At 49.4% G+C, this 139,488-nt stretch overlaps 7 protein-coding genes across 32 annotated transcripts; 3 read left to right on the top strand and 4 right to left on the bottom strand.

Annotated features, from left to right (window-relative positions):
• Positions 1-24,148: 24,148 nt before the first annotated feature.
• Positions 24,149-80,055, bottom strand: fnbp1b (formin binding protein 1b). Of its 24 annotated transcripts, XM_076016246.1 has the most exons (18): positions 67,128-67,287; positions 59,998-60,113; positions 55,945-56,001; positions 55,552-55,699; positions 50,025-50,087; positions 48,615-48,719; positions 44,241-44,369; positions 43,678-43,824; positions 41,005-41,196; positions 39,258-39,446; positions 33,295-33,309; positions 32,928-32,963; positions 30,758-30,867; positions 30,525-30,657; positions 29,452-29,585; positions 29,103-29,260; positions 28,330-28,488; positions 24,149-27,001 (listed from the first exon to the last, which is right to left on the bottom strand). In XM_076016246.1, the coding sequence occupies exons 1-18, from the start codon at positions 67,266-67,268 to the stop codon at positions 26,994-26,996; spliced, it is 2,040 nt and encodes a 679-aa protein (XP_075872361.1). In that variant the 5' UTR covers positions 67,269-67,287; the 3' UTR covers positions 24,149-26,993. The 24 variants fall into 24 exon arrangements, with proteins under 24 accessions (XP_075872361.1, XP_075872358.1, XP_075872362.1 ...); XM_076016243.1 differs by lacking the exon at positions 24,149-27,001 and having other exon boundaries at positions 28,191-28,488; XM_076016254.1 differs by lacking the exons at positions 24,149-27,001; positions 67,128-67,287 and adding an exon at positions 73,051-73,153 and having other exon boundaries at positions 28,192-28,488.
• A 1,454-nt stretch (positions 80,056-81,509) lies between these two features.
• On the top strand, positions 81,510-92,855 carry agpat2 (1-acylglycerol-3-phosphate O-acyltransferase 2 (lysophosphatidic acid acyltransferase, beta)). The gene is made up of 6 exons (XM_076016276.1): positions 81,510-82,326; positions 86,243-86,376; positions 89,791-89,966; positions 90,105-90,200; positions 91,446-91,518; positions 91,825-92,855. The coding sequence occupies exons 1-6, from the start codon at positions 82,151-82,153 to the stop codon at positions 91,980-91,982; spliced, it is 813 nt and encodes a 270-aa protein (XP_075872391.1). The 5' UTR covers positions 81,510-82,150; the 3' UTR covers positions 91,983-92,855.
• Positions 92,856-95,024: 2,169 nt separating this feature from the next.
• egfl7 (EGF-like-domain, multiple 7) lies at positions 95,025-101,276 on the bottom strand. Its single transcript, XM_076016275.1, has 8 exons — positions 101,142-101,276; positions 100,450-100,572; positions 99,617-99,729; positions 98,946-99,041; positions 98,654-98,833; positions 96,600-96,676; positions 96,174-96,336; positions 95,025-95,540 (listed from the first exon to the last, which is right to left on the bottom strand). The coding sequence occupies exons 1-8, from the start codon at positions 101,234-101,236 to the stop codon at positions 95,521-95,523; spliced, it is 867 nt and encodes a 288-aa protein (XP_075872390.1). The 5' UTR covers positions 101,237-101,276; the 3' UTR covers positions 95,025-95,520.
• A 19,634-nt stretch (positions 101,277-120,910) lies between these two features.
• Positions 120,911-123,748, top strand: tor1 (torsin family 1). 2 transcript variants are annotated; one of them, XM_076016237.1, is made up of 5 exons: positions 120,911-121,109; positions 122,249-122,514; positions 122,607-122,782; positions 122,990-123,117; positions 123,194-123,748. In XM_076016237.1, the coding sequence occupies exons 1-5, from the start codon at positions 120,911-120,913 to the stop codon at positions 123,463-123,465; spliced, it is 1,041 nt and encodes a 346-aa protein (XP_075872352.1). In that variant the 3' UTR covers positions 123,466-123,748. The 2 variants fall into 2 exon arrangements, with proteins under 2 accessions (XP_075872352.1, XP_075872353.1); XM_076016238.1 differs by lacking the exon at positions 120,911-121,109 and adding an exon at positions 121,510-121,690.
• Positions 123,749-124,788: 1,040 nt separating this feature from the next.
• nsa2 (NSA2 ribosome biogenesis homolog (S. cerevisiae)) lies at positions 124,789-127,308 on the bottom strand. The gene is made up of 6 exons (XM_076016239.1): positions 127,149-127,308; positions 126,472-126,659; positions 126,244-126,394; positions 125,810-125,989; positions 125,529-125,721; positions 124,789-125,377 (listed from the first exon to the last, which is right to left on the bottom strand). Exons 1-6 carry the CDS (start codon positions 127,149-127,151, stop codon positions 125,310-125,312), a joined length of 783 nt encoding a protein of 260 aa, XP_075872354.1. The 5' UTR covers positions 127,152-127,308; the 3' UTR covers positions 124,789-125,309.
• A 227-nt stretch (positions 127,309-127,535) lies between these two features.
• Positions 127,536-133,523, top strand: gfm2 (GTP dependent ribosome recycling factor mitochondrial 2). Its single transcript, XM_076016269.1, has 20 exons — positions 127,536-127,824; positions 127,911-127,995; positions 128,198-128,243; positions 128,325-128,422; positions 128,501-128,626; positions 128,710-128,798; positions 128,909-128,997; positions 129,096-129,156; positions 129,442-129,627; positions 129,742-129,822; positions 129,898-130,046; positions 130,383-130,523; positions 130,624-130,723; positions 130,816-130,993; positions 131,077-131,153; positions 131,252-131,390; positions 131,479-131,664; positions 131,742-131,857; positions 132,240-132,422; positions 132,515-133,523. Exons 1-20 carry the CDS (start codon positions 127,816-127,818, stop codon positions 132,641-132,643), a joined length of 2,268 nt encoding a protein of 755 aa, XP_075872384.1. The 5' UTR covers positions 127,536-127,815; the 3' UTR covers positions 132,644-133,523.
• hexb (hexosaminidase B (beta polypeptide)) lies at positions 132,932-138,071 on the bottom strand. Of its 2 annotated transcripts, none has more exons than XM_076016272.1 (14): positions 137,785-138,071; positions 137,499-137,650; positions 136,540-136,605; positions 136,359-136,405; positions 136,166-136,276; positions 135,963-136,064; positions 135,693-135,825; positions 135,426-135,606; positions 135,236-135,322; positions 135,078-135,150; positions 134,461-134,635; positions 133,338-133,428; positions 133,145-133,249; positions 132,932-133,055 (listed from the first exon to the last, which is right to left on the bottom strand). In XM_076016272.1, the coding sequence occupies exons 1-14, from the start codon at positions 138,054-138,056 to the stop codon at positions 132,992-132,994; spliced, it is 1,659 nt and encodes a 552-aa protein (XP_075872387.1). In that variant the 5' UTR covers positions 138,057-138,071; the 3' UTR covers positions 132,932-132,991. The 2 variants fall into 2 exon arrangements, with proteins under 2 accessions (XP_075872387.1, XP_075872385.1); XM_076016270.1 differs by lacking the exon at positions 134,461-134,635 and adding an exon at positions 133,743-133,923.
• Positions 138,072-139,488: the final 1,417 nt, after the last annotated feature.

Below are 139,488 nucleotides of genomic sequence, written 5' to 3'. Positions count from 1 at the left end.
GGACAGCGCGTGCACTGGAAGACCCCCCCACACCGTTCAGTGCCGTCATCTATGACCCCATGGTATGACATCACAAGAAGCCGCCTCCTCGCCCCAAGGTTGTGCATCACGTCTAGCAGAGAGGCCCTGAGACGACGGGATTTTTCTCCTCAAATCCGAGCCACTGATATTTTTCGTCTGCCAAACTGGAAAGATTCCTCCTCTTTATTTCTTCTTCAGCGGGGAGCAGAGCGGAGATGGGAGGCAGCGGCGAGGACGAGCCTGCGGGAGGGGGTGGAGCTCGTTGTTGGAGGGGTTAGCGTCGTGGCCCCTCCTGCTCTGCCTCCTCCCAGCGCGCGCACACGCACACACGCGCGCGCACGCAGATACGCTTTTCCTATATTTCCCTCCACAGCCTATCATGTAATAGTAGAAACATATGCTGGCGAGCGCGCCGCCATGTGCTCAGGCCCCGGGGTCCGCAGGGAGGCTGAGGGATACACGGTGCGCTGCAGATAAACCAATAATTCTCTTGCTCCTCTGTCTTTCTTTTCCTTCCTTTCTTTCTTTTGCTCCTTTGTTTTCGTCGTTACGCTTCGGTTCCCCCACTGGCCGCCGCAGTGTTACCAGCGTTTTCAACCCCTCGGCACGTTGGGACTTTATATATATTTACATTCTCACTGAGCTACACTTTGACTTCAAATATAATATTTTTCAAAGTGGCACAAAGATTTTTATTTATTTTTTTTGCTATTCTTTTTTTTTTTCCCTATTCAAAGAGAACCCAAACTCCCTGACAGCTGTGCCTGCGCCTTGGCTGCGACTTGGTGAGCAAATTCCATCCCACCCTTTTTTTGCATCACGCTCACGTTTCTCACACAGCTCGCTCTCTTTCCACCCCCCCCATTTTTTTTCCAGCCCTTCTCCTCTCGCTCGCTCCGTCCTTTCTCGTTCTCCTCTGGAGAGCTCTCCCCCCTTTCCATTCTTCCTCTGCTCTCTCTCCACATCCTTTACGACCTTTTTTCCTGCAGGTCGGCCCCGCCCACTTCTCTCACCTCTCCACTGCAATCAGCCCGCCCACTCCCTTCTTTCCTGCAGGTCTGCGTTTTGCTTCGATTTAACAGAATTATCATTCGGGCCGCGCCGGGATCCGATCTCTTCCACCGCCAACGTGGTGTCACTGTGACATTGGAAGCCAACGGGACACGAAAGACACAGAAAAAAAAAAAGTCAAGAAGGACGGCAGATGTGTGCAGAGAGAGAGAGAGAGAGAGAGAGAGAGAGAGAGAGAGAGGGAGAGACGGAGAGAAAAAAAAAACATCAGACGGTTGGAGAAGGAGAAGAGTTCTGAAGGTGGCTCATATCCTCGTCATTGTTTCTTTTACTCATGAGTTTATGCTTCAGCTGGTGTGGGTGTTTGCTGGAAAAGGGGAGGGAGGGAGGGAGGATGTCACTGGTCTGCAGGATAAGAAACAGACACAGCAGCCCAGAGTCCGCTCAGAGTTGGGAGTTTGAGATGGGGGGGAGGATGGGGGGGTGGGGGGGGTGTTGAGGGCTGAATGTAAACAGCAGCGGTTTACAAGAGCAAGTTGCTATTTTCTTTCTTTTTTTCTTCAAGGCTTCCTCCCCACCAACAAAGTCCAAAAGGCCAAATGTGGAAGTAATAATAGAAAGAAAAAAATCCGACATGACTGTCGCGACACAAAACATGGATAAAGGAATTTATTATTCATTAGTTTTTCCGTGTCTTAATAAAGAAGGCCGACTCATTGCAAGAGTTATTTCTTCCCCCATCCGAGCAGCCTGCGGAGTCTTTCTGTTTTTTTTGTTTGTTATTTTTTCCCTCTCTTCTTGGGCGTCTGTGTTTTTAAGTGACAGCAGCTGGCAGGCGGCGTTCCGGCAGCCGGAGGAAGCAGAGACGGAGTGAGCGACACGAAACCCACAACCACGCATGCTCGCACACGTCCGGACCCGCGAATCTCGATTCGCGGGTGCCGTCGGTACCGAAGAGAGATGTCACAGAGTCCGGATTTAGCTTCGGCGAGATGAGTTGTCGCCGGCTGATCTATTAATAGGGCTGCGAAAAGCAACGGCGAGCCTCTTTCCTGCTCAGCTGATCCGGAAAAACAAACACCGGGAGCTGCACTGCAGCCGCATGCCATTTTCTTTGGACACTCCAGGTAGCTCGCGGAACCCAGATGAGACCCACAGGACCTCAAAGGGTCTAAAAAAAATTCCCATCCTACGTCATCCATTTGTATCATTTCATTGATTGTGTTGAGGCATTTGCATAGCAGCACAGGCCAGAACCCTCCTGATAAAGCTCTTCTCTGAATGCTTATTCCTCTTAAAAAAAGTGGTTGGAAAGTTGTTTTGGAATGTTTCAGTTGTTACGCAGGATGATGTGCTTCTCGGAAAATTTGGAGGAGTGCAAGCAAACATCTGATACGAGCAGCAGCATTATTGGCGGAGGGAGCGTTTTGGAAATCCTCTGGATATAGCACACGCAGCCATTTGCCAAAGAGCCCATACAAGGTGTTTGGGAAGCGGAATTCAGACTTTGGAAGGTGATTGGCGATGCAGTCTTTAAAGCAACACTGGGAATTTTTTTTGTAACTTGAGACGACAGCTCCGTAATCATTTTTTTTTTTTTTTTTTTTTTTTTACAATTGATTGACATGTAGACATAGAGAGAATTTGCACCGCTGCACATTGGCACAGCGCCCCCCCCCCCCCCCCCCCCCAGATGGCCTAGCGCAGGGCTTAGTGACTTCTGGTGGCCTGCCCAGCACCTCGTTTGCAAGGACATGCCTGTCCAGTGTAGGAATAAGTCACGTAGTCCTTCAGAAGTCATCCGGGTGTGCAATGTCTCTGGCAGTAGTGCAATTTTCCCCCTCGAATTTGAAAAAAAACCCCCCAAAAAACGTGAAATTGTCATTTTAAGGTGAGAGAACCAAGTAGTTACACTTTAAGTGAAGCTGCCAACTGACCGCAGCTTAAAAATAAATAAATAGAAAAGAACCCAAACAATACATAATAATCCAGTAAAAGTCAGAAGACTCCCTGCTCCTCCTCCTCCTCCTCCTCCTCCTCCTCCTGGCCTGGCTGAGCTGGAGGTGGAGGTGGATGTTTGGATTCCTGAGCTTATCCCTGCTCTATCTTGTCCTGCTTCGGAAAAGCCTCAGGGGTCACGGCGCCTGCAGAGGCTGGGCTCTCCGTTTTAGCCTCACTTTTCGCCGCCCTCGAACCTCCTGCAATTGACCGAGGTCCGCCGAGATTCCATAAGACACTTTGGCCAAATCCACAGAAACGACCTTAATGCAGAAAGTATCCCCCCCGCCCCATCATAACAGGCAGGATGAAAAGCAAACTCAACCTCGTGTTTCGGAGGGGCGGTTTGAAAGCTGAGGTTTTCTCTCGGGAAACCATCCTGTACTTAGTGGAAAACTCTCCCATGGCGCTGTAATTACGCCGGAGTCGAAGCTTCTTCCATGATTCAGCAAACGACTCCTTCCATTTTCCATGAACAATTCCTCCATTCACATGCAAGTCGTCAGCGAGAGAGTGATTCAGCGGGAAGTTACGGCAATGGTTCCTCCCCCTTCGCCCCCCCTGGGGGGAAAGTAAATGCTTTTTAAACAAGAATAGCACACGTGCTAAAAGTGGCGTAAACCATCCACTCTGGCTTTAACATTAATCTTCTCTGACACAAGATGACAGACATTCAGTTACTACGGATTTGTTTTGCCTATTATGTTTTTTTTTTTTTTATCATTTGTCTGGCTCCAGCACATCTCAGGTCTCATGCACATCTGATGAGCATCAGCCTGAGGCAGCTGGCCTTTCAAAATTCATCGAGAAAAAAATAATCTTTTCCGATGTCTTTCCCAACCTCTGACGAGTTGCACAGCTATCACATTACAGACGTACAATTTGTCCACAAAATGAAAGGCAAAACTTAAAGGCAGCCAGCAAATTAATCTTTTGGAAGAGATTTTTAAGATGAAAATAAAATGCAGCAAAATATGTCTGCACTTGAAACGTTTGAAAACAAACACATCTCAATGATGCCATATTAGTAAAGTCGCAAAAAAAAACACGGTCTAATGGCATTAGCCTGCCAGCTAACGTTATCGTCCACTTCCTACCCGGCTTCTAGCGCAGGCAGCACATCTTACTCAGACATTAATGTTGTGGTGAGTGTTCTGAAAATATGTTATAATTTACTGTATGAAAAACTGAATTAGTTCACCACAGCGCTAAAGTGTTGTACTAGCAAACTGGTGAAACTGATTTGGTGCACAGCTTCCACTCTGAACTGTGAATCAGTCTCGTTAGCAGTTCATGGCTTGTTGTTTAAAAACAAAAGGAGGACAAATGGGCATAAATGGATCAGTTCAACCACAGAGGTTCGCAGAGGACGACAGGAAGTGCGTGCTGGAGTGAAGGGCCGAGCTGGTCAGGAGGCTTAAAAAAAAAAAAACAACACAAAATTCCACCGTCTGCTGAAGACATCAGAGCCCGTTAGCTACTAACGCTTGCAGGAATGCTCACGCATCATCTTGGATTACTCACAGGCAGGAGAACGTAAGCAGACATCTGTCACAGACGCATATATGCACGGGCTAACGTGTAACATAAATAAAATTCCTCAATATGAGTCGCATTAAGCGAGGCTTGCAGTTCGTGGCGGGGGACAGGGGTGGGGGGAGGGGGGGAGGGATATAGGGGAGCAGGCGGGGGAGGGATTGTCCCCCCCAGACTGTAATTAAAACACCAAAATGTCCTTGTGGGAGAGTTGCGATGTGGATGCTCTGCAAGCAGAGAGATGCTTCTCAGCTGAGTCATCCTTGGCAAAAGGAAGTTGTGTCCAGGGCAGTCTGGCCCCTCTTACCCCTCCCCAGGCTCCCCCGGCTCCCCCGCTATCCACTAAACGTGGCCCTCTCCTCCTCCTTCTTCTGCAGCAGGACTCCACGCTGAGACGTTGGACGTCGCTCCTCATGGGAGGTCAGGACCCAGTCCTCCGTATGGAACCTGAGAAGGGTCCTGATAGTTAGGCGGAGGCCGCTGACCGCTGACCGCGGCGCTAAAGGGGGAGGCAGGTGTGCATCTGTTTTCTATTAAGTGACTCTAACCGGGCCAGAGACCCCCAGAGGAGGCCTGACACCTCACACTGGCAAAAACAATCAGACACAAACGCACCTACGGCCAGCTGGGTGGGCCTGCTGTTTACTGAACAAACAGGAAGTTAGCAACATGTCTGCAGCTCTGCAACCCATCGGCATGAAAAATACTGTCACAGAGTCACGCAGAAGAAGTGAGTAAGGTCGACCATAGTGATTCTCACGGCCATGACTGTTCTCATAGTAATGTGAGTGAGAAAAAGCACCCCTCTGCTTTTTTTTTTGACCACAGTTGATTTGTACAAACCCTTCACAATTTGGGCAATTGCACTTCTACCTCAAAATCTTTCATCACATGACCAAATGTTACCCAAAATTCAGGATAAACTTTCCAAAAAAAACCCCAGATGGGGCCGGGCTTGGTAGAACCTTCAGGTTCCCCAGGAGGAGCTGGGAAGCATCAGAGGCCTGCAACCTTCATGTAAAACTGCTGTGCCCAGACTTCAGAACAACATCTTAGCGTCCTGACGGCACAGCCAATGAGTTGAAACCTCATTGAAATCCAATTCAGTTAATTCAATTTTTTTTGCCCCACAGAGGGCAAAAAAACCCGCTAACACCCATAGCTTGTATGACTTACTTCAATAACTGCTTTGCAGCATTATCACTATTATTATTATTATACACTCTTCTTTGCTGTCTGTAATTTCGAACATGTTTTCGAAGGCGGGGCCCAAACAGTGTGCGGTTGTAGCGAGAGTGGATTTGGGGATTGTCGCTCAATTCATACCCTGTTGTTTGCGCAGTGTCTCTACGTTAGAACATGATCGCTCGCCGTGCCGCGCAATCAAAGTGTCCACAGAGCAAAGAGAGAAAACTTTGCCCGGGAACAGCAGGAGGGCCGAGCAGCGGGGACGAGCCGGCGACGGACGTCGGCGAACTGGAACCAGATGTCGACGCCAGTGATTGACTCTTTGGCTGTCGGCGCCGTCAGCGGCCCACCAGCAGGGACGCTTAGTGGGGCGCTGGTTTTTTCATAGCATAACTATTAGCGCAGCGCCGGGTGGAAGTCTCTTGGTTTTCAACTCGGTCTTGCACAGCGAACCGGGACATAGACGTGGAGTGATGTGGAAGTTTCTTAACCTTTGGGTTTAGCTGAATTTTTCAAGCGTCAAGAATGTCAGCAAGTAAATGTGTTACTGAGAAACTGGATCAATTTGCTCTCAGTCAAGCTGTCCCCTGATGAGAACCGCCAACAAATGTCTTCCCTACACGGAGAAATGTGGAAATGGTTTAAATCTTCTCATCTGCCCTTTGGCAAGAACAAAGGTATGAGGACTTGAACTCGACGTGAACTTCAGTAAAGTATCACTGCCGGGCTACCCTGTCAGTCAGGCTTTCTCGCCGACTTCCCTCCACGGCGCTCGAACAGGTGACACTTCGGCTTTACGCGTCTTCGCTGCTCAGAAGCGTTGGCGCTGCAAAGCGAGGCCGAACTACCGAAGGAGTTGTTGTCTGTTGCAGCGACAGTTGGTGCAGCAGAGCGGCGCAAACACCAAATGACAGGACGTAGTTTGGGAAACATTTGAAGAAGTTGATCAGTCGACTTGTGTAGGAATAATGTGAGTTACTACCAATAATTGATCATTGGTAGTATTGCAATACTGCAACTTCAATACACAAGTATAAATACACTATCCTTTCTGTCCATTTTTGGGGGGTTGGGGGGTGGAGTTACCCCCTGGACCAGTCCTCAGGGGGCCACACACAGAGTGACAACCATCTACCCTGACGTCGCGCTCTATAGGCAGCAGAAACAAACAAACACAAACGGAAAAGCCGATTGGTCCCCTGCTCTGACGGACGTGACGGTTCCAGCCTTCCTTTCACTTTCCACCGGCTCCTTTCCAGGGGGGTCTCCCCAAATTCCTTGAAATTCCTCCCACACGTTTCCACCAGGTGCGCTCAGAATCTAGGCTTTCAAAAATGAAGTAAACAAATCTGTAAAATCTGCAATTCTACTTCCTCCATATAGTTTCACACATTTTCCATTTGTGTGCAGTTTTTGGATCTTCACCCCAATCCCCTCCTCCAAATGTATATGCACGTGAGGGGAAGGGGGGGGGCGACTAGGTGGCACGGTGGGAAAAACTGCATGTAGGAAGTCTCTCTCTCTGTCTCTCTGTCTCTCTCTCTCTGTCTCTCTCTCTCCTCCTGCGTTAACGTGTTCACCGGCTGGACGACACACATTCTTTCCACCTTGCTCGGCCTCGCGGGTCAAGCTGAACCATACCTCCCCTCTCTCTCTCTCTCTCCCTTCCTGCTGCACCTCGGGCTGATCTGGTCGGCCCCGGTTTTGGGAGCGTGGGGGGTGTTGATCTGGTCGGGGTGGTGGTCGGGTGAGGGAGGCGCGCAGACATTTCCAGGTTTGAATCACACTTTCCAGTGGTTTCCTCCTCCAGCTCCCTCCAGCTCCCCCCCGCCCCCCCACCTTCAGGTGCTCCCTCCACAAGTCGAGGTGGGTTTGCGGGCGGGGGAGGGGAGGGGGTTGGAAACGTGAGGGAAAAGGGTTTTAAACATAAACATGTGTGGACGGCCGCAGCGGTAACGTGACCGTTTCCATTCCAGGAACTCAATTTTTGTCTGTCGCCTGGAACACAAGGCTGCAGGGTGAGGGGATGGGGGGTGTAAGTGGGTGAGGGGGTGAAGGGATGAGAGGGTAAAATCCTCCTCCGGCCAGGCCGTACCGAGTCGCAGTCCGTCACTGCGACTCCACATCTGGAGACTCCGAGGGGCCGATCGCTGCGGCTCTCCTGCGAGGGAACGGGCTGCGCAATGCATCCCACAAGTCTGACTCACATTTGGGGGGGGGGTGGAGACACCGCGCTGGCCGCAGGTTTTAAACAAGTCCGTCGCTCCCACTAATCACCGCTATCGGCGCGGGCGCAGACGCTGACTAATTCTGACGAGGGGCGAAGCAAACAGCTGCAGCCGGGGAGCGTGGCGAGGAAATCAAGTGTTTTCCTGCAGGGGACCAGAAAATAGAGGAAGAGGTGCTTCACGCGCCCTCAGCGCCGGACAGGACGTGGGCGATGGCGGTGGGTCACGTTGTCGTTGAGGTGGCGACACAACGTTGCAGAGATCTGACAGGGCAGACAAGAAAATCCACACATCTAATTTACCAAAACTGCACAACAGTGATGTGCTAAGGCTGTTGGAAGAGGAGGTAAAGTGGTACGGGCATTGTTCTCATTGTGTTTCCTAAGAAAACAAGGTTTTGGATACATCTCCTCCCTCCACAAATCAGGCACAGACAGGAAGAGTTTGACCCTCCCGTGGTTGAAACTGTGCCTAATCTGCTTCCTGACACACTTCGGGATGTCAGTAGGACAGTTTTGTAGCACTTTTACAGATGCCGGGTGCCTCATCTGAGGAAGGCAGAGACGGAAGGCAACAACCCAGAGCACGGCCTCGCAGTACTGAGGGAAGCCACCGCGATTGGCTGATGTTTGCGGTACAAACGTTTGGAAAGATTTTTCCTGGCTTCCAACTGCAACCTCCCTCCCGAAAAGGACCATAAAGTGATGCCGGGGTGGAAACTTCTCGTAGAGAATATGGGCCAGAGTTGGAAGATCAGAACAGAGAACTACAAGCTCACGCAGGAGCTACTTTATTAGCAACCACAAATACAGAAACATCCTGATGTCAAAACTGCTTTATGTTGGGTCGTGGTAATATTACAAGTTTTTCCACCTCGTGCATGGGTGAGGATACTGTCCAGTCACGGATGTGTTTTCATGTCAGTATTTGAGTAACTAGTCGAGTAAGCGGTTATGAGTCCGTTCCACTTCCTGTTGGACCGGTACAATCTACACAGGAATGGACGTTATATCTGGAAATCGAGGGTAAAGGTGTCATCTTGTTTGCGGTGTGATATTTGTATCCTCTGACCAAATACTCCTTCCCAAATAAAACAGAATAATGGCTTTGAAACCTTGCTGTGTTCAGACGGATACGCCTCGGGTTAAACAGACTTGAAGGAGCCGAGAGAAAAGGGTTCTGGGGCATGAGCGTCCAGAACAAAGGCCGTTCCGAGGCGTCGCGCAGGTCAGATCACCTAGTTGACACGTGACGTAACCTCAAGCCCTCTTCACACACATACCTGGAAGATATACGGCGGAGAGAGACAGAAATGGTCGAGCCCACTTCTTTCAGAGCCCGAGGGGCCGCCGGGGGTCGAAGGGGGTCAGGGGTGGAAGTGTTAAGTTGAAACGCGAACGGGGTCGAGAGGGTCAACGCCGGGGAAGGGAGTTAACGAGGGTTTTACCTAATTCAGCAGGTAATGAGAAAGCCGCCAGTTCCTCTCGCCGCCTTTCATCTGCGAGCAAGCGCCGCTTTCCCCTCCGTCCGCCTCGCTTTTTAAGGCCGCCTTGTAATCTGCACTGGAGGCCTCCTCAAACAAACACACGCTTCATCAGAACGTAATGACACGCGAGGAGCCCAAGGACGCGTTTCTGACCAGCCGGCTAAAAAAAAATAAAATAACCCTTCTACTACTTGCACAGTCTTGTGTACAAGAGGACGGGGAAATAAAATGGCACTTCTCCTTTAAGAGGCAGGTACGACGTGCTTGTGTTTGTTTTCAAAGAAATCAAACCCCGGTCAAAGAGACTATAAACCGAAGTGGCCCTCGAAAAAAAAAATAATAAGAAAGGCCCAAAACACGGGTTCAGATGTCTCCCACTTAAGAGGTCCCACAACGGGGGGTGGGGGGGGTTAGACAGGGGGGAGCCAACGAGAAAACAGTAGGTAAAGCACAGGAGAGGCGCTGGTTGGCCGTCGTGGAGATCATGTTTCCCTTACACAAGCCAGTCAATTCCTCGTCAAGTGCCCTCCTGTAGTCTGACAAGAACGGAGCCGATCAGTCGGTGAAAGCAAAGGAAGCACTTTGCTACAACTTCAGAGCCAAACCTTACAGAACATCCTCCTCGAAACTCCCACCAAGGTCTTATTTCCAACACAAAACACTTTCTTATGTAAACAGAGCCCATGCCGAAAGGAAACTGGAGACCCATTCACGGTTGGTGGCGGTGCGTTTGGGGGTTCTTGCGCATGAAACGACAAAAAAAAAAACAAACACATAAAATAGTCGAAACATGTCAGTCACATGAGGTGATTCGTCTTCACACAGAAACCCAACTGGTATCAACAGAGGGATGTTAGGACCGGAGGAAAACAGGGGCAGGGGTGATATAAGCAGATACAGAACTCACTAAGGAGAATCAATGCTGGTCTCAACACCACTGGGTGCAATTATTACAAACGGTCCAAATGAAAAGAAGACGATTCCACTGGAGCGCTAACCGGAGCGACACCAGGGAACACCAAGGCTGGGGCAGGGAAACGGGCAACGGGTACAACACATTAGGCTAACCAATAAAGTCTGGACAGGGAGTAGAAAGACACACTGGTTGTGCATACAAGGCACCTTCAAAATAAAACAAGAGGCAGCAACAGTTACTTGAAGTTTTACTGTCGACGTCCTCGAGTTTAATGCTTCGTAAACTCCATCACGCTCAATTATTCAGTCGGAAGATAAATTGGCGGCGTTAGTCGGTCTTAAAGAGAGGCATTCAGAATACGCCTCGTCAATTTTGCTCTTCATAGCTTTTCATTCCTCTCGCCGAAATCCTTCGCACTGCCTTTAAATGGTCTTTTGTCACTGTCATCGTCTTCCCCTGCTGCGAGCTGTAAAACACTGCAGAACGTTCAGCCAGTCAGTCACTGAAAGAGCCGTTGCGAGATACTGACTGCGGAACACATTCGTTCCCGGCTGAGCGAAGCCTCGGCGAGTGTAGCACCGTCGCACAATTGGGCTTGTTGTCAAGTTACGGATTACGCCACGGCGCTAAAGTGACTCACCGTGTGTGGTCTGCCCGCTCAGGTCGACCCCAACGGGTTTGTGAGCGACGCAGCGAGTCCACGTGCGCGTTTTAGCAGCGGCCTTGTGGTTTCTATTTGTTTTTATTTGCTGTTTAGGCTGCAGTCTCGGCTATTCTTGGAAAGAGTTACTACTGGTCGGAACGTTAGCGCAGGAGCAGTGTGCCCCCCCACCCCCCGTGCTCCGAGGTTCTCGTGATGAACGGAAAAACTGGTGGTCAAGTCACGTTTCCCACCGTTGGGTGCGTGTCAGTTCGCTCGCTGACTGGTAGCTGCGATACCGCACGTTTAATTTGGGGTTTTGGTTGGTTGGTTGTTTTTTTTTCAACACGTTGTTCCAACACGCTCTCCGTGTTTGCCGTGTCAGACGGGAAGGCGCGATGTCGATTGCCCACTGAGGTAACTGGGAGATTTTGGGTGAGGTTCACCTCACCTGGGCCTGTTTTCTATCCGTGGACGGAAAACGTTGAACATCCGTCTGTTTTTCAGAACACGGGTGTGGTGTTTGAAGGGCGAAGTGGGCCCTTTGTGATGTCACGGAGGGCGCCTCCATATCCTCATCATCCAGCGATGAGAAACCGCAGCCCCCTGGACGAAGGGGGAACGGCCGGAGGGCCAGAGAGTGAGGATGGTGTTGTTTGACTGGAAGCAGCCTGTTGCTCTTCATTAGCGCGATGTTAGCGAGGGGAGCTAAGTGGAGGCTGCAGCTGGGGGATGATTTCACTACCACAATGAGGTGAGGGCGGATGGGGATGGAAAAAATGAAAGGCTCCGGCGATTGTTTTTTTTGTTGTTGTCAGGGTTGATTTACAAATCCGCAGCTGTCGGGCGATCGCTCATCGCGGGTGACAATGATTTGCTTTTCGCAAATTCCCAAAACGAGTGCGTCCGCCAAGGGGAGGGAAGACGGGGAGCGAGACGAGGAGGAGGGGGCCGAGAAACACGGGGAAACCTCGGCCTGCGGGAGGGAGGAGCTCTGACGGGACCCCCCCCCCACCCCCCCTTTAAAACAAAAAGCCAAGAAAGGTGGAACAAATCCAAAAGGAAGCCCCCCCCCCCCACCACCACCACCACCGAGATCCGGTGAAAACGGTAGATTGCTAAAGAAAGGAACGCGCTGCAGCGGCCAGGAGAGCAGGAACTTCGCTCAGATCTTCCCGACCCGTCGATATTAGCACCAGATTTCCACTGATTGTTACTATTAGTGGCATCAAAAGCAGCTTTTACGCACGTCCTAACTTTTGGCTTCTTTTTTTTTCCCCGCGGGAACACGTGCTTCCTTGGGGAATCCTTCAGCACCCAGCAGGAATTTATCACCCTGTGACTCAGTTTTCCAGACTTCAGGGAGGAGAGTTCAACACTAACCACCCCCACACCCCCCCACTATTTATTTCCCTTGGGGGGTCCCCCCCCCACCCACCCACCCCTCCCTCCGGCCGCCTCCCTGGGGAGACTCATGACCAAGTGGGGCAGATGATGAACACGGAAAACATAAATACATAATAAAAAAAAAAATAACAAGACGATGGGAGCTTCCAGCAGCAGAAGCAGGAAACTCTGCCGACCCGCCGGTGATGTCATACGGCGACGCTCTCACAGAGGAGGGGGGCGGCGCTGGGGCTGTAACAGCCATGTGGCAGCGTCCGTGCATCTGGTGTCAATGCGTCCCGGCTCAGCGGAGCTCAGCTCGGCAGCCCCCGCCGCTCCTCCGGCGGTCCGCTGCGCTCCGCGGGGCCGACTGGAGAGGCCCGGGACCGGAGGGGTCAGCGGGGTCACCCCCCCGGCCACCCACAATCATCATCATCATCATCTCAAGGTGGCGCCGTCCCACTTGGGGGCTACTGTACTTCCAGCACTGCCCCTCCTCCCTCCTCCCTCCTCCTCTGTTGCATCATATTTGGATCCCCTGCTGCAACTCCTTCTTCTCCTTCTTCTTTGCTCTTTTTTTTCCATGACGGTCATGAGAACAGAACAGAACAACAATCAATAGTCCATCAATGGGGACGTGACATAACACGAAGAACATTTTTTTGTGGGATTTTTGTGCATTCGGGTTTTGTTTGAGCGTGTTGGACCTTTTTTGAGCAAACATCTGGCAAACAGTTACATCCCCTCCACCTCCCACTCCTCCTCCTCCTCCTCCTCCTTCTCTCCCTCCTCCTCCTTCTCCCCCTCCTCCTCCTCCTCCAATTCCACGTCTCTGTGGTTTAGCTCTGTGTGCGTTTGTGTTTGTGCGTTACACTTTTCCTCATTGGTCCAAATGAATACAAATACAGCATGAGAGCAGAATAAATTAGAGCATTTTTTCGCTGCAGCCGTCGGAGGGTTTTGCATATCTTGAGAATCGCTTTGCCGCAAAGTCGTTTTTCAAAAAAGTGGAAAAAAAAAAAAAAAAAAAACGAGTGGAGGAAATGAGAAGCAAACATCGACCGGCTCCCCCGGAGCCCAACGTGCCAAACAAGCGACGGGGCTCGAAGCAGCGACGGCGGAACGCCAGTCGATAAATCTGGGGAACATCACTGGTCGGTCGGTCGGTCGGTCGGTCGGCTGGCAACTCGCAGCTCGGGCGTAAATCACCACAGGACGCCGTGTGCTTTTTCACTTTCCTCAGAGAAAGCCGTCCGACTCCTCTGGCCGGCCTTCAACCAGCAGCTCGGGGCTGCTGCAGCGTCCATACATACATCCAAACATCTCCACCTCCCTTTTTTCCACTGTCTAACCCTACACCCCCCTGCCCCCCCCCCCCCAGACCCCCTCTCCATACTGCTGATGTGTCACCAGCCCCCTATTCTTCTGCAGCAGCTCTCTCTGCATGTAGGAAGTCTCTCTCTCTCTCTCTCTCTCTCTCTCTCTCTCTCTCTCTCTCTCTCTCTCTCTCTCTCTCTCTCTCTCTCTCTCTCTCTCTCTCTCTCTCTCTCTCTCTCTCTCTCTCTCTCTCTAGCGGTTCCAGATGTGATGATGTCATGGCAAACCGGAGGCATTGGACTTTTTCTTCACGTGTTTTTTTTTTTTTTTTTGGTCCGGCAAACATTCAGGGAGCTGGAGGAGGGGACGCTATCTCCCTCAGATTAGAGGATTTTCTCCCGACTCGCCGACTCCTCCTTCGCTTTGAACTCCAACCTGATTGGGCCGCCGTCCGACCAGGCGACAACTGGGGAAAGTGAGTGTGCAGGAGTTCAGCCGACTGAAAACGCAGGCCTTCGTCTTCTGTGTTTTCAGAGAAGATAAAGTCGGTAGGGAGGAAGAGGAGGAGGGAGAGGAGGGAGAAGAGGCCTGTGTTGTGGGGGTTGCTACAACAACTGCAGCGTAAATAAGTTGCGAGGGTTTGGGAGTGGGGGGGGGGGGCGTGTAAACTGCGGCACTCGGCATGTGTGAGGCCTGTTCTGACATCTCCAGAGGTTTATTAAAAAAGGAGGCGGATGACTGGGAGCCGTCCCTGACCCTGTTACTGGGCCCAGATGGAGTCTGGAATCTGGGCATCAGGCGCCAGCTGGGAGGAAGTGACCCACGAACCGCCCCGTGTCACGGGAGAAAAAAAAGACTGAGAAAGAAAAAGAAAAAAACACCAGAAAAGATTGAATTTCTGACGCCGTCTCTGCCACAGGTTACTGTTCTGGCCGAAGCTCCCAATTCCGGAAGGTTCAGGGCGCTTTTTTGGGAAAATGTGCCAGTCTGACGTCCGTTGGCTCCTGTCACGTTGAATCGCCGCATCCATCCGTCAAAGAGCCCAATGAGAGCTGTTTGAAAAGGTGAGGCTACACTCAGAAAGTGGTTAGTCCAGCCGTCTCTTTCCATCCATGTGGACCAATCCCAGTTATTTTTTTTTAATTCAGTAGATGCAACAGTTCACAACGCTAACCAGTCCCGACTAGCGGCTCCTGAGTTTTGCCACACAGCCCTGCCAAGGCAAGAAAACTGTTTTATTCTAAAAATGAACTATTTCAACATAAAATTCTTTCATTTCTTCTTCTTTTCATGTAAAAAAAAAAATCCCATCCAGTTCCGTTAAAAGAGCCGCTACAGAATCTCTACAGAGCTAGCTCGTCATCTCCTGAATCACTCGGGGTTTGGTTTTTTTCTACCCATCAGAGTTGTGTGAAGTGAGCCTAAAGGCTATGTGGTTGTGTGGTCTAACCCGGCAGGTGCTGAATATTTACTTATGTCACTAAAACAAATGTGACTGGCACTCGTGGCTCAAACACGCCTTCAAATTTCTGAACAACAACGTCACGGTTTTCAATTTTTTTTTTTACCATTTTCAGCTCCTCAGCATGGCATCGACACATGACTCTTCTGTTACAAGCCCCCTCCGCCCCCTGAACAAAAAAAAAAAAGCTGAGAAGGATCAATTTAGCGGCTAATCACCGACTTTAATCAGATTACTCCCACTTTAGTTCGGGCTACCGGCCCACCCACACACAGCCAGGCCACTGTGAGCGTCACAAGGCTCGTTTTTTGCTCCATGAAAAGATCTTGCGAGGACACCAGACTCCAGCCATCCAATGAGCTCATAGACGATTGTTTCTGATTCTCTGTTTTGATTGTACAAGAGTGTGTGCAAGTCTTGGCTTTATTCCCACCTAAATCCAAATCCTGGAGCTGTGCTTTTTTTCCTCTGCTCGTTGGTTCCACTACAAAGGGAGTGAGACAGATCTCCCAGATGAGGCTAATCTGTCCCGATCCGTGTGCCACCTTCGAGGGCCCTGTGTTACTCTCGCAATCGAGCGGTGATTCTGCCGCTCCAATCGATTTTTGTTTTTTTTCCCGCGTAATCTCGGAATCCCTCCGACACGACGGTCGGTTACACGTCCGAGCGTTTGTCAACAAGAGGGAGAATCCGTCGAAAGCGCGTGTATTTTCCCGTGAGAGTCGCGCACTTGCTCGATTTCTCCTGCCTTTTGAGGTCCGAGCACCGCGGGCTCAGGCTGGGAATAACAAGAACTTTGCTGGTGATTGCATCAGTCATTAGCCGGGGAGCCAGTGGAGGAGCTCCTGACCATGTTTACTTTAAACAAAGCGCAGCCGCAGCAAGATTCTTATAAGGCCATCTGAAAGGCTTCCAATCGTTGGCCCGAGGAGCCGCTCGTTCTCCTTTGTAATGAGTGAGTCTGTATTTTTAGAGGGAAGATAAATATGTGCGTGGAAAACAAGGAACCCTCAATTTGGCTCCAATGGTTTTGAGGCATCAGCCAAGATCAATAGCTCACGTATCAACTCGTTCCCAGAACCCAGGAACTGACTCAATGTTTGACAGATCCACAGTCCATTCGCTGACAATAAACGCTTCGCTACAAAAGCAAAAACAAAGACCAGAGATGTTGCTTGTGTTCCACTCGAGTGAAATTTAGCAAATGTTTCGTATGGTAGGCTACGTATAGCGTGTCGCATGCTAACGGGGAGAGTAAAACACCTCTATACCGAAGCCAAAGGCCAACTGGCTACTAGCTTGCGGGCTCTTTGTTTCTGCCAATGCAGCAAACAGGATGCACATTCTTCCCAGCATTTCCAAGTCACGCAACTGACCTTTCGTTGGTTTGCAGCGCTGTGAAATGAAATGCGGTGAAATGCCAGCGTAGGATGAAGGGAACAAGCAGTTCTGAACCCATGCAAGTAAAAAAAAAAAATGAATAAATAAAAAAATCATGAGAGGGAAATGCAAATTATCTATTGCACCTCAACTAAACAAGACTAAAGGGAAACCACAATGTCATTTGTTGACCTGAAACGTCTATTGAGCCTTCAAACTGGACCTTTTAGCTGGAATGGTTTGTTTTTCTGGCCGCCGCCACGGCAGTAAACTGGGGTTTGAGGGAATGCTGACTTGGCTGGGAGAAAGTCATATTCATGCAGACGGTGTTCACGTGGGGGCGGGAAAAAAATATAGCATTGGATTTTGCCCTCGTGCGAATTGCCAATGTACTGCCGTTAAATAACACTCTTGCCAACCACCAATAAAAACCTTCTTTGACTGTTAAAGAAAAAAAATAAAATATATACTGATAGCAGTGCTGCTACTGTTAGCAGCCACGCTGACATCTCAGCAGCAGACTCGAAGCCACTTTGTCTGCTCGGCGGTTTTCACCCAGGCAGTTTGAGGCACCAACTTCCTAAATTTGAACACAACTGAAAGGATTGACTGGAAATGCACTACAAAGACCTTGGCCGCTACTTCAAGAGGTACTATAGGGCTGTTTTGAAAAAAAAAAATAAAAAAAAACAAACACAAAAAAAAAAAGCTTTGCTTTTTTTTCCGTCGCTGTCTTCCCGTCGAATGCGGTCAGACTGTCTCTGGTTGTGAGTGTGTGGTGCAGCTGCCGGGAGTCAGAGGTGGTAGAACGGTCTGGATTGGTGGCCACGGCTCTCGTCAGACTGAGCAGCTTAAAAAAAAAAAAAAAGAAAAAAAATGACAACCTTATGAAATCGCCCCAAAGATGACAAAAAGCGGCCGGGGCAACAGACGTTCCTTTGTGCTGCGCCGGAGGTATTCCCACCACGCACGCCGTGGCCCTCGCCATGAGTAACGCTCCTTTCCAAACGTCATTTTCCATAGCGCCGCACGTGCACGCGTGCGCATGTGTAAGACGGTGATGACGCTAAAGGAACACCCTATGAAGTGTCCCTTCTGCTTGAAAAAAAAAAACAGAAAGAAAGAAAGAAAGAAAGAAAGTCACTGGGGTACGTGGCTCGGAGCCACCGCACAAACCAAATTACAAGTCCAAACCGAGAAGGTCAACAGAGGAATTTCATTTCAGCAGCGGTGAACCTGTTTTTTTTTTTTGTTTTTTTTTATGAGTGCGAAAGGGTTCTTTTAAAGGTGACAACTAGCTTACCAGCGCATATTTTCTCACAGGGACACGTGAAACAGCGCCGGGTAAAAAAATATGGACACCATTGTGTGTGGACTGGAATAGCAAAAGGCGAAAAGTTTATCTTTTACCGCCATGGAATTAAAAGTTTATCCTTTCCTGCTATGTGATTAAACTTCTGCACCAGCGTATATATACAGTATATGTATACACATATGCACGTATGCATACATACACATATACATACATACACACACACTCCCATATACACACACACACACACACATATATGTACATAATATATAAATGTTAAAATAAATATGTGTTTGATGTGATGTGATTTAGCTGATTGATCAATATATATTTACACACACACACACACACACACACACACACACACACACACACACACACACAGGATATAGTATTGAAGAGTAACCTATTAGTGTGAAGCGTTTTAGTGTAATGTAAGTGTAGTGTAGTACCACTTTGGACCACTGGGGGTCCAATATTCCCTTATTCCCTGTGGGTTTAGAAAGCATGCAGACAAACCAGGAAGAAAGGCCGCTCCGAAAGCCAACTTCATTCATCCACGCTAGGCTGCAATCAACCAGCAGGCGGCCGGGGGGGGGTGTCTGTACAACAAGCAAAATGGAAAAATGTGCTCCTGCAGATCAGGACGTTCTGCCTGATTGCAAAGTGTTTTACCGTCTCGCTTTCAACACTGGCGTGGCCGCGTGTCTCTAATTAGCCTGAAATGAGAGGGCGGGACAGAGCGACTCGCAGCGGCCACGCTTTGCTTTGCTTTGCTTTGCTTTGCTTTGGGGGGAAAGTGAAAAGTGTCAGCAGACACCCACCCCTCCTACCCCCACCCGGTGCCCCCATCAGGCTCGGCTGGAAACATAGGTGCATGTATCTGGCGCTGTTTAAACTCCCCCCCCCCGTCCCCACATTCCTGCCCCTGAATAACTTCTGGGAAAGATCCAAAGCAACCCTTCGCTACAGTGTTGCCTCGACGATGACGCCGATGTTGGACACCCCCCCCCCCCCCCCCCACGAGGTTGCAGCGGTGGCTTTTCCACAGTCGAGGTGGGACACCGCCATGCGCAAAACATGGCTGAAGAACCGAATCCCCCTGTTCCTGAGTGTTTCGCTAAGTTCAGCTCAGGACCCGCCGACGGCATATCGGTTCCAGATGGAGGGAACCAGTTTCGCCCGTGACTCCTTCTTTTTCTCTTTCTTTCTCTTTCTCACACCGCGCTTCCAAGACCCTCTCAGTGACATTGGCAAAAGCATGTTCTCCTGTCAGTGAAAGGGGAAAAAATAAAAAATAAAAAAAAATACATGACGTATCGCTGCGGCGGTGACACGGAGCCTCGTGCAGCCAAATAAATCTCCCTGCTCAGTTGATTGGTGGCTTGCGTCTGTTCCCCTTTTCCACAGTTCTCAGGGGTTTTTGGGTTTTTTTTTTGGGGGGGGGGGGGGTTTCTATTTGGATTCCGACGCAGGTTTGATGTTTGAAATTTACACCCGGGCTGAAAAAAAAAAAAAAAAAAAAAAAAAAAAAGCCCTCCCTTGCAAAAGGAAGAAACTTCAGGCCGGAGCGCTTGGAGGTTGTTTACCGAATCCGGCCTTGATGTGACGTTTCCATTACAAAGGCGGTGAAATACAGCCGTCCACATCCTGCACGCCGCACTCACGCGTCCCCGCAGCGAGATTAGAAGAAGAAGAAGAAGAAGAAGAAGAAGAAGAAGAAAATAAAAAGAGGTCCAGGAGGCCCTCAGGGTTTTTCTGGCTGGAGCCGCCTATAAGGACGTTACAGTATGGAATCGCGACGTGGCCCGCGGTCGCTTTAAATCATACGCGACGACAGCTTTGGCATGAGCTTAATTATGACGATGTGAAATTCCTCTGCACCAAGCGTCCAATAGGGAGGGAGCGTCGGAGCCTGCTACGTGTAAAGAACAAGCTAAAATTTGGCATCTGGCCTCCAAAAAAAAAGTAAGAAGTAAGATTGTGACTGCACAATCTTACTTCTTAATGGTGCTTTATGTTCCGTGTGCACATGGATTTTCGGATTCCTAGTTATAATGACCGTGTTCACACTGTCAAAATTGGCAAAATCTGAGGGGTTTTTTTTCCCACACATGAATCTGATTATGTTTCCTTGACGGTCTGAACTCTCTCGTGTCCCAATTTCAATTTCAATTTTACCCAAAGTCAGTGGCAACAAAGTATCACCCTATTGTTATCATGATCACGGAACAAATTTCTTCGGCTTTGATTCCGATTTTTGAACAAATCAAAACATTGGCCAGAAAAACAAGCATTGATATTAAATATTGACTGGCACATTCGCTGACACGGCTAGCAACCGCAGCTACTCCCTGAAACCAACACACCTTCAGAAAAGTGAATGTGAACAACCGCACATACAAAAAAAGTATTGAGAACGACAGCTAAAAATCCAATTTGAGCATCAAAGCCCCGCAGTGCCAACGTAGCCAACGATTCTGACGTTGTGTATTCGTTAAAATCCCGCAACTCAAGGTGCCTCGCCCCCCCCGAAGACGACGAACAGACAAGAACGCGTCACGACAATTTGGCCTGCCGTGTTTGAAGACGTTGCCGTGGTAACAGACCCCGTGACGCACTGGAATATGGGCCGTGCTGCTGCTCCACCTTGAAACACACACACACACACACACACACACACACACACACACACACACACACACACACACACACACACACACACACACACACACACACACACACACACACACATGCAGGGCATGAGGCGACAGCCCTGATGCCTTCAGCAGACGCCAGTCCCCCTCCCACCTCCACCTCCTCCCCCCCCACCTCCTTCCTGACGGGCCAGACGAGGCCGATTTGCGGAGGTGCGCTGCTTTCCCCATCAGCCCGTCTGCTCTCACACCAGGCCAGACACAAACACCGCAGCGCTTAACCAACGGGCCGACTCAGAAGAAGTTGCAGGTAAAAAAAAAAAACAAACAAAAAAACCAAAGGAATAAAAAACAGACCGCTGTGACCTGCGAGCAGAACCTCTTTGCAGCCTAAAAGACGAGGGGGCCCTTCAAGCTGCGCGTTCGATTCTAAAAGTCGAGATAAAGTCGAGCTTCTCGGCTCCGACTCTGAATCTGACGGTCTATTTTTAGACCAGGCAATTCGGGGCGTGTCCTCTGGGCTGCAGGTCTCGTCGAGATCCCTGTGAGTCATCGGGAGTCGGGCTCAAGTCATTGAGGTTGAGGAAACTTTACCTCCTGCACCCAAAGGTGAGGTCAAACAGCGACCTGAGTGCAGTTGCATGATGTCATGGCTGGATGGCACGGCTCTGCCACCAAAACAAACCAGGGCAGGGACGTCCTCAGCGAGCACCGCCTGCACTGCGCGACGGAGGACACGACACAAACGTCGGAGTCTGGACAAAGTCATGCGGCATTAAAATCTGAAGTGAGGAGGATGGGATTGGCACAGGCAGAGGGCGCTGTGGCGCCATGTCCTACTGTGGTTCTAGCAAAAGACAATTAACAATCTTCATTTTTTCCATCAATCTCCTTCAAATCAAAAACCACCACCTTGTTCTCGCCTAGAGGTTTTCATTTTTTTTTTTTAGGAAAGAAAGAAAGAAAGAGGCTAAAAGTTTGACTTCCTGAAGAATGAATTATTTAGCAACCCAGCACCAGGACTGAGAGTCGTCCTGCGGGGTAAACAAACGCCTGTTCTGCACCGTGAAGCATTTCGCTGGACTGTGATAGAAACGCAGTTTTGCTCCCGACGTTATATATTATTCATACGATCGATTGGAACACACGACGCGGGTGACACGCTCTCTACGATTTACGTCAACCACCCCCCAGCCCCTATGTGACGACGCATTTTCTGGAAACTCTTACACGCTCGCTCACTTTATCTGGCTTTCTCAATCCTGGCTGAGCTTTTTCTGATGTGTGAAACGACCCGACAAATCCGGACAGTTGCGAGTTTAATTCAGAGCCTTCAGGTCCAATGAAGGAAAATAGGTCAACGTGATCATGGGAGAGACGGACAGACAGAAACTCTCTCCAGACATCCACGCTGTGGGCCGCCTGGTGACGCCACCAGTTTATGACCCCGGGCCGCACATTGGACTCCTCGAACGGAGTTCAAAGTGGAGGGAGTGACGCACTGCAGCTGTTTAAACGCGGTGACAGAGGACAATTAGCTCAGTTTATACCTGCCTGCAGTTAGTTTCAATTAATTATCAACATCTGGAACCCGCCTCTAAAGACCTTGCAGAAGAAAAAAACAGAAACGCGGGAGGGGGGCGGGGGGGGGAAGGTGCGGATGATTCATCAGCGGCTGAGTGACACTTGAAGGGCTGCAGAGTTTGTTCTCTAAGCTCCTTGACTGATTGGAGATCAGCCCACGGCTTAGGTTCAATCAATCCTCAGTGTGTTTAAAGAGAATGGGTGTGGGTTGGGGGAGGGGTTTGTTGTTGGGCGAGCACGCAGAAGAGGCCACGCCCCCTCCAGCTGCAGGCCTGATAAGAGGCGCTGGCTGGCTGGCTGGCCGCCCGCCACGTCAGAGTTGCTTTACATTCTGTGGCGTAAAACATCTCTGAACGAGGTGTTTTTATCAATACTGCTTGAAATGGGAATTTTATTTCATTTGCCATTTTTTTTTATTTTTTTAAAGGATACAGAAAACACAAGAATCGAAAGACTGCGGCAGTTGCACCCTCAAATCATTTGTTAATGACTGGGTTTGTTTTGTTTTGAGTAAACACACAGTTCTGGCGGTACTGGAACGGTGAACCGGCTCTCAGAGACGCGGGCGACTGGCTGAAGCACCTCGCTTTCTCTCCTGGCCGTCCCGCAGAAGCGCCGGCCTCGTCCGCGTCCAAGGGAGCAAAAGGCCAATTTGGCAGTTTGGAAAGCGTGCTGGCAGAGGTGAACGCCGCATCTGCTGCGCAGCATGCGCCTGCATATTTGTGTGGGGCAAACTGGGCCTGATCACAGCTGCGGCTCAGCGGGCCGCAATCAATTGGCAATACGGCCCCGTTTGCCGGCCAAATCCATACATGTAAATGCACGTGCGCACGCACGCTTGAAGGTCGGGCTTTAGTCAAGAAATGATCCATTTAAAAAAAATAAAAAATCCAGGATTGCTGAACTAAACTGCGTGGAAAAACAACCCGTGGTTCCAGTCGGTGATGGTTTCACTAAGTCACTGCAGTCAGTGGTGCAGCTGTGCCACGGAGAAAAACAATAAAACCGTTTAATTATTCATTTAGAAGCGGGAGGGGGGGGGGGGGGCGGGAGGGAGAGCACGTTTCTAAAGTTTGGAGTTTGGGTTTTTGGTGAAATGTGACTACCACCTGCTGGTCAGGAACGGGAACTGCATGTTCGTTTGAGGAAAATACAGACGCCGCATGGAATCACAGGGGGCCCAAAGTTAAGAATAAATAAATACATAAATGAATGAATGAATGAATTAATGAATACAAATCTAAAGGTACATTTTGTCGTTGTAAAAGACAAAATGGTAAAAACGATGACAAACGTTTTTTTCACCTTTACCGTGTGGTAAAAGCAAAAGCAATCAGATTGTTGGTTGTGGGTGGGGCTTTCCGACCCGGATTAGCAATCGACACCTGCTAGCTGCATGGCTAGCTAACTCCTTAGCTCCTTAGGAGGAGTTAGCTATGTTAATGCTATTAATGCTACTTTTTTTCTGACCACGTTGTGAACTCGAGATTGTTGTGATGTAAAGATCAGCAGCTTGTGAAATACTCACGACAACCCTGCTCACCACCGTGCCTTGAACTTCCACGTCATCTTCACGTCCACGCAGAAGCCCTGGTTGGCTGATTAGTTGGTTCAGTGTTCAGAAGCAACCTGCTTTTGGTCCCAATTACAGGGCCGCATCCTCAGCCGGGAAGGGTCGGTCCTCATTTGCGTGCAACATTCTTTCGTACCACTAGAGGCCGCTAAATGTCACACACGCGGCCTCTGGGGCTGATACAGTCAAATGTAATAGTTTTTTTTTTTTTGTAAATATAATTGAACGACCTATTGACTTGAAGGTGCCCAGGGCTAAAACCATTTTAAAAGTTAAAGCAAATAGCCAACGGACAGAAGAACATCTTGATAATGAGAGGAATTATTTTTAAGTTTCCTCTCCTGGATTAATGACAGGAGAGGAAACGTGGATCTCGCCCGCCTGCATCCAAATTCCTGAGCGGGGATAAAAAAAAAAAATAAAAAAAAGGGAGAAAGAAAAGCACAACCACTCTTTGATAGCTTTCCAGGCATATTTAATTGGCACGGGAAACACAATACAAAGTATTCAGTGCTCCAAAAACAAAAAAAAAACAAAAAAAACAAAAACACAAGCATGGGCTTCCAATTGGAGAACAAACAAAAAAAAAAAGTGCAAAAAAAAAAAAAAGAAACCAAAAAACACACTATTTGGTAGACCTTACAAAGGAGAGAAAGTCTTGCTCTCAGAAGCAGATAAAGTAACAGTAAGACTCTCTCTAGTTAAAATAGATGTTTTACCTTTCTTTCTGTAAAACTTTTATTCTTTATATATTCATATATATTCTCTCAATTCCGACGTGCCGATGTCTCTGTACAGGCGGGGTTCCGAGGGGGCGTCGACTGAAAATGTTGTTGTGTTGATGTGGCAAAGTGGTATTAATTGTTGTCCTTCACATCATGGAAAGAATTCAACGAAGAAAAAGTAAAAGTGATTAATACCTCGATTTGTGGCAGTTTGGGTTTGTGAAAAGCAGAATAAAAAAAAATAAAAAAAATTGAAATGTTTTTGAGCTCGATTCAACTGGGATTCGACGATTCCCGCGTCGTGTGAATTTGGTTCCAACAGCTCAAAGATTCGGTTCGGTGCCGCTTGTGTTTTAAGGGAGGGGCTTCACAATCTGCGCGGCCTCTCGACTCTCGTCGGTCGGTCTCTGTTGCTTTGGATGAATATCTTGAAATGGCTTCATCCAAAACAAACGCAACTCTCGCTCTCCTAACTCGCAGTTCAGGCGATTTTCACTTCCGTTCTGGCAAAGGAAAAAAAAAAAAAAAAAAAAAAAAAAAAAGCTACACCACATCTCCGGCTTAAAAGAAAACAGAAGAAATTTGAATGTGAACGTGAACAAATAAAAACAAAAAATATATATATGTTAAAGTAATGTACATTATGTGCCGTTGAGCAGGAGGGGGCGGGGGGTCGGTGGGCAAAATATCGTTGATCATATATAACTTAAAAAGAAAAAAAAAAACTTTCGAATTAACCCCCCCGCCTCCGAACTTCAGAGCATCTACTTCCTTTTTCCGACATCAGCGTCCTCTCTCTCTCTCTCTCTCTCTCTCTCTCGCGCGCTGCTGCAGGTGATTCTGGGTCACATTTCAGTCACAGACTCGTGGGGGGGGGGGGGGGGAGACAAACAAACTCGGATCACAGTATATTTCCATATACAGTAGACGGCTACAGATGCGACTCGGTTCTACTTGTGTGGCGACCACTTGTTTGACAAGGTGATCACTGTAAACGGACAACTGACCAAAAACGATACTCATCAATTTTATTAAAACATACTGTATTTGCACTGTACTGTGAACTTACAGTCAAACGAAACGCACGAGACGACCACAGCCTACCGATCAATGGGATTGTTTGGAAAACAACAACGTCCTCATCACCCCTCTTTACACTTTTCGTTTTTTTTTGTTTTTTTTTTTTGGAGAGGGGTGGAGCGGAAGAAGACAAACAAACCACTGGCAGGGTGAGGACACTCACGCGCTGTTAGGAAACAGGAAGTCATGCTTTTTCTTTTTTTTTTTTCTTTTTGTTGAACCAACTTAAAAAAAGAGAGATTAAAAAATAGAAACAAAAAAAAAAAAAAAAAAAAAATTGTAAAAGAAGAACCACAGGCACTGAACCCAAACAGTAGCATTCAGGTTAATTTGAAACAGTACGACCAGGCAATGAGGGGAGGGGCTGGGGGGGCGGAGTTAACTGAACAGTAACAGGCTGGAGGGTTTAAGAGCAGAGAGAGCCGCTGCCTCTGGTTCACCAGCAGAGGGGGCTAGGAGGAAGTCAGGGCAAGCATGCAGCACACCACAACGCTGAGAGGCCCCTGCTCTTAAAAAAAGAAAAAAGGTGGGGCCTTGAGGGATTAATTGGTAGAGGGTGGAGTGGCCAGAGAGAGGAACAAGACACCAGTGACCGGAACAGAAAGGTGCAAAAGTGTGAGTGTGGAGCATCTGCACATTCGTCTCCTCCAGGAGACCCTGCAGGGTGAGTGTGTTGGTTCATGGGGCGGTTCTTAAAAAAAAAAAAAAAAAATCTAAATAAAATCAGGAGGACGAAAACGCACCAGATGCACACATGGACATTGGGTCAAACACAATGTACGCAACAGAGATGATGATGATGATGATGATGATTAGCACCGACGTGTCAGTCCAGGTTCCAAAACCCTGCAAATGTGAAGCTTTGTGTGTTCTTGTTTTTTTTTTTTTGTTTTTTGTTTTTTGAAGGCTTCTGCAACAAAGGGGGTGAGTCATGGCCCACACACACCGACACACTCACACCACTAGATGGAGATGTTGTGATTTTGTTTGTTTTTTTTCCCCCACCGGAGCGCCGACCTTGTTCCTCCTCGGGCTCCCACTGGACGCCGTCCCGTCTCTGGCCACACCCTCTGCCACCGCGTGCATTGTGTGTGAGGAGTCGGGGGAAGGGGGGGGGGGCGGTTAGGTAGCGAGAAAAGCCGACAGCCGCATTTTCATGATTTAGGCAAGCGGCCGAGTAGTTAGTCGCGTTAAGAAGCAAAGCTAACAGAACAGCGAATCGAATGGCGGCTGCGACAGGCAGCGTGAGCGGGTGTTAAGAGTGGGGGGGGGGATAGGGGGGAGTTAGAAGCCAGGGAGTTTCGGCGGACTTCTAATCAAATCAAAAAGTTTTTTTTTACGTTTTTCGTCGTACGGCTTAGAAAAATCTCGAGACGCTCTCCAATCGACTGTTTAGCGATTCGGCTCATTGGCTCTCTGAATCAGTGAGGGATTCGTGGTGGTTTTCATCCGAGGCCTGCTTGCCCTGCAATTCCTCAGCCAGCCTCACACTTTTAGGAATCTGCAAGTCAAAAAAAAGGAAAGGGGGGGGGGGAAAACAAATACGAACAAACACGACAGATGACAAAGAAACGTTAGATCACCTTCTACAGGCGGGGGGGGTTGGAAAAAAAAAAAAGAGAGAGAGAAGCAACCCGAACTCGTCAAGACATGGGGAGGACGCCTTCGCCGAACCGCGGCGTGAATGCAAACTGATTAAGGTTTATGTTAGAAGAATCAGCATCAACCCAAAGACAGGTCATCTCTACTTTCATTTTGTTTGAATGCATGTTAGCGCGCAGCTCCTCCGGCTAGCTAGAAAGCTAACGCTGCCTCATGCATCTCAGTTGAAAAGACATTTGTGTTCATTAGGCAGGACTGGTGTAAAAAAGAAAAAAAAAAAAAAAAAAAAAAAGAAATCTTGTCCTGAATGTAAAGCAAAACCCATGCTGTAACTGCAATGATTGTAAAAAAAAACAACAACAAAACAAACAAACGTGATTATTATTAGCACAGATAATGACGAAAGCAGAAGAGAACGCCTAGGAAGTCACACAGCGGCTGTGCACGCCATGCTCTCACAGTGACGATGCATCGGTTCATGAGGCGTCCCTCAGGGACACCCATGCACAGGGGCCCCTGAGCTTGACAGTCTCACCATGTAGCTCGCATCAGCTAACGCTCCGTCCTTCTACCAGTGGCCTATGATAGAACAAGAAAGGACCAGAACAATCCGACGCTATCATTTTCAACAAAAAAAGAAAAGGCGGAGGAAACGATCGTTGTGATACTCTCAGAAAAGAAGAATCGAGGAGAAAGCCCGCTGATAAATGATTGACAGTTTATCAAACAGGAAGATACTTCTATTCGTTATTATTATTTTTTTTACAGCATGCCAACTTTTTTTTGTCTTTCGTTTTTCCGTTTTGCCTACAAAAATATTTTTCCGATGTGTATTCACAATAGCGCAGCAGCTTTTTAAAAGACAGTTGCGTGACTGCGCACGGAGCATGCTTTTACTTTTTCTGTTTCCTTTGGGCAGCGAGTTAGCGAGGGACTGGGCGGCCGCTCGGAGGGCGGAGCCACGACCGCTCGCCGTACTGACTGCAGACAGCCGATACTTTGAAAGTCAAACAACAACAAAAAAAAAATGAAACAAAAACAAAGCTTTTGTATTGTCTGTACACGCGTCAGCAGGCCGGTGATTTGTTGGTTTGTTTTTGTTGTTTTTGTTCAAAGAGGCACAATGAACAAATGTGATTGGTCCGTCCCTCTTGGTTGGTAAAGGAGGAGGAGACTCTGACCCGCAGTTAGAAAGACACTCGCTGAGTTAAATGTACGTCATAGCACCTTTGGCATTTGTCTCCAAGAACACCTCCACGTAGGACGTGGGGACGTATCCCTCCTGGTCTTCGTTCCTGCGCACCCGCGTCCAGCCGTCGCCTTTGTCTTCTTCTATGACGTACAGCAGCTCGCCCTCCGCCACGGCGATGGTGCCTTCATTATGACCTGGGGGCCAGATCCAAGCATTAGTACAGCCCGGTCAAAACAAACAGACAAAGGCATGAAGTAGGTATATTTCATTCACATGGGGGCTCCGTGGTATTTTTCAAAACTCAAATTTCATGTAAAACAGTCGTCAGGAGCCGTTGGGGGGGGGAGGGCTTTGTGGTGATGTCACAAAGGGCACCGATACCCCTCCCAGATTAGTGATGACACCTTTAGCCTCTCCAACCCCCTAGCCCTCTGAGACCAGTCCCCTTTAAAGCATGTGGAAGATCCAACCAGACATCAAGTCTCAGTGGGAAACTTTATTTTGCAGGAGGCTGCAAACAGAGGGCTAAATATACTTTTTTTTTTTTTCTTTCTTTCTTTTGGACAATTAATCATGAGACGTGACTGCACTTGAAGCCCGGGATGATAAATGAAGATCTGGAGAAGATAGTTACAGTACTACAACTATTACTACTAGTACTCCTACTGCTGCTTCCTGTCACTTCCGGCCGGCATTGATCGTCTAAGGAAAAAAAAAAAAAAAGAAAAAAAGCCCGCCGGAGAATAATCTCTCCGTCTCTTCCAACCCCTGCACATTTTTCTAATTGGACTCCTCCCGTGGCACGTACCCTCGAAGGGGTACAGGGCCTTGCAGGTGCCGATGGTGGGCAGCGTCTCCTCGTCGTCGAACTCGTCGTCGAACTCCGGCGTGCCCGAGGTGGGGTTGACGGCGGCTTTGACCTGAGTCTCCGAGTTCTGCTCCTCCGTGTAGCTGCCATCCGGGCTGCTCAAGGGTCAACGCACACGTAGACAGACAGACAGACAGACAGACAGACAGACACACGGGAGGTATACTTTGAAAACACTAATAGTCGCCTTCCAAATTGAGTGTTTTGTGTTTGTTTGCTTTCCGTGAAAGTGGAATGTTTTTTTTTTTTGTTTTTTTTTGTTTTGTTTGTTTTTTCAAGTATGCCATACCTCTCTCTGTCCTGCGCGCAGTTGTTGTTCACCGTCGTCGGCGTTATCGTGCTGTTCTGGGTCTCATAGAGGCCACTTTTCCTGTGTGTGTCGCTCTTGGACGGCATCCGTTCCTCCACCTCCGCTAGCCAGCCCTGGAACGTCATTCATTTGGGAACACCTTTCAGCTGCAGCCCTCCTTTTATTTTTATTTATTATATATCTTTTTATATTCCCCCCCGCCCCCCCCTTCCCCGCGACGGCTCGAAATTTACTGCGTGCATCCCGGAATGCTTTTTCTTTTAATCCATAAATCATGACCTCTGCCTTATACAGTGCGTTAGCCGGTCGCTGCTAGCGGGGTTAGCGACGCAGCCGGAGGTCGCCTCTCTTCGCCCAATATGGACGAGCTTGCCGGCGCCTCTTGAGCAAACGCAGCTGGGAGACACTGTTTACAGCCTTGTATACAGTCGGAACGCTGGGCCAACGCTCGCACTGGGAAACCAGTGGGCAGAGCAGTAAACATGGCCTTTCAAGGCAACGGGGGAGGGGGGGGGGATTTGCCAGAATTTTTTTTTTTTAAAAAAAGGTCCCAAATCAGAGCCGTTTCCAGGTGGTTATATTTTATTCTGAACTCCCGTGGAGCCGCTGCGCACATTTAATTATCCTCAGAGCTCCACAAGTTGCCAGGACACAGTGTGTTTAGCTCTCTTTTTCCCCATCGTGCTGTTTTAGCTTCGTGCTAAACAGTGTTGACAGGTGTTGACAGGCACGTCAACAACTGCAGCAGCGGCAGTAGAAGGACCTGGCTGGGGGTGACGTCACCCATTTCCAGTAAATGCGCGTTTCAGTAAACCTTTTCTATGAAAGGGGAACAAGTAAAAGACAGGCACTCGAAGATGAAAGATTGGGGCGGGGCGGGAGGGGGGGGGGGGTTTGTCTTTGTAACACAATACAGACAGTCCTTTTCATGGGAAGCAATGGGAAGCAATGGGAAGCCATCTGAATGGTCGGAACTGGACCCCAAACCAGGTTGAGCCAAACGAACCCTGCAGATTTGGGAAAATGTTCGTCCGCCTGCACGCGAGACCGACCTCAAATTTCTGAACTTCGGACTGGAGCCTCTCGATGCTCCCGGCTATTTCCGCGAGCCTCGGGTCCACGCTGGTCGGGTCGCCCATCTGGGGATTCTTGACGTACACGTCCTTCATCTTGGTCAGAGCGTCCCTGGTGAGAGAGCGAGGCGGTCGGGTCAAAGTTCAAAGCCTGTCGTGGCTGGATGCGTGTGAGAAAGGGGGGGGGGGGGGGGGGGGGCATTTCGAGGTACCTCTGGTCCATTTCTTTCTGAATGTCCTTGTTCAGCTCGTCCAACTTGCCCTGCAGCTTCTTCCTCCTCTGCTCCGGCGGCAGGTGGCTGAAGTCTTCTGGTCCGGAGCCCTGAGCGACACGACAGGAAGACGAGGTGGGGGTGGGGGGGGGGGGGGGGGGGACAGACGGTAAAAGACAGCGCGTTAACGACAACGAACAAACTCAGGTGACCTGGCTTTTGGGTTGAGTTGCTGTTTTTAACGGGGGTCATTGCTAATCAGGTGCAGTGTCTCCCTCTGCTGACACGGTTGAGAGGCCTAAACCAGAGGCAGCGGCAGACACGCAGGGCTTGATTAACCCTGCTCCCTGCCGCACACTCACTCCAGGTCTGGACGTTTTTCTACGGACTTGTTTGTGGGCCCTTTCGCCTATTCAGTCCGCCGCGCTCTGTTAAAAGCGCACAGCGAAATGCATCCTGTTTTACGTGCACCGCGTCCAGAGTCCAGAGCCCGGCCGATGGGTATGAAAATGCCTGGTTGTTCTTTCACATGGGAGGTGGTGCGAGGTTTTGGGTGATTTTCAGGTTCGGATTTCTTTGCCTGAAGACAAGAATCCCATACCGGTGATTCACGCTGAGTCACCCTCTCAGAACATGTCTGCGGCTCACTGATTGCTAAGGCGATCTTCGCGGACGCCCGGCAGGGGCAAAGTTAGCATCCGTCAATTCAGAAAAACAAACATTGCGGGGGAATTCAAGCTAACAGACGACTGTGTTTCCCCCAAATTCATGATTTGGATGTCGAACATTCTCTCTTCATTACGATTTTGTTTTACAGGACTTGTTTTGTCTGCTGTGAGCCTCCCCATTATCACGGCTAACACACAGCACTTTCATTTCCAGTTTATTTTTTTTTTTTTTTTTTTAATACTGAGCTCTGTGGGACTCTGCAGCATGTTTGCAAGAGTTTTCAAGTCAAACTGTGTTATAAATAAGCCATTGTAAATAGTAAATGCAAAAAAGGGACTGAATAGGCCGGCGGCCTTGGACTGATTCTCATTGAGATGGGGTCGCTAGGCGGTTCAGCAGCGGGACGTCGGGACTCCCGACTCGGAGGGAGGGGGGGGGTTTGCACTGCACATGAGCCGGGTCAAACACAGCAACAGCAGGAGCCACATCGCCACGGCAACCTTACCCCGTCTCCCTGCACCGGCATGCAGCGCTTACCCGACATGCAACATAACAGACAGGTCAGTCTCATGCAGTAACAACATGCTCAGTGTCAGTGGCCATTTGGACGATCACACGGTCCTCTAACCACCCCCCCGGGGACCAACCGGGACGCTACCGTCTAGACAGTGTCGGCGCACGCTACACGGCTGAGAGAGACGGCTGATTGGTTTGATTTTGGTTTTTTGTTGTTGTTTTTTTTCAATTCCTTGCAGACCAGGTCAAAGTTTGGGTGAAACAACTCGTTTGGCTACTTGTAAACTACCCTTTACCGAAAGAAAAAAAAAAATAAAGTACGAAATCGCGTGGAATAATTAATTTCAAAATAAGGTCTTGGGATCAAACCTCAGTTTGATCTCAATCATTTCAACTCTACGACAAGTGGCTAGGAGGCTACAAAGCAGACCTTGGACTGCAGTCTTGTAGTTTGATTCTATTAAGATCAGGGACAGATTTGATATCTACGACTTCTCATCCTTCTAAAATACTTGCGGTTAAATCATAACAAGGCTGACATTGTCCATTCCTTAAAAGCCAAAGGTTTGGCATCTTGATTGCATTTATTGTAAAGTATATGTTCAAGTAAGTGTGATATTTCAAATGTTTTAGAGGGAGTTTGCAAAGGTGATTTATCACCTGGATTGCAACCGAGATACGCTAAGCTAGCTGCAGCTTAGCCCGCCGACGAATTAGCCGCGAGAATAATCAAGAGAACAGGGAGGGAGGCTAATGTCCAGTGATTGGTTGATTGATTGACAATACTGATTGATTTCTACTCATGTTAGTTTTTTGGTCAGCATGCAGTGTTAAGACAAAACTACGTACGATTCCGGTTAGTGGTTGTACGGAGAACAGAGGATCTGCGGACACGATAAAAGAGGACGAGGAAGAGGAGAGGAGGAAGACTACTGGACAAGAGACTAGAAGACGAGGTACGTCGACACTGAGTAAATGTGATCACCTCAATGAGATTCCGGACGTGGGAATTGAGTGTGATCTGCACCACAGAGACCACAGACACAGGTTTTTTTTTTTGGACACACACACACACACACAAAACACAACACAAACATCAAAAAATAACGTACAAGTGAGACAGCCACATGAGTCTGCGGTCCGTCGTAGCGACACGGGCAAAAACAAATTAAAAAGGATTACATTCCAAACTTAGCAACAAAAAAAAAAAAAGAAACACAGAGAAATGATTCCAAAAAACAAACACAACGGAAACAGAACAACGTTATGGACAGTGTGTTACTGGGAGGACGCTTGTCATGCGTGCTATTGGTCATGCCACTACGGTGGTGCGGTTATACGGTCATGCTTACCAGCTTGAGAGAAAGCTTCATGGAGGGAGGAGGGGGGTGGGGGGCAGGAGGAGGAGGAGGAGGAGGAGGAGGAGGAGAGAAATGGCGAGGAGCAAAAGAGAGAGAGAGAGACAAAAATTGAACATCGAGGGAAATATTGCGGCCAAAATGCTTCTTTTTTTTTTATTTTTATAAAGCTTAAGAGAAATAAAACATGTGCTTTAGTTGAAAAAAACAAAAACAAAAACTAATGATTTGCCAAACTTCACCATTAGGGGAAAAGAGCACTGTTTTTTTTTTTTGTTTTTGTTTTGTTTTTCCAGGTTTTTTTGTGCTTATGAGAAGACGAATCGGCAGCTTCGGCTCTTTTACCACTACGTGGTGAAGTTTAGCGCCTCTAGATGAAAATGATGAATGTAGGAACCGTACAAGTTGCCGGAAAAAAAAAACTAAATTTAAAAAAAAAAAGGGAGGAGGCCAACCCACTGCACAAGCGTGAAGGTGAAGAACCAGGAGATGGAGGGAGGAAAATGAAAAAGAAAGGCCGACCAAAACTAATGTAGTGGAGGGGGGGGGGGGGGAGTAGAGGGAAAGGCGGCTCGGATGGATGGATGGATGGATGGATGGAGACCCCCCTTTACTTCTTTTTTCCCCCCTGTAGTGACACGCCACTGACAGCAGGGGGCGCCCGAAGCACGTACGCACAGCGGCAGCAGCATCCATGGAGGCCAGAGGAGGGCTGTGCACGTGACCCAGGCTGAGAGACGCCTTTTGGAAGCCAACCATCGGAATGAATAAACGCACACCTGGACGGATTTGGACTTTTAAGGAGCATTTGGTCGCCGAGCGCCTCCGCCGATGACGTGGTCTGTGATTCCCCCCCCCCCTCCCCCCCTCCCCCCCCCAGCAGCAGCGAGAGGCAGCAGCCGCAGCAGATGACTTGTAATCCTGTTAGAGGCTCACAGGCCGGGTGGGAGCTCTGCGCCGCTTTCCGTCGTCCGTCCACCTGGAGAGAAAAAACAGACCTCCGACGGCGCCGCGGCTTTGGCTCCGCCCCCGTGACGACAACCCCGAGTTTCCCCCGCCCCCCCCCCCAGCGTGGAGCTTCACTTTCAGGCGCAAAGGCAAGACTTTTACCGCCTATGATTTTATTTCTTTAGGCTGTTTTTTTTGTGTTGTTTTTTTTTTTTTAAAGCGAGAGAGTCCGACTGCGATGTGGGCCCTTTAATCTGTGAGAAGCCATTCACGCGTTCTGATCGGATTTGAGCCGACTGGGAGCTGCTCAGCCTGCAGCTGGCTGGGCTTTCAGTTCGTTTCCGCGAGGCTCCTCGTCCCAATGGCGCGTTATCGTAGTTTTTAAGTCGTGCAAATAGCAAAAGACGTTCAACCAGTCAACTCTTATTCATACAAACAGCGCTAAATCCAACTCTCAAAGCGTTTTGTACAATCAGAGGAAAAAATAAATAAATAAAAACCCCAACTGGGCCCCCAGAGCGAGCAAAGGTTCCCGACAGTGGCCAGGAAAAACCTAGAGCAGATCCAGACTGCACAGGGCCGTCATCTGCCTATATGACCATGATGCTGTGTGTGTGTGTGTGTGTGTGTGTGTGGGGGGGGGGATTACCGTGAAAACCATCGAACCCCTTAAGGTGCTTTCCCAAAGTTCTGCTGCCAAGCAAGACAAACAAACACCTGTATTGTGTGAGGATGAAAGGTCAAAGCACCAAAGTGTGGGTGAGGCTCGGGGGTTTTTGGTAAACCACCGAAAGATGACTTTCATTTTGTCAGAGCCTGCCTGCCTGCCTGCGTGCTCACAATCATCTGGAGACTTTCTTTTTTTTTGACATGATCAGAACAGAACCTCGGCTGGTTCTGTTGAAAAAAAAAACACACACACACCTGTTATTAGAACTGCAGTTCTGCTCAGGGATTTGACGATTCTGGCCCTGACATCACAGTCATCAAGTGCGACCGCACCGTGCGGCGCACTTAGTCGCCACGCGGTGGTGCTAACTCCCGCAGGCCGAGCCTTTAAAGTGAGCCAACGATGGGGGATATTTTTAGAAGGAAAGAAATAGGGCAAGCTGCTGGGTCATTTCTTGAACGTACATTCACTTTTTCCCCCAACTCGGATCGTGTGATCTCTCGAGGATATTTTTCCAAATTACACAGTTCAGATTTTTCTATTTCGGACGCTTCAGAGTGGCCGCCCGGGGGGGGGGGGGGGTGCTCAACTCCATCCACGGATGCACCTGAACGCCCCAGACAGACAGAAATACACAGAGATCAAGAATCACAGCCCTGGCGCACAGAGCGGCAGCACAAACAAAGCTCCCGGTGGGAGGGGGGAGGGGAGGGAGGAAGAGGAGGAAGAGGAGGAGGATTCTGGGTGATGTAGGCCCACCCCATCCCCCCTCCCCCTCGCCCCCCAAACCCCCCTCCAAAAGGTGTGACCTCGCCGCTCGCTCCGCCTTCAACGAGGAGGAGTGGGCGGGCGGGCGTCCATCACCGCAGCCAGCGTCAGGTGACACTTCACCGATAGGCCCCGCCTCCTCCCTCCTCCCCGGCCCCGCCCACACGGGGGCCGCTTGGGTGAAGGAGGCCTTCAATCAGCAGCGAGCAACAAGGAGCCTCAAGCCGGTGCATGTGATGGCGGGGGGCGGGGGTGGGGGGTTGGTGATGTCACTGTCTCCTTGCTAATCAAACATCCTCGAGGGGGAAAAAAAAAATAAAATAAATGAAAGCAGCCACGTGTCCGAGCCATGTGATCACAGCGGAGCCGGGCGCAGACACTAGCCTTCTTTGTTGGCCGTTTGTTGCTTCTGGCCTCGTTTAGCCGTGACGGGCGACTCGTCAGTTGGGGGTGGGGTGGGGGGGTGCCGGACGTCTTCACGCAGCGAATCATCATTAATATCATTATGGCTGAGGCTAGTGCATGCGCCGCACATGGCTTTGACCAATCCAAACACATTCCGTATTGGCCGCCGGCGCCCTCTTTCTCTCACTGACAGACACACACGCACACAAGGCGCACTTACGACGTATTGCCTTGCTTCGAAAGCGTACGTGGGGCGGCCCAGCGTCCTCTTCATGAGCTCTTTGTGATAAGCGAGCGAGCGCGGGGGCTGCTGCTGCTGCTGCTGCTGCTGCTGCTGCTGCTGCTGCAGCGGTGGGCGATGGCGGTCGTCAAGAGAGAACACAGCCTCGTCAATGGGAACCCGCGGCCTCGAACCGGCCGGGACTCCCCCCCGCCCCCCCACACACCCTCACCGCCCTCCCCCCCGGAACGGACACCGGAGGCCCTCGTGGATTCAGCCCACAGACAGAGAGACGTAGCGACGGACTGCAGACGAGCGCTTCAAGCAGTTTTGATGGTGATGGACGAGACATCCGACACTGGGTGTGGAGAATCAGCCCCACCGTCCACTGCTATCACAGCTGGGATATTTCTGTCTTCGCCCTCCTCGCGCGAGCTAATGCATTGGTTTGATTGTGCTTTTCAAAGGCAGGAAGAAGAAGAAGAAGAAGAAGAAGTCCCTGCTTGACTGCGATATTTCAAGGGCCCGGATTACAATCAATCTCGACCAACACTTTCTGAGGATTCCCAGGAAACCGCCTATTTAGCCCTCTGTTTACAGTCTGGTGCTAAAATGTTCCTTTGTAGCTTCCTGCTATACAGAGTGAATTTCACTCATCATGGCACCTTCACATGTAAAAAAAAACAAACTGAAATGCAAACTCTGCTGGTTCACACCCGATGAGCGTCCTTATGCTCAAAATCACTTAGAAGGATTAAAGAAGTAAAACCTGACTCATGCATTTCCCGTAATGGCGCGATAAGCTAACGGCTACCTGGAACGCTACAAAACAGCACATTCCCACCCAGAATTGACCTTGACTTGACTTTTACCACTGCCTCCCTTCTGCAGTATGTGCAATAATAAAGTGGAAGTGTGTTTTGAATTCAAATGAAACCATCGACCCAAGAAGCAACAGTGTTCCGTGCGTAACGGGGCGCTGACGGGTCGGACCAGACCGCCGCAGGCCTGTTTTTGCGGGGAAAAAAGGGGCGGAGGAAGTGTCTCAATCTCCGCCAGCCGGCAGCTGTTCGGAAGGAAGGCATTAGCCCACAGAGACTGTGTGTCAGTGAGGCAGTGGGGCTGATGTCACGTCGAGGCTCCGAGGGATTAGCGCTCCCCGCGCGCCCGCTGTTCCCTTTTAATCACATACGAGTGCGATTTAACACAGGGAGGGGGAAAAAAAAAATCGTAGCGTCTGAATAAAACAGCTATATACAGGGAGAGCGTGAGACAAACGAGAAAATATGGCGGGATAAATGGAAATATGGAAATGAGAGAAGCTGCCATGTCTGAGCGGTTTGATTGAAAGGATTCGCTGCTCTGTTGGACCATAAAGAAGTCAAGGTGAGGTCAACGTAGGGATGTCTCTCTCTCTCTCTCTCTCTCTCTCTCTCTCTCTCTCTCTCTCTCTCTCTCTCTCTCTCTCTCTCGCTCTTATCGAGCGAGAGCTGTTTCAGCACTTCCTCTTTCAGAAACGTGCACTTCCTGCTCTGTGTGAGGCCAGGAAAGAGAGAGGGCGGGGATGGGGGGCAGGACACTTCTCTTTTCTCTTCTCTGGCCTTGAATCACTTCCCCCTCCCCCTCCCCCTCACCTCACGCCTGGTGCCGGTCCGTTTGAGCGCTTTTACCTTGGGAAGCCGCTGCCCTTTACAAAAAAAGAATAATAATAGCGCCGCTGAATACAAGAGCGCCGCGTTGGTGCGGCTCCCGGAAGGAACGCGTGAGTGGCCGCCCTGTTCCCGGGGTCGGGGAGAGTCGGAGGACGCCGGTGCAGCGTGACCCTGCCGCTGCCCGGCAGCTCCACCACGACACGACGGGGCCCTCGAACAGGAACTGGCAACCCTGAGCCGCCGCTGATAAGTCCGCCCCTCCAGGAAGCCTTCTAAAATGACCCTGCAGTTACTCAGAGCCACACGGCGCCCACGCACCTCCACCTGCCACCGCCGTGTCAGACTGACATGATTTCCCTTTGATCCCGTGCACAAAGAAAAAAAGAAAAAAAGAAAATCAAAATGTGCTCCCCCCCCCCCCCCCCCCGCCCCCTGCCCCAGCACAGACCAGTCAGTCATGCTGCTGCTGCAAAGACCTTTGGCATGTGGTGGTTTGGGTGGGGGTCGGGGGGGGTGGGGGTGGGGGTGGGGGGGTTGTTGTGAGTTAACACGGAGAATGAAGATGGAGAGACTGCCGGTGAGTCAAGACGAGAACCACTGATTGACTTGTTAAGGCGCTACGCAAGCATGCTAGACAAGCGAAGAGGAGGCTGCAACCTGTACGGGCTTCTGGACTGCTGGGGGGGGAAGACCGAGCGGGACGTCCCACCGCTGGTTGTTGGGGGGGGGGATTTTGATTTTCCAATCAAAACCACACGGGCACATGTGGGCGGTTTCAGTTACTGGTTGGAGAGGGTGGATTTCAACTCAGCGATGACTCGGCGGCGGCGGCGGCATTCTTGGGGAACGCCAACGAGTCAAATTTGTCGAGAAGTGAGGCCTTTCACACACCAGGCGCGCGACGCACAAAAGAAAGAAAACCACAGAATGCTAATTGGCGCTAAAATGCTAAACAAAACAAAAAAAAAACCTTAAAGATAAGGCTTTAAATAATCGTAGCATGTCAGCGTGAAGCCTTCAGCTTGAAACTAAAACAACACGATGATGTCGAACCGGTCAACCGTCGCCGGTAAAACGCTAAAATGCTAACCGAAAAACGTAAAGGAACGCATCCGATGTGTAAAGGCCTTGACACGACTCAGGCGAGACGCCGTTGGTTGGCGTTTTGGTCCCCCCCCCCCCCCCAGCCCCTTTGCGCCCCTTCCGCCCGTACAGCGTTGCAGACGTACACAGCTCAGAGACGTTCACACACGTGCACGAAGCTCAGCGACTGCAGGCGCGCGCGCACACTTACCCCTCGCCTCAGGCTCCGGAGGCAGTGCATTTTGGGTTTGGAGGCCATGAAGTCGTTGAGGCGGTGGGAGAGGGGCTCCTTGGGCTGCTTGGGAGACTGGGAGTCGTTGGGAACAGCAGAGGGTGAGGGCGGGGGCGAGGCTGGGGGGGCGGGCGGGGGCTGGTGGGGGGACGTTAACAGGGACATAAGCTACCGGTAAGAGGAGGGGAAGCCGTTGACGGAGAGGAGGAGGAGGAAGAAACGTGGAGAAATCATAGGAAAAGGAGGAGAAGAGAGGGGGGGCGAGAGAGTCCAACCAATGAGAGAGGGAGGAGGAGGAAAAAATGGAAGGAGGAGGAGGAGGGAACAAAAGAACACAAAATACGACGACAGAGATTAAAAAAATGAACGGACGACGAGGAAAAAAAACCCAAAGAAGAGCATGAAAGACAACCAAAGGAACGTCAAACTCATTTCATCAGTCGTTATGCAGTGAGGGGGGGTGGGGTGGGGTGGGGTGGGGGTGGGGGGTGGGGAGGAAAAGTCAGAACACATAAAAAAAAAACGCTGAAAAACAAAAGTTAAAAGGATGACGAAATAAAAAGAGAGCGTTAGGGTGAACGAGAAGCGCCGGCTGTTAGAGAGCAAGCGGAAGCGAAGGACAGCGCGTTTAGTCCAAAAGCACATGCAGCCGGCTTGCACCCCCCCACCCCCCCACCCCTCCTTTCTGTTTATTTATTCATTTCGCTTCCCGACCTCGTCACGCGCCGCTCATCCTCGTCCCCGAGGATGAGCGGCGGTTGGATTCTTTTGAGGTCACCGTCATCAGCAGAGAAGTCCTGATTGCTCCCGGAACCTCTCGACTGCGCGAATCGTTAACCGGCGGAGGAAGAAGACGAGTTCATGCACGGCCGAGCGCTACACAATCACCTCGCTAAAAACAGAAACACACCTCAGAACGCCTCCGTGTGATTTTTTTCTTCTGCTAAAATTACCACCACCGCAATCAACGCGTTGGCCAAGCCCCCCCCCGCCCCCGCCCCGCCCCGCCCCCTCGCCGTGCTCCCATGCATCTCTGTATGGCTGTTTGGACCACCAAACACTCATGACAGACGGAGCACAAGCGTTTAGCAGCGTTCCAAGTCATTGCCCCCCAGTGGACAAGGCCAAGAATGGCACCCATTTCAGCAAAGGTCAGAATTTTTTCTGGAGATTCCAGCGACACTCACTCGCACGCCCGCGTAATCGCTCGACGGCGCCACCGGCCGGCCATTTTCAGGATGCTACACCAGGTTTAGAATCCAAAACCAGTTGGGAAAAGAAAAAGTTATTCCAGCTAGGAGCTCGGTTAGGTCGCTTCTACGCAGGGCGAAGGTGGCGGTGCGTTAGTAGTCCGCTTTACAGGTGGGAGCCTCCGCGGCCGGTGAGGTGGTGGGGCGGGCCGTTTGCCGGGGAGGTGGGGGTGTGGGGGCGTGGGGGAGGGGGGGTGGGGAGTGGCGAATAATAATAACAACAACAACAACAACAACAACAGCAACAAGAAAATAATAATAATAACAGCAGCAACATGAACCAGCAACGTATTGTTTGAGCTGAAGAAAGAAGCTAACAGAATCCACGTGGAAAGAAACGCTTGGCGATGCTAAAAAAAAAAAATAATAAAAAATGGGGATTTAAAGAATAAATACACATCCAGCGCTCCAAAGGGGCCGCTAGCTAAGACCAGCCGGTGCCGGGTGTGGGCGCCTTCACGGCCCCGAGCCGTTACCTTGTTCTTGTTCTTGATGAAAGGCCACAGCTTGCCCTTGCTCTTGCCGCCGGCCTTCTCCTTGGTCTCCTTGACGTTGGTGAGGCTGGTGTTCGACACCGTCCTCTTCATGGCCTGGCCGTAGTCCTCGAACTCCACGTCGCCCGGCGGCTCGAAGCCGGACTTGTACGACTCCACCACCTGCTTCGAGTCCTGCGAGCGAACCGAGAGACACGGGGCAGCGGGTCAGCCGGCGCCGCTTCGTGGATCGTTTGCCTTCATTTGACTGCGTTTTGCCCGGTCAAGGGCCCGCGGACAAAACGCAGTCCAGATGCAATCAGCTCAGATAAAGAAGAGTCTGATATAACGGCCGCTGCTCGCCTGCTCTTTCTACACGGTTCAGGGTTGAAGAATTGGGTGCGTACAGCACTGAAAAGTTTTTGTGTCGCCGTTTGTGGAACAGACTGGACCCGCCGGGCCTCACGCAGTGTCCGAGCAGTTCAAGAAGCACATGGTTTCCACATGGTACGGGCAGGAAGAAGGGCTTTAACCATTCAACGGTTGTTTACTTGCTTATTTATCTTCTATTGTCTGTCGATATGTACGTACGTCAATATGTATGCTTGTGGGTGCGTAGGGGGTGACAGTTAATGGGGAAGGGAGAGGATTTAACAAGCTTATGCTTCATCCTACTGCTTTTCAGACATGTTGGGGTAGCGTTGTCGCCGTTTAGACTATTTTGATTTATTTTCCTTTTTTTTTTTTTAAAAGAGCATTTCAGCTTCCAAATATATATTTTTATTTTTAATAAAAAGGAAGACTCGCAACACACAGGAGGATTCTCCCGTTTGGCTGCATGGTGCGGCTAATCAGCAAGTCTGGAGATAAGCGGCAGCACAATGGCGGCCTGGAAACTCTCATGTTTACAGTAGTCTGTTTATTTTTGTGAGGGAGGTCCTGATAGCAGCTTTGCGGGTGCCATTATTCACAGCGGTGGCGGCGGCGGCGGCGGACGAAAGAGGGGGGCGGGGGGGAAAAAAAAAAGAAGACCTAAATCTGTCAAGTGGGAGTTATGACACGCATCAAAAAAAAAAACAGAAAGAAAGAAAAAAACCAGAGAGGAGGTCAGGGCCAGAGCCAGGCCTCATCAGACACAGGAAGGAGAGCATTCATCAGGAGCACCATGTGGCGGGCCAATCGCCACTGATAAGGGAGGGGAGGGGAGGGGGGGGGCGTCTGCTCGGCGTCAGTGTCCGTGCGCACGCACTGTACACGGTGGAAAAGTGGGGAGGAGGGACGGGGGGGTGGGGGAGGGGACGGGTGAAGGATGGAAGGACGGACGGAGCATGTGATGATTTTTTTTATTCCTCCCGCTGTTGTTTACCGCAGCAGGCAGTCGCGAGCGGCCGGAGTCATCGTCTCCTGGAGCCGGGCCACGTGCACACGCACGCACGCACGCACTCGGCGACAGTCCTGTCACAAAACAAGGAAGCGTGGCGTGTCAGCGTGTCACGGGGCTCCTTCCTGGCGCCGAGCGTGGCCGCTGGGACGGCAGTGGGTGAGGTGGGGGGGGGGGGGGGATTGACGTTGTTGTTTGAAGCTTAGTTTTACACTGACACATACACATACACACGCTACCAGTCAAATGTTTGGACACAGCTGTTTCTTCTACTGCTTTCTACACTGTAGATACATACTGAAGACATCAAGTACTTGACCAAGATATGTGGATTAATGTGGCAAAGGGGAAAAAAAAAAAAAGTGAACTAAATGTGCTATGTTATATATATTCCACACGACGGGTGGCTCTTCCAGATCACCTTCAATATAAAACTTGTTGTCAGAAGTGCAGTATGTGTCCAAACCCTTGACTGGCAGTGTACACTGTACGTGCATGCAGCTCTCTGGGATCTACAGTCACTTATTTTCTTCCATGTTCTCACAAAAAGCTCCACGCCTGCATTGAATCGTTTTGAAAAGTGAAAAAAGAAAACGCGTGAATAGAGGTTTTACATTGAAGAGGCCCCAGGAAGTGCTGAAGGGTAAAAAAAAAAAAAAAAAAAAAAAAAAAAGCGCGGTGAACCTCCTGTTTGGGGGCTTCTGCACCGAGAGCCAGCGGCCGCGTGCGTTCCTGCTCCCAGCGGGAGAGCGAGCTCCACCGAGCTGCCTGGACGGGAGCCGCTTCTGACCTCGTAACGGCTTCAAGACGAGGCCGAGCGTGCCCCTCCCCCGCCCCAACCTGGCCCTCCCCCACCCGAGGCTGTTCCGGCAGTGAGCTCATTGGCCGGGACGCTCGCCCGATCATATGGAACCGATTCTTTTTCGAGGGGCCGGCTATTTTTAGACGGCGCACGAGTCAGAGTCATATTCATGTGGCGCACTGGTGTCGCCCAAGACAGTTGCTGGGTTTTTTGTTTGTTTTTTTTCACATCACAACTCCATCTCCTCGGCTCTTTTTTTCTTTAGTGTTTTTCGACTCAGCGGTGCAGTTGGTCTATTAGCGCACGCAGCCTCCCGTGGCAGCGGCGACCTGCTGCGCCAGCAGAACCGGGAGCCTCATCGGTTGCGCGGAGGCCGTGATTGACACTCGGGCCCAGGAAGGACCCGCTAATGTCTCCCAGGTGGATAAGTGGTTGGGGCGTGTGTGTGTGTGTGTGTGTGTGTGTGTGTGTGTGTCTCAGTCTGCGCACTCACCGCCTTGGGCTCGATGGACTCGGCCCCTTTGGTCATGCCGTCTAGACACTTGCCCACGATGGGCAGCACCTGGCGGTCCACGTCGGCGTACGTCTTCATGCACACTCCCAGCCTCTCGATCCTCTTCTCCTCCATGTCTTGAAGTTTCTGGGAAGGAACACGACAATCATAGGAGACGTTCTAATGGGGGGATGGCGTGGGCCGGAGTCGAGCTGTCTGACCCGAGAGCCCCTGCGTGATAGCGACGAGCATCAAAGGCTTTTTTTTTTTTTTTCTTTCTTTTTTTTTTTTTGCAGAGAGCATCTGGAAAATCTCCTGAGGTGCTTCATCGCACTTCTGAGACTTTCTGGTTGTGTTTTGTGAGAAAAAAAAAATGTATGTGCATGTGTATTGTGTTCAAATCGCCGTCTCCGCTAAATCTTGCAACATCAGCCATATTTAGCCCGATGTTTGCTGCTAGAGTTTAAGCTTCCTGCCCTTTGCCACAACAAAAAGGACGTCCCAAAAAATATACATGGCCGCGATAATTCCTAAACTGGGGTTCGATCCGAGCAGGAATTCACCTGGAATATGTTTGGGATGATGGTGAAGTAATGTTCATTCTGCTCCTGGTTGAACTTCTGGAGGTGGGCGGAGTATTCGCTTTTACTGTCGGCGGCCATCTGGTGCCTCATCTGAGCCTGTTGTCGTGCCTGCAGACAAACGGAAAAGAAAAAAAAAGAAAAAAAAGAGAAAAAAGAGAAAAAGACAAACACACACACACACACACACACACACAAGTTAAATAGGGGCACCTCAGAAACTCACTCGAAACCTCAGAGTGCCCTGATTAGCACAGATACGTGAGTGACACATACACAGCCAGAGCATTTATAAAAAAAAAAAAAAACACCTTCAAGAGGAGACACATTTGTGCGTGCGTGCGTGTGTGTGTGTGTGTGTGTGTGTGTGTGTGCATGCAAATGCAGACATGTAAAACACAGAGCGCTGGGTTTGTAGGTGCTAAACCCCAGCTAGCGCAGCCAACCGCGGCGGCGGCAGCAGCAGCAGCAGCAGCAGCAGCCTATCAGGTCGACCGAGACAAAATGACGGCGCAGCCGGCGCCGGCTGCAGGAAGCTGCCGTTTGATTGGCCGCCGCGTCCCTGCTGGCGATCGTGTCGATTGTTTTAAGCGACGTCAGGCAGCCAGAGATCCAAAGGCAAGCAGATGGAGATGAGATTATCTCAGCTGGGCAGCGTGTCGCGTGTGTGTGCGTGCGTGCGTGTGTGCGTGCACTTGCTTGTGCATATGTGTGTGGGGGGGGGAGGGGGGGGGGGGACTTTACAGCTAAGCGTTCATATCTGTTTCCTCTTTCCACGCAAACCTGGGGCCTGTCCAACCACAAACGCTGTCCTGCATTGGCCTGTTTGTGACAGCAGGGCTCCTCTCACGATGCCCTGGGTTGCATTCTACGCAGTAAGTTGAAAAAAAAAACAAACACCCTGCAGCTTCACCAGAATGAGGGACAGCAGTGGGAATAAGCGGAGCCCTGACGTGTCGCAGTCCCGCCGGACAGATTCTCGAGGGTCCTCAGCCAGAGTCGGCTCTTTCGTGCACATGTGCGCAAGTCATCGATGACACACTCAGAGGGGAGCTAGCCAGGCACCACGCTGCATTGTTTCCAGCGCAGGCGGGAAAGGCCATCGGCACTGCGACGGAAAACTAGCGTCAGAGTCTAGCATGCAGAAGAAGAGAAAAGAAGAAATGTGTGAAATTGAGACCCGCTTGGGAGCGACACCTGACTAAATCCAATACGTGAGCATGCGTGCGTGCGTGTGTGTGTGTGTGTGTGTCTGCATGCAGACGTGGGGGGGGGGAGAGAGAGAGAGAGGTTAGAGGTGTGCAGCCGCATCACTTCCTGTTGTCGTCGCCATGGAAATAATCTGTTTTCCCGGTTTGTTTGTAGGTTTAAATTTGTGCAAATCGCGCCTCGCATTTATCTTTTTTTTTTTTCACCCTTTTGTTTGCCGCATATTTGACGGGAAGACAGCGAGGCAAGCCACCGCACAAGGGAGCAGAGGACGGTCAGACAGGACAGGACAGGGGTGGGCGTGTGTGTGTGTGTCTGTGTGTGTGTGTGAGCCAGGACCTGGTCCAGACTGCGCAGGAGAGCGTGTGCGTGTTGGTTTTTCCAGACACAAAAATCGAGACAGTACGTTCCCACAGATATAAACAGTCTCTGTGTCCGCCGGACCTACCTTGTGGGAACTTCGCTTCAAGGCATGGCATAAAGTAAATGTAACAAACAAACACAAACAAACAAACAAGCAAACAAACAAACAAAAAGGTTATTGTTTCCAGCTAATCAGTGGAACGGGCCGGGCCGGGTCGGCCGTCGCTCAGAATGGGGAAGTTCCCGAAGCGGCAAGCAAAGACGGCGTCGGTGAAACAAGTGCAAAGCCCGACAAGGAAGTGAAGAGGCGCTTCTGCAGCACAGGCAAACCGTGCTGTGTTTTATACTGGCGTCCCGGCCGCGAGTCAAAAGCCCAAAATCTGAGGATTGAGGAAATGAATGGTTTTGAGGTTCGCCTTGGCTGCAGACGAAACAAAACGCACACAACAGCTCAATGCGAAATGCAATTTGGTTTCTTTCTTTCTTTTTTCCCAGCGTCGTCGACAGCCAACCGATGCCGTAACTCACACTTTTCCAATAAAAAAAGGACCGAAACCGCTCGAAAAGTAATAAATACAGACGCGAGCACGTACACATGTCTGCGGCTGCAATGAAATCTGTTTCCAAGCCACTTGAAGGCTGAAGCCGTGGCGGTAGCCCAACACACATGCTTGGCCCGGGTTTTTGATGATGATGTCATCGCCCCCCCGGGTGATAAATCACCAAGACGCGTCGAGGCACCTGCCGCGCTCCTTCAACTGCCGGCGCATTTCAGACAAAACCAAAAAAGAGACCCGGACCGGAACCGGGCGGGGGAGACGTTGCACCTGGCTTCGCTTGGGGTGACGAGTGGGATGCGTGAACAGCGGCGTGGAAGAGGAGACCCTCAAGTCTAGCACATCGGCACGGTAATACAGAACCACGATAGATAGATAGATAGATAGATAGATAGTAGGGATGTTAACAATTAATTGATTATCGATTAATCGACGATTAAGAATTGAATCGATTAAATAAAATTAGTCGCAATTAATTGAATATTTTTTACATGGGTAGTTCAATTCACAACTTTTTTTTTTTTTTTTTTTTTTTTAAAGGGTGTTTTTACTGTTCTCTAATGTGAAAATGGGTCATATTGGACCCACAACACTATTAATAATAGTGTGTTCCTTACACATTCTTCTTTGTAAAATCTACGTAAGGTCAATCAACTAACGATTAATGGATGAATCGATAATCTGCATCCCTAGGAGATAGATAGATAGACAGATAGATAGATAGATAGATAGATAGATAGACAGATGGATGGATGGATGGATGGACAGATAGATAGATAGATAGATAGATAGATAGATAGATAGATAGATGGATGGATGGACGGATAGATAGATAGATAGATAGATGGATAGATAGATATATAGATAGATAGATAGATAGATGGATGGATAGAACTGCAACAACTGGATGCGAGTGTGGGAGGAGAAGCTAATCGTCTTCCACGCGGGCTGCGAGCGATTTCAGCCCGCTCTATTTTCAGCTTCCTCATTGCTGAAAAATGAATGCGCGAGCAGGTGAGCGGAGGGAGGGCCGAGGTCGGCCGAGGCGCCCACGCAGCAGCTCCGAGCGAGAGTGTGCCTCGCTGGAATCCGCGGCAGGCGGAGACGCCGGAGGTCGAGGGTGCGACAGACTTTTGACCCCACACAACCCACTTTTCTTCTGAGAGGTGTCCAAAAATGCAGCCCTGTTCACGAAGTACGCACGGAGCGATGGAGTGTAAAACAAAAAAAAAGTAGTCGGGGGGGGGGGGGCGACCCAGAAGCGATGGTTTAGACAAAAACTGCTGCTGCACGACCGGTCTCAGAATGAACCGTATTTGACGACCCTAACGGAAGTGTGACGGCACATCATGTATCAAGAGGAAGTATCATCTATCACCTAATACTTAAATATATAAACAATTCATTCTGCATCAGTTTCAAAGCATTTGTATGACACCACGGGGGTCAATTCAACAGCAACAGTGATCTTAGGCAGATAAGAACGGAAGGAACTGAGCGCTGGATTTTTTTTTTTTTTTCCTTTTTGCGCCGGTCTTTCACGCTTCGGTAAATAAAACTGGCTGTAATCAGACACAAACGGCACTCTTGTCCCACACGCGGCCGCCTTGAGCCGCCGCTGCGGCTCTTTCAGTGTTAGCCTGAGCCTTTTGTAGCCAGAGCCCTTGGCTAAATGTCCAGAATGCAGAAAGGCTCTTTATTGCAGCCTACATTTGCATCATAATCGAGTTCTGAACTGTGTCAACTCTGTCTTGAGCTCCGCTCCAGCAGCTGACCGGGCGGCCGGGGGGGGTGGGGGGGGGGGGGGCGCCGTCCACCGGTGACCCATGATTCCTTGCGGGCGTGGGAGCAACAACAGGAAGTGACATCAGCCTTCGGGACTCTGGCGCATGGGACGAATGCCACGTTGGGGGTGTGCAGTCCCCGAAAGGCCCAACAGGGGTCTCGGGAAATAAAACCACGTTTCAATGCAGCTGACAGTATGTTGGCTGCTTTGCTACGATACCGGATAGCTGCAACTTGCAATAGGAGAATGCCGCGACACAAGAGAGAGTGTGGGAGGTGCTGGGTGGGAGTGCGAGGACTCGTGCAGCTCTGGATGTGTGTGTGTGTGTGTGTGTGTGTGTGTGTGTGTGTGTGTGTGTGTGTGTGTGTGTGTGTGTGTGTGGGGGGGGGGGGGGGGGGGGGGGGGGGGGGAGGAGGAGGAGGAGGTGGAGATGAAAAGTACCTTTTCCACGTCCGCTTTCGTCACGTTGATGTCAGCGTCCATCCTCTCAAAGTACTGCTGCGCCCGGTCGGCCTCCTTGCAGTCCCGCTCGAACCTCCTCTTACACTGCGGAGAGGACGGGGGGGGGGACCTCCGTCACACACGGTGAAACACGACCGAACAAAACCGAAAGAAAAGAAAAAAGTTTGGCATTTGAGCCGGCGAGCGTCACAAGTTGGACGTATGCGTCATGTAGCGTCCATTGTGCGCCACAGAGGGTCATCAGTGTGTCGCTGGGAGGGGGGGGGGGGGGGGGGCTGCTTCGTCAAAAAGTCTGCAGGCTGGAGATTAAGTAAATGTCCATAGTGGCTGTTTGTGCAGAGGGGGAAAAACAAGCATTCAGCCGGGCCTCTTTCCACCATTTCCACGGAACAATCAGCGTTTGTCGGGCCGGTGCGCACTCTGAACCGCCTGCCTATCTGCAATCCCCCCCCCCCCCCCCGACCTTGCTGGCACACAATAGGATCTTTGAATGACCACGCAACTTTGAGGAGGACAAGGCGGCGATGCCTCTCCGTCATTCTTTCTCCCTCTGGCCCGTCAACAAAAAAGCAGGGTGGGGGTGGGGCGGGGTGGGGGGGCAGTAAGAGATAAGAATTCAAGCTGCCATCTCTCTTCCTCCTGAGGAAAAAATCGCAGAGCATTGTCATTAAGGACGGACGCTGGTGCCGACGAGATGCGGCGGCGGCGGCGTCCAACTTCTCAGATTCCTCAGATTTGTGTCGGCGTTTTTAAAATTACCAGCCTGCGATTCAAGGTGAGACTGTGATGACACACAGTCCTGGTGCCAGAGGTTCGCCTTGAACATTCTTGACGTGCTTCCATATTCACTCCACTTTGCTCTCCCCCTCTTCTGTCTGAGGGCAAAAAGCGGCAGAAGAGAGGGGATCCCTCAGGGCTCCTTTCTTGTCCCGCTTCAGTTTTTCGTCTTCCCTCCATTGCAGGAAACCTCTAATTTCTGCTTCTCTGGAATGCAAACTTTGAAGCTTCGGGGTGTTGATTTATTTCAAAGTCCTGTAGAAGAAGCTGCTGCTTGCCGGCGCTGTGACGGCTTTTGGCTGGTGGGTTGTAACGCCTTGAGCGCTGTTTCGTACGGCCTTATCCCTTTATTCCTTAATGGCAGACCTGCAATCTGTCATTTCAAGCGTGCCCATTCCTACCTACCGAAAACACCAGCCTCAAATGTAATTACTGTATTTAGGATTAGCTGCGGCGTCTCGTTCCACATCTGCGGACATTCCTCAGTCCCCAGTCTGAGTAGTTTCGAACCAACTTAGGACCGAAACTGAGCCGAGGCGTTTTTCTGCGTGGGTTTTTCTTCATTATGAGAGTAAAACAACAGGGAAGTCAAGCGGTCAACGTGTCACTCACCGCTTCCAACTGTTTCCAGGAGCTCTCGATGTGCTGCTGTGCCTTTCGCCCATCGTGGAAGTGCTGGAAAAGGAAATAGAAAAATTAAAACAATGAAAAGAAATCGAACTATCTGTCGGTTCACAAGCTTAAGGGGTTTTAAAGGCGGGCGAAGCTGACCTTGACACAGTTGGGAAAACAGACCGAGCCGAGAGCCCCGGCGCGTTATTAAAAACTCCGTGAATATCAATCACGCCGTGGCGATATTAATGTGAAGCGGGGAAAGTAGGGCAATCCAGATAAACCCTGAGCTACATTACAAACGGTGGCCACGGGCCGACCTCTCTCGAACAAATGGGCCAAAGCCCCATCAGAGACAGCGACCAGTTCAGAGCAGGTAGAACTCGCCGAGGGCTCTGCCAGGTGGAAACCCAGACGAAAATAAACACAGCAAGCATTTCAACCCCCGCCGGTGACAGCGCTCGCTGTGCGGGTGGTCAGTCCCGGTGTTTACTTGGTCCGTCTGCAACTGCCGTGCGGAGTGACATAACCCAACAACTACTAATTGCATCGCCGTGACATCTTGCAGGCATTCCTGTTTTCCACAGGGGGAATATTTTGAAAAAAAAAAAAAAAAAAAAAAAAAGATGATTGTGGGTCCAAAAGGTTAATGTTCAAATTTTGTTAGACAAAGAAATATTGAGGGGTGAAAAAAAAAAAAAAGAATCTTCTATTTATTTTTGACTGCAATCTGTCCTTGGCATTGCAAAGCTAACATGAGGGGAAAAGACTGAGATAAGCCAACGTGGAAAAAGAGAAAGAAATTCTCAAAGTCAGAACAATGAGGAGAAGTAAAACATTTAGGCTAAGCAAGCAAATAAAAAGGAGCCAGACACTGCGATGAAAACTGGTCACAAGAGATTCAGCCTGGCTCGCCGCTCAACGCTAGGTAGCGTCTGCTAGTCTGAACAGACACTGGCTGAAAGGACTGACTGGCTCCAGGGGACAGCGCAATCTGCCAACTCACCCCAGAATGGAGGAGAAGCAAAGAAAAGCCCCTTCAAATAAAAGTCAGAGATTTTAATTTAGGTCCAAATTAGGTTTCAACTGCCTTTTAAAAAAATAATAAAATAATAATAAAATAAAACACATTCCCTGTTTACTCCGATTGCATTAATCTGCCCCAAATCCTCAGGTCAGTCCAATAAAACCAGACGGATTTCGACTCTTAATTAGTTCTTCCATGGCCAACAGAGGGCAGCCGGTCGGGTCGGACGCTGATCTGAATACCGATGCTGCCATTCAATCCGGGGCCGTTGGAGAACAAGCAGCGAGAGGCATCAGTATTCAACAAACAAACTGCGAAACACAAGACGGGGCTGAGCGAGAAACGTGTCCCGATTCACTTCAGGTACAGCGGAACTTCCAATTCCCCAAAGTTTCTAGGGAAGCTGAGACAAAAGAGGAAGTGCTCCAGCGTTTCTGAGGAAGTCTTCGTGCTAAAACAAAAGCGTGTTTTGCCCTCATCTGCTGCACGAACGGTTTCTGATGAGCCTCAATTCGCGCGACAGAACACGGGAAGCCTCTCGGCGCGGCCGTGACATCACAGTTGCCGTGGCGAGCGCTCGCACACAAACAATTTGTCTCCATGGCGACGCATCTGCAAAAACAAATATTTAGCATCTCGTCTTCAGCCGGGCAGGAGGTGATGAAACTTCTATTTCCCTCGGAGCTTTTGACGCTTTTTGAAATTTGAAAGAAAAGAAAAAAAAAAAAAAAAAGAAAAAAAGACGCATGAGCTCATTCACTTTTAAACGCGACTGAAGCTGCAGCATCATTGGACGCTGCCGCCACCGCCGCTACAGATGTTGTGCAGTCGGTTTCATGCTTTCCATCCGCATGCACGCCTCAGCTGTCGCTGGCCTCTACAGATATGGGCGCTATTCCCGCCTCCTGCCTCCACTGCTCTCCCGCCGTGACGCTGACAACTCATAGGATCGGTTGAAAACAACTGCACGATTGACGACGGCCGATTCAGCGCGGGAACCCCCGAGCTAGCGGCTAGCGGCTAGCACCGCGCTAACGGCGTCAGATCGCCAGGACCGTCAGGGGGAGACATCTGGTTTACTTCAGCAGGTCCCGCGGACCCGCTCTGAAACCCAGACTCTGCCTTTCATAACTACCCCAACGTATTAGATCACAGGCAGATTTATGATTTATGCAACGGCGGCTCTCCCCCTGCGCCACGACTTCAACCCCCCCCCACGCTCCCGCTGCCGCTCGCACCTGAAGCAGAAGCGCGGGAGATGCGAGGTCGGATCGCGTCGCGTCGGGGCCGAAGTTCGGAGCAAAATGTCAGCTGCTCCGCGCTGGCGGGGAGGAGCAGTGGAGGCGTTTTTCTAGAGAAAAGAGACAGGTCGTCCACGGGAGTCGCAAAACTGGGCGTAATCCAGCCACGGTTCCACCGAAAGTTCCCATCACCTCGGCTTTTAAACGCTCCTGCGTGGGGTCGTGATGGGGAAGTGGGACGTCCACCACTCCCGGGCCTTACGGTTAAAGAACCTCGCCACCGGAATGAGGAGGAGAATTATCACCCCCAACACGCTAACTAGGATCACGCCCGCCGTGCACGCTTCCCGCCTCCGTGCGCACGCAGCCTGACCCGTTTAGTCATCCGGACGGGACGGGACGGGGGAGAAACCGCACCTGCAGTTCTCCAAGGCCGGTCCGACATGCATTCCATCATCATGCGGCCAAAAATAGCAGTAAATCGCACAAGATCAAGACCGGATGGCTCTGCTTTTCTTTTTCTTTTGGCAACGACGGGAAATCAACCAACCCATCTCTTCCATTATGTATGCGGCTCAGCGGGCGAGGGCAAGTCGGGACACTCGGGGAGGAGAAGGAACCCCATTCGTCTTCGGCCGCCTCCGACACATTAATGAGGACGGCGCGGCCCGCCGGACCCCCACCTGGAGGTGTTTCACTTTTAGCTGACTTCTCAGGCCCGGGCCTCTCGCCGACCTTTCAGCCACATCCAGATATATTGCGCTGATCTTGTGCCGCCTCCGGCGCCCCGGGCCAATGAAAGGTCCCCGAGCAACGACCGGAGCGCTGCGGCTCGCTGCGGCTCTTGATGGGCCCTCGTTAAAGAGGCCGACGCCTAAACCCTGTGATCAGCAGGGCCGGCGAGGACGGCGCCGTGCTGACCCCGCAACCTTGTTTTGATTCCTCAGCACAATCTCGCCGGGAACTTCATCCCATATTAACCCCCCTCCGGCTTGGCGGTTGCTCGTCTTTTTTGCATGTCACCGGACAACAGGAAACGGATAAATGGACAAAATGGCTTCTTTTTTTTTTTTTTTTTTTACAGGCCTGCAAAAAAAAAAGTACAAACTAACATGTAAACCCACATTCTTGGCCTGCCCCCCCCCCTGAAACCTTAGCAACAGCCCTGCAAGGAGGCCGGGAGGGTTATAAAACGATGGCCTGCGAGGAACTAATGAGACTGGTTCTTTTTTTTCTTTCTTTCTTTCTTTTTTCAAAAGGCTCCACCTGTTGAGTGAGCCCACTTCAACAGAAAAAAAAAACATTTTTGAGGAGGGATGTGGGATGACTTCTCTAATCTCACCGTCTTGGGCCTGCCAGCGCCGCTCTTTGAAACAGAGCCCAGTCAGAGATCCGCCACTGAAAAACTTGAGCGGCGCCGGATTCATGTGACAGGACTGAGATAAAAAAAAAAAAAGCAAAAAAACAAATGGGCCTTTTTGGGTTTTTTTTTGTTTTTTTCATTTCCAGCTGTGCCGCGGCATCATTGGCCACCATTCTTACCAGGGTGCGAACGAGCCCGGCAGACGCACTGATCGACAGTTTGGAGCCGCAGACGAGGCGGGACAGGGAATCTTTCTTGTGGCGCTGCGCACTTGAATAAATAAATAGGCTCCTCTGTTCGCCTCAGAAGGAGGAAACACCCCCCCACCCCCCAACCCTCACCCCTCCCCTCCGCGCGACGGCTGGCTGGCTGACTGATTCCGTTGTTTCGTCGCAGACACATGACAAACTGTTGATGATACCAGCGGGCAAAAAAAAAAACAACAACGAGAAAAAAAAAAAGATCCGCAGGAAAAAAATAAAAAAAGAGAGCAGGGCTGCAGCGGTCGCGATGGAGACGCGGTGATGAGGTGAAGACGGAGTGAGAGAGAGAAGCGTGAGAAAAATGTTGTGTGATGTGTTTTTTTGTCTTTGTCTTTGGAATGAAACGGAGGAAAAGGGGCTGCGATGTGAAGAGGAAGAGGGGGATGTCAGAGCGACGACTCGCGCTCCCGGGAGTGCTGGCGCCCTGGCCTTTTGTGCTCCAGCTGGACACTGGAGGCCCATGTGACACTCGGAGCACAACTAGCAGCAGCAAAAAAGAAAAACAGCCCAGAAGCCTCGCGTTTTGTCCTGTTTTGTTTTGTTTTTTTTGCTTGAATGTGCTGCAACTTTTAAAAGGCGGCAGATTCTGCAACGTCGACTCAATCAACGTTCTCTAACAGGAATATGTGGCCTTAGAAATGAGATTAAGCCCATCCTGTGCTTTTGTTGCTCGTGCCACTTTTCACAGGGTGCGAAATCAGCCCTTTGTGATGTCACGTGAACTATTAACCCGCTTCCAATCAGGCGTTAATCACGAGTTTCAGTCCTTTCCAAAGCAAACATAGAATATCTAGGCAACAGCAGGAAGCTACACATGTACGTTTTTGCCGAGGGCTGTAAACAGAGGGCTACACGTGCAGCGTTCAAGGCATCTGCAGAGTTTTTAGACCCAGGATGTGGACGCTGCGATCACGTGCAGACTGTGGGGGCTGGGAAGTGTCAAACGAAGCTTCCTGTCCCCTAGAGGGCGACGAGTGAAGTCAACAGCTGAGCATATGAGAGGACGCTCCGGGAAAAAAAAAAAAGAAAAAGAAAAAAAAGAAGGTCACTGTGCCTTTGAGCGATTCCCTGCTTTGGCTTTTCCACTCCAATTCCCTCAGCTGGATGTTTATGACACACAACTCCGTGACAGATCTTTTTTTTTCTTCCCCTTCTTCTTCCAGTTGAGCTGAGACTCCACCAACTGGACAGGCGCAGATGTCTGTGAGTGGCGCGCAGCAGGTCGACGGCTCCGGCTCTGAATGAAGGACGAGCGTTGCGGTGCTCTCACTGTGTCTGCGTTGGTTTAGAAGAGGGCAGACCGGGCCCGTAATAGCACACAGCGCAGTGACTTCTTTTGTTCCGTAAAAAGAACTGCGCGGCGGTCACGTTCTGCGCTAGCGGCGAGCCTCCGGGTGCCTTTGCGTTCATCCAGCGATGACCTCGGCTCACGCAGAACAGAGCGAGGCGAGGCGAGGCGAGGCGAGGCGAGGCGAGGCGAGGCGAGGCGAGGCGAGGCGAGGGCCAACGCACGGCACTCTCACTCAGAGAGCTTCCGCGAGACGTCGGGCGAAATGGAGAGTGAGGCGAAATCCGCCGACGCTGCGTTTCTTCCGTCGGCGACGCGCTTTGTCGGGGGGGGGGGAGAACTCACCGTTTTCCGCTCGGTCTTCAGGTCCTGCAGGTAGCGCGAGAGCTCCGAGATGATCTGGGACGTCAGGTTCTCGGCGATCACCTCGTGCTGGCCCGCGTAGTCGTTGAGCTCGTTGAGCGTCACCAGGAAGGCCCTGCAGAAGGAGTACCTGGAGGGGAGCAAGGGGGTGGGGGTGGAGGGGGGGCAGTGAGAGGAGGAAACGCAGCGACAGTTCGAAAGTCTCCCATGTAATGACCAGCGCAGGTGGCGTCTAGTTAGCTTAGCTTAGCGTCGAAAGAAGAGGCAAATAGCTGGTACGCTAACTGCAGGGTTAGCATAGCTGCAGTGTTGGGCCGGTGGTGACTATCTTCTCCAATCAAATTTATTTGTATATTTGCTTGTGATTTTACTCACTTGCTTTCTTCCTCCTCTCTCGAGTTCTTCTTGGGTTGATACTTCTTCGATAAATTCCTGAAAAAGACACAAAGCAAAATTCCTCGGTCACCTCTTACTCACGACAGTATTTATTTCTACACAGCGCCGCCAGTGGACATGTAGCGGTACTGCTGCCTTTACAACCCCTCCCTCCCTGGACGCAGCCCGTGCAGACCACACCGTTCCATCCGTCCATCCCAGTGCTGTCACTTAGCTCCGCCTCCTTCCTCCCGTCTGCCCATCCATCAGTCGTGCCCTTGTTGTGACACCGGGCTCGACGACCTCCAAAAAAAGCCGGCTGACTGATTCTCTTGCATGACACGCTAGCGATCTTCATCTCGCCGTGTTTGCTTTCCGGCTCTCCCACGTTCACCGCCGCACAACAGTCTGCCTGTCGGCCGGAGGTCATTACGGGCCCTGTGTCGCGGGTCTGGCAGAGCATTGTGCGCCTTCCGCCCACGGCAGCCTTTGACAAATTACCGAGCGTTGTGACCCCAGTCGGAGAAAGAAACGAGATGGGTTAAATTAGATAAGATCAGATTGAACTTTATTGATCCCCATATTGGGAAACTACACTGTTGCAGCAGTCAAAAGAACTCCACTCTCCATACACAAAGTGAAAAAAATAGAAGAATAAAAATAAACTACACAGTAGTTACAGTTTATATAGTCAAATGTATGTATAAAAAAACCCAGACATTTGTTTATGAATGACAAGAAAAAACAGCTGCCCTTTAGCTGTGAGCCCTGCACCGTTAGCACCCCCCCCCCCCGGTGGGAACTAAATGCCTCGACATGTCCCTGCTGTTTTAAAGGGGGTCACTGGGTTAAATAATGCATGTGTAATATAAATAAATAAAATGAAATAATCCAGCCCGTCGCTCTACTGTACGCCCAGCCACACCCGCCCGCACACGCCCCACTGCTCCCGGCTGTTGTTTTTTTTTTTTTTTTCCTCCCCCGCCTCCTGCTGTTGCTAGGCAGATCCCAGGCTGTCCCTGTCCCCCTCACCTCGTTTTTTTTCTAATTATAGCTCCTCCTCTCCCAGAGATCGTGTGCTCACTCGCAGCCAGATGTCATACGGCGGACTGTACTTGTCTGCACACCCCAATAATAACAATAATAATAATAATATGTGAAAAAAGATACTTGGCAAAATAAGGGAGAGGGAACGTATGATTTCACATTGGACGAATGTCCGTTTGGAGGATGAGAGCACGTGCAGACGATTTCTCTCTCTCTCTCTCTCTCTCTCTCTCTCTCTCTCTCTCTCTCTCTCTCTCTCTCTGCACTGTGTCCCGTCCCTGCTGTTCAGCTGGACTTTGTCCCCACTGGGATATGGATTATGCGCGGCTGGAATTTGGGGGGGAGGGACGGGTGGGCTTTAATACATTACCATGTAATGAGCGGGCGGCAGCATTGTGCATGTTTACACCAGCGCAGTGGAAGAGGATTATTCCAGGATTAGCGGAGTGTAGGTATGGTGGTGGTGGTGGGGGTGGGGCGGGGGGGGAATTAAAGGTACAAAGACACATTAGAGCAATATAGTAGATGATGCACGGCTGGTTGGCGCCAGATGAAGGGGGGCCTAATTAACAAGGCAAGGGAACTTTTCTTTCATAGCTGCTGGTGGTGGTTTACATCAAGCTAACAAAGAAAAGCATCATCATTCATTAAATGGAATGACCAAGCTTTAAAAGTGGTGATGTAAAAAAAAAAAAAAAAAAGTTGCCGCTTGCAGTACACATTCATACCACAAGGTGCAACTAAAATTTTAAAACTAGGCCTTTAAAACTGTGAAAAAACGCACTACTTTATTTTGCACGTTTCTGCAATCGCTTGTGAGATTCGGCAGCTTCTTCTTCTTCTTCTTTTTTTTTTTTTTTTTTTTGCCAATTTTGTTCTAAATTTGTCCGTTTGATTCAGCAGCAAGTCAGTGCCGTGTACCGAGCCTGGAAGCCGCATCCACAAAGCTTAAACCGAGGAGTTTGGGGCTGGTTAAAAATACACTGAGGTGTTACTTTGTGCTGAAAGATCTACTTCAGAAAAAGGCACCGTCTCAGTAAACTGAAAGATCTTCTCAACAACAGGAGAAAAGAGGACTCGATCCGTTGAGTCATTGGATTGGATTGAACGTCTCCGCTGCTCTTTTCAGGATCGGGCATCAATTTAGATAAAACCTGATGTTGCGAGCTTAGTTAATTACGGAGGATGAATTAGCCCGGAGGAAGAGCACCGCAGAGCCAAAACAAGGAGGAGCAGCGGGTTCGAGAACACAGGAAGACCCTGTGAGTCAACGTATCCTGTCCTCATTTCCTCATTTTAACCCGCTTGATGACAAATGTGCAAATGTACAAACACGCGTGTGGCCTAAAAAAAAAAAAATGCACCATCTGCAAAAAAAAAACAAAAAAAAAAACAACATTAACATTAGGCAGTGCAGGGATGGGTCCGACCCTTCCGTTGTTGGGCAAACACGGCGTTGTAGTGAAGCAAAGTGAGGATGCAAATCTGCCAATGAGCACAATTAGATGGAAAAAGCAACTTTTTAACTGGAGCTAATTTAGATAAAATTGCTGTAAAAAAAACAAACAACATTTTAATCACGAGCAAAAAGTAAAAACGTAAAGTGAGGTGTTTGTGTGTTGTCCCTGAGCCACGGGAGCTCAGACACACTGGAGACTGATTCCTCATTTAACTGTGCAATCACGGTGCAGTGAAGTCGACTGTGAGTGTTTCTGGGTTAGCGATGCTGAATGCTTAACGCTCGCACGTAAACACGGTCGGCTCGTCCTGTTAATTCCAGCAGACTTAAAACTCTAGTGGGGAAGGCCGTGAGGAGGGTCTGTTACCGGGGGGGGGGGGGGGGGGGGGGGGGGCAACGCTTTAGAGCATTAGCCATATTGCCCAGTCTCTTTTTAAAGACGGGGATTTGAGGGGCTCGCTCCTACTTACTGCCGGATGGGGTGAGTTGGGAGTTGGGGGGGGGGGGGGGGGGGGGGGTCCGACTGCACCATGACAGAGTCTGTGTGGGCAAGGGTGCCGGGGGCGGGGCTAAAATACTTGTAGTCAGACGGGGGGGGGATGGCGGGGTGGAAAAAAAAAAAAACTGGGTCAGACACGATAAAGCTGATACCTTGGGGTTTCCATGGCAACGCAGGCTCCGCCTCTCCCTCCCCCTCCCCCTCCGACACACAACCTGACTTCCTCTCCACCAGAGGCTACAGGCTCTCGACAACAGAGGACGGCGTGGACGAGCGTGCACGAGACGGAGAGATAGATAGTGCGAGATAGAGAGAAGCGGATATGGAGGCTCGTGCAGAGGAAACCCCCCCCCCCCCCCCCCCCCCTCGCTTGCTTTGATTCATGGTAGCATTCTGCAGAGTGCAAACAATATCTATCAGGTTCTTTCTGCCCAAGGTTCCAGATTGTTCCTTTTGTCTGATTTCTTTTTCCATGCCGGACTTCAGTGGAGCAGCAGCAAAAGAAAAAGAAAAAAAAAGTTACTATTAAGTCTCCAAAAGACTGTCGGAGTGTATTTAGCCCTCTGTTTGCAGCGCCCTGCCAGAAAATGCTTCATCCTTCTGCTAAAACCCTTGCTACGGTGGCCACTCCGCAACATAGCAGAAGGGTTTCTGGGAGGTTTCTGTGATTTTCACGGTATCAGCGCCCCTTGTGACATCACCAAAGACGGATTTTTGTCATGTTTTTGAGTTGATGCTCTGGAGGTGCATTGGATTGCTAGAAAGAACAACTAACAAGAGTGACTCTACTGGGCTCCTCCTCACACTGGAACTGAAACTGTGTTTTTCTTGCTTCACCCTCCAGGTCAAATGTCAGGGTCGGCCGCGCAAAGCTGGTTAGGATTCAGTCGCTCATTTCAAGGACAACGAGTCGGTCAAACCGTGCAGGGGGCGGGGCGGTGGGTGGGGAGAGGCGGGGTCATTAAACCTAGCAGGGTGGAAAGCAGTAACCCCGCCCCCCCTGCAAGGCCGAGACTGTGTCACAATGCACAAAACAAGCGGTGCTCACCTAATCTGTTTTGCATAGTTGATTTCGATCTCCGACCGCTCCTTGACGAATTTGGTGTACTTGTCCAGGTATTCGATCCCCCACTGTGTGTGCTTCTCCAAGTTGTCAAACTGATCCTGCGGAGGGGAGAGAGAGAGAGAGCGAGAGAGAGAGAGAGAGAGAGAGAGAGAGAGGACACGCTGATTAGATCAGACGGGACGCAATCACGCTAATTTGAAATGAAAAGCAAAATCAGCCGCCGTTGTCGCAGCCTCGGTTCGCACGTTCAGCACCTTGGCCACACTGACAGGTCGTACTATAAACAGAGTGCAACAGGCGACGTGCTACGTGGGCTGCAACCATCGGTTGTCACTCTTGACACTTTCTTTTTTCACTTGTGCATGACACTTTAAACACACGACAGACTTTACCGTTAAAATCAAATAGCAAAAATCCAAAGCTAGCTAAAGCGACGATCAAACCCATCGCGGTCTACGTCCCGCAGCAGCAGCAGCAGCAGCAGCAGCAGCAGCAGCAGCTTGCAAGCGCTGTTTGGGAACTAATCAAGCCACCTTGATGTTGCTCCAGCAGCTCCCCATCTTTTCCTCGACCATGTCTGGAGTCTCGCCGAGTCCCTGCCAGCCCCCACCTCCCCTCTAGCATGACAACGACGATCCTCCTGAGGGTACCAGCGAGCGCGACCTGCACCGGACGGACGGACTGACTGACTGACTGACTGACTGACTGAACTGCGTCTGCATCGCAGGTCGCTTGCAAGCCTTCGCCGTCACAGGATGCGGTTTCGATGGTAGGCAGTTTCGGAGAGACGGCAGCGGCGGGTCGGCGCGCTTGCGTGCACGCACTTGCACGTTGTTGGAATTGAAAAAAAGCACGAGGATGAAGGTGAATTTGGCCAACCTCCCCCCCACCCCACCCACCCCCCACCGTACGCCCGTGTTGCACTTTGAAAAGAGACTTCTGGAGCCTCAATCAGTCTGAAGGGGCATTTGCATTTCCAACGACTCTCGACTGAGGCACTCAGCAACAACAATGGGGGGCAGTTTCAAGGAGTGGGACTTTCCAGCCTGCATTGTTGCTTTGGTTTCAACGAGCAATTAGTCATCAGCTGAACACTCAACAAGCCAATGACGAGATAAAAAAAAAAAAAAAAAAAAAGCATTTCTCTTTCTTTCTTTAATCTGAACTGAGGAGCAACAAATCCTCAGGATTGTTTCCGTCCTGCAGCGGCCAACACATTTCCAGGTCAGGGAACCTAAACCTGCGACTGAATGGAAAAAAAGAAAACATCTAACGGCATCTTAGAAGAGTGCAGTCAACAACCCACACGCACAAACACAAACAAACAACCTCGTTGCACACAAACAACCCAGATTACCCTTTTGTGCAGGGGCAACATTTTATCCAGCGTGGAACAGCTTCCTTTGGGGGGGTGTGGGGGGTGGGGGGTGGGGGTGGCGAGGGAAGAAAACAAATCCGATCCGATGAACGTCCACCCGAATCGCTGCCCCCCCTTCCGTTAGGTGAAAGGGGGCCACAGGAGCATTTTAAAAGAAAAAGAAAAAGAAAAAAAAAAAAGTGGACCAAGCAGATTAGCGAAAGCTCGTCCGGGTTTCTGGGAGCAACGCTGGCCCCGAGTCAGCTCCAAAACAAAAACAAAAGAACACCTCCGCGGCCAATCCAGAGTAATTCCCAGGTTTTTAAGGTGGAATTCCGACGAGCAGGAGCAGGAGCAGGAGCAGGAGCGGTTGTGGAGGCGGCGGCTGCGTCGCCCTCTCTCTCTCTCTCTCTCTCTCTCTCTCTCTCCCTCTCTCCTCTACAGAACGCGCAGGCACTCTGAATGTGAGGCCACGGCTGCCCGGGCTTAATGCTCCATCAGGCGTAAGGTGGACTGTAAGTGGGATGGGAGAGGAGGACACAGTGAGAGAGTGGAAAAACAAAGGGAGGGAGGAGGGAGGGGGTGAGGGGGGGGGTCTAGAAGGAAGGAGTGGAGATAACAGAGGAGGCGGGATTATTTACGGACGGGGGGGATGGGGGGGGGAGTGTGTCGGGGGGGAAGCGTGGGGTCGGGGGGCGGAGGAGGGTCAGTAAATTCAGGGGAAGTCTGTCCTCCTCTGCTGATCCCTCCAAAACCATTCTATTATCTCTTCCATGATTCCTATCGAGCCCCTGCGCTGGGATGAGTCACCAGGAGCGCGAGGATCTTTTCCGGGAAGGTTGCAGCGGAGGGGCGTGAAATGGAAAAATCATCAACGGGGTCGAGCGTCCTGCTTAGAGGAGCTGCATGAGATGATGTGCAGATTCATTCATTATGAATGGCAAAGTGGAGGAGGGGTGGCAAGAGCACGATGATGATGATGGCATTCGCCTCTTCACACTCTAACACACTGAACTGTGGAAGTGTCAGGTTTGAGCGTGATGGGGGCGGCTGGTTGTGATGTAGACTGTCCAACAATCAGGTTTTTTTGTGTTTTTTGGTGTTTTTTTTAAATGGGCCGTCCTGTTAGCAGACACTTCCGTTCCAGTAGAAGTAGTGGGAGTAGTAGTAGTAGAAGTAGGAGTAGAAGTAGTAGTAGAAGTAGGAGAGTAGAAGTAGTAGTAGTAGTAGGAGTAGTAGTAGTAGTAGTAGTAGTAGCAGTAGAAGTAGGAGTAGTAGCAGTAGTAGTAGCAGTAGAAGTAGGAGTAGTAGTAGTAGTAGGAGTAGTAGAAGTAGAAGTAGTAGTAGTAGTAGTAGTAGCAGTAGTAGTAGTAGGAGTAGTAGAAGTAGCAGTAGTAGTAGCAGTAGGAGTAGTAGAAGTAGTAGCAGTAGTAGTAGGAGTAGTAGAAGTAGCAGTAGTAGTAGCAGTAGTAGTAGTAGTAGTAGCAGTAGTAGTAGTAGTAGCAGTAGAAGTAGGAGTAGTAGTAGTAGTAGGAGTAGTAGAAGTAGTAGCAGTAGTAGTAGGAGTAGTAGTAGTAGCAGTAGTAGTAGTAGTAGCAGTAGAAGTAGGAGTAGTAGTAGTAGTAGGAGTAGTAGAAGTAGTAGCAGTAGTAGTAGGAGTAGTAGCAGTAGTAGTAGTAGGAGTAGTAGTAGTAGTAGTAGTAGTAGTAGTAGCTGTAGTAGGAACAGTAATTGCATTTTTGAGAAACATTTCACCGCTTGCATGTCGAGCTAGCGGTGGTTAGCGTTAGCGATAGTTCTGTAGCGCTATTTGTCTGAGAAACGGTGCCGTCTGCTTGAATACACATCCATACACACACACACACACACACATATATATATAAAGAGAGACTCTTTCCACTCATTGCAGAGTAACCAGTCTGCTCTCAAATTAGTTAAAAGGTTGAGGCGGATCAGCGTAAAGCTGTGCGCCTCTCCGCTGAAAACCCAGAACTCCTGCTTCCACTCGTGTCACGTGCGACCGCCGGCACCTGACCTCCTTCCTGCGAGAGGCTGGAAAGACCAAAATAAAATGAAAAGAAAAAAAGGACAACGCGGAGGATCCCTCCGGGGGTCGTTCCAGCCCCTCTCTTGTTTGTTATCCCGGGACGGAGTCCCCGCCCGCTAGCGGCGCAGCGCGCTGCTGTGGTAGCACATGAAAGAAAATAAGCAGAGCGGCCCGACTAAATATTTCTTCATCGTGCAGGAAATGGGACAGGAGGGTTGAGGAGGTGTGGAGGGGGGGGTTCAAAGGGAGAACAAAGCAGGGGGACACTTGGCGGAACTAAAAATACAGCGAGGTTCCACTTGAGCGGTAAGAAAACAAACGCAGGCTTGTTTGGGGATCAGCCCGCTGACCTCCGGGTCCCTCCTGCCCAACTGCTGACGGAGATTATGGTGGCAGTTTAATGCATTACACCGCCGGTTAATCTCGACTAATGCATATTATTTAGCCGCCGACGCGGATCGGATTTCTTGGCTTCGCCCGCGCACCGAGGGTCCACGGACCTGCATCAGGAGGTTCTCCCCAGCAGCACCGCCAGCTGAATACGGCTGCGGTTCCTGCTCAGGTTTGGGTTTTTTTTTGTTGTTTGTAGCGGATAAATGATGTATAACAACAGCGTCTTTCAGGTTAAAAGTGCAGAAACACACGTTGAACAGAGAGTCATTCGTTGTTTTCTATGAAGCGAGGCTCGTTGCAGCGTTCGACAATGCAGGCCGACAAAAAAAAAAAAATCCTCCTGATTCTGTCCTTTCCACCACAGGGGGCAGTAAAGAGCAACGTTAACTCATCATTCCACTGTTAAAAGGAATCCCCAAGTCAAAGATGATGAAACAAACACCTTATTGACCAAACCAAGCATCACACACGTTTCAGACTTGATGCAAGCAATTATCTATTTATTTTTATTTCTATTTTTATTTATTTATTTATTTTTTTTGATTTGTGTGACTTTTTCCAGACGCAAGGTGCAGAAATGAACTCGGCATGTGGGCGGATTGCCTTCTGGCCAGATCACAAGATGTCCCGAGTACAGATGGGTTCTGCACGACGGCCGGCGCTGAGCGCAAAGCTGAAGAGCAGACGCAGACAAAAATGGCATTAAATCAAAGAAAGAAGTTAAGATAATGCCAACAGATTGACAGCAGAGGTGGGGAAAAGCAGGATTTCTGTTTTTGTTTTTGGTTCATGAAGATGCCGTTCACCAAAAATAAAAATAAAAAATAAAAAAAAATACCCCGCTGATTTTCCCTATGAAAGACACATCATCTCTATGGATTTGTGTTTCATTCAGAACATTTGCACTTTGCTCGAGGGCCTTCGCAATAAGCTTCACACTTTCAAGACACAGGAGCTTTCGGTTTGTGTCACTGGTTTCTGCGTGAAATCGAGCCCCCTGACAGGAAACCAGCCGAGGCGGAGAAAAGCAGACGTCACGCCAGTTTAAAGGGGGTGGGGGTGGGGGGGGTGAGGGGGAGGTGAGGGGACAGATGTTCCGCAGCTCCCAGGACAATAGAGAGGAGACACTATAGATACTATTGTCTTTTTAAATGCCAGGCTGCAGCTGTGTTGGAAAAGAAGAAGAAGGAGAAGAAGAAGAAGAAGAAGAAGAAGCCTGACTCGGCACAAAGAGGAAAACAATCTGTCACCTTCATCACAAAACTTTTCCATTAGCATCGACATCAGGACAGGAAGTGGGTCCGTCCGCAAGATACCGGTGAAATGGCTGCGGTGTGCAGAGCTGGCCTGTGAGTAGCGCTGTAGCGCTGCCAAAGCAGCAAAGCAGATACAAAAAAAAAAATAAGAAGAAAGTACACGCTCAACAAACTGTTAGAAAAGATGCCTTTAAGTTGTGGACCTGGATACGCAAGGGTGGTGTCAGGAGATTCAGTCACCCAGTTTCAAAAACTAGCATAGTTGTGCTAGCAAAGCCCCGGTTCAGGAAATAGCCACAGGGTAATTAACTATTCAGCAGATATTCCCTCACTTTTCTCAGTCGTCTTTCCACCTCAAGCCACCTCACTGATTCTTCTAAAAAAAGTTAGAACTGCAGTGGCGATTCCGACGACATCGTTGCACCACTTAATGAAAAAAAAATAATAAAAGAAGCAGCGGATCGTTGCCGTAAACATGCCGTGATTTCAGGGCCTCGCCAGCGAGCTCTTTCCGAGCTGCGGTGGGAACGGAAGGGGAAGAAACCGATTCACCCAGCGCCGCTCGTTAGCCACCGAGCATCCGGCCAACTGCAATAACAAACATTACGCCCAATTGTGCTAATAAAACTAGCAACACGAAGCTAGCCTGAAAAGGCCTGACGAGCACAGTTTTCTTCTTCTTTTTTTTTTCTTCTTTTTGAAATGAATCCAAGGCTCCTTCCCATTTTTTCTGCTTTGCCCACAATAATGGACACAACCGGCCCAGGAGAGGCGAGTCCGGGGTAAAACCACTCGGCGTTGAAATGCGCAGTCCATCAGCTGGTCCTAACAGCCCTTCCCTGTGTCTGGCGGCGGTGGGCGTTCGGCAGCGAGGACTAATATTTGGGGGACGTGCCAAACCCTCCCTCCAGCGCACACACACAGAGGCTTTGTGTGGGACAGCGAGGCGGAACAATGGCCCCACAGCCCGGCGTAACCTCGGAGCTCGGAGCGGAGGAGAAGCCCGCGGGGGATGAGACTTGTTGCTTTCGGCCACGCTAACACGCACAAAGGTCGCGGGGTCGTGCGCTTCTTTGGGCTGTTTTAACGTTTGTCTTCGCAACGCGTCCTAAAAAAAAATAATTCAAGCATTTTAGAAGTCCCAGTGCTCGACCCAATACTGTCCAGTTCCCCTTTTTTAGACACTTGGACATCCCTATTTGAGCAGTAGAGACATGATAATCTGATTTACAGAGAGGCACAGCGTATTTATTAACCTTGTGTTTACAGCCAGCTACAAAAACAATCCCTTTCAGCTTCCTGCTAAAACTGGCGCCACGTCGAGCCTTTCCGCAAACCCAAGACGGTGGCAAGAACACCTAGATGGCAGTGGTGTCACTCACCTCGAAGGGCACTGTTTACACGGTACAATCGCCCTTCATGACATCACAAAAGGCTCGTTTCCAAAAACGACCTGTGTACGCACACACTATATTCTGTTCCAAATAGCTGCATTTTCTTCTTCGACCAATTTCCTCCATGGTACAAATTGAAATGTTATTTATTGTCTTGCCGGAGCTCCCAAACGTCTCGACACGCTGTGCGGAGGAAGGGGGTGGGGGGAGGTGGGGGGGGACAGTTGTTTGGGGAAAAACATCAACGCGAGCTCGGCGAGCCCCAAACGAAAGGCCCGCCAATGCACAGCGTCCGTCCGGCCTGCGAAACACGAACAGCTGCTGGGCCCGGCGGGCGACCTCGCGCCGATATTTATAGAAACAACGCCTCGGCCCGGCTCTGAAATTTAAGAATGCCGTGTGCTTGAGCGCCCCCGTGAAGCCTTTATCCCCGTCGACGGCGGCCCCCACTCGCACGGGCCCCCGTTAATGCACAGAGGGGGGGTGAGGGGGGGAGGGAGGGGTCGCTCTGTACGCAAGCCCGTCTTTATTGCGAGAGGGCCAGCAACAGGAAATTGCTCCTCGGCTCTGAGTCACAGTGACTGGAAGGGTGGGCAGTTACGCACTCACGGGCACCGGAGCTGTTTAAAAGACGGTCGAGCGTCGACAGTTTCCCGGGGACTTACGGAGCTGGTCGTCTTCATCTGCAGCAGCACCTGCAGGTACTCTTCGCACGCGCTCTGCGGCGGCTCCTCCCTCTGCTCCTCCTCCGGTTTGGCACGCATGCCGTCCAGGAAAACAAAAAACTCGCTCCGTCTGCGCAGCATGCTCGCCGGCGACCGCGTCGGGGGGTGTGTGGGGTGGGGGGGGAAAGGCAAGAAGGAAGGAAAACAAGCAAGCAAGCAAAAAAAAAAAGAAAAAAAAGAACAGCGACCCGGATCGCCCTTAATCCATCCCCTCCAGGAGGAGTCCGTCCGGCGAGACGAGAGGACGATGCTCGAGGCTCGCGAAAAGACCGAATCCAAGCCAGGCAGATCTCCCGATCCCGAACGCAGAGCGCAAAAAGAAATGAAAAACAGTGCGGCCGCAGCGCACGACTTGATTAAATGACGCTATTAATCCGATAAGTACACCTCCCCTCTAACTACCTGAGCCGGCCAATGGGCGGCCGCCGTGCCGCGGATTAATCCCGCTGCTCGGCCAAAGACACATTAGCCATTGTTCTTGCTGAGCTGTTTTTGTTCTTTTTGAAGGATTAGAGCCCTTTAAGGCTTATACAACACATTCCCACCAACTGAGGAAAACTGACCTCCATAATAGAGCCAATTTAAAAGACACCCGATGATACGAAAGCGTAAAATAGCGAGCAAAAAAAAAAAAAAAAAAAAATGAATACACTGTCTTCAAGTGGATTAAGATGGTATGAAACCAAATGACCTAATTGAGAAGTACTTAGTGGTCACTTTGGGGACTGCAGCAAGTCAATATTTGGAGCGCGTTTGTCAAGATGAGAACTTTGCATCCGAGCAATCAGGATCCTTTGAGGAAGGAGAGGTGTGTCGCAACGGGGCGGGGCTTAAACCATGACGAGGGAACGGCTCCCAAGTGTCTTTCTCAAGCCAAACTGTTTCCCAGCAGGAGTTGCAAAACGCACTCCATGCGGTGAGGTCCGTGAGGTCGGCGGATGGCAGGCACTCGGGCCACGCGTCGCCACGACATGCCGCGCGGTGGGAACCAACGGCGGAAAAACTGCACGACCTCGACTTTGACGAGCCGCGTCTTATCGTCAGCGGCTCGACAACATCTTTGTTAGGTGCGGCTCGAGGAAAAAAAACAACCTCACATGTAGTATGAGTCTATAATTAAGCCTGCTAGCAAACATTACAGTCATCAATGAGAGGCTGGATTAAATGTGTGTGTGTGTGGCATGTGTGTGTGTGTGTGTGTGTGTGTGTGTGTGTGTGTGTGTGTGTCAGCCGCCAGTCTAGCTTATGGTGTGCACACATAAATAGACGCGTGTGACACGCTGCCTTTTTCCGTCGCCCTCACGCCGGGGGTCGTCCTCCCGCCACGGCTACCAGTTGACCGAAGCCGGGACAGCCTCGTGGCGCAACACAGTAATCGAGCGACGACTCATTCACGGCTTCAGGCGAAGCCGCCTCCCTGGCGGATACTTGACAACCTTTGCGCCAGGCGCAGCTCGGCCGCAGGGCCGCCGCGTCAAACCGCAGCTGTCGGGATGACAACGTGGTTTCGTAATCTCCTCGTGGAAACGTTTAGAATCGACACCTCAGTGTTTGTCGGTGTGTGTGTGTGTGTGTGTACGCCGGTGAACCCACACATTTCTCAGTCCTGCCCCCCGCGTCGCGTCGTAAACGCCGAGTTGACTTGAGTTTTGCAGTGTCGGCGCTGCTGCTGCGCGTCTTTATTTCAGGGTCTGCGCCGAAGACAAATCCAAAAGGGGCTTTTAAAGAGAGGGAAATGTGTGAGAAATGGCGTCCAGTCTTTTCCTTGTGAGGACCAAGCACTGGCGGGACCACCTTGTGCTGCTCCAGACCACTTCAATTGTTAAAATGAAGGGTGAGGATTTAACAGGTTCGAGGCAAGGTGCGGATTGAGATTGGGTATAATTGAGGGTAATGTGCGGCTGCTCCTAATGGAAGATGAATGGGAATCAAAGTAGAGTCCCCGTGAAGCCAGCCAGCCCTGCCCAGCGCATTCACGCGTGCGTGTGTGTGTGTGTGTGTGTGTGTGTGTGTGTGTGTGTCTGTGTGTGTCTGTGTAATGTAAACGCTCCCTGCCACAGTAACTCCAATGGTAATAGTTTTTTTTTTCCAGAAAATTCTCTGTAATCCCAGGCTTTGATTAATTGTCACATGTACACACAATCATTTTCAGGAATAATAAACACTGTCTCACAAATGTGCCACAGGCTCAAACGATGGAGGGCTTTTTGGAGGCGATTCCCCGACTGCCTCTCCGTTTCCCTGCCACCGCCTACTTTTATCTCACTGGAAGAAAAAAGCCAACACTTCACCCAGAGAACAACGGCTTTTAAAACTGCGGCCTTATTCTCTCATTGTGCCATCACACAAAGGGCAAAAGAAATATTTTGAATCGTTTTCAGGATTCAAAGACCATAATCTACTTACGTGAATCATCCACTGCGGGGCCTTCAGGCAGTTTCTTTTTGAACTCTCTGAAATGAGTGGGAGGAGTTTAACTCCACCCTGCAATGTCTCATCTCTAACCCAAGTTCGGTGTTTTACTGAGTTGCACCCAATTCCGTTTCACAGAAACTGGTAGTGAAGTAAGATTGGACCAGAGAGAGCGACACAAAGGGTATAACTTCAGAGGTGTGATGATTCACCAACGCAGTACACCAAAAAAATACTGATGCAAAAAATAATATGGCAACGCCTCCTTATCGTCCGTCATCAGGAAACGAGAGACCAGGTGCCGTCGCTTTTTGAGTCTTGACTCATCTCGTTGACGCAGACGGAGCTACTGAAGCTTAACTCGGAGAAGTGCTCGGTTAGAGCATTAGCCAGCCCTGGCATTAGCATGAGGGTAACGTCTCGGCCAAAAGAACTTTAGCGATATAAAGCATGCCAGTTAACAGGCTAAGCTAAATGACCTCAGCTAACTGGCTTGTCCGTACACAAGAGCATCTTTTAAACATTGATTAAACCCTCATGAGCTGCAGAGTTTACTAAAATACGTCACGAATGAAGCAACGGTGTTAGCTAGCAAATTCTCCAAACAAGCTAACAAACAAACAAGTTAAATTCAAAAAAGCTGTGGGCTAAATAAGAGACAGACTGTGACTCACAATCTCAAGAGTGGATTAATTGCCCCAATTATTGACAGATAAATGTACCATCACCCGCAGACCTACGAGCATAACAGTAGCATCATGAATTACTTGGGCTCGCTTCACATCTCGGAAACACCGCCTCTGAAAGGCTTTTCTGGAGCACAAAGCTTTTCATGTTTGATTTCGCGTCGTCTCCGAGCGCAGCAACAGACAAATTCCTTCTGTGGAGGCCCCCTTAATCCCGCACAGTCTCTCCTTACTCCCCCCCCCCCCCCAAAAAAAAAAATTTAGGTTAATAATTAAAGGATAGAGGAAGGACGGTGAGTCACCGCGATGGATGCAGATGGAAGATTGTGGGGGGTGGGGGGGTGGGGTGAGAGAAGATGAGCAAGGCATGAGTGGGCGGCGTGAGCGAAGCCTGCACTCGGTCAGGTTCTATAAAAACAGCGGGAGGCAAATGAGCGGCAACTTGCATGGCAGCAGGGACCTCGCTTTCATGGCGGTTTTTCACATCGTGTGGCACCGCCCATGTTAGCCGACCACATCTGGGATCACTCGGGGGTAAGTGGGAAGACCCCTCGGATGCGAGGCGTTCGCATTCATTTGTTGTCGGGGGGTGCGGGGGGGGCAATAAACCGACTGCAGTCAGAAGACTCCAGCGGTGTAGCTCACAAAAGCGGAGGGAAAGTGGAAAAATTCTATTTGCATTGACTCTGTGAAAGTAAAGGTTGTTTTTTTTCTCAGTTTCTAAGTTCAAACTGTTAGATCCTGTTTGTGCAAGCTATTGAGTGCTAAATATAGACATTTTCAGAATTGCTCATATATTCAGTCCCCTGCAACAAATATACATATGTCAAGCATGACAGGAAATTGGGGGGGGGGTGAACTATAATTAGACATAGGGCACCTGCACCCTGAAAAGGTTTTTTTTGTTTTTAAAACATTGCACGCAAAAAATAAAAACGATGCAACTTCCTCGAGGTGACGCCATAGTTGCAAACCCTCGCAGAGCAGCATGCACGCACGCGTGCAGCAACTGCCGCCCTCATTTCCTTTCTTAGCCATTTGCATTTGCCCTCACTGGATCGTGACACACGCCTGTCCAATCGCAGCTTTAAAAACCACAAGACTTGTATCAATTCTAATAAGCTGGCCCGGCCTCATGAGTATCCTCTCAAGGGTAAAGAGACGACAGAGAGTGTCGCTCCCCACGGCCGAGGCAGCGAAAACACACGCGCGCACTCCTGTTACTCCCGTCCGCAGCGGAGGGGAATCGGAGCCGACGACCCCCTTCCGACAACGCGGCAATCATTAAGGGGTACACGGTGACAATGTGTCGGCGCTTGTGCGATCGAGGCCAAGAGAGCGCTTATAATTTCCTCGCTCGCAGCAAAGATTAGAGGCAGACTTAGCAAAATAACAGAAGAGGCATTGACTCCAAGATTACAGGTTGCAAAAGTCCATGTTGGGAAGGGGTGACTCAGTTTGGGTTTTTTTTTTTTTTTTTTTTTTTTTCCCCTCCCTAGTGGACAAAAAAGCTTAGTCCTCAATTTAATTGTGAGTAAGCGGAAAAAAAAACCCGCCCAAAAACCAAAGTCAAAGCAAAGTCATGTTTCTAGTTGATTGTGTCCTACAAATATCACAGAGGACCATCAATCTTCCCCCCCGGGGCACCATGGGGCCCGCGGGTCAGATGGGTCAGTTCATCGTGATCTTATCGTCACGGAGGTACAAAGGATAAAAGTGTGGTCCAGCACCATCACTGAGTCGGCAGCAGGTGGGTGGTCACGGGCGTGAAGGCCCGATGGCCGGCTGCAGTTTCGGTCCGTGAGCCCAAGTCACCCTCCGGGCCGACGGGCAGAGGGAAACAAGCCGGCTCAGGTTTCGACCTGAATGTCAAGAGAACAGCGGGGGGTAAAGGCCGGACCCTGGGGGGTGGAGGAGGCAGGGGGAGTGAGCCAAGGAGAGATACAGCAGCAGGGGGTGAGGGGTGGGGGTGGGGGTGGGGGTCTTAGTCTGACCTCAAGTTGTCGTCCACAGTAAGGTTTTAATTCGACCACTCGGACCAAGTGTGGAGCACCACTGTGACGTCACGAGTGAAGAGAAGCAGTCCCTCTCGATAACACTGGGTCCGCTGGGGTCGTAGATTACATGCTTCCGTGTCACAAACAGCTGATCCAATCCAATATCAGTCCGTGTCTTTCTTCTGTTGTTTTTTTTATACATCAGTCATTCCATGACCAGGGAGCGCGACCAACTCCAGCAATACAAACAACATCAGAGCAACAGCAGTCACACACTATCGTAGGAACACAAAAAAAACAACCCCAAAGTACTCAGTCCAGGTCGCTTCAGATCCATCTGTCAGTCATTCCATGACCAGGGAGCGCGACCCACTCCATCCCAGTCCATTGTTGTGTCCTTGTGCAAGACACTTGACCCACATTGTCCCGTACGAATGCGAGTGAATGTATGGTGGTGGCCTGAGGGTCCGTTTGGTGCAGATTAGCTTCCACGCTTCCGTCAGTCTGCCCCAGGGCAGCTGTGGCTGCACGTGGAGCTCCCCACCACCGGTGTGAATGAATAATGGCTTCAATGTGAAGTCCTTTAAGTTCCTAGAAAAGTGCTATATAAATCCAGTCCATTATCATTATCATTATCATTGTTAGTCTGTGAGCCCGTCCCATTGGGGGAACATGACTCAACAGACACTGTACAATCAAAAAAAAAACAAAAACAGTCAGCCAAATTACGCGCAGGTCCGATTCAAACGTAATGGTGATGCAACTCACCTTAAGCTGCTGCTCTTTAACCAGAGTCTCAACTTTGTCCATGTTGCTTTCCCGAGTTGTCGCTTGACACAGGGGAGCAGATAAAAACCATGCGCTCCGACGAGGCCGAACGAGAACAACCCCTCTACCTGTGGCTGTGGTTTTGGTGCTAGTTCCACAATGAGACCATCAAAAAAAAGAAGTGAAATGTTGGGAGTGAAGCATGGCTGAAACAGTCTGTACTTTACTGCCAAGCTCTCGGACGACACCCTACTTCTTGGTTTAAAATACTGAGCATGAATAAAATGTATTTATATTATACACATACATATATGCATATATACACACATATTTGTGTGTGTGTGTGTGTATATATATATCTATATATATATAGATATATATATACATATGAGAAGACAGCCAGCATTCTGATAGGTTGCTTGGTTAGTAACACCTCTGCTGCTTAAAATACGAGCCGCAACACCCGAGCCTCGAGAGGAAATACTTTCTGCTGTGTGGTCACCTTTGGACGTTTGACAAGAATGTTCTGCCTAGCCGATGCAATTAGTCAGCACGTAGTGCAATTAAACAATATTAATATTTATTGTAACGGCTGTCTATGAGAAAGTTCTTTCTTCCTGGAACCTCTTCCCCTCAGAAACAGCGGCGCCATTCCACTTCCTTCTTTGTCGGTTGGGTTTGCGTGTCGCTCTACTCCCTGATCTTTCGTGCACATGCTCCGACGTCTGACAGGAACTCGTTTTCAACTTTCATCAACACACAGCCTGTTTGGACGTCAATGAGTTGTTTTTAAAAATAAAAAAAACAAAAAAAAAAACAACACTATCACTATCACTTGCCTTAAAATTAGAATCTAAACATCCACGAGATCAGCAATCGCCAAGAAGGGCCACCTGGAGTTGTTGAGCTTTTGGTGTTGTGAAGAGAACAGACAGGTGATGGTCATCATTTTCATGGCGGCAAACGTTCCACGAGTTGCACCTTTAACCGGATGACTGTAATCAGTGCTATAAAACTGCGCTTAAAAGGCGTTCAGCAAGTTCACGGTTCTGGGCTCGACCTCGCTGCCTTGCGAAACCCTGGAGAAACAGTCCCAGTTTTCATCCACTGCAAGTAGCAGGATGCTTGCATGTTGTGCTCCTGCATCGACTTTGCAAAGTCTTGCTGCTGGCGAGCAGTTAGGCAACCATGCAAATGTGCCTTGGTGAAATCTCGTTTGCCTTCCTGTTCCTGATGGGGGTTAACAGGAAGAGGCACTGTGAGATGTGTGACGCATGTGGTGTCACGGGCTTCATCTGTCAAAAAGCACAGCGATATGCGGCAACCACTCACTATCAACGCGATTTTAGACGCCAAAAAAAAAAAACACAAAAAACTGATGACCAACCCATAATAATCTCTCTACGAATGACTATTACCCCTGTAAAGCTACAAAATCGGTCAAATGTCATTCGGATACAAACAAATGAATCATTTCATCTGGCAAAAATGACAAAAATTCCAGCTCCAACCAATGTGACAGTCACCCTGTTTCTGTTAAATCAGCATAAGCCAATTAATTATCGTTGGTTTCTCGACTGTTCCTGGAACAAAGCAGAGCGTCTGAAGCCTACGTTGAAACATCCTGCCCTCGACCTCAGAGTGGGCGCTGCCACGGCAACGCCGCGGCGTGTTTTGCTGTTTGGTTTGCTTCGGGGCGACGAGAAAACAGGCCACGCGCGCGCGTACAGTGCAGCGGCCACCTGTTGAACGTCCCGTGCAGCCAAGCACCCTCCCCCGGAGCCAGATTAGAAGGAACAAGTGTCTGGATTCTATTCAGAAGGATTGAGATTGGAAAGGGGGGCATCTGGTTGTAATACACTAGTCAGTGCGTAAGGAAGGGAGGGGGGAAAAAAAAAAACAACTTTCCAATGCTTCCCAGACCTACAGTGCACATGAAAGCCTGCAGAATACCTTCAGGCTACATTCGCTTCGCATGAGTGCCCGGTCGGCGTTGCTGTACAATCAGGCGCTGCTGTAGAAAAGTCAAAAGAAAAAAAAGAAACTGCTGACATCACAGGCAAAACGCAAAGAATGTGGAGTGCTGCTGTTTTCTTTTGTCTCTGGGAACTTTGGATCAGGTAAATTACTGGGGAATAGTACCCCCCCCCCCCACCAACCCCAACCCTAAAAGGCAAACACACCAATGATTTAACTATCTCCAGACATCTTTGCCGCCAAACAGAGACGGTAGAAAGAATGAAAAAAACGCAAGCTAAAATATTGACTTTGCTAAGACAGCAGTTTTATCAGGAGATTGGGAGGTGGGGGGAAAGAATGCGGCCTGCAAGGAAAGCACTGCACCCAGGTGCCTCACGTTCGAAATCGACTTGTATACAACTCGCAGGTGCCGCCTGAATTTAGAAGCCCCGAGTAAACAAAGGCTCAGAAATCTGCACGTCAACAATGATTCACACACGTAGCCGCTTCACGGTCCTGTACCGACAAGCCGTGGAACTCGGCCAGGTACAACGCCAGCACATTGACAGCGGAATGACAGGTTCTCTGCTGGGTCATTTCCCAGCAAAATAGCACCGGCGGCCCGCTGAAACAAAACCACGGGCTGGAATTCCTCCCGCTGCACCTGCCTATTAGCAGGTCGTTAAAATAGCTACGCACAAAAAAAAAAACCAACAACCTGTAATCTCCATTGCAGCGATGGGCCGGTTTACAGCACGCATTGTCAAATATATATCAGCGTCTCAAGGCCTGGATTTATGATGTGTGAAGTTTGTGAGGTGACATCATCGGTGAGCTATTCTTTCAGAATAAGGTCACTGGGACTCTTGCTTTGGCTTTGTGATCATTCCTTCCCTTGAGTCGAAGCCAAGGGAAAAAGTTGCTACATCTTAAAATAACATCCACCGGACTGGGCTATCACACACCAAACAGAGTTGTTTTCCAAAAAGAGCCTGACACGAAGCTTTGCAAAGTCATCTCGGTCATGATTTAACATGTAAAGGCCCCATATTATATTGTAATAAATTATATTATCCATCCATTTTCAATACCCGGCCCGCTTCTTCCTGAGCTCAGGCTCACGGGGGTCTGCTGGAGCCAATCCCAGCTGTCATAGGGCGAAGGCAGGGTGACACCCTGGACAAGTCGTCAAGTCATCGCAGGGCAACACAGACAAACAACCGTTTGCACTCGTAGACACACCAACAGGACAATTCAGACGTTCCAATTATTATATTGTAGATGTTCCTGCATCCTTTGATCTCTTGCCAGTTCCACTTTCAGCACAGCTGTGCTAGCAACGGTGGTGAAAAGGTGCCGTTTGTGACGTCACACGGGGCAGCGACACCTCACTTGACACGTCTATCAGGTGAGCGGCCACACTTCCATCCCCTCTGGAACCACCTAGTGTTTTACTTTTCTGTAGCGGACGGGCCAAACTTGCTGTTCTCAGGGGGGGGGCATCCTTGCTAGTTTTACTGGAGTGATTAGCCTCGTAATGCTGACTCACGGGGCTCGGGGATGGAAAATAACCTGAAATAGTTTTACTTTGAAAAAAAAACGATACGCGGCGTAACAATGGTGCCATGACGGCAGAGTAAACGTTATCCATCCGCTTCACCTCAGTAATGACACAGCAGAGTGACGGCTACCCTCCGCTTTGCCTATCGTCACCGCGCTCCCGAACGAGACGAGCGTGACTTGCGTACTTTGATGTGCACGTTGCTTTTTTTTTGTTTGTTTGTTTGTTTTTTTTTTGTTTTTTTACACAAACACACGTCAGTCACCGCTGAGCCTGGCACGGGGTGAACGGAGACGGTATACACGTCCGAGAAAGGGTGTGTGTGTGTGTGTGTGTGTGTGTGTGTGTGTGTGTGCGCGCGCGAGAGAGAGAGAGAGAGAGAGAGAGAGAGAGAGAGAGAGAGAGAGCACATAAAAAATGGTTGGCGGCTCGCACCGACTCTCGCGCCCCTAACACCGTCACGAAGCAACACTCGCAATTGCAGCTTGTTCGTTTCTCTCGTCGCCCTTTGGTGCAAACCAGCGCGGGTGACGATATCTCGAGGGAGCTGGAAGCGGCGCAACGGTCGCCGTTTTTAGCGGCAAACAGCCGGGCCGACGCCCCCCCCCCCCCCCTCTCAAAACAAACACGGAGGGGGGTCGTTTTGCGTCCGTTGCGCACGTTCTCGCCGAGAACCGTTCAGAGAATCGAGTCGACGAGCAGCAGGAGCGGCGGAACAAGTGCTGGCGGATATATCACTCACCCAGAGCTCCGACCCCCAGCTCATGGTTTCAAGCGCGTCCTCGCAATAATCCCACGGCTCGGACGATGCGTCTCCCCGGCGCGCGCACAAACACAACACACGCTCTGCTAACTGAGTCTTCTCTCTCCTCCTCCTCCTCCTTCTTCTTCTTCTTCGTCTTCTCTTCTCAAATCTCTTGCTCGCTCGCTCGCTCGCTCGCTCTCGCTCTCTCTTTTGGTTTGCGGTTAACGTCTCATCCTGTCTCGCGCAAGATGGCCAGAAGCTGCGGCGCTATCTTCCAACAGCAGGAGAGTCTGACTGCCTTTCTCTCTCTCCTCCTCCTCCTCCTCTTCGCTTAACAACACGCAGCGCGCTCGCCCGGGCACCCGCACCGAAGCCAGTCAGTCAGTGACAGCTGCTTCGCAGCGCGCACGCGCACAGTTTAAAGAAAAAAGAGCGAGGGGGGGCGGGGTGGGGGGGAGAGCGAGCTCGGTAGGGGGAGTCCCAGTGGGGTGGTCCGATAAGTCCTTTGCAAAAATACGCGTGCACGTCACTCGGCTTCTCGTGCGCGTTCTGGGGGAAGAGCGTGGCCCCAGGAGCGAGGAGCGTGAAGGAGGGGAAGAGGTTCACAAAGGTCACCACCCCGTGGCAGATGTTTTCATTGAATAACACCCACCACCACCACCACCACCACTACCACCACACACACACACACACACACACACACACACACACACACACAGACATGCACACAAAGAGTTTCTAATATCACCCTGTGCCCAGCCAAGCATTCTTTCTTCTGCCTCCCCGTGGTCACATTTATAGGTGATGCAAGATACATAAAAAAAAAAATAAAAATATAAAAAATTCCATTCAAATCTATGATACACAGCATAATAGCCGCTCTGCTTATGAACTCCTGCTTAAGCGTCCAGGTATAAAAAAAAAAAAAGTTCATTATTCCATATTCTCTACAGAATTTCTCTTGGAGATAAATAAAGCACACGCCCATGTCATCTACGTGTTGCATCAGCTTTAGCAGAAAACTAAAACGTTTTTTGCAGGATAGATATCTGTGGAGTCATTTTGCTCCACAAGGGGGGTAAAGAAATAACAAAGGCCTGAGCTTTGGAAAAAGCTACTGCTGTCAATATTTAATGAAGCCTATATATCCTGATCCTGTGCACACAGTCATGCAAAAGTCCCCCACACTAGCGTTTCATTTCAAATGAAACGACTTAACTCAGTTCGCGTGAATGTGGCCTTAACGAGTTTATGTCTGACGAGACTGTAAAACCAAATGAATTTAGAGTGGACTCATAAACGCAGATACAACACAGCAGAGCTAGTGCACTGTTACCTTGACACAACCAAGGCTCAGAATAATAAACAGCAATCGCCACTGCCTGCTGGCATCTTCAAAATCATTTGGCAATGCTTTGAAACGTTGGGGGAATTTCACTTGGACGTTGAGGTCCCATTTATGAGTGTTGTTGATATGACAACACTGACATCTAGTGGTTCTAAAAAAAATCAAATAAAAAATCCCTACAAGACGGCAACAAAACTGCACACATAGGGAAGTAGAATACACAGATGTGGCCCACCAAGTTTGCCACTGCAATATGTTTGATGATACACCAAAAAATAACAATGCATTATTATAGCTTTTCACTGAAAATTGAACACATAGTTACCACTAGGATTTTTACTGCAAATGAACATGTTTCTTTAAATTTCAATGTATTACTTTAAATTAAAAAAAAAAAAAATCAAACTGCTCATTTTAAAATAACAGACCTGTTTTATTCTCTTCAATTCTACATCTTTGTCTCCATTATTGTCCATTTCAGATTACAAACTGTTTCACCAGCAGAGGGCGCACTAGGACCTTTAGTGGTGAAGATTTGACACAAGTGTTCTTTAAAGTTATTATGGAAAACTTTTCAATGGTAATAAAATACTTTATCGGTCGAAAGATGCTTCAGACATTCCAAATAACAGCCGATGACAGCAAAATCAAGTGCATCAACTATTGCTATATCGTGCCTATGAGTTGCCCATCCCTGTGAGTCAGACCGCATCACACAGCTTTGTTGTGCCCATAAATGATCTGTCATAATGTAACAACAGCGGCTGCCAGAACCTGATTTCTGGCTGAGCAGTAGCGCTAAAACATTCATTATTTATTACAGTCTAATTTCCAAGGACAGAACCAAACAAAGGCAAAGCGTACCGAACACATAGATAGAAACAATTATCTTAGTATTGTCTATTTTGTCTAATACATATTCTATTACTTATCGCCACAAACTACACGTCTCTCTTGGCCACGCTTGTAATAATTACAAAAACCAAACGTTAACCTTTCTAAGAAACATTCTTGCGCTATGGTTGGGGAGTTACATGATACGACTGTTTAATCAAGAGAAAGGCATCTGAAATCAGATTCCGGCAGACAATCACTGTGTGATGTACAAATCAATGTTGTGATATGAAGAGTTTCAAAGCTGTAATTGTGAAGTGGCCACTTCTTTCCTAGACAGCAGGCGTATACAGAACCAGGTTCATTGTACTTCTGAAATTGTATGCCACAGTCGGGCTGTGTAGTCGTAACTTACCTCGATAGCGTTGCAGTTTCCCGTCATTCTGGCAATATGGCACTGATTGCTTTTCCAAACAGGTATCCTCTGCTCTCCTTATCAGGCGTTAGATTTGGCTCCTACCGAGATAAGTGAGCGCTGTATAATTTGATTGTCCACACATGACGCACATGGAATGAATAAGCAACAATGAATATAGATTTTGGAGTTTGTATTTGTCAAGTTTTCTTTACTGATTCACTTTCATGTTTTGTCTGTGTTCTTCCATGGAATTGTCAATAAAGGATTAAGGTGACACGACAGCTGGCGATGCAGAGAACAAAGGCGCTCTATCTTTATCAATCAAACAAAAAACTAATAAAAAAAGAAGCTGCAACCATGTATCGTAAGATCTTTATGTTCAGGAATACTGTGAGTTCATAATGCAATTACTCAGATCATGTTGGTGATCATGGAAAATGCTTGTTATGTGCAATTCAGAAAAGTTTTTTTTTTTTCTATTTTATTGTGTGGCCAATGTTGCATTCCAAGTACAGAAAAGCCCACTAACTTTGTGTTTCAAATAGACTAAGCTGACAGTCAATCCAGCGCTCTAAGCATTAAGCACGGCCAGAGCACGACTGTGGAGTCCGCAGGTCCTTCTGCTTTGCATTGACCTTCTGTGACCTCACAGAAACGTACCGACGCCGAACATATCCGCTGGACGTAGTACTAGCTGGGATGAGAGCACAAGTCGAGCGTTTTTCCTCTGATCCTCACCTGCACATCTCGATTATCTGATAGGCGGTTTTTATTTATTTTTTCGGGAGTGGGGTCTGATGAGTAACTCCAGATTCAACATCGTCCTTTGTCCCCTCTTGCGTTTCAAGACGATGTTTGGTTTTGAGCAATCCACAGCTCGCACAGATGTCCAAACACAATAAACCATGTTAAAGGCCTGGACCGTATTTCTCTCTCTTTTGAGTGTGTGTGTGTGTGTGTGTGTGTGTGTGTGTGTGTGTGTTGAATTAGTTTACCCATGAAGAAAGATGATTCGAGCTTTTAATGTATAAATGTATAAAAGTAGCATTTAGAAAGTCTTTTCCTGCCTTTGTATTTTTACGTGTATCTTTAGTTTGGATTGGAAACAAATTGATCAGAACTTTAATCAGTATTATATTGGCCAGAAACGTCAAAATGGTCTAGCGGAATTTAATGAAAGGCTTGTTTCGTGGCCGCACCTGGAAGTCTTTGTTGACACAAATGGGACAGAACCATGATTAATCCTATTGGAATCACCTGCGTCGAGCCAAACGCTTCCAGCCAAAATTGCCGCTGTGAAAACATCTACCGCTCACGCTGCTGCAGTCACTAAATCGAATTAACGGGAATCAAAACAACCGAGTTGTTTAGGTCGCTCACTTTAAGAAAAGAGCCATTTTTTCTAAAAAAAAAAAAAAAAAAAAAAAGTGAAAGTGAAACAAGAAGCAACCGTTAACCTGAAATGCACTTGTTTTTTTGTGGGTTTTTTTTGTTTTGTTTTGTTTGGGTTTTTCTGGCTCGCCCCCCCAGCAGGATTTGACGGTCTAATCTTACAAATCTGATCAAGCGAGGCTCCATGACACGTGGTGAAATCTAACAGTCAAGGCTTCTTGGCAGTGTCAGATTATGGCCAAGGATTGGATTATCACCCCTAATCCAATTACACATGTTGTTTTGTAATCGGATGTCAACCTGATCTCGTTTTATGAATCGCCCTTTTGGTCGCGGAATGGAAGGAGGGGTTGGGCACTCACCTGGCTCTGTTACAGGAAACCTGGATATGGATTTTCATTTTTATTTTTATTATTTAAATTTTTGCACAGGCGACATTGGAGCTATCGCAAAAGACACAATTTGGAGGGAATATAGAAAACTACGGAAGCCCGTGACATCAGAAGAAGCGTATGGGACGTGGTCATGCAACCGGAAATAGGAAGGGGGAAAAAAATCTGTCGCCTGTGACGACTTGACTCCACCTCATGATGCCATTTAGCAACAGATGAGCAAACGTCCCTCCGGGCAGTCACAGTCGAGCGTTGCCCATCGCCAGTTTTCACCGAAGAGGGAAGAACAACCTCGTAACTCGTGGAATGTTTGTCAGGCTCGCGTCGTCGCTCCGTCTGTCTCGTGGGCCCCTGCTGCCGACCGCTTCCTAATTTATTTTCTTCTTCTTCTTCTTTCCGTCGGCCGCGTGCATATCGCTTTCACTGACGTTCCTTGACGGGGGGAATCGCGATGGATGTGCTGTGGATGATGCCGCTGCTGGCGATCCCGCTCCTGATGTGCACCAGCAGCACGTTTGTTTTCTATTTCAAAAAGTGCTTCTACGTGGCCTGGATGATGGTCCTGGCGCTCGTCGCCATCCCGCTGTGCATCATGAAAAGCGGCGGCAGAGACGTCGAGAACATGCGGTGAGTTATTTTTTTTTATTTATTTATTTCTCTTCCACGGTTGGCATAACAAACGTCCGCGGCGTAGCTTGCCCACTAGCCCGTTGCTAGCATGCTAGGCGGCTTGATGCCCTACTGCCACAATAAAACCACCGTTTTGTATCATAGCCGCTGTTACTATGGTATGTCAGCGTGTTGTCAGGAAAACCCTTGCCTTTCTGCTACCTTCCGGCCGTTGCACTTGACATTTAAATGATTATTATTATTTTTAAATAAAAACTAATCACGAATCACTGCAACGCTAGAGCGCTAGCCCCCCGGTACGTTGACAGCAGCAACGTGCTAGGCTACGCTAGCCGAAAACAATCATGTTTGCGTTGAGATTTGACATAAGCACAGGCGTAGTGCTCGGGTTTATAATGGCTTATTCTTTCTATTTTAGCCGTGGTGAGTGTTGCATGACATAGCGACGAATGTATGTGTCGTACCATCCGGCAGAATGTCGCTTCGAACAAGGTGGAACTTTCACTTAACCCCCGTCAGACACGAGCCACGGAAGTCAAGAATGCCACGACAATTGAACGTTATTTTGCAAATCTGGGGCAGCTGTGTGCTTGACACAGTTCTAGTGAAGGAATGTGTACTCACACTGAGCAAGAACTGTGTGCAGAGGAAGCACAAACACACCATCTGCATGCAATCTGGCACAACCCCCCCCCCACCTCCAAGGTATTATATTGTAGCATCTCATTTTTGCACCCTAGTGCATTACCAGTTTCTAATTCCATCTTCTGTGTAATTAGTAAGTCATTGCGTTTGTGGGGGCATCGGCGCGGAAGGAAATGACCCATTGACCTCAACATAGGAGGAAATATGTTATTTTATACCAGCAGAGTGCCATGGGTCACCTGATACTGGTTAGGACAGAAATGTTCGTACGCCTTCAGTGTCGGCGTGCCGTTTTCCGCTCCGTAGTCTCAAGGTGGGGGTGGTCGAGGGAGTGTGTGTGTGTGTGTGTGTGTGTGGGGGGGGGGGGGGGGGGGTTATTAAACTGAGACGTGAGAATAAGTCGTCAGGCACATTCCGTGTAATTACCGCGAAGTGATGCATGCCAGATGGCAAGTTTCACCTAATTAAAGTTGGATCGCTATCAGATCCTTCTGCAGCGCGACCTCACGTGGCCCGCTCTTGACATGACAGACGCCTCGTCGGTTGCAACTCTGAGCTGCTGTGGAAGGTGCGTTGGCCTTCGACCTCGGATCGCGGCAGCGTCGGGTCGCACCGTCAGCTCAGAGGTTACGAGGACCTGTTGAGTGGGACAAAACAGAACCTGCGTCGGGGTCAAGCCTTCATGTTTTCAAAACGTGCCAATCTGGGGATGAACGGGCCCCCGTGCTTCGCCAGTGACAGGGTGGTCTGTCAGGGCAGTCACTGGCAGTCGGGAGGGGGCACAAAGTCCTGAAAGCCTCATTATGTCTTGCTGTTTTCCTCGCAGCTGATTTTAGAACAGCCAAATGCAAACAGCCAAATACTGAGGGTTTGCACAGGCCTCCGCAGTCGGACGCACTGGCAGGAGTCGACGTTGGAACTTTGCATATCCTCATTCAGACCGGTTGGGATGTCCTGCTGTTGTTTGCGTCTAGGGCTGCTTTCAGCCACAGATGGAAAAGAAATGATAAGACTGGAGCTCATGACAGGTCCAGGGGTCCCTCTCCGCAACTGGCCCAGCGGCAGTTTCAGTCGTTGAACGGCCCGCAGAGGCCACGAGCGGCGCTCTCCATCCGACCGGTCTTGTGCAAGCCACTGAACTTTAGTACCTGCAACACCTTTGGCTCCCAATTCATTGCTGATCCCGAGGCGATAACCAGCGAGACGAGGCCCTCTGTGTGCAGCCGAGGTCGGGTTGAAATCTCTGCTGGTATTTTGTCAGCCGCACTGTTTAATTAATCCCTGCAGGTATGGCCAGACCTCTTTCAGGATTATATTGAATTATAGTCAAAGGAGAAGCTGCATAAGGCGGCCATAAAAGTGAGCGGCGCCGCCGCCTCGGCCCCACCCCTCTCCTTTCCACACACAGCCGTGCAGTCACAGTCACAGTTGCGTAACCGTTTACTTTTGCACCGGACTGAGTGCGTTATCGCCGCGGTCGCCGCGCTGCAAGACGACTCTGTTGTTAGAGTAAAGTCAACAGGCGCGCAGGGCGCCCACCACGCCCACCATCACTCGGCTCACCTTGCAGATGGTGAGGCGCGAAGGCATAAATACAGTTTATTCTCCCTGTTGGTACGAGCCAGCCGCCGCTCTTTCAAAATAAAAGGGGTTTGTTGCAACAGCTGCTGTCTGCTGCCTTCCACTGGGTTGACTCATCTGCCAAGTTTACCAGCCCAGGGTGGCGTTGCACTTGCCCTCTGGCGGCCGCTAAGCTGCACCGGCTTAAGCGTCGGGGACACCGTATTGTCTGGAGGGCAAGCTGCGCGGATGTGAGACATTCTCCAGCACTTCCGATATTGTAGCGTCGACGTCCTCGGGCGATCCTCACCTGTGTTTGCTCAAGGGGCTTAAGCGATGCAGACCCTGAACTGAGCCGTTTAAGCACAGGGATTTCCTACGATTTTACCGACTGGAAGGCGCAATCCCTCTGCGGTTTCGGCAGGCACAAGGGATTCGGTCTGATGTTCTCATCTCGCCCTCTTTTTTTTTTGCGAGCGAGATAACAGTGGCGCGTCGAGCGCGGCATTTGTTTGTGGAAGGAGCTGGAAGCGAGTGGTTTGCAGTTTTGGAAAGATGGAAAACCGACTTGCGCATTTGTTCACCCAGCAAAATATGAAAACTGATCACTGGAGGCTTTTTGTGATATTGGAAATAAGTGGAGGGGGAAAGATTGAGCGTCTGTGTGTTTCACTAATGAGTAAGAAGCCTTTATTAGTTTTTGAATGGGTGACGTGGCTGAGGCGGATGATGGATGCTGTTGTTGTTGCTTCCCTCAGAGGAAGGGTTATTGAAGTTGGGGTGCTCAGTGAAGGAAGTGGGCAGGTAGCCATTCACGAAATGTGGTTTTGTTCTCCACAGAGAAACTCATATTTCTATATCTGTGAACCCAAAGAAGCTTGTGGACCGTAAATAAACATCACTTTGGTTAAGAGTGACATTTACAGTCATATATCGCCCTCCGTATATTGGTTGGTTTTTGAAGATTCAAAAACCAACGTTTACTCATCGGCTTCTGTCCACAGCCGCCTCGGCGATCTCGTTGGGTCCTCTTTTTTTCTTTTTCTTTTTTGCGATGGCGTGAGCGTCTCCACGATAACATCTGTGGCAAAGGTTCTCGCCCCGCGAGCGTCGATAGCTTTGCCTATCGGAGAAGATGTCACACTGAATTTGTCCCCGCTGAGTGCAGCGCTGATAGCACCTTTATCTCTACGGAGGTCAGGTTTTCGCAACTCGCAGGCGACTGTTGGCCACGTTTGCGACTCCCATAAAATCAGGATTAAAAAAAACATAACACTGGCGTATCAGCGCTACCGTTTCAAACTATAAAAGGCACAGCGAGCGCGGTGAGGACAGCATTACTCCAGAAAACACAAAACTGTTTCACTCTGAGCCAAAATGCAAATATTGACTGGCTCCACCCTCTGGTGGGAAAATATTCAAAACACGGGAATAGGGCTGCATAATAGAGAATCATGGACCATCACGATTTCATGCACGTCCACGCAGCGCACGCTCTGCTTCTACATCTCGTTAGTGTGATGAAACTCTTCAAAAAATTCACAGAGTGGTCTCAGGACTCGGCGGGTTGGGTTTCGACGCGCTAGCATAGCGCCGTGGCAAACCACGCGCTGCCTCCAGTCACCTGACTGCGCAGCCTCCGCTCAGCGGCCTCGCTCCCTCCTAATGAAGTGCCCTTCATTCCTTCATTCCTTCATCCCTCCCTCAGGATCATCCGCGGCCTGGTCCGCCACGTTAAGTACCTGCTGGGCCTTCGATTCGAGGTCAGCGGCTGGGAGCATCTCCAGACGGAGGGGCCCTACGTCATCATCTCCAACCACCAGAGCTCCCTGGACGTCCTGGGTGGGTACCGCGCTACACTTCGTCCAGTGGGCTGTCAGAACGTCTTGGATTTGTCCATCAGTCCAACATGTCCATCATGTAACGTCAGAATCCTGTCATGGAATTTTTAACTTCTTGTATGCGGGAGGCAAATGATCGATTAATTAATTAATCGTTAGTTGATTGACCTCATCGATCGATTAACGATTAATTGACAAGCGGCAATTTTTCCTGAGAACCTAAATTTCACAATGAGAAATGTCTAAGGAAGACAATATTCAACCCTTAAATAATGTTGAGGGTCCAATGTGACCCATTTTTACATTAGAGAACAGTAAAAACACCCGAAACATTTATCCTCAGACTTTAAGTTGACTTCTAAGGGGTCACATTTCAACTTATCTACAGGTAAATTGCTCTTTCCTGCCACTACACTGTTATAATAATTTTAACGACCCGTGTAAAAAATGTTCCATTAATTGCGACTAAACTAATTTCATTTAATCGATTAAATTCTTAATCAACTGTTAATCGATAATCGATGAACTGTTAAGTTTGGGGTTCAAGTTTCAGTGCGTCTGTGTTCACACAGTGTGTTCTTCTCTCCTCTTTTTGTACACTGGCCCAGGGCTTCAAGAAGCCTTTGCGCGCTTTCCCACACGTTTCCGGTTGACTTGATAGAATTTGCCAAACATCATATCGGCTGATAATTGGAGGTCGTTGGGGAACTCGTTGGCTCTCCATGAAAGGGGGAAAAGAGTCGAGATCGCACGTCGTTCCCACCGTCCTTGCCACGTGTGGCTTTGATATCTCGAGTTCAAAAAGCGAAGATTGTCGATTGTTTCCATTTCGCTCGATCGCAGCGATAAACTAAAAGCGGCGGCCGTCCGGAGTTTTTTGGCGCGAGCTGATTCACGACTTCGGCGAGAGAGCCGCCGTGAGTCCTGGTGTGGTCTTGGTAGCAGGGGCAACTTAAAGATTTATGCAGACGTCTGAGATTGAATCCTATAAATCTCGAAAACCATTAGGCGACATCGCTGGGCGCCTGCTCTGCTGCTCGCCGTCTGGTATCGATCTACAGGTGTGATTCATCCCCGGCGGCGGCGGCGGCGGCTTGATCCTTGTGTTCTTAAGCTCACGTTTACTTTGCAGGAGTGATCATGTTTACATGTTTTGCTTGCCGGAGGCTGCTGAGCACGAACCTCGTGCCAGGCTGGACTGACACGTTCAGGCACGCTGCATATTTTGGAGTTGCCTTTAGTTTTCTAATATAAACAAAACGTTTATTGTTTTTCCTGCAAAAATAGCTTACAAGTAAATTTTCTTTTCGTCCTCATTTTAAAGAACTGGAGGTAAAATTGACAGTTTGTTCTCGTTTGCACGGCAATGCGTTGATTTGGCAGCAGGACTTTTTGTCCCTTTTAACCGGCAGACCTGGGTGATCTCACTCCCTGCGTTTCCATTACAGTTTTTCGCAAAAAACAAAAGCGAAATTTCTAAAAAAAAAAAAAAAAAAAAAAAATTCAAGTACAATTGCGATTTTGCAGGTGTTTTCATTGAATGGTGTGAAGCGCGTTTGTATACGTTTGTTTGCTGCAAAGAATGGTTGCTATGTTTTTGTCTTTGCTTACTTGTAAAACATATTCCGTCTCCTCCTCCGTCCAACCATAACGTGCCATTTTCACCTGAAGTGAACCGGTCACGTGACCCCCCCGTACGTCACGTCCGCCGACGCGTAATTGCGAAAAAAGTGTTTCCATGACACTTTTGCGACATACCTCTACATTGATGCGTCTGGAAAAACCACCTCAATGAGAGCATCAAAACTTTTTAGCGATATTTTATTTTTTTCGGAATTTCTGTGTTTCCATGACCAATTTCTTTTACCGCGATATTTAGGTTTTTGCGACATTATAGAGGTAACGGAAACACGGCGAGTGGCAGCATGACGCAGGAAAACGTCCCTTCACATTTAACACTCGGCCGATGACCTGATTGTATTTCACTGTGCTGCAGGTAGACACGCACAGTGCCGAGCTGCCAATACAAACTCCTGGTGAGGCTGGCGAATTAGGAAAAGACAAAGTAGACGCATGACGAGTAGAATTAGTTACGAAAGGATTTTTTTTTTTCACATAACTTTGCCATGTTTTTGATTTGGATATCGGATATCAGTTTCCAGTGTTGCGGACACACAGGAGCGCACAACAACGCCGAGGTAGATTTCAGAAAGCAGCCGTTGCTGCGAAAACCCAGCGTGCGTCTGATGCAGAGTCCCGGTTGCCACGCCGACGGCTACACCCGGCGGGAGAGGATGAGAGGCGGCGGGGCTCAATCGGGGATCGCTCGTCTCTTGTCGTTCTGTGTCCGTCTGCGCCGGTGTCGAAACCTCCACGCCGCTCGCCAACGCTTTCACCCGCTCAAAGGTTGATCAGAAACGGCTGATTTTTGTTACGCAAGCACGCTGATATCTGGTGACATCATTTCAGGGTGCCTTGCCAAAATGTCAAAGATAGAAAAGGCAAATAGCAGAAGTTTATCTTCAGCTGGCCTGGTTGTGTGTTGTCCTTATGGTCAAGGTCTTCCTTCAGTTGCCCTGTTGGTGTCACCTTTAAAGGTTCCCTTTCAGTGTTCGGGGGGGGGGGAAAGGTGTGATCCAAGTGCAGTTTATTTTAATGCAGTCACATGTACCTACATGCTGCACGTGCTTAGTTTTCAATAACAATAAAACACAATTTTAAAAATTCTGGCAAATGTTTAATGCCAATAATTGAGATTGAGTGAAATCTCAAGGGTGTCCGAAAACTTTTTTCCACTCCTTTCCCGTTCCTTTAGCGCCGCTGGCGAGGAAAGATCCGTCTTTTACTTCTCTCGCTTGTTGCACTTCTCAGAAAGCATGTGCTTTAATTTTGTAGATCAACTTTCAGTCAATTTTAGACAAAAAATATTTTTCTCTCTGAAAACTCAATTTTTGATTTAGATTTTTTTTTTTTTTTTTAAATTACAAAAGACCATGGAATAAATTATTTCAAATGTTTTCTCTTTATTTTCAAAGAAAAATAGCAAACGTTTCCCTAGTGGGAATAAAGTGCATCTGAAAGTATCTTTTACACTTCACAGTCTTGTTGACCAAACAAAGATGAATCACTTGGAATTAATGAAGTGAGAATCTCACTTTCACCAGACTTCACTTGAAAAGGAACAGGTTCTGCATGGACAAGGAGGAAGTTCCCTCATTTAGAGAACCAAACACAAATGAATCCCCCTATGGATAAAGTGACAACCTTTGACTTTCACCAAACATCACTTTCAAAATAAAAGGTTTTTCTGTACTCTTCAACGACGAATAATGAATAAAGTGCAACACCTTCACATAAAACCTTTCATGAAGGCACACAGCATTCTTGACTAATAAATCCAATTTCGCCCCTGCAGGCCTGATGGAGATCCTCCCGGACCGCTGCACCATGATCGCCAAGAAGGAGCTGATCTACGCCGGCACGGTGGGCCTCATCTGCTGGCTGGGCGGCATCGTCTTCATCAACCGCAAGAAGACCAGCGACGCCAAGAGCGTCATGGCCGACGCTGCCAAGACCATGTTGGACGACCAGGTGACCTGCTTGCCGTCGTCCCTGACCCATTGTTTTCATTATCATTATTATTATTATTATTATTATTGTTGTTGTTGTTATTCACGCTCTTTGTTGTTTTTCCGCCCCGACTGACCTCCGTCCTCGTCGCCCGTCCAGATCCGACTGTGGGTGTTCCCTGAGGGAACGCGGAACCAGAGAGGGGATCTCCTGCCCTTCAAAAAGGGAGCGTTCCACCTGGCAGTGCAGGCGCAGGTCAGGTTTAAGTTTTTTTCTATCTTTGCGTCGACATCTATTGGAACGCAGTACCTTGAAAAACCCGGCCAAGCCGCAACCTACCCGGGTTTATTCCCACTCCGGACACACGGGGGTGCTAGCGACACTGCCTGGCAGCGGGCGGCCTCGTGATTCCCCCCCCACCCCCCCCACCCCCAACCATACAGCGGGGACGCCGTGCGCAGGAAGCACCGACTCAGGCCGCCGGTTATTAGCCAGGAATGCTTAGAAGTGGTCGAGGCGGCCGAGACGTGAAAGCTCCCATTGTGACGGCGCTGTGTCGGCCCTCTGTCAGAGCGTCTTCGGTCCGGTCGGCCCCAGTCTGATACGAGCCGTCTCTTCCTCTCTCCCCCCTTCCCACGCATTCCTCCCGCCAAACCGTAAGAGGGACGCGGGACGAGTCCTGGGGGGACGCTGTCGGCTCGGGGACTCGCGAGTCTTATCTGCGGCTGTGTGCGTGTGGGAGGTTTGGAGCTCCTTGTTCTCTCAGGCCCCCCCCCTCCCTCCCCCTCCGGCCCCCAATCCCGGTGTTTTCCTGAACGCTGGATCGAGGGGGGTCGGGGGGGGTCGCACAGGTGGAATGAATTATAAAAACATCACCACCGAACCAGATCTGGCCGGGTAGCAGAACGCCGTCGGCTCCAGGCGGCTAGAGATTAATATCGCCTTGGATCAGGCAGACGTGCATGCACGTACATGCACACACACACACACACACACACACACACACACACCGGGCTGCAGAATTAAAGGCTCCCACCGCTCATATTTTCTATGAGGGCTCTGCCGGCTCCACACGCGCAGATAGCGTTTTCCGCGCTAAGCGGACCGAGCTAAATTTGGGTCGGGTTGGGGTTCGGGCGGGGGGGGGTTAGAAGTCTGGATGCTGGATGTTGCCGTCTGCGTTTTTACGGCTTCACCGCTGGCTTCTCGCTTCGCTCGTATTCCTGCAGGAGAGCAAAGGCTATTTCTGTCCCGCCGTGCGCGTCTCTGGCCAGATTGACTGGAAGCAGGACAGCCCCCCGGGGAGAGAGCAGTGGGGGGGGGGGGGGGTGAGCGGGTGTGGGGGGCACGGTGGGCTCAGCCAGTGCAGTTTCATGGTGGCGGTGGGGGTCGCAGAGCGAGAGCGGGATCCAGGAGTCGTGATTTTTGGAACTGCTCGGATGAATTTTTTTTTAAACTTCATCCGTCCTCATTGTTGTTGTTTTTCCTCTGGTTTTGCAGGCACCCATCATCCCCGTGGTGTTCTCCAGCTACAGCAACTTTTACCTACGGAAAGAAAAGCAGTTCAAATCAGGTGACCCCACTGATGACGTCATTGTTGTGGTTGTTGCCACTGCTGCTGCTGCTTCTCTCCCTTTGCAGTGACCAGAGTCGGGGCAACTGTCCGACACTTTCAAAGTCTCCCAGGCCACAAAGGTGTAGTTCTTCAACCGCAGGACAGAGGGCACCAGCGAGTTTCCTGGGCCGGCGTGCGGAAGTTCTCCGCTGCGTCGGGACAGACGAGGAGCCGACAGACTGACGGACGGAAAACAAGGTGTCGCACTGATTCTGACGGCCTTTCCTCTCTCCCCCCCCGCCCCCCCACCCCCACCCCACCCAGGCACCATCCGGTTGAAGATCCTGCCGAAGATCGAGACGGAGGGCATGACGTCGGACGACGTGTCCACCCTCAGCGACAAGTCCTTCGGCCTGATGCGCTCCGCCTACATGGGCATCTCCGACAAGGTCGCCCAGAGCAACGGGCCGACGAGGCACTGAACAGTCGTCCCGGCCCCGGCCCCGCCCCCTCCCCCCTCCCCCACCTCCCCTCCCCCACCCCCGACAGCTGGCCAGCTGGAAAGCCGAAGTGACAGCGTGTCACAAGCCCTCCGACTTCTCCGGCTCCGACCCGTGAAGCGAACAGTCGGTCCCGACCCTCACCAGCAGCAGCAGCAGCAGCAGCAGCAGCAGCAGCAGCAGCAGCAGCTCTGCTCTGCAAGCCGCCGAGTGAGCGGAGTGACGGACGGCGAAGCCGAACAGTGCGGATGTGCGTCGCTCGTGCATGCCTTCGTGGGTGGCGCCGCCCCGCATATCATTGCTTCTTTCTCCTCCTTTTTTTTTGCTTCATCGGCCTTTTTGTCCGCGTCGGACGTCTTTGCGCCGCCGCCTTTGTTTCATTCGTCTCTCGCGCACACACACACACACACACACGCACAACGTCAGACATCTACTTCCTCCGTTGTTTTGTTTCCGCCTCCCCCCTCCTCACCCTCGGCATTCCGGACTCCGGCCCGAGAGACAAAGAGAGGGGGGGGGCCGCGGGCGCGAGGGGTCGACGCGCTCTTCTTCCTCCGTCTCATCTCCCCCTCGACCCCGGCGACCCGCCGAGGAGCGAGACCAGTTCACGGCTCCACCTGCACCCGCTTAAAACGGCCTCGTCGTGCTTCTTCTTCTTTTTTTTTTTTTCTTACTGCTCAGTTTGTTGCTCCAAACGATTACGGTCGAACCTCAGCAGCAGCAGCAGCAGCAGCAGCAGGAAGTGTCTTCTGGCTTTACATTATTATGTATGTTTGTTTTCTATTTATTTCCTCTAGCAAATATTTTTGTTCCCTCTAACGTTGGGCCACGTGTAGAACTCGGGGGGGAGGAAGGAGGGGATTGGAGGGGGTGGTGGAGGAGGAGGGTCCGACCCCCAATACAACCACCAACTTCAACATTCTGAACCTCTGATGTACAACTGAAAGCTTTTTTTCTTTTTTTTCCAATTATTATTTTCGTTGCTGTGTTTTATATGACTGAAAGTAAATACCGTGATTTCGCTTTGACGTTCCGGAATATTACGTTATTTTCAAAAATTTCTTTGGCCTTAATTTTCTTTTGAGTTCTCCTGGTTGCTGTCGGCTCGTCCACACGGTCTGAAAACTGAAAACTTTTTTGTCTGAAAAATGTTTTTTGTTTTTTTTGTTTTTTTTAAGTGTTCGTACAGGTCTTAAATTTCACATCGCTCACTGCCTTCGTCGTGCCGTCTGCACAGAACCAGCCGCTCCTCTTCGCCACTCGTTGCCCGTCAAGCGCCATCAGCGAATGTACTCCAGCGTTCAGGGTTACTTTGATTTCTTTGACGTCTTTTTTTTTTTTTTTTTTTTTTTTTTTTTTCCTGCAAAAGACACTGTCTTGAAGTTGGATGTCGTCTTGTGTGCAGCTGGCAACGCACCTAGCCTCCGTATTTATTGGACCATTTCACGGGAGGAGGCCGTCCGGATTTTCAACAATCATTTTAACGACAACAGTCCACTCACTGAGTTTTATTTATTTTAAAGGCCAGAATTAAATATTTATCCCTACTAATCGCAACTTAAAAAAAAAAAAGAAAAGAATCCCCTAAGTTTTAATATATTGAACCGCTTTTTTATTTTTATTCATATTTTTTTTTGAGCCAGTGTTTTGAATGTTAACGCTAAAGTGAACGTTACCAAACTGATTTCTCTCCCCAAAATATCTATTTTGCTAATCTAGTGTTCCGTCATTTGATTTCCTCCTCGGTTATCTCGTGATTTGCGTGATACAAATGTGCGATCTGTAAGCCTTGCCGTGTCGGCTCGCAACAATCCTGCAGGTTTGTTTTTTGTTTTTTTTTTGTTTTTTTCCTCCTCCCCTCGACTCGGGGGTGACGGTCGTTTACGAGCTCACGTGTAAGATATTGAAAAGTATTGTGAAAAAGCACTTTTCATGCTGAATTAGAGCGGATGAGGGTCGGGCGGGGGGGTACAGTGAACATTAAAAGGACTGAAACGTTTCTCCGAATTTTTTATTTTTTTTTTATATCATTTTTTTTCACCACCAAAGCTATTAAGGTATAATTGGTTGTAGCTTTAGACGGTTATACGAGAAACAGAGCCGGCACCCCGCAGAGCCTTGTGTGCGTGCGGTCCCTTACTGTATGCGTGTGTACTGTAAATATGCACAGATGGTATAGACGCCCATTATAGTTATCTGGTTAATATCTATGATGTAGTGTCCTCTGGTTTCACTTCTTCTGGGTATACGTCAATGCCTTGGGAAAGAATAAAGACTCATTGTTTTGTTTTTGTTTTTCATAATTGTGTGTGTGTGTGTGTGCACCTGAATGCCTCCCTCGCTCGCGTGTCACTGTTTTGAATCTTGACGGCGCCACACGCAAGGTCTGGAGTGGGCAAACTTTTTGACTGGTGGACCACGATGGGTTCTAAAAAATATATATCTCATGGTATGTTTGAAAACATGCGATTTAATGTCAATTGAAAATGAACAAAAGCTCTTGAAACACTGAAAGAATGGTGGAACTGCAGCTGTTCTAATTTCTGCAAGTTCGGCGGGCCGGGTTACAAAGCTTAACGGGCTGCGTGTGCCCCCCCCCACCCCACCCGGACCATAGGCTGCCTGCGCTAGCTAGCTGTTTCGTTGCCTTCCTTACTCATCTGTTTTTAAACCTGAAAGTGCTCTGCTCCGTAGTTCTCTCGTCATGTAGTAATTCAGTGTCACTAGAGGAGTTCTTTATCCGAAAACGCTCGCCAACGAGTCTCGATTCGCACACAAATGACGACGTTTGTTCAAGAAGGCGAAGATCATTTGTAAAAGTAATTGAATTTCCGCGAGAAACTGTATTTTTGGAGGCGACCGCGAATCACCAGAGAGTCGGAGCAGCATTCCGGCGGTCCCCTTTTATAGAAAATTCACTTTTATGTGTCTCCCTGGAGGAAGCCTCCAGTGTTGTTTTCCCCAAAAGAAAAGGAAAAAAAGAGCGTTACTTAATAATCCTTTCACATCAGCGCCCACACAGTGTTTCTGATGAGTTCCTTTTTATTACAAAACTTTACAAGCAGAGGTATAAAAAAAAAAGGCTACAGGTGAACTGAGGAGTGACTAAAAGTAAACAACCATAATTTAAATAGATATCTACAGATGTCCCGGTCTGCCTCGGAGCTCAGACAAAGGACACAGCTGCACTGATACAGAAACAAAAAAAAACAACCCAAAACCCTTTACCCTGACCTTTAACCCCATGGGGTGGATTCAGATGTTACAGGAGTGATGTCATGTTGCCACGAGGGCCGTTTACAGAATCAAAGGGGGATTTTTGACGATAATCCAACAACGGGAAAGAGAGAAGGGGGGAGGGGGGTTGGGGGGGGGGGGGCTGACGGGCGATCGGCTGCGCGGCTTCACCGGAGCTGAGGCGGCTTCTGCTTCGCGTTGACCCGCCGGACAGACGAAGGCGCTCGCCGGGGAGGCTTGGCAGTATTATTTTGCAGGTATTTCGGACCTTGGTTGGCTGGTGCTAGTTCTCCTGGCACGAACCTGCAGGGGGCGGAGGAAAGCAGTTTTTAAAAGACACAGTTGAGGAAATCGTCTCCTTGTGACATCACAAACGGTATTGGACTTCCTCAGCATGGGAAAGTTGCAGATGAATGATGGAGGCTGTAAACAGAGGGCTAATTTCTTGGCTAATGATGCTCCACCAGCATTCGGGATGATTTCGGACTTTAAACTCCACTAAATATTTATGTTGAAAGCCATAACTAATGACATCACTGTAACATTTGTATTGCTTTTAAGAAAGGGGAAAAAAAGCACTAATATCCACAACTTGGAACAACAAGCTGCACCACACAATAATTTTGAATGTAAAAAAAAAAACAGTTTGCAATTCAGAACACGGCCTGTGTTTCACCAACTAAGCAGATTAAAGTTTCGAAATATCCATCATTGTGTTTTCAGAGGTAAGCGGACGGCTGAAGACAGAAGCTCCATATTTCACTGTGGGATTTCTGCACCGGGATCATTATTGTTTTATTACATTACGGATAATTGCAGCATTTGAACTTTGGTTCCTGGCAGACGTTGACACGCCGCTCCCGGTCTCCCTGACCTCAGGGCTCCGAGGGGCCTGCGGCCCTTCTTGCCCCTCCGCCCTCGAGCCGGGTCACTCACATGTGCCGAGGCGCTCCTCCAGGAAGCCGATCTGCTCGCTGAGGGAGTCGATGCGGTCCAGCTGCTGGAAGGAGTGGGACAGCAAGGTGGTCTTCTCCGACCAGCCCTCGTCCAGGGACAGGGGGAAGAAGCTGCTGAAGGGGGCCAAGACCATCTGCAGTTTCTGCTCCGGGAGGAGGAGGAGGAGGAAGAAGAAGAAGAATTGTAGTGAAGAGAGAAAAAAAACCACGGCAAAACAAAACAGCATGTTGGAATATTGCTTCCACATTTCCCCGGAACACGTGTTTGCCTTCATAAAACCGTGTGTTTCTGGCGTCGTCTCACAGAATCTTTACGGCATCCAGGTATTTATTTTCACGGGAGGTATCAGGGTAGGTGGTGCCTCTTTCTTTCTTTCTCATGTTCTTTATTTGTTGGGAAGCCCACCTTTTCCAGGAGCTCCACTCGGTCCCTCAGGCTCTGCACCTCCTCCGTCACGTTCTCCGCCAGGCTGAGGCCTCCGCCTGCAGGGAGAGGGGGGGGGGGGTTGGAAACAGCGACTCGCGTGAGACCCCGGTCACTTTGACCAGAAAACGAGGTGCAAAGGGGGGGAAGCGGATCAAAGCCGGGGGGGGGGGGCTGGCTCCCCCCAGTCCAGGTCCCTCTAGGTCTTATATCTCAGAGGAGAACCCCTTTTGACTCGGCCGCCCGGCCCTCATCAATCCCTCGCCCAGGAAAGATTCATGGTCGCGGCCACGTCCCTAAAGTGCAAACCGGAGAGTCGAGCGAAAGATTAAGGGCACATGAGGAGGAATGGGAATGGTGGTGGTGGGGGGGGCGGGGGCGGGGGGGACACACCAAAAGACCTAGACCCGGTTTCCTTTTGTTCAGACAGTCATAAGTTTTCATTCTAACCCTAAAAGCCCTAAAAAAGGGGGAACTGAAGAGGGTGAGATCAAGACAGTTAAAGAAGCACTGAGCCCATTTGGGTAACGCCGATGATGCCCGTCTGTCTGTCTGTCTGTCTGTCTGTCTGTCTGTCCGTCTGTCCGTTCTGGGGGGCGACCCGGGGCGCAAAGCGAGGCACCTTCCACGCTGACCGCAGACGGAGCTCAATCTCTCCCAGATGTGCTCCATTACCGAGACAAGCACGGGGTTGAGGTGAGCGGGAGGTGGTGGAGGAGGAGGAGGAGGAGGAGGAGGAGTGAAACTGGCGGTGACCCCCAGCAAACAGGAGGGTTGACGGAGCTGGAATGAACACAGGCGTTGGCCAAGAGCGCAGCAAGAAGAACAAAAAAAAAACACAGACGGACGGGAAGAGGGGGAGAAAAATGGAGACGCGAAAAGGGAGTCTGGCACTCCTCCTCCTCCTCCTCCTCCTCCTCCTCCTCACCCTCCTCACCCTCTTCATCTTGTGCAGCAGCAGGCAGCAGCATTCTGAGTCTCCCGGCCTTCCTGTTTACATTCACGATCACCACCAACCGATGAACAGATCTTAAGACGGAGGAAAACACCTCAGTGGGCCTCCCAGGAGAGAGAGAGAGAGACCCCCCCCCCCCCCCCCCCCCCCCCCCCCGTTACTGTCGTTAACATGACTTTATTTTCCTGCTGACTCAGGACTGGCTTGTTCGGAAGCGCGCTCCACTCTGGCTGAGGAGTTCCATTTTGCGGGTGTGGGCGGGGGGGGGGGGGGGGGTTCAATCTGTCCTGGTCTTGATAAATAGGAGGCAGCTTGGAGCCGAGCCCGAGACTATCTGGCGGGTTTTTTGCACGGAGGTCCTTTCATTCTGCGACGACAGGAAAGCCCCGGCGGATTTAAAGCTCCGCGCGACCCCAAAGACTCCTTCACGGTCGGAAGATCTGTGGGAGATCCGGAAATGGGAAAATCTCCCAGTATTTTTTCCCCCCTTCTTCTCTCCCCGTCCTCCTCTTAAGACTCTGTGTCGCAATACTTCCCTCCCCTCAGAGAAGCAGTGACGGCCGAGACGGAACGCAAACGTCCCGGGGTCGGCGATCGCGTCGGTAGACGCGTGGGAGGCGATGTGTTATTTTCGGTCGCTAGGATACGGCGAGCGCAGAAATCCACTTTCTTTCCCCCTCCCCTCCCCACCCCTCACCTCCCCGCCCCCCCTCTCTCTCGTTTGCAAGCATTTTGGGAGCGTGTGGAACAAGAAGAGATGTCGACTTGAGAGAGTCTCGACTGGAGTCAGATGGTTTTCTTTCGGGACTGCTAGCAAACATCGTAAGGAAGGGCTAGCTATCAAAGCAGGGCGGAGCCGCGAGTCGCGTGTCTGGAAGTCGGCACCAGTCGCAGTGCATTATTACTCACGGTACGAGTTGAGAGTGGCATAGCGCGTACCAAAAGTAATAATGGGCCGCGAGGCTGGCTAAGTTCTCTCTTCTTCTTCTTCTTCTTCTTCTTCTTCTGCGCTCTGTGAACACACACACACACACACACACACACACACACACACACACACCATCCAAGGCCACTCACTTACCGCCCAAAGGAGGAGTGGTGGTTGGAGGAGGTGGGGGAGGAGTTGTGGTGGTGGGGAGGCCCTGGCAGGATTGGCCGTCCCCGGCCAGCCTGAAGCCGTCCCTGCAGCCGCACTGGTAGCTGCCCGCCGTGTTCACGCAGTCCTGGGCGCACGGCCGCCGCTCGGCGCACTCGTCCACGTCTGGCGGGAGGAGAAGCGGGGAGGTCAGAGGTCGCGCGGTTGTTTGAGCGCGGCCGCCTTCGTGTTTTGTGCACGCGTGTGTGTGTGTGTGTGTGTGTGTGTGTGTACTCACCAGTTTGGCACTGGTGGCCGGTCCAGCCCAGCGGGCAGGCGCACTGGTCGGGTCTCAGGCAGGTCCCTCCGTTGACGCAGGGCCAAGCGCACAAGGCTGAGGGGGCAGGTTTGGAGTTTGCGTTACATCCGCTGCTTTTGTTTTGTTTCTTTTTCAGCTTAAGAGAAAGAAAATTTCTACCTGTGGCCAATCGAAAAGCCCCCAGAGGTTGTTTGTGAGATCCCAGGTGTATCTGAGGTGTAAGACCTTCGCTGTTTAAGAGGCTCCGCCTCCACATATGCTCATCAATTTAAGGTCCAGTGTGTAAAATTTGGCGCGATTTAAGATTTTGATCTTAAAAAAAAAACTTCACATTCTGCCCGTAAATACATCAATTAAAGTGTGTACTCGCAGTAAAATAAAGGTCATTTGGTTTTTCCACCACTTAGAAAAATATAGATAGATCATGTGCATATACATCTTGCTCCTCGTTAGCGGCCATTTCTTTAAGGAAGCCTGACCAAGAGCACCCTAAATACTAAACACACTGTCGGGGGGGGGGGGGCTTCCTCAAATATTTTACCACACAAGCACCAACTCATCAGGTCAACGTTTCCCTCCACTACGCTGACATTCTGAGTATCGAATGGAGTTGGTGGGACACGCGGCCCCCGGGGTGGGGGTGGGGTTACCTTGGTTGCAGTTGTGGGAGTGAAACCTCCGCCAGCCTGGGCAGCACTCGGGGTAGTGGTAGGAGGACGGCGCCACCCTGCTGACCTGCCGGTACGCCACCGAGTACGACGTCCTGCGGGGACGACACACACACACACACACACACACACACACACACACACACACACACACACACACACACACACACACACACACACACCTGGGTTTAGTGGGGCTGTCTGGTGTTTTCGCTCAGGTGAGTCCGATGCGGTAGGAGAAGATTCTTTTTTTTTTTTCTTTGGACACAATCATCAGAATCCGGGCAGATCAGCAGTTAAAAAGATCAAGTCCAGAAGTGATACATTTGCAGCGGCGAGGGAAGAGTTAAAAACAAAAAAAGGGGGATTAAATTGGAAAGAATGTGGGGGAGTGTGTGTGTGTGTGTGTGTGTGTGTGTGTGTGTGTGTGTGTGGGAGGAGGGTTAGTAAGCTGGGGGGTGATGGAGAGGGGGGGGGGGGCTCCAAAAAGCAACAGTTCTGGAAGGAGACGGAGAGCCTGTAAGTATAGGAGCGAGACGGCGTCCAAAACAAACAGGACTCGGCGCTCTCCGCAGGCAGCCACTTCATTTCCCCCGCTTACACAAAAGTGCTTGATGGTTTGATTTTTTTTTTTTTTTTTTTAATTCGGGGCCGTGCGGCCGATACCGGCGGAACGGCACGGTTGTTCAAGCGTGCCTGTGAGCTCCTCGCGGATGAAACCTCCGCCGAGCCGTGGAGGACGAGGAGGAGGAAGAGGAGGAAGAGGAGGAGGAGGAGGAGGAGGAGGATGGTCGGGGCTCCGGGTCTGGACTCACTTGTACGTGCTGCAGAGGCGGTGGCCCTGACACACGGTGATGTAGGGCTTGTGCACGGGCCGCACGTACGACTCGGTGGACGTGACCACGCTGTGGCGGCGCTCTCGGCCGCACACTCTCCTCCTGTCAGAGAGAGGGGGGGGGGGGGGAAAGGGGGGGGGGGGGAGATGAGCCGGCGTGAGATGAGAGGTTGTTTTAATGTTCCCTCAAACAGCGGCGGAAGATTTGCCTCCCCTGCAGTGAAGTGGGCTCCCGGCTGGAAACTCCAAGGGGCCCAGTCTGGAGCCTTGAGGCTTCTCCTTTTGCACAAACGCCCCCTCCCCTCTAAATTTGCCGCCTGATTGTTTCCCGATTCGGCTTGCATATCAACTCCAGAATGTGTCAAAGGTCAAGGTTGACCTTTGACCTCTCTGACCTCTGGCTTCAACTTTCAACCCCCTCTTTGGGCTCTTGCCATAAACACCTCCAACGTCGAAGCCGAACGAAGACTGCTAATCTTGGCGTGTAATCTATTACTCGGTAATACACTACTGTAATTAAACTACTTTTTTAGTAACAGAGTAACGCGATGGGATTACTGTGGCAAAAACTTTACTTTTATGGAGGAACCCCAACAACACTGTCTCCAGAAAACCCCTCTTCGCGTCACGTTAGCTAAACTGGGCCGGAATGCCTGTTAGGAGGCGTGTTACCCGTGGGGGGCGTAGTGCTGCTGAGTGGCCATGGCGTGCAGGACCAGCAGGGAGGAGGAGGAGAGCAGCAGCAGCGGCGGCAGCAGCAGCAGCATCGTCGTCGTTCCCACGTTCCCACCGCTCGCTCTTCTCACACGCCCCTCGGAGGCTGACGCAGAGGGGTGGGGGCGGGGGGACGAGGGGGTGCGTGGATCGCAGCCAAAGTCGTCCCTCCTCACGTCGGCGGGCGTTCGCTTCCTGCCTGCGGGGGGTCGGGGGGGGGGCGACTCCGGCTACCTGCAGCAGGGGAGAAGAAACCATCTCCATCAGAAGAAGAGAAGATTTGAAGTGTGTGGTTTCCGAGGGTTCTGATGGACTCTTGCAAACCCCCCCCCCCCGCTTTCAACATTCCGGTTGCATTTTGGTGACTCTATTTCTGGGCGCATTGCGTCGTCCTGGAACCCAAGACGAGTTTCTGGGCAGCTGAAGAACCTCGGCCTTCTTATTGTTTACGGCCTGAGACCCACGGGTCGCTTCGCTCTCGACTGCACTTTTTGGATTTGCTTACTAATCTCAAGTGTCGTCCACTTGACCGTCCATGTGAAGTAGTATTTGCTTTTCTGTGGGGTTTTGTGCAACAAAATAAAAAAAAAACCCACAGAAAAGCCACGTCGGACTGAAAAGTCACTGCTCGGCGGTGAAAGAATCAGGCCACCTGCGGCCTTCCGGAAAGCTTCTTCCAACGCGAGTCCGAACTCTGGAAGGCGAAACAGGCTGAAAAAAAAAAAAAAAAGACTAGAAGAGAGGAAGAAACCACCGTCATCGCACCATTCTGGATTACCACATACTGTACAGGATTAAAAAGCCATCTGCTCGCTCCGCGGTGCGTGACACCGTCCCGCTTGGAGCTGCTCCTGCTAGCGATGCTATCCTGCAGGCATGCGTCTCTGACAGGGGCCCAGATACTAGAACCCCCGGGGAACCTCTTAGAGCAGCCGCCGCAGCCAGAATTCGGATCAATAGCCCCCCCCCCCTCTAACCCCTCTCTTCAACGCCAGGCTCATTCACAAAATTGTGAAAAAAAACCAGGTGGGTGGCTTCGTTGCAACAAAGCGTGGCCAGGAATAGAGTCCCAGGTTCCTGCGAGGTTGCAAATAATAGTGCAGGAATGAGTTTTGGACTCCAGGTCTCCAATTAGATCCAAGGCCATGTCAGAAAGATGTGAAGACGTGAGTGGAAGAATTATCCTGCGGGCCAAAGCCAAACAAACAAACAAACAAACAAACAAACAAACAAACACTCAAACACAATGTTGACCCTGCAGGTGCCCAATGTCAGATTTTTAATGACCTACTGACACACGAGGGTGAAGTTCAGCGGTGTTACGCGCATAAAAGCGGCCACGAGGGGGCGCTGTTTGCCACCGCTGCACAAACCTGTGTCGCGGCATCCTTTCGCTCACCGCGCCGTCTCTCAAGACTTTCTCACACTGACTCCACAAAAGGGCACGCAAAGAATTAATAAATAAATAAATAACAACGAAACAAACCCGTCGATAAGAGAAAAGAGGCGCGCGCGAGCCGGCAGGAAGTCAACGCAACAGCAACAAAAAAAAAGAGGCGCATGCATGGATTCAAAACAAAACAAAACAGCAGATCAAAACCGCGCGCGAGATTCTTTCATCGTATTAAAAAAAAAAAAAAAAAAAAAAAACATATATCAAAAAAGCAAATTAAAAGACGCAGCCCTACATGTGCAGGAAGTGGTTCGGAATGGAGCAAAAGTTAGTTCCGTTCCGCTCCGCCGCTGCCTTCGGAGTCCGGAGGGATGCAGGAAGTCCGCTGCTGGTCAGCCTTCTGCTCTCACACTGTCAGGAGAGGACGGGGGGGTGGGGGTGGGGGGTGAGTGGGGGGGGTGATGCTTGGGACCTCCTCCCACTCCTCCAGCCGGCGGCCCCGCAGCTCCCACCGCCCGCCCGCCCGAGCTCCGTTAACGCGCCTGCCTGGCGTGACGTCACGCACCCCTTCCCACCCCCCCCCCCACCCCCCCTCATTCACGAAAGCCGCCGACGCTGCCGTGGTGGCCGCTGAAGCAAGGCACGACCCGCGCGCACAGGGTGTGAAAGCCTCCATGCAGCCGAGCAGAGGTGCGAAACTGTGCAGGAAAGTTTAGGATGAAGTGAAAGCGTGACGTTATTCTTTGCACGTTAAAAATAATAATAATAATAATAATAATAATAATAATACTAACTGCTTGTATTCATCCATAATACGAATGTGTTGAAATCCCTTATCCTCCAACGTTATCTTGGAACATCACCATGAAGAAAGATGTGACACAACACGCAAATCACACTTCTTTAAAAAAAAAGTTGTTCTTTTTTCTTTTTTTGAACGTCATGTTTTACAGCAGGTTAATTCTAGTGTTTGCAGAGAGCAATAGAACTTTTTTTTTTTTTTTTTCCAGAGGAATATATTTCACTTTCGCTTTTTTTCTTCTTTTTTTTTTCGCTTTTTGGATATCACAGCCCGGTCATATTCGATAGCAAGCTTCCAGAACGATAACAAACCTTTTTTTTTTTTTTTTTAAATAAATAAATAAATAAATAAATAAATAAAATTAAATTAAAATAAAAATAATTAAAAAAAACGTGTGCGTAAATCTTACCCCGGCGGTGAGAGCGTGTCGTCGGGGTGCGTGTCCGCGCACCAGTAGAGCGCTGCGGCCGGAGGCGCGCTCCGTCGCTCCGTCGACTCCTCCATGTCTTCTTTATTTCAAACAAGCTCGGAGGTCCCTCTCGTCAAAAAAAAAAGGGGGCGATTTTTAATTCGAGGCGCTCCCCCTCGAGTCGACCGGCCACATATGAATCTGCGGGCGTTTTCACTTTGCTTTTTATGCAGGGCTTCCTGTGGAACGCAGGAATTGGATGGACAATCCCAAACCGGAATTCCTGTGTGTGTTCGACGCTGATAAAAGCCGTCTCCTGCACAAACACTCTCCATCCTGCTCCGTCCAGCCCGGGCGAATCTGATTTTCAAGCACTTTTCAAGGGGCCCCCATTGTGGCCCCTGGGCGCTCACACCTTACACCCCGAGGCGTCTGCAGTTTACCGGTCCAGCCTGGAATCAAAGTATTCAAGCTGGTGGCGCTGAGGCTCCTGTTTACATTATTTAAGGCGATCAAATCTGCCAAATTGCAGCTTGTTAAGGGCCAAACGCGATAAGGAAGAAGTTTCGTTTTCCTTTTCCGGCCTGCCCCCCCCCTGCCTTGCAGCTGAAAGAATCACGTTTAAGTTGAGTTGACTTCACATCATTCTTCACATAATAATCTCCTGAAAATAACAGATGGGGGGAGGGGGGGGGCCAGCAGAGTGTTGAAGACCCAGCGTGAAACATTGAAAAGGAAGCCTGTGGCATGCAGTAGAGATTAAAATACACATGATTTGATAAAGCCAGTCAAAGTAAAAACCATTAGTATTTTTTTTTTTTGTTGTTGCAAAAAGCAGAGGAGGGAGGGGCCAGCAATTCTCTCCAGCAGCCCAGATCTTGGATCGACATGCTGTTCTGTGATTTTCACTCTGACATCACAGCAGAAGATGGGGGGGGGGTGGGGGGGGAATATTCCGTGCAATATTCTCTCACACCATGAAACCCTGCTGAATCTTCCACACGGGGCCTGCAAAAGACATAAAGCACCGCACGCTCTTGAGTTCTGACTCTGTTTCTGTTCCATCTTTCAGCAGTATCGTTCTGCAGCGTTCAAACACACGGCGGGCCGCAGCTCTTTGGGCGAAACTCGCGGTGAGATTTTCTCTTTTTTTTTTCGGATCGGAAAAAAAAGAAACGACGCAGATTTCGACGCCGCTTCTTCTTTCGCCGCGCGACCTTTTTTTCGTGACGTGTTGTGTTCAGCCTCGACATGAGCTGTGAGTCCGTGCACGACGGGTTCCAGTCGACCCCTGGTGGACTGTGCAAGTGACGATCTGCTCCTCCTCTGAGGTCAGTCGGTGTCACCGCATGTCATTTTGTGCAACCAAGGCACACTGTGACACACCGGTGTCTTGCGGCTATTTGCTTCAGTCTCAGGTCACGTGAACACACAACAACAACAAAAAAAAATACTAAAAAAAAAAAAAAAAACTTCACTCAGTTTTTCCCCGACTTTCATGACAGTCTTAATTTAAGAGCCGCCTCCCATTTAATGCCCCGACACTCCCTGCACACAATGAGCTATTTTGTCTGTGCGATAACAAAAGAGGCTACGTGCGGAGGCGCCATGGGAATGCGCCGCTTCGGGGGTCGCAGGTGAACACACACACCGGCGCTTGCGGGTCACCGCCACCGCGCGCGGCGCTAGGAACCTGCGATGAGGAGAACCGTGGTGTTTGTGCAGGAGTGGGAGGTCGCGAAGAACGCAGAATGGGGACAATAAAAGGAGAGCCAACAAGAGCATTTTCCTTTTCTTTTTCTTTCTTTTGGACATTCCAGATTTGTCCTACAGAAGAGGAGGGAGGGGGGAGGGGGGAGGAGGGAGGTGGAAGGTGGGGGGTGACCAAAAGAAGCAAAGCGACGCTTCCTCTTTCAGAGGAAACAGGAAAAGGCTGAAGGAGCGAGATTCGGGACGCCCGTTCCCCTGGAACAATAAAAAATCTCACTTTGACAGGAAACGGATCTGCGTCAAAGAAAAGCCTGACAGGGCAGTGACCCTGGAGCAGGGCACTAACTGGAGGCCGGCGCTGGGGGGGGGGAAATTAAAAAAAAAAAAAAACCTCTTCTGAACCTGCAGTGATGAAAAGGGGGAACGAAATAATGGGACGTTACCTCGGTAGTTGCTGGATGTTGTGCTTTTGAGAGAGAAGAGGCAGAATGAGGGAATCCCGCTTCAGTTGTCTACTTAAGAACACGAGAGACACGAAAGACACGAGCCGTCGGAGCTCCTCTTGTAGGTGTGTGCGAGCCAGACTGGTGAGTTCCCACTGTGGGCCTCGACGAGCCTGGGTTGGATTCCCGCTGTTGCTAAAATCACGAGTTTGACCCATTGTCTGCACTAAAACTTGTTTTTCTATTAAGCCTGAAATAATGTCGTCTCTTTAGCATAACAAAGCTAGTGGTTAAGCTAGTGGTTAAGCGCTGCAGTGCACTCTGGGACGTCGCTTGCACTGTGCACACCCACAGATCCTAATACATGTTTTTTTTCCCCCCCGCTGTGAGAACGCCACGCTCGGCGTGCACGACGGCGCCCTCTCTGCTGACGGCGGGCTTTTGTACTTGGGAGGGGGGGGGAATAAAAGACAAGTGAAACAGTCCCACGGAGGAGAAAGACAGGAAGCGGCCTTTTATCAGGACAGACGCAGAGCAGACGAGGGAAACAATAGGACAAAAAAAAAAAAAAAATGGACCTAAAAAAAAACCGGAAGCTTCGTCCGTGCAAACCGAACTCGGGTCAATGTGGCTTCTCGAATAAAAGGCGACGTGAAACCGTTTTCATGACGTTGCCGAGCGACCGGGAAGCGCTTTGCAGACCGTTGGGGGTCTGTCGAGGCGCTCCAGTGCGCTTTGAAAATGTGAAGATCTAAAAGCCGCAGTTCAATATCCAGGAAGCAGCGCACACTTTGACACCACCGCAGCACCGAGCGGCTGGGTCGCGGTTGTCCCTGAGGCTTGGAAGCAAGTCGTGACCACATGTGGGGACCGACACAGCGCTGCTCCTCCCAGACCCGCCCCACCCCCCCCACCCCCCCGACCTCCCCCTAAATGATCTCCCTTGGATTTCACATTAGTCTGAACGTCTTAGTGCAACTGTTACCGAGGCCGTATTTTAGGCAAACGGGACCTCCTCAAGTCCATCCTGATGTCCCGTCACCCCCAACCCCCCACCGTCCTGCCCCCTCCCCCCCGCTCTGTTAAACAGGGAGCACGTTAAAACACGTCACTCAAGATTCAACGTCTTAACGCACCGCAGATTTTTTTTTTTTCCCCACACAGTTTTCCCTCCCAGGCGGGACCCAAACGCACTTCCCGGTTGGTCCCGTTTGACAGCGGCCTCTGGTCCAACGCGGTATTTCCGGCCTCGCCGCTTGTCATCAGTCAGTCACGGCCCGCAGCTCCAACGGGGTCGAGGGAGTTTGGATGCGTCAGAAACGGCGCTTTATCATATTACTGCTGTATGTAACAAGGAGGTCCAGGCTAGAAACCGGACCGCTCGGCGCCACGTGCCAATATAAAGTGTGGGCTTTTTCACACTAGCGGGGAGCCGGGCGGCCGTCGGGGCAAGGCAGAAATATGAGAGCCGCCGGCCGGTTCGCAGGAAAACCTTGACAACTTTGGCCCGAACTCTCGAAAAAAAAATTAGTAGCGAGGTTCGACTCTGTCGTAACTTCATCTCTTCTTTTATTCACAGACTATTTCTTAACACAGTGGATGCAAGACCCTTCCAATCATCTCAGCGTCTCATCATACTTGACCTCTGGCTTCGGATGCTGTAAAATACCCGTCGGTCCCTCGAGGCTCCGCGTTAATGAAAACCTGCCTTTACTTAATGAACCCTGTTCCTGCTGCAAGCTAGCGAGCGAGCGAGCGAGCGAGCGAGAACGTTTTACAGCCTGCTGATGCGTCCCAGACTACAGCCTTCGCTGCTGCTGCTGCTGCTGCTGCTGCTGCTGCTGCTGCTGCTGCTGCTGCTGCTGCTGGACAAGCAGTAAGACGAGAGCGCATCAAAAGATCCGAGTGGCACCAGGGTGGAGCAGAACGTAAGTGTACTGCTGCTATACTTTAAAAAAAACAACAACAACTTTCTGACAACATCATTTCCATGTTACTACATGAAACTATCGCGTTATTTCGTGATAGTGAAAGGCTCAGTATCAAGTAATTCTGGGAAAAGTTTCAAGTTCTTACGAGATCATTTTCACGGTATTTCACGAATCCAAACCAAACCCAAAGCGAGGCGAGCAAAGGCACTTCACCAGACAGTCGCTTCATGCCTCTCTGACTGCAGTGGCATGCGTGCAAAGCCTGTGCCTCGTCCTGTTTTAGTCGTTATCAGGAAATGACGTGAAACTTTTCACGTCATTTCCTGATGCCGAGTCTTTCACTAACATGAAATAACATAGTCGTTTCATGTAATCATGCGAAAATTATCCTGTAAAAACATGAAAATTATCCCGGGAAATAGGCACAGTTTTCACGTAATTATGTGATACTGAGCCATTCATTCATTTCTTTTTATTTTTTTCTTTTTTTAGCTATGGCAGCAATACAAGACCTTCCTGGTCTGTGCTCCCGCCATCTGTTCCGAGGCCGTTCCTGGGGTGGGTGGGTGGGTGGGTGGCGGTCTTGTTAGATTAAGACCACCCAATACACCGACAGCCTCTCGCTGCCTCAAAGTGAAAGGAGGCTGGGATTCAGTGGAAAAACAGTGTCTCGGATAACGCAACGTGTTTCGCATTTGACTCAAAGTATTGAACCGGGATGCCCCACAACCACCTCGTCTTTAGTGTTTTAAAGAATTTGCATTTGACTCTCAGTCAGTCAGTCAGTCAGTCAGTCAGTCAGTCACTCACTCCTTCACCTTGCAGCTTAATCCTTTTGTCTGCATGTGTAAAACGGTAGAACCTTCCGGTGCTGCTGAGGTCTTTCCAGAACCAGGGCTCTGGAGCCTCTCTGTCGTTTCAATCTGAAGATTCACTTTGACATCTCTGCTTTCCATCCTTGATTCCAGCGGTTCGTTAGCAATAAAAAAAACAAAATAAAATAAGATCTCTATAAAGCAGCAATTGTAACTCTCTGTTTACAGCCTCCAGCAGAATGATAATAAAAAGCCGCAGTTTCCCGCTGCGACGGTGACGGTTTACTGGAACGTTGGCACATTATAGGATGGAAGGTTGTGGTCGTCACTGACCAGTGAGAGAGAGAGAGAGAGAGAGAGAGAGAGAGAGAGAGAGACAGGTGTCGGCGCCCTCTGTGACTTCACAAAGGGACAATGCACAGACACACACGTTTTAGCGCACACGTTCTGTACTGTGCAAGTTCTGAAGTGTTTCTCTCACTCCTGGAGAATTTCTCCGTGGGCTCCAGAGGCACATTGTTGGAAAACGTTGATAAACAGAATTCTTTTTCTTTTTTTTTTTGCTCAAAGCGGGACCCCAGACTGCTCGACTGAAGCTGTTGTTTCTTGTTTTCCCCTCCGTCACGTCGACTAGCGCCGACTCCGAGAATGAATCACTGCGCGTGTGTGTGTGTGTGTGTGTGTGTGTGTCTCAAGTGGGACCGCAGTGTTGTTGCCTCCCTCCAAAGTCCTTAACGACGGCCGCATTAAAAAGGCATCTCGCTCGCTAACCCAGCGCAGATGGGCCGAGCGGCCTGGGGGGAAGCGGAAGCCCCGGGGAAAAGTGCGCCCGCCGCCCGCCGCCCGCCGCCACGGTGGCAGCGGCCTCAACATGACGGCCACTCGATCTGCTGTCTGTCTCTGCACAGGATCCGGAGCGCCGCCGCGCTCCGACAGCCACTTTGCAGTAAATGCAATTACGCCGCTGCGGCTCTGCGGAGCGGCAACCCGGCGCAAATCAGGGCTGACAGTTTGTGCAGCATTTCTGCAGAGCGGTTGAGGCGGCCGAGGCGGTGGGGGGGTGTTCGGGGTGGGGCGGGGGGGACGGGTGAAAAGGGAGGGTCTTCTGATACAGTATCTCCTGGAAACAGGCGCAAAGAAAATACCAGGCTTTTCATTTCTTCTTCTTCTTCTTCTTCTTCTTCTTCTTCTTCTTCTTCTTCTTCTTCTTCTTCTTCTTCTGTTTTCTTTCCTGCGGGAGGATATGAATTGTGACTTATTGACTCTCAACTCACTTAAACAACCCCGGCAAATGAGCCTCTCCCTGATTCGGCTGTTTACAGCTCCGCGAGTGCACGCGGCCTCCCTTGACGCTCCGAAAGCTCGTCCTCCCGCAGCCCGCTCATCGGCGAATGGTGGAGGGGTGGAAAAGTCAGACCTCTCTCAGGACTGGTGGGGTGGGTTGGCGGAGGAGGTGTTGGGGTGGGGGGGGTGTAGAGGGCTAAAAAACAAAAACAAAGGAATGCTCGGCAGCTCTGGCGTGAAACTGAAAAGGCAATCAGCTTTTGTCGGGATGCGTGCGGGCTGTCGTGAAAACAAATCGGGGGGGGGGGGGGGGGGGGGGGGGGCGAGCGGCCTTGGGGGAGGCAAAGCTGGCAGGTTAGCAAGGAGCTATTTGGGGAAACCTGTGCGTGCCCGTGTGCGTGTAAACCTGATCAATTCCCAACAGCTGAGCCGACCTGGACGTGCGTCGGGGCAAACCTGCTTGGAGTTTTGGTCGGCGCGCTCACCGAATCGGATTCTTCCGACGAAAACTCGGCACTTCCTGTTCTTTGTCAAGTCAGCATTTGTCCTGTATTGTTTACGTATGACTTTGCAACTTCAACTCCAAGCTGAAGGTCAGGCACCGGGTGAGGCCGCTGTCAGAAAACACTTTGTGTTTTAAAAGGTACAAATTCTGTTAAAAGTAATTCACTTATTACGACGCAGGAAAGAAAATTCGGTCACTCTTATTAAAAAACGTAAACATGCGATAACGGCTCGCTGGTCAGAACTGTTGCTGACTATGGTTTGGAAGAAAAGAAAAATAGTACAGAGAGCACCAGCTCTGTTTGAACTTATCCAGATGCTCGTGCGAGACCTCTGGTCAGATCAATCCAGAATATTCTGCCAGAACCTCTCCCCAGCTTGGCCACTTTGTCTTGGCGAACTTTGGTAAGTTTGAGTCTACACAGATGGTGAAGGTTCATTCTGACTCTGCAGTCTGGTGCAGCACCCGCAGCTTAGCTTAGCCGCTGTTGGTGCTCATGTCTCTGTGTCATTACTGCAGGAGAACAAACACTCCCCTCCCAACCCTCTCACCCCTCCGCCCCCCCCCCCCCCCCCCGAGTCCTGATGACTTGATGTCTTCGAGCCTCTGGCAGTTGGGCTTTTCTGGAAAAAAGGCCCCAAAAAAAAAGAAAGAAAGAAAAAAAGCTTGGTGGACTTCCGGATGTCTGTGCCCAGAGCCGGGCATCACTGAGGAGTCCCGAGAGGGAAGATACCAGCTCACTCTAAAATAGCTGCGCAGCATGAGTAACATCCCGTCTCAGCAGCCAGTCAGCGACCACGAACCGGATAAAAAGCTCGATTAATACACAAGTTCTGCATGTCGCGAGCTGATCTTTCCAGCGCTGCACGGATCACACACACACACACACAACAACAACACACAACAACACACAACAACACACACACACACGCACGCACGCACTCATGCGGACTTCCCTTTTGGGCTGAGTGTTTATGTGAGTGCGCTGGTAGCACTGGAGGGCTCTGGTATGTCGCTGGACTGAGCCCTGGCCGGAGACGCTGGAGGACGGGCCGGCCACAGGAAGTGAGGAGGGTGTGGCGCTCCGCCGTTCCCACTCTCCCACAGACCGAGAGGACGCCTGAGCAAAGCGCTCGGTCGCTAACCTGGGACACCGGCGGTGCCGGGAAAAGTGTGTCGGGCTGATTGGACAGAACGGCAAGTTGCAAAAAAATAAAGAGAAAAAAAAAAACAAAAAACAGAGCAGGCGGTCCGGTCTCCTTGTTGCTTTCCTTACGCGCTCGTGTGACAGATCGAAGCGGCACCGCGGCACCGCGGCTCGGCGGCCCGGCGGCTCTCCCCTCCACACAGGGGTTAATGAACTTGTTTTGAATTCTTCCACCTCTGGACAGGAACCACATTCCGAGCCTTGAAAACAGCCGCTGTAACAAAGAGAGGAAGTGATGTGAGAGCACTTCCCATCGACTCCCCTCTGAATTTATCTCGATCCTGCAGGCGCGACCCCAACCCCCCCTACCTCCACATTCCCCAACACGACTGCCAACCCCCCCCCCCCTTCAGCTGCCCCCACCCCGCCCGATAGCGGGCCACACCCTAACGGGCACCAGCAAAAAAAAAAAAAAAACTGGCAGCAAAACCTTTTCGAGCAAAGCAGATCAGATTGGTTAACGCCGAGTTGGCGACATTTTAGTTCCTCTTTTACGCCCCCCCCCCCCTTGGTTTCACTCGGCCTTTGCTGAGGCCATCGCGTACCTCGCTCGACCCATACTCCAGTTTCAGATGCATGTGTGCCGAGAATTGGAGGATACGTCTGCAACCTGCCGCCGCGCTTTTGCCGCTCGCTCAGATGCAATCCTGCTGTGACCCCTGACCTCTTGCTCCCGACCGCGGTGGGCGACGGGCGCGAGCCGTGAAAAATGTCCGCGCTCCCCGGCTAATAGAGCGGGGGGGTTTGCCTCGCGCCGCCCCGTACTTTCCCCAACACTGTTTACGTTGTCACGAGCAATTTGAACGGGAGCGACGTTTCATCGCGCTAACGGCTCGTTTCGGTAAATGCATGCAAAGCTCGGGGGCCGAGTCCTCGGCGGTTCTCCCTGGAAAACATTACACACCAGCGCCCGTGGGGGGGGGGGAACAGTTGATTGACTGTGTGACACCTTTGCCACAGCACGAAATTGTTGTTTCAGTGTTGCAGCGTACAGCTAATCCTCATCAAAATGGGCACATTTTTAGCTTAGCAAGGCAAGCGTTAGCTTAGCACGTCAAAGAGTTGTCCTTGTTGAAATCTACACTATCGCTCAGCACCAAATCGCATACTTCCGTGTAGTACACCTACTGTTTAGTGCACGTACTTCAGCAGGGTAGCATACCAGGGCTACGGCTAGCTGCTGCCTTTCGCCTTTTAACGTCACTCGTTAGGAATCTGACCACAAATCCAGTACTGAAGACGTTCTTTGACAGTAAAACCAACAAGTCACCACGCAAAATGGTCCAGACACACCATAACGTTAACGTCTGCTCGAAATGTGACATGAGATTGTTAGCTAGCTAGCCTAAACTAGCGTAAACTTACACTTGAACTTTGAATTGAATTTTGTTCAATTGCTGTTCTTTGAGGGTGTGAAGTCCCTTTCATTTTTTTTTTTTTTTAAACATTACAGTACAATATGAGCTACACTGAGCACTCAGACCATACTGTGGTCGGCGCAGGAGTGTGTGATCCAGAACCCACCTTGTGATCCTGCAGGCAACACGAGGATGGGAATCAGAGGGTGGGAGACAGGAAGTGTCGCTCAGATGCCTGCTCTCAATCTCCAGGAGCAGGTCTTCCGGCTGACGGGACGCTTCCCCGCGTTAACGTTACAATAATACGTGAGTCACGGCAAGCTGGGCCGATAGACAGGCGGACGGACAGGATGGGATGGGGATAAACGCCGTGGAAGCCGGCAGGGGGGCGGGGGGGGTCTGTTGGGACAGGAATACCGTCTGAAACATTTGTAGGTTTCCTTCTGACTGCTTTATGTAGAAACCTCTCGTTATTGTATCCGTTGCAGGTTCGGGGGTGTGTGTGTGTGTGTGTGTGTGTGTGTGTGTGTGGGGGGGGGTGTTTGAGTTGTGTGTAGCGCCTGAAGAGAGATGATATGGACGCCACGTTTCGCAGTAGGGGGGGTTCGCTGGACGGCGGCGCTGCCGGTTTGTTTTGCAAAGTAACCCTCCAAAAATAAACCCGGCTCTCGGCCGGCTACGCTTCGTCTGGACCGGGTTGCGTTCAAGGACGGGAAAAACAAGCCGGACGCCTGGGTCTTCCTGCCCAACGGATGCGGAAATTGCCGGGTCGGCCCCTAATGGCTCTGTGTCGTCGTCACCATCTGTACCTATTAGTCATTTATTTATTATTTATTTATTTATTCCATTTTTTTTTTTTTAACCCCCGCTATGTAACATATACTCTTAAAAAAATCCAAAACCAAAAGCACTCCCATGTTGCAATGAAGTGTTGACAACCCACAGCAGGGAACCCCACCCAGGCACATTTATGTCTCGGTTTCACCCTCCCTGTGGATGAAAAAAAAAGCACAAATCCATGTTGCACTGAGATTTAAAGGCCAGTAATGTGCAGGGCGACGACCTCCAGGGCCCCTCACTCTACCACCTCCACCCCCCGCACCTCCCCACCCCCACCCCCGACCAGAGAGCGGTTCCCCCTCACTTTCTACCGGGCCTCCGCTGGCTCATCCGTCTTCCGCGGAGCGGCCGTCAGTCTGGGGCTCGCAGATTTATCAGGTTGAAAAATGAAGCGTGGCCGCAGATGAAAAGGCGCCGGCGGAGGAGCACGGGGGGGCCTGACGGGGGGCATGACGGGGGCGCGGACGTCGCCGTGTCTTAAAATCCTCGTCCGCAATCGCGTTCCGACTCCGGAGGAGGCGGGAAGTAACAAAGTTGCAAATACTTTGTGTTTTAAAAGGTACAAATTCTGTTAAAAGTAATTCACTTATTACGACGTAGGAAAGAAAATTGGGTCACTCTTATTAAAAACGTAAACATGCGATAACGGCTCGCTGGTCAGAACTGTTGCTGACTATGGTTTGGAAGAAAGAAATAATAGTACAGAGAGCACCAGCGCTGTTTGAACTTATCCAGATGCTCGTGCGAGACCTCTGGTCAGATCAATCCAGAATATTCTGCCAGAACCTCTCCCCAGTTTGCGAAATATTGTTTCATTGATAGAAAAAAAAAACAAAAAAACAACATTTCTACTTTTAACTGAAGTACATTTCAGAGCCTGTACTATTTAAATTAAATCAGTACTTTCACTTAACAGAGTATTTCGTACTTTTACTTTTGAAACCTTTTTTGGGAATTTGACTTTCAAATCAAATCAGTTTTTTTTTTCAAGGAATTCTTCCCACTTGCAACACTGCCCAGGGGGGGCCTCTGAGGTGCTCTCAGATTGACCCAGTGTGTAATCGCTCCAACAAATCCCGGGCCGGCCCTGTGGTTTTCCCGGTGGAGCTGTTGTTTATGATCCCCACCGACTGCTGAACAATCGATAGACCTCTTTCAGGGCTGCGGGTTAAGGAAACAGACGGCGTCGGGTCACCGGTCGGCGGCCTCTTGTCAGCGTTCCGGCCCGTCGGCTGTCTTCACTCACGCGTTCCCAGCTCAGCCAGCGAGTGTCGCGTCTCCTCTCGTTCTCCCCTTCAATCTGCGCTTGTTGTTTGTGTGTGCGAGTGTCCGCGAGGTCGCGGAGAACCAGGAGGGCGACCAAATGACAGAACGACCCCGAGCGGCGAGGTTTCAAGGTTGCAGATGGCTTCGCCAACCTGTCTCGGCCTTTGTCTTTGTCCAGGGGGGGGCTTTAAAGCAATTTAGTTTTACCTCCCCCGCTGAGCGTCTGGTAGCGCCGCTCCTTCGCTGCCACTTAACAACTCTTAGTGGCCGTCTAATGCACTTAGCGCGCCGAAGCAAATGCGATTTCGCAGTCGACGAGGCAGTTGACCAGACTTCCAAATGGACAACCGAGACGGGAATAAATCACTGAAGGACACGAGTGAGGACACTGATTTTGGAAAGCACTGGATTGAAATGTCAAGCAGAAGGTATTTAGCATAGCATAGCATAGCGTTGCAAACTTGATTTGTGGGTATGTTTTGGCAGTAATTGGTTCATATTTTACCCCCCAAAAAAAGATTGGAAATAAATGAAAACAGACTTCTTTTTCTGATGATATGGGACGAGAGTTCAAAGGAATTGATTTATTTATTTGAATAAGCAACTATTTTATTGGTCTGTTGAATGTTTGGCTGCACTGATTTATGTTCTAATTTACAAAACATAATCTCGAAAGATTACATGATCCACCACCACCAGTGTGAATGTTGTGTAAATGGTTTCAACGTGAAGTGCTTTGACTTCCTTAAACATTGCTATATAAATCCAAGCCATTATCATTGAAAAAAAAAAAAAAAAAATAGCACACAAAAATTTAATGGGTGTAAACAGAGACGTGCTTCGGGGAACATGGAATAAAAAATAGCGAGACCAAACGCTTGTGAGGAGCCACAAAAAGCTGAACCCCCCCGACGTACGTTAGCAGTTGCCGAGGCCTGGCCCGGCGTCAGCGGCAGATAGAGAACACGTCCAGTCGAGCAGGTGGCGCTAAAGACAAGCTCAGCGTTTCTCACCGCCACCTGCTGCTTCCACCGCCTCCTTCTCCTCCTCCGACACCTCCAGTTTTGATTTATTTTAGCTTTTCCTCCTTTCATCGCTCCTCCGACTCGGACAGGTTGTTCCCAAGACCCCACCTGCACAGCAGGGACCCAGAGACGGTCCATTAGCAGCGTTCCAGCTTCTCATCCACAGCAGCTTTGCCTCATTAGCGCGAGTGCTGACGTCTGAAATCCAAGCACGGATTTATATCAAGCTATTTGTCCAACATGATTTCTATTAACATTGAATAATATATTTCTGTCATATTAAATGTGGTGCTTTGTTTTTGCTTAACCTTCAAAGTCGACCGATCAGATTTACGTTAGCCGGCTAGCAACAACCAGAGACCTGCTATTGTAAGGATTGGATTGGAAGATTCTACTCACTTTTGCCCCTTCGCCCCCCCACCCCCGCCCATTCACCTGTTCAAGGACCCCAATTTGGTGTGTTTACTTAACACACATCCAGGCAAACAGTGATTGGAAGGGTCACTCACCTCCACACAGGTGTGTTTGGCTGCTCCCGTCCTTCCTCTCAGCTGTTTTTGCCTTTCAACCAGACTTTTTGTTTGCCCTTTCGGCCGTGTGGCCTTAAATTTCAGCCATGCAAAGAAATGAAACATGTTTGCCATCTCTGTATTTTTCTTTCTCAGTGTTGCAATAAAACTCACTCTTATTTTTTTTTTGTGATTGAAGAGCTCCAGTTCCAGGTCAGGGAGGGGGGGCAGGGGTTTATGGCACGTCTTGTAATGTTTTTAAAAGATGAATGATTCGGCAGTTCGACTTTAGCGCATTTGCAAAGGCAGTGGAATTATTGTCTTACTTAAAATTATGATCTGCCTGAGAGTACGTGGCGGTAAAACAGCGTGAGTGTTTTAATGAGCTGAACGTTGCAGACTTACCTCACCTCCCTTTTTTTTCTCCCTGCTTGGACCAATATTTTGATTCCCGACTATCAGGTTAATCTGCAAACACGCCACTTGGCTGTACAAATTGGTTCATTCCTGTATAAAACTCTGTGGAGACTTTTAAAACTTATCTTAAAACTCACCTGTTTTCTCATTCATACTTTACTGTTTTATTGGCTATGTTCTGAATACGTCGTGTACAGCACGTGGGTCAACTTTGTTGTTTTAAAATGTGCTCCCTAAATACATTTTGACTTGACTTGACTCCATAAAAGCCTCTGAGAAGGCACCAGAACCTTGTTTGTTGTTCTCTTGGTGGTGTGGTTGCAAGTGTGACATGTCCCTGCTGGACCGGCCTGCACTTAACACAACAATAAAACTTGACGGCGAAGACGTAAAACATTTGGATTTGCGGACATTGTTGCAAAGTGAGAAAACTCGACCTCGCACTTGAACGCGTGGGCCCAAATCTCTTAACACCATTTCGTCACTCCGATGGTTTTGGTGCGTATCGAACACCTTTAGCAGCTTTGCACGGTGGAGATGTTTCTACCTTTTCTTTTTTTTTTCCCCGAAATGACAGAGATGAGGCTGTGTTTATCGTTCGATGCTCAAAGTGGCCAAAATATGCTTTACGGGGGATGTCGTGCAAAGTTCTCCTTGTGTCAGCCAGGTCATATGACTTCCTCCCACGGTCCCAAAGACATGCACATCAATCCAAGTGGCAGCTCCAAATTGCCTGCGGTTTTGAAAAAAAATAAAAGAATCCACGAACCTGGAGGCGGCCGCAGATTCTCTGTCCAAAGACACTGTTAAGCAGGGGAAAAAAATGTTTTTTTGCATTGGATTGCACCTTGAGCAAGACGATTGAAAAATGAAGACAATAAATTGAGCTAACAATGTGTTTGCCTGTCTCCGCCTTCCAGGCCCTGCACGCCGCCCGTCCATCCAGCGCTCTCCTTTGGTCTGGGAGGCCGCCGGGAACGTCCAGCCACCTGAGAGAGGAAGGCTGAGGCGGACGTTGCACATGAAATCACTTCCTGCCGTGGGTCTGAATATAGCCTCGCCGGAGCGCCGGGGGAGGGGGATGTTTACATAGCCGACTACAGGCGGCCCACACAATAGGGAGCGTGTTTGTCGGATGACGACAGGGGCATTGTGCTGCTGTATAGGAACCGCTCGCTCTCTCTCTCTCTCTCTCTCTCTTTGACCCAAGTGGAGCTGGGTCGGCCCTTTGTCGTGAGCCGTATCTTCCCAATTGCATGCTGGGATATCTGTGTTCCTGTTTTCAGCTTCCTTGACGTGGACTTGGCAGACGGCAGGGGCCACTGCTCGCCTGCTGCTCCGGGTCGCCACGGCTAGTTTGCTGCCGTCTGATGGCGTCTGCAATATTAACACTTTACGCACGCTGCGGTTATAGGCGTCAATAATTATATGGAGGCGGGACAGGACTGGATTTCTTGATTGTTCGGAGCAACAGAAAAGGTCCCCTGGTTATTTTATGATCGGTTTGGAGGTTGAGATGCAGCCCCACCTTCGTCTGGTCGTCCCTGTTATACAGAGGTGCCACTGGTTTTCCAGATCTCAATTGAAGGGGCCCATCATGTCTTTATTTATCACCCACATTTGAGACTGGCAATTGCCAATAGGCAGGTCTTTTTAATTGTAAACACCTGCCTATTGAAGTAAAACTATATACTGTAGCTGTAGGTAACTTTTCAACCATAAAATTATCATTCCAAACTCAGTAAAGCGGTAGATAAACGATTAATAGGATCAATGGTGCTGCCTGGGCCTGGGATCGAAGCCGCAACGTTCTTGCTGTGAGGTGACGGTGCTCGTCATAGAGTTGTTTAATAAAATAAGATGCAGGAATTCTCTTTGTACAGTATGTCCTTGCTTATTTTGAGTGGAACAGGGTAAAAGATCACATTGTTAATATGGACTACCGTGCATTTTGGAGGGAAACCAGAACCAAAACAGCTTGAGCCAGACAAGAGAGCAATTAGCTCCACCTGGTGGTACAAAGGTGTAATAACAATACGAAACGCACTCCATTCTTAGATTGCGTTAGAAACCGGACTTGGCTTATTAGAGCTCTATATGTTTTACACATTTATTTTTTTTTATGCAGCATTCAAAAATGTACTGAAGCAGCTTCACTTCAGGAATGTTCCGTGGACCTGGCTGACCAATTGTGTGCAGGCACCTACTGGGAGGTGGGGAGTTTAATGCAGGGGTCAGGTGAGGTGAACAGAAGGGAGTGGAGGGGTCACTGTTTGAAGACAGCACCCTGTGTTAAACTGCCAGATTAGAGGCCGACCTTCAGACCTTTCAGCCCCCCCCCCCCCCCCCCCCCGCCCCTCCACCCCCTTTTCATTCTTTTAAATAAAACAGTTACAAAAAAGAAAATCCAGTGACTGAAATCAGTCTTTCTGATTAGAGGCCGCCATAGAGACCAAAGAAGTTTGGATGGACCTCTGCAATTCAGTCAGGATAAATCCAACAACTGTCTGTGTTTCACAGAGCAGTTCACTTACATTTGAACTCGCCAAAGAAAATAATAATAATCACGGGCACGTATGTGACAAATATGGACAAAGAGGAAACTGTTTATTTACCAAATAAATGCTTGGTGAATAATTTTTAAAAAATGTATATCTATGTTCATAATATATCGAGTGTACATCAATATTACACTTACATTTTATTGATTGTGTATAAATATATTGTCCTACACGCATATTCCTTCGTATGGCAAATGTTTTTACGTCAATAAAAAAAAAAAAAAAATAGTCGCTAATTTTAACCGTTTATCATTGCATTCAACATCTGCATCGGCGTCCGTAGTTCAGCAAACCTCCAAGTCGGTACTGTCAGGTGCAAAGTAAATGTAGGATCCAACTTGTAACATTTACTACCATCGAGTGGTAAGAAAACATAGTTGTTGTTTTTTTTGTTTTTTGTTTTTTAAGTTTTAGTGTTGATTTTTCAAAACACACGGCGGTTTTTTTTCTCGAATGTTACTGTTACTTGAGATATGAAACAAAGATAAACATCAGCAGAAGGGGGGGGGGGGGGACTATTACTGTGTAGTTCTATACGTAGTTAGATTAATATGTTTGTCCATATCCGATGGCATCCATGACATACAAGATGCCTATTTCGAAGGTCCATTCTGGCGACAGCCAATGGCTGATTATCTTATTAAGTCAAAAATGGCTAAGCTAAACCAATGAATCTCTCCGTTGTATAATAAATGCGTTAAAAACATTTTTTTTTTAAAGGCAACATTCAGTAAGATTAAAGGACAAGGAAATAAGATAAAGGAACAAACTAGATACATCAAACAGGACAATGAAGAGACAATATAAACAAAACATTGTAGACGTAAACAGAGAATCTAGATATCCGTCTCGTCGTATACTGTCTCAGGATATACGTCCTGTTCGTTAAGGTTTGTTGGGGATGAACTTGACGGATTAACCTGGAAGCGTAATTTGAGGTACTGAGGAGCTTGATGAAGTTTAACAAAAACGAATCATACAAAAAAAAAAAAAAAAAAAATGGATACGAGCGTAAGAACCTTCGATCACAGTCAGTCGCCGTTGTGCGCGCACAGCTGACCTTTGGACTCTGACGTCACTGCTCCTTCGCCAGTAGCGGCTGGCTTGTGTTGCGTTCAATCAGCGAGTGGGTTCTGTTCTCCCCACTAGCAAACAAGTTGACGGACTGGCAGACAAAGTGCGACAAGTGCTTCGTTCTTCAAAGCCAGCGCTGAGCCGAGTTAGATGACGTAAAACGTCACGTTTGCGAGAGATGAAGCCCAGGAGACGACACGTCCTGCTGCTGTGCACGTTCGCCTGCATCGGACTGACAAATACGATGGAGCCCATCAGTACTAGCATTGCGGTTGGCGTGGCTGCTGCCCTCACCGGGTTTTTGGCGAGCTATCCGAACATCTTCTTCCTTTTCCACGAGAGCTGCCGAACCGAGTGGGTCTCTTTTAATCAGACGGGTAAGCCTGCGCGAGTGAAGTAGAACACTGAGCCACTGTCTCAAAGATTTCTTATTGAAAAGTGTTTTCTAGCCACCGTTTCAGCCAAATGTACTTGTTGACACGCTCTTAGCCGAGGAAGGCATCTCCGTGCCATATTAAGTTCAGGAATCCTGTTCGGAAATCACGTCGTAAACGTTGTTTGACGCGTTCACGCTGCCAAGCGTTTTGTTTGCCCAGCGCATGTGGTGTTCTTGAACGTAGCACAGCGCGCGTCCGAACGGACGAATGCGGAAGTCGGAACTTGTGAAGACGGCTTGCCTCGGCGCGGTACTTCCTCCATGTTTTCCGCTGTTTTGTTTTGTTTTTTAAAAAAAACCCGATAATAAACCTCAATGCTGCGAAACAAACGGCCCTGACGATGAAAACGAAACACATGTATTTGTCTTTATATGTTTTATCGACGGTCGCCGTCCTGGCAAATTCGTTCGACCCATTCACAACAACGGTTGTCGTAGGTGTCGGTGCAGGACTTGGACGGACGATTTGGAATTATTTTCAGGAAAGTTGCGGACCCAAATGGATATCTTTGAACGCGACAGGTGAGCGTCTATGTGTTTGCCAAACGTTCAGCTTTTGACCGCGGCCGGATTCCGCTGGGTGTCAAGAAACCAAGACGCGGTGCTTTGAAATCGCGGTCGAGTATCGCAAGAACACAGATGTCAAATTAGCTCGGAAAGAAACACGGCGGCGCTTCCAACCGAAACACAACCTAAACAAACGACGAAGAAAGCGTGCATTGGCTTCGATTCTATGGCTAATAAATATGGAATGCATTTGTTCTAAAGATCTGCATTCAAACGTACGCATACTGTAGTTTTATTAATATATTGTGACGTTTACTCACTATTCACACCCCTTAATACACGTTTATACGTGTCTTCTTCGTTCGCCCACAACGGATTTGCATTCCTTTCAATCTAATCACAACACCGCGGGTGGAACATTTTCCGGAAACACCTGACGCGGCCGATTGCTTGGATTTTATGTCCGGGTTAGACGTCATTCCAGACATTCCAGAGTTTCTTTTGCCATGTCAGTTGCCCCTCACGTGGTTGGCTCCTTCCTCACCGGACTTCTCCCTGTTTGAACCCCTTCAGGTCTGAAGGCCGACCTGCACAGCAAGCTGTTCGGACAGCACATCGCATCCCGCGTCATCCTGAAGGCTGTGAATGGCTTCATGAGCAATGGCAATCCAAAGAAGCCCCTGGTGCTCTCGCTGCACGGCTGGGCCGGCACGGGGAAGAACTATGCCAGTCAGCTCATTGCAAATAATATTTACAAGGAGGGAATGAACAGCAAGTTTGTGCACATTTTCACATCCGAGCTCCACTTTCCACACTCAAGTCAGTTGGAAACCTACAAGGTATGATGGGTAGAAATCCTTACTTTTTTTTTTTTTTTTTACCCTGAAATTTTTATTCTTGTCTTGTTCACATCGAACCCACTTGTCCGCAGGCTCAGCTACAGGAGTGGATCAGGGGCAACGTCACCAGCTGTCCGCAGTCCATGTTCATCTTCGACGAGATGGACAAGATGCATCCCGGCTTGATTGACAGCATAAAACCCTACCTGGACTACTATGACAAGCTGGACGGGATCTCCTACCGGAAAGCCATCTTCATTTTCCTCAGGTGATCAATTCAGTCTGACCAGGTGCAGGTGCAGGTGCAGGCAACAAAGCAAGAAGTGAAGGAGCAAAACGCAAAATGAACTTTGAATAGTAGATTCATCCAAGCTGAAATTTCTCGCTGTCACAGCGGATGACAACATAACGTGCCTCCAGAAGCTGTTAATTACGGTCCAACTTTATGTTGTGCCATTTTTATGTTCCGTGCTAGCAATGCTGGAGGCGAGAGCATCATTGAGACGGCTCTGGAGTTCTGGAAAGCCGGAAGAAATCGCGAAGAAATTGAACTCAGGCACCTGGAGACGGACCTCACGGTGTCAGTCTTCAACAACAAAAACAGTACGTATGAGCTGGCGCAAGGTTTTGAAAAGTTGTCGACGCGCATCTTCGATTGGCTGACCGTCCCTCGTTCCAGGTGGTTTGTGGCACACGACCTTGATCAACAAGAACCTGGTGGATTTCTTCGTCCCGTTCCTGCCGCTCGAGTTCAAGCACGTGGTCCAGTGCGCCATGGCCGAGATGGTGGCCAAAGGACTGGAGCCAGATCCAGATGTGGCCAATCAGGTGGCTGGTGATCTCGTCTATTTCCCGAAATCGGAGCGGTTGTTCGCCGCCAAAGGCTGCAAGACGATAGAGAGCAAGTTGAACTACTACATCGAGGATTCCCACTGGCCTTCTATGACGTGACCTCCTGTGGTGTTTATTTTTAAAACTCCGCTTTTATGCTAGAACACGGTGAGAGTCCAAGACATTTTCTTGAAGCTTTTAAAGAACCAACCCAGCCACTGTCAAAAACTCATCACAGCTTCTCATTACTGCAGTGTTATTTTTTTTTGTTGTTGTTGTTTCCTCCTTTGGAATGCCTTATTGATTTTTTGAACCCAACGAGACCTTAAAACACTGTACATAAGAATTTCTTGCTTGTAAAAGTCGGCCTTTATACCAAGTCTCACCATTTGGCAGCATCACATCAACTTTGAAACATTGAGATGGATTGGATGCAGTGTCGATCCATGAGATCTTCCCTGATGTGTTTTTTAAGTTGTTTTGTCACAACTGTAATGTCAACACTATTTTAATGTATTTTGACGCACAAATGGGAGATTACACAGTGGCTATTAAGTCTTGAAACCGCTGTTGTTCGAATGGCATCTCCATTTCTCACTGCTTTGCTCTCTTATCTCTTCAAAACAGTGTTTTTCACTGTAAGATGCAAGCAGCGCAACATGTTTGGAAAAACCTGAACCTCCAGCTGATCTTTACGTGGGGTTCACCTGTGTGACTTAATGAGGAAGATGTTCTGAACACAGACACATCTACAGACCATGTGCATATTTTTGTCAGCAATAAAAGTGGAAAAGCTTCGGAAATAATCGGTCATCAAAGAAATCTGACATTTTAACAGGCGTCTCTAGTAGTAGTCTACAATTCACTGCGTTTTTAGCAGTGCTTTTTTTTTTTCCTTTTTGACAAAAATGTTGTAAAACACATCTTCACTGACTTGTGTCCAATAATGTGAAGTTTCTGTAAGGATTTTTTGTTTTTTGAAACATTGAAATCTATAAAATGTATTTATAAAAAAAGCAAAAAACTGTCTAATTTTCAAGTGCTGTCACATGAGGTTGTTTGGTTTCCTGTTGGGGTGGGACTGGACTTTGCACGGGTGAAAAGAAATCAAACCGGATGTCACAGTTTCCATGGTGAAACATTCCGGTGGTCTCAGTTTGCACTTAATAAAACATCTTGAGACACAAACGCCAGAATACAAAGTGCTATACTATAAAGTTCTAAACATACGAGCTGTATGTTTGCTGCTTTATGGCCATAAAATGTAACAAGATAATGAAACATAAAAAAAAATAAAAAAAAAAAAATCAGTATTCTGCACTTTTAGTTTGATTTATCTTGTTTGATTTTGCAGAAATATCAAGCTTCCAAAGATTCAATACGTTTCTGATTGCCACAGTGTCAGGCATCCAACAGATTTCAGGAGAGTTTACACAAAACAAATTCAGAGTTCAGTAAATTTATTAATCTTCACTCAATTTAATCTGGTGCCCTGGTTTTACCTCAGTTTTGCAATTAGACAAAGTCTAAAACGATGTTTCCATCATTCTTGCAATAATTCTTTTCTGTTTACTTTTTGCAACATGACCATCCACAGCTCTCATTTCTGGCCTTACCAAAATAAAGGTCTGGGTTGGTGTTATCAGAGTCAACACTGATAGAAATTACAAATGTTTATCTTGAGAATTACAAAAGTGGGTAATGGCACTGCCAGCTGAGGGAGTTCCAACAAAAATCTGGAGTCGCATCAAGTTTATTCACATCACAATAAGCACAGATATCCGCCGCTGGCTTTTATTTCCTCAGGGCGCCCTTCTCTTACAAAAACGGTAGTGCTGCCACGGGCAGCACTGGTGGGCTTCCCGACGGGTCCCACGATGCCCACTGGTTGCTGATGTTCTCAGTGGTGGTGAGTGTGTTACTTCACAGTAACCAGGCACAGTCAGTATAAAAAGGTCAGAGTCTTAAACCAGCAAGACAGCGTTGATGCAGCCGTCGTTCTCCGGGTTATTCGTCACCTGAGCGTATTTACCTGGAAGGTAACAGCAGTGAATAAGTCACAACACACAGTTTTCACAGAATGCTGATTGTTTTTTTAACAACTCATCTCAATATTGAGATTGTCGCAGTTTGACGAAAGACAATTTCCCTGTCGAGCCCGGTGATTTGTTTTTTTTCCTCACCCCAGATGACTTTTCCTCCTTGTGTGACCAAACCCAGCTCGCTGACATTGACCTCCACTACTGTTCCTTTGGTGATGACGCCCAGGGAGGTGTAGAGGGGCGAGGAGGGGTTCTTCTTCACGCCGAGGATGGGGAGGCAGAAGGTGGCCTTCAGCTCTGGGTGTGTGACGTGAGCCTTTTTGAAACGCAAGCCCTACGGTGGGAACAGTGAACAAAAACAAGGTGATTAAAAATCGGTCACCTCCGTGAAAATATCGGAAAAAACTATGCGGTGATCTTACCATAGGTCTGATAAAACGCTCGTATTTGGGAGGTTTCCGGGTGAAGCCGTCGCCGACGAAGCAAACCTTGGTGACCATTCGCTTCCAGGCCTTCTTTTGTCTCTTTCCTGTTTTGATGACTTTGAGCACTTCGGTTTCTCCCTGGGCACGCACTTTGGGCAGAGGCACCTCCCATTTACCCTGCAGGGAAGAAAAATAGTTGGGTACTGAGTTTCGGACAACCTCAAACAATCACAGTATCACAATTACAGATCTTAATTGTGGTGTTTTGAAACATTTGGATACGGCCCCCAACACCTGAGCACAATCTGAGCGCTTTACAATGTACAACTTTGTTGTCTGACTACTTCATATCATAAACTACCAAATTATCTTTTGCAGAAAGACTTGAAATATTCCTGTTGTGAAAGTTAAAAGCCACTGAAGACACTTACAGCCTTCTCCTTCCTCTTCTGTTTGATCATGTTGGAGAGGACTTTAGCGCGAGACTGCCCCTCTCTGTCCAGCAGGTATGCAGGCACCGCTCCCTCCGGGGTCTTGTCGTCATTCTTCTGCTTGGTCTTCCTCTGTTCATGCATCTTGAGGCTGCAGATGGACAAGTTGGAATGTGTTGGCTTTTTCATTGAGCTTGACGGGGAGTAATTATGTGTCTTTGTACTCACGTCTTCTTCATCTGGATCTTCTCCGCGTGTCTCTGCTTGTGGTACAACTTGGCCTTCAGACCGATCAACTTCTTGGCCTTGTGCGAGCGCTCGTGAGCCTCACGGCTCTCCTTCTTCCTTTTCTTTTCATGGTGGTCAAGGCGATAGCCGTGCCGCTTGCGATGTAACTCGATGTGCTCGTTCTGGGGCTGCAGAGGGAAAATAGCAAATTATCTTTTCATTTTCAATGCATCAGGAAACTCGAATGGAGTATGTTGCTTCTGACAACTAGGTGTTTTCCAAATATTCACCCCAACAATGATAACATTTGATGCATTCTCCTCTGTACATTATATTTTTGTACGGATTGAGGACTATTGATAAGGTGACAGCTCTCCATGTATACATGTATGCATTAAGGTCTGTCTACAGTAGGAGCAGACAGGGAACACGGACTTCTACTTGATTCCTATAAATCCTGGCACTTTAAGTTATTACAGCAAATAAAAAGGAAAACCATTTTGATGCCACGAGAAAACAATTGGGAAGAAAAACTGACAATTGAAAACTAAAAACATTTGACCAAACCATACGTCACCGTGCCACATGTTGACCAAAGCTAACGTTAGCACAACAGCGAAGTACATGAATTGAAAATAAAGAGGCGATATTGGCTTAAACGCTCAATTTGTTCTTACCATGTTGTTGAAAGGTGTTTAAGTGTTGCGAGGAATCTGTGGTGACCGCAGATTGGCGGCGTGTTTCAAGAATATTCGATGTTTTGTTTTGAGGCTGGGTCCCGAAGATGTTATTTTCACCGTAGCCACGGCTTAGAGGAAATACGTCACCGTAATGTCGTGAACCTGTGCGTTTGTTAAAAATGAACGGCTTCGAAAAGGAAAAGGTTAGAACAAAAAAAGCATATCTCAAATCACACCATTTTGTTATATATGTTTGATATTTTCCCCAAATATATTTATGTATGTTTAAAATGTCTATAAATATGTCTCCGGCGGAAATAATTTGTTAACGTCCCCGGAAGTTTAAACAATAAGCGCTTGTTTCCAGGGGGTGTATTTTGGAGACGCACCTTGCCAAAGCATGACATTTGACGGAGTTGCAGCTTATGCTGTTTTCTAGGACACCCGAGACATTTTTTTGTAGGTTAAACGTAGCGTTTTCACAATGTTTTGTTTTTGTTTTTTGTTTTTTTTTTAGCAAAGCGTCGTTCCGATTTCGTGCAACATAAGCCACATCAGGAGGAACTATTTTTCTCTCTTGAAAACCCAGTGTGATGAAGGAAGCGCTTTGGGATTCAGAAAAACACCGAGTTTCTATGTCACAACCTTGGAGGCAACAAGCAGGATGATTTGTGTAAGATATTACTGACAAGCCGTTATGTCGGCCTTTAAAATATATATGTTGCGCCTCCTTTACAATAGTGTCATTCATGCTTTCAGGCAAGGTATATGTTGTCCATTGGGCTCCGGTGCAGCGGGTGCAAAGTGAGCCGCCATACCCACAGACACTACAGCTTTCTTCCAGGTCTGTTGTTCTATTGGATTCTAGATGGACTGTTTTTAAAAGAATGGCAATTTTATTTGACTCCTGTTTCCCCCTTCTTGCATAATTGAACAGTTTATCATTGAACTATTATGCCAAGGTCGTTGTTCAGATGGTCACTGAAAGATAAATCAGATGCTCATCCACAGCATCTCTAAATCACAGTTTCTCTTCCGCATTACAGATGATGTCAAATCCCTGCGCTCTGTGGTCAACCCTGATGTATCCAAGTAGGTCCCGAATTATTGTTTTTTTCCCCCCGTTCCACTGTCTCCCGGCTTCTGTGTCAATTTGTGCTCTCGCACCTGCAGAATCCGCAACATTGGTATTATGGCTCACATTGATGCCGGAAAGACAACAACCACTGAAAGGATGCTTTATTACTCCGGCTACACGAGGGCAATAGGAGGTGTGTGGGATCAGCATTGTTCAGTATTCCCTGATCTGGCTTGATCTCACCGGACTGAGTCGTTCTTCTCGCTGTCAGACGTGGACGACGGCGACACAGTCACAGATTTCATGGCCCAGGAGCGAGAGCGCGGCATCACCATCCAGTCCGCAGCGGTCACGTTTGACTGGAAGAATCACAGGATCAACCTCATCGATACCCCGGGTACGGTCGGAGTCGTTAAACCTGAGTTATTCCAAAGTGGAGAAGTGAACCCGCTCGTGTTTAACGTCACGGTTTCACTGCAGGACACGTTGATTTCACTCTGGAGGTGGAGCGGGCACTCCGCGTCCTCGACGGGGCCGTCGCAGTGTTTGATGCCTCCGCTGGCGTCGAGGTCGGCGACCACCCCTTTGCTTTCCACATCCCATTTTGCACATTTTGCTTATTTTGTCGTCGCGCGCACTTCAACCTCACCCGCTTCTCCTGCTGTCCAAACGCCGACAGGCTCAGACTCTGACGGTGTGGAGGCAAGCGGAGAAGCACCACGTCCCTTGTGTGTGTTTCCTGAACAAGATGGATAAGCCTGCGGCAAAGTGAGTTCCATTCACACACACACACACACACACACATGCTCTTTGTTTTTCATCCTTTTTATTTTTAAACTGGATGCTTGTTTGTGTTTACTTTGTAGCCTTGGCTACTCCATTGACAGCATAAAACAGAAGCTGAAAGTAAACCCCGTCCTGCTGCAGGTGGGTAACAGTGTTGCAATCTTAAGTTGAGAACTTTGTGGCAGAATCCACAACATGTAGTTGTTTTTTTCGTAACCTGCTTGCTTACTTTTAATTTATTTTAGCTATTTTATTTTCGGTTGTTTTCCATCTGTGTAACACAGTTAAATAAAAAACTTTTATTTTGTAAACTAACAGATCTGCGAAAGGACAACATAGTTTGCATAGTCAGCTAAAACCTGATTCCGCTCGATCTCGATTCAAATTTTCATTTGTGACACGTGTGCGAATCACTGTGTTCCGCAGATTCCTGTCGGCAGTGGCAAGAACTTTTTGGGCGTGGTGGACTTGATAACCAATCAGAAGCTGCTGTGGAAAGCCAGAACTCCGGGTGACGACGGACGGACGTTTGACAGCAAACCTCTGGGCCAGTCGGATGAGCCCGAGCTCCTGCAGTTGGTGCTGGAGGCCAGAGCCGCTTTGATCGAACAGGTTCCTGACGCAGCGCCACACTTCTTCTTCTGCTTCTCCTCCTCCTTTGGCCTTTTTTCCCTTCAGCCAATCATTTGTCTCCTCATCATTTCCCTTTCCTGCTCCCGATCGCAGGTGGCTGACCTGGATGATGAATTTGCTGAACTGCTGCTGACTGAATACAGCGACAATTCTGACGCCATCCCCTCTAGCAAAGCAAGCATTAAATGATACCATTTAAATTCAATCTATGGGGCCTGTACAGTTTGATAATGGTTGACGTGTCCTCAGATACAGGAGGCCGTACGGCGGATCACTCTGGCCCGTAAAGGGGTGCCAGTCCTGTGTGGGAGCTCCTTGAGGAACAAGGGGGTCCAGCCTCTTTTGGACGCCATCACCGCCTACCTGCCTGCTCCCAGCGAGCGGCACCATGACCTGGTGTGAGTGAGTTCCTCCGTGGTTGCTGTATTTTCAGTCACGTTTTGAGTCTTTTTGTGCAAGCGTGGCTTTAAAGCCCATCCTAGCAGCCTGTCGTCAGGCTTCATTTCAGCTTGAATTTAACTTTAGTGCTCGTAAAAAAGCTTTGTGCTCCCCAGCATGGCCGAGAAAGTGTCAGTTATTGAATAATTTCAGGAGCAGTGAGAGGAAATTTGAAAACCCTCCAATGTCAAATGTGATTTCCGACATTCATATCCAGCTGAGTTACCTTCTTGAGGCGACTGTGCTAACCTGCGCGCCACCCAGAACAAATTCATTTCCCGTCCGTCTCCCTGCAGCCGCTGGTACAAGGACGACTTGTGTGCGCTGGCCTTCAAGGTTCTCCACGACAAGCAGCGCGGCCCCCTGGTGTTCCTCAGGATCTACTCCGGCACCCTGAAACCGCAGACGGCCGTGCACAACATCAACCGGAACAGCACGTACGCTGTCCTGTCGCGAGGATGCACGGGACCTCGTCTGACCTTACGACCCGCAGGTGAAGAAAATAATTTCTTTGTTTGTTTTTTTTTCCCTGTGCAGCGAGAGGATGAGCAGGCTGCTCGTGCCGTTTGCCGACCAGCATGTGGAAATCCCCTCGATGACGGCGGGGAACATCGCCTTGACTGTCGGACTCAAGCAGGTGGAGAACTTGAGAGAACACAGCGGCCGCCTCGCTGTATCGCACGACGTCCGCTTCCTGGTTAAACAGGTTTTCCTCTCTCTGTCGGGAAGACGGTCACGGGGGACACGATCGTGTCATCCAAGGCTTCGGCGGCTGCCGCCGTGCGGCGGGCTCACGCAGAAGGATCGAAACGCGGGGATCCGGCCAGCGTGGTGCTTTCAGGCGTCGAAGTCCCCGATCCCGTCTTCTTCTGCACCATAGAACCGCCCACCATGGCCAAGCAGGCTGGTCAGTGACGCCGGGGGGGTGATAGCTTCCCGCCTCCTGTTCCTGCAAAACTAGCATTCACTTGATAATTGTTTTTATGAAAGATCTCGAGAACGCGCTCAACTGCCTCCAGCGAGAGGACCCCAGCCTCAAAGTCCGGGTCGACCCCGACTCGGGCCAGGTAGGAGCTTCCGACGGGAGGGGATGGGACTTTGTTTGTTGACGCGCCTCCACACAATCTGTCGTGTGTGTGTGTGTGTCCCCTCCCCCCCCACCCAGACAATCCTGTGCGGGATGGGAGAGCTGCACATCGAGATCGTGCACGATCGGATCCGACGGGAGTACGGCATCGAGACGTACCTGGGCCCGCTGCAGGTGGCCTACAGGGAGAGCATCCTCCGCGAGGCCTCGGCCACAGGTGCGGCCTCCCGCCAGGCGTCGTGCACGTTACTTGTTTATTCGTTCATCAAGATTTCGCCTCAACTCGTCTCCTCGCCGCGACGCAGACACCTTGGACCGCACCATCGGGGACAGACGCCACCAGGTCACAGCGCAGCTCTGCGTCCAGCCTGCGGACATCTTCTCAGCGGGGGGGTCCTGCCACGTGGCTTTCACAGAGGAGTTGGAGAGGCAGCTGTCGGCAGAGGCCAAGGAGGCGGTGGAGAACGGAGCGCGCAGCTCGTACCTCCAAGGTACCATCAGAGATAAAGAAAAAGACTGTACAGACCTCAGACCAGTGAATACATTCACTTCCTGACTTCCCCCTCAGGTCCGTTGCTTGGGTACCCTCTCCTGGGAGTGTCTTCACTGATCCAGAGGGTTACGGTGGAGGCTGGAACCTCTCCGGCTATGGTGTCTGCCTGCGTGTCCCGCTGCATGCTCAAGGTAAACCCTGTTGGCGTCCTACTTTATACCCATGTTTAGATCTTTATTTTCCACCTTTAACTTTCCGTATTTAGCTCGCATTTTACGGCCTCTAGCAAAACCTTCACTTTAGCTTCCTGCTAAAAATGAGCGTTTGCTGAACCTTCCACTTTTAAAAAAGTGTATACCACCCCTTGTGATGTCACAAGGGGCCGATGTGGCAGAAATATAGGGTGGACAATTTTTCTTTGACCAGTTAAAGAAAAATATTTTTAGAAATATTAAAGTAAAATAAATTAAAGCTATTTTTATTATTTTTTTTTTTACACAACACAGACCCTTTAAAATTGTAAATTCAAGTTTGCCTGTTGTTGAACCGTCTCTCTCCTGTCCTGCAAAACAGGCCCTGAAACTAGCGGGAGGCCAAGTCCTGGAACCACTGATGTCCCTGGAGGTGACCATCGGGGAGGAGCACCTCGGCTCCGTGTTGGGGGACTTGTCTCAAAGGCGCGGAACCGTCAGAGACATCCAGAGTCGCCACGACGATAAGGTGCTGCTGGCAAGCGTGCCGCTGGCGGAGATGATGGTGAGACGAGCTGCGCGTTCAAAGAAGTGAATTTGAGTTTCAATGGGTCGCTGACAATTGTTCTTTTTTTTTTTTTTTTAAATCCCGCAAAGGGTTATTCCACCATCCTGAGAACGCTCACGTCGGGCAACGCAACCTTCTCCCTGGAGCTGGACACCTACGAGGCCATGAACCCCCAGGACCAGAACCTCCTCCTGAAAAGACTGTCCGGTCTGCTTTGATCCGGCCTGAACTGTCACTCACCTCACAAACCGGGGCCAAATAATCGGAGACATTGGACACGCAAGGACTTCTTGTAAAGACATCAGCATTTATTTATCTATTTATTCACAATCAAGAATACAAATGATTAAAAAAAAACAACAATAGAATCAAGAATGCATTCGCTTTTGATGCGCAGTGTTCTGTTCGTTTAGCAGATGGATGATTTGTCATAGCGTTGCTGCAGTGATGCTTTAACATAGGCGGAGCAGAACTTGGATATCTTGTAGTTTTTTTCCCCGCCCTTTCCCTTTTTCTTTTTTTTTTTGCATTCATTTCAGCTTCTGCTTGCAGCCTCCGAGTTGCACTCAGATGCCCCTGTATTCACGTGGGCAGGAGCTGACAAAGAGTGGCTCGGCTGCGATCCCGCGCCTTGGAAAGAAGAAGAAAGAAAAAAGAAAAAGTAAATAATTGATGCTGATAAATGATTATTCCGATACAAATAAAGCGGAGACACTCACTCCACCATGCGACAGCGGTGGGCCGACAGTCTGTTGTAGGCGTCGCCCAGGTTTGTCACGTCCTTGGCGCTCCAGAGCCGCTCGGCCACGGCGCTAGCGCGAGGCCTGCGGGCGAGAGGGGTTGGCCTAACGTGAGCGGGACTTTCGACCGGGTCAGTGAGAATTTTCGTGCAGGGACGAACGAGTCCGTTACCAGAGCCTCGGCGTCAGGTTGGTGCCGTCCACGTACTCCCCCCAGAGGCAGGCCTCTCCACCAATCACCAGCTTCTTCTGTTCCGCAGTCCCTGTTTGGCGAGGTCACAACAGTCAAAGTCAGATCTCTGCCCAATCTAGAAAAGCCATTGAACTTGATGACACATAAACAGCTGATTTCATTGCAGTGATTGACTAAGTTGTTTTTTTTTGTTTTTTGTTTTTTTTCCTCCATTTTGCTCAACAGGCGTATTTGCACAGAAGTGACCGAGTTGCGTTCGGGAGACCGAGGCGGGACAGGCCGCATGCTGTTTTTACGTTAGCGCGCTAATGCTACCAAAGAAGCCGTGCAGCGTGGTTAGCGAGGGTGGCGGCGGCGGCGGTGGTGGTGGGGGAGGGGACACACCGGTGAAATCCTGTGGGTCAGCCTTGTAATGGACATGCCAGTCCTGGCCGTAGGAGATACGGTTCAGGTACCAGGGAGTGGACAGCAGGGTCTTGTACCCTGCTGACGTAACATTTGCCATCTCACTCTGGTACTGCTGCTGGTTTCCTTTCCAAACGTGGATAATTGTGTCTGCTTTCAGCTACACGGCACGCATGGATATAACACACACACACACACACACACACACACACACACACACACACACACACACACACACACACACACACACACACACACACACACACACACACACACACACACACACACACACACACACACACACACACACACACACACGGCAAGATTGGGGACAAAGGAAAGGAAATAGAAGACAGAGATAAAGAGAGTTTAGAAGCCCCATGATGAAAAACAGAGAAAAAATAATAATTATAACTTGCCCATTTTGAGGTTTCTAGGTGTATGATTTTTTTTTTCAAAATTCTTCAATTCCCCCCCCCCCAAAAAATATACAAAGATGTTAAACCACCAATCACGGGGCCACATTCCTTCACTCGTACCCAACGTCACGTCTGTGCGGATTATCAAACATAAGCCTGTTGAACAAAAGTCCAGAGTACTTTTTGCAAACTCGGTTAGTGTTAGCCGGGCCATAATCATCAGATTGAATCAAGTTGCGTGACGCCCGTCAAGGTGCTTGTCGAGAAGGGAAACTGACCGTCGAAGTTGAGCGGCTCAACCTTGTAGTACTTCTGCCAGTCCTGTCCGGTGCTAATGTAATCTAGGTACCAGGGGGCGGAGAGGATGGTGGTGTAGCCCTTCGCCGTCACCCTGCTCATCTCGTCAACATAGTTGCCGCCCATCCACACATGCACTACAGTGTCTGGCTTTAGCTGGAACAGTGACAGGACTCTTCAGGACATGCCGTAGCCACGGATCGCACCTCAACCTGTCGGACCTGTCTGACTAAACCTTCCCCCCGGGCCTAATGCCTAAAGTGTCAATGATTGATGGCTTTGCTAGATTGAAATGGGAATCTTGCAGGCCGCATTATCACTAAGGTCCTTCTAAGCCAGTTACCCATTTGTCATAATACTCAGATTACTCTACAAACAAGTCAGAAATAAGTCATTGCTGGCTATTGGCTACAATAACACATTCCATTTAAACCACATACTGTAAATGTGCATTCATGGCAAAGGCGACTCAAAAGATAACGTAAGGTGCTGGTAGATTTGCTATGCATTTTTAAAACTTCTTGTGAAAAAGCTACACATACACTTGCAGCAAAATTGAAAATGAGTACTCAGTTTTAAACGTTGACTCTTAACTCACCTTTACACCGTTGTCAAAGACCTCCTGCCAGATTATGTAGCCTTTATTGGTGCCGCCGACAATGTCCAACAGTCTGTAGCACACAAAGGGGAGATTAGCAAATGGCCTAGTTCTAGTATGACAGGAACCCAAGCTCTACTGCTCAACCTGCAACACACTTTTGGATATAGAAGGATTCCAGCTTGCTGTAGTCTTTTCCAAAGCTGTGCTGCTCCATGAACCTCTGAATGTCTGGATTGGTCCTCCTGCAGGAAAACGTGCGTTTAAAAAAAAAAAAAAAAAAAACGAAACAAACAAACTTGCAGTATATGTATTAAAGAAAAGTAGTTGGCCCTGATATCGTCCTACCAGCAGGTGAAGTCCACCTCATCGCCACCCAGGTGGACGTAGGCGTCGGGGAACACGGTGCTGACCTCCTTGAAGAACGCTTTCATGAAGTCATATGTGGTGTTCAGAATGGGGTTCACGGGTCCAAAGCTGCCGGAGGGGGTGGACCCCGAGTAACAAGGTGTGAGCAGATCCTTCTGGCCTGAGAAGAAGAATGGACAACTTGGAAATGCCCACACTCTGAATGGTTGGCAGAGGATCCAAGAACACAGAGTTGGGAAAACTCACCCTTGCCCCAAGACTGCGTGTGTCCCGGAGTGTCAAACTCGGGGATGACACGGATTCCTCGGAGACGGGCAAACTCAATCACCATCTTTACGTCGGCAGGCGTGTACACGTGTGTGTAAGGGTGGTAAGCTCCCTGCGAACAAGATGATGACAGCTAGTGTCAAATTGCAGGATCTTTGTGCCACGCCTCTGGTTCAGCTGCAATTTAACGGCCTCGCGTGTAAACTTTAGCCGCCTCTGATGGCAACATCGTCAACCAGCGTCACAGACCTGCTGGCTCAGCTGTGGAAAGGTCCGGCTCAGGTAGGGGAAGGACGGATCATCCACAATGTGCCAGTGAAAAACGTTAATCTTGTTCATGGCCATGGTTTCCTGCGTGAACACACACACACGACAATGATATGAATAAAAATGACAACATGAAATGAATAGAACATAAAAAAAAAAAGAGAGAAACAAAAGCCCCAACTCACCAGATTAGCCAGGAGGACTTGAACGGGCAAGAAATGGCGAGAGCTGTCCAGCAGGATGCCTCTGTATGCAAATCTGGGGAAGTCGCTGATGACGGTCGCGTTGATGGTTTTCTGTAAACAGACGAGCGCACGCGTTGCCAACAACACGTACACACCGTTTTGCATGAGGTGGAAAAGCCAATTTGTGTCTTACCGCTCCGTGTTCATCTTCGTACACCAGCTGGCTGAAGGTTTCCAGACCTAAGAACAAAATAAAAACAGACAGGCATTCATGGGCACATTAATTACTATTATATGCTTTAAATAAAGAAGTGCTGATGAACAAATGGGGTGGGTGGATTAAAAAAAAAAAAAAAAAAAAAAAAGAGTCTTACCATGCAGGGCTCCCCAGACCTTTGGCGCTTTGAGGATTGCCGACGACCTGTTGACGGAGAGCTCATCTGTGGAAGCAAACAGTAGCGCATTTAAAATTGCAAAAGTGTTTGAAGCCCGTAAAAAACATAATAACAAAAAATAAAATGATTACACTAAGGTTTGTCAACAAATTTCTGGGTGCAAGTGTGTGTCAAGTCCACTCATTAAAACTCTCAATTGTGATCAAAGTTTTCTGGTCCAGAGAGGTGAAAGCAAATATACAGAAGCAGACATAAGTGTCCAGCATTTGCTTAAAAAAAAAAAAAAAAAAAAAAAAAAAGCACTTTGAGCTGAAATTGTTTTCATATTTTGGTTTCCTGACAAAACATGGAGAGAGGGTTCACCGAACGTGCACGCCTCCAAAATCAACGAGGAAGCAGGAAGTGCTTCTGTGATTTAAACCCCGCCCCCCCCTACAACGACAACATACTCAAAGTGAGCTGACGGTGAACACACTTTGGCAGAGTTTCTTGGCCATCCAGCAATGAACGCTGATTGGGAGGGACTGCGCTTCCTCATCACATTCTCTTACTGTATTGATGGCTGTGTTTACAGTATCTGCTGCTTGCAGACCACTTTACTTCTGCTTTCTTTGGAACTATTCAAGTGTCATCTGCAGCGAGACTCAAGATCCTTTCGCTCAACTCGCGCTAATATGATATAATATAAATATAACTTGTGTGTTGAATATAATACAAATCTTTTTTTTTGTATTCACACCGACTTGATCCCTGTACAAAGATGTGTATTTTTAAAAACAACAACAAAAAAAAAAAAAAGAAGAAAAAAAAAAGAAAGAATATATACTGGAAAAGCAAGTGCAGACAAGTTTTTCAAGTTGAGCCACCGCAGACAACGCCACACCGGAATTAAGAATAAGTAAGGGCGACAAGTCAGGTGACAAATCAAGAAGACTCACATGACTCGTCGGAGTTGACGCTGGGATAGGCGTCACATTCGGAGTCGGTGGACGTGATGACCACCTGCAGCTCTGTCAGCTCCGGGGGGGCGGCACGCCTGCTTTTGTACAGTCCCTGCCTTTTAGGGCTGCCAAAGATGTATTCGTAGTAGCTGCAGAGGTGAACAGAGGGGGGGGGGGGGACAGAAAGTGCGAGGCAGGAAACGCCATGTTTAAAACAACAAAAAAAACAACAATAACAACAACGATTAAAAAAAAAGGGGGGGAGGGGGGAAAATCGTCTCACCGCCTGTAGGCGTTCTGCAGGAGCGCGCAGCTCGCGCCGACGGTGGACTCTTTGCCGTCAACGATTCGAAAGCTGAGGCCTGTCAGCTTGAGCGCATCCCGCGAGAGCTGCACTTTCTGCGGCAGAGGCCAGAGTGAGCCGAAGCGGGAGGGCTGCACGAGGAGCTCCGGCTCGTCGTCCTCGTCGTTGTCGTGGTGCTGCCGGCCCCAGCAGAAGCCCAGGACCGCCAGCAGCAGCAGCAGCAGCAGCAGGGGAGGCGCGGCGAGCTTCATGCTTGTGAGCGCGGCACGGTAAGGAACGCGAGAGTACCGAGACGGGGCGAACGGCGATTATTTGAAGGGAGAGGAGCGGGGAGGCGGGACTACAGTGGCGGAAGATCATTAACATATATATATATGGTTGTTTTTTTTTTAAAGGGGTAATCCACCCGGGGTTAGGCCTTTGTGATTGGGAACGGTTGTGACGCCAGACAAGTTGTATGGCTCCTCCTTACCTGTCGCCTGTTGCTAGTAGTTGCAGTACAGGTAGCTAGCAGTGCACGTGTTCGTACTCAGCGTCGGCCCTGACTGGTGCAATTAAAAAAATAAAAAAATAAATAAATAAATAAAATAAAAACGCTTAAATTACCCACCCACGCTTTCACGAAACCAAACACGTTAACGGTAAGTATTGGTGTGTAATTGGTGCATTAATGGAAATAGATTTAACGTTATCGATATGTACAATTTTACATTCACTCAAAGAAGCTAATACAAAAACAAACGGGCAAACAAAATTAAGTACACACAGGGTATTAACAGGGTTGTTGTGCTAATATTAACAACATAATGTCACACTGTGGTGAGGTTTTGTCTCGTCTTGGGGTTTTGTCTCGTCATTTCCTGTTTTATTTTGACAGCCTAACTCGGCTTCCTCTCGTTTCAGCTCACGCCCCCCTCCTCATGTCATATCATATCACGTGACATCTGTTTGTCTGAACCAATTAACCATTGTTTTGTTTTGGGTTTTTTTTCCCACTTGTGACTTGTTACTCAGTGTGTTTAAAAAGTCATTTGTCTTGTGCAAGAGTGTCTTTGTTTGTCACGTGTAGCCCTGTACCCACACAGCCACAGCTTAAACTTTACACTGTAAGCCAGTTGTTCCTCGAGATCGAGTGATTTTTTTTTGTTCCTCGAGATCGAGTGATTTTTTTTTTTTGTTAACGATAAATTTTGTTATTAGAAGATAGATATTGTCCGTTGATTTATATTCTGAGTTCCTTCCTCTTCTGTAGAGGAGATTATTATTTGTAGTTTAAGCCTTTGGCTTTCCTCCTTGTGAGTGATTTTCATTTTCTAACTTGTTAGACTAGACTTGCTTCTGGTTTTATATGCTTTGGTCCCTTTTTCCCTCCTGGCGAGTGATTCTGATTTTGTGAGCTTCTTAGACTAGGTTTTGTTTTGATTAAATGGACTTCAGTCCTTTGGGCTCCTCGGGAGCGATTTTCTGTTCTCTTCATTTTCTCTCCCAGATAGCTTAGAAATCATAGGAGTTTCATAGCCTAATTGTTTGATCACCCTGATCTGAGTTTCAGTTGCGAGTGTGATAAATTTACTTTTGACCTCAATCCTCTGCGTCTGAGTCCTGCCCCTCGTCCCGGCCTGACACATCATTCAATATGAGTGGGATGGGTCTTTAATCATTTGCTGCTGCCGGGTCGAGCTG

Source organism: Nelusetta ayraudi, unplaced genomic scaffold, assembly GCF_046127955.1.
Source record: "Nelusetta ayraudi isolate G7.1 ecotype Tasmania unplaced genomic scaffold, CSIRO-AGI_Nayr_v1 ptg000221l, whole genome shotgun sequence".
In the NCBI taxonomy this organism is placed as follows: Eukaryota; Metazoa; Chordata; class Actinopteri; order Tetraodontiformes; family Monacanthidae; genus Nelusetta; species Nelusetta ayraudi.
The sequence above is the reverse complement of the archived record's forward strand: the minus strand, read 5'-3'. Positions and strand labels throughout refer to the sequence as shown.

Coding starts and splice junctions, on each gene's coding strand:
- fnbp1b (XM_076016243.1), bottom strand. CDS start 67,268: ATGCTGCGCAGACGGAGCGAGTTTTTTGTTTTCCTGGACGGCATGCGT. Junction 50,088..55,551: donor TGAAGACCGAGCGGAAAACG/GTGAGTTCTCCC, acceptor TTCCTTTTCCAG/CACTTCCACGATGGGCGAAA. Junction 48,720..50,024: donor CCTGGAAACAGTTGGAAGCG/GTGAGTGACACG, acceptor TCCTCTCCGCAG/TGTAAGAGGAGGTTCGAGCG.
- agpat2 (XM_076016276.1), top strand. CDS start 82,151: ATGGATGTGCTGTGGATGATGCCGCTGCTGGCGATCCCGCTCCTGATG. Junction 89,967..90,104: donor AGACCATGTTGGACGACCAG/GTGACCTGCTTG, acceptor TCGCCCGTCCAG/ATCCGACTGTGGGTGTTCCC. Junction 91,519..91,824: donor AGAAAAGCAGTTCAAATCAG/GTGACCCCACTG, acceptor CACCCCACCCAG/GCACCATCCGGTTGAAGATC.
- egfl7 (XM_076016275.1), bottom strand. CDS start 101,236: ATGCTGCTGCTGCTGCCGCCGCTGCTGCTGCTCTCCTCCTCCTCCCTG. Junction 100,573..101,141: donor CAGCACTACGCCCCCCACGG/GTAACACGCCTC, acceptor TCTCTCTGACAG/GAGGAGAGTGTGCGGCCGAG. Junction 98,834..98,945: donor CGGCCACCAGTGCCAAACTG/GTGAGTACACAC, acceptor TCCTCCCGCCAG/ACGTGGACGAGTGCGCCGAG.
- tor1 (XM_076016237.1), top strand. CDS start 120,911: ATGAAGCCCAGGAGACGACACGTCCTGCTGCTGTGCACGTTCGCCTGC. Junction 121,110..122,248: donor GGTCTCTTTTAATCAGACGG/GTAAGCCTGCGC, acceptor GAACCCCTTCAG/GTCTGAAGGCCGACCTGCAC. Junction 122,783..122,989: donor GCCATCTTCATTTTCCTCAG/GTGATCAATTCA, acceptor GTTCCGTGCTAG/CAATGCTGGAGGCGAGAGCA.
- nsa2 (XM_076016239.1), bottom strand. Junction 125,722..125,809: donor AGCGTTTTATCAGACCTATG/GTAAGATCACCG, acceptor TTCCCACCGTAG/GGCTTGCGTTTCAAAAAGGC. Junction 125,378..125,528: donor AGGAGGAAAAGTCATCTGGG/GTGAGGAAAAAA, acceptor GTTACCTTCCAG/GTAAATACGCTCAGGTGACG.
- gfm2 (XM_076016269.1), top strand. Junction 128,244..128,324: donor GTCAACCCTGATGTATCCAA/GTAGGTCCCGAA, acceptor TCGCACCTGCAG/AATCCGCAACATTGGTATTA. Junction 128,423..128,500: donor CTACACGAGGGCAATAGGAG/GTGTGTGGGATC, acceptor TCTCGCTGTCAG/ACGTGGACGACGGCGACACA.
- hexb (XM_076016270.1), bottom strand. CDS start 138,056: ATGAAGCTCGCCGCGCCTCCCCTGCTGCTGCTGCTGCTGCTGCTGGCG. Junction 136,277..136,358: donor ACGAAGATGAACACGGAGCG/GTAAGACACAAA, acceptor GTCTGTTTACAG/AAAACCATCAACGCGACCGT. Junction 135,323..135,425: donor GAGGTGGACTTCACCTGCTG/GTAGGACGATAT, acceptor GTTTTCCTGCAG/GAGGACCAATCCAGACATTC.